At 41.7% G+C, this 121,257-nt stretch overlaps 1 long non-coding RNA gene across 3 annotated transcripts; it reads left to right on the top strand.

The window, feature by feature from the left end:
- Window positions 1–59,018: 59,018 nt before the first annotated feature.
- Window positions 59,019–120,562, top strand: LOC138741875 (uncharacterized). 3 transcript variants are annotated; one of them, XR_011343835.1, is made up of 5 exons: window positions 59,019–59,216; window positions 64,144–64,343; window positions 65,108–65,195; window positions 87,590–87,799; window positions 96,426–96,922. It is a non-coding gene; the product is annotated as an uncharacterized lncRNA (long non-coding RNA). The 3 variants fall into 3 exon arrangements; XR_011343836.1 differs by lacking the exons at window positions 87,590–87,799; window positions 96,426–96,922 and adding an exon at window positions 120,227–120,562; XR_011343837.1 differs by lacking the exons at window positions 87,590–87,799; window positions 96,426–96,922 and adding an exon at window positions 71,598–71,964.
- The last annotated feature ends 695 nt before the right edge of the window (window positions 120,563–121,257 follow it).

The raw sequence follows: 121,257 nt of genomic DNA, 5'->3' as shown, positions 1-121,257 counted from the left end.
GGATTTACGATGTAAGTGACATTCTCACAATAAAGTTGCCACCCTTTCCCAGTATTGATTTGGCTTGCAGCATCCAGTCTGCTTTTGGTGACTTGTTCTATTCCAGATGTCAATGCAACAAGTTACATTGACATTATTATCTGTTTTGATGTAAACACTGCAGATTTTTGCCTTCATGGTAATGACAGGGAAGGAAAGCAGAGGGCATAATGTTTTGGTTCCAATAGGTGAGAAGATTTGACCTTGGAATAATTATTTTTCTATTCTTTCAGGAAAAAGCGGGTGTCCCAACAAGGGCATCATTTATTGCCCTCCAATGGGTGGCATGGTTAGTGGAGCGGTTAGCACAACGCTGTTATAGCGCCAGCGATTGGGATAAAGGTTCGAATCCTGCACTGTCTATGATCTGGATGAGAATAGGGATAGATAGGGAGGAGGGACTAACAGAAACAAGAGAAGTTGATGTTAATGCTATTCATTTTCAAAATTTTTTTTTACATTTAGACATGCAGCATGGTAACAGGCCCTTTTGGCTCATGAGTCCATTCTGCCCAATTACACCCAATTGACCTACACTCAGAGCTATTTCTCCTTTCCTCTAACTGTGTCTCTTTCCTTTCCCTCCAGCTCTGCATTCAAATCCTCCTGTGATCACATTTCACCTTTTCTCTCCAGTCCTCCTAAGCATATCCATTTATCTCCTTTAGTGTCTGTTGGTCTGTTCCTCCCCCTGCCCTTTCTTTCCTTCTTCCCCAGGCCTTTTAATTCAGCCACCTCTCTGCTTTTCACTCATACCTTGAAGAAGAGCTCAGGCCGGAAACGTCAGTTATACAGTGCCCTCCATAATGTTTGGGACAATGACATTTTTTTTCCTTTATTTGTCCCTGTGCTCCACAGTTTTACATTTGTAATCAAACAATTTACCTAATTAATGTGCACATTCCAGTTTTTATTCAAGGTTATTTAGGCACATTTTAGTTTGGCCATGCTGAAATTACAGCATTTTTTAATACATAGTTTCCTCATTTCAGGACACCATAATGTTTGGGCCATTTGGCTTCACAGGTGTCTGTGAGTATTCAGGTATATTTAATAGCTTCATTGGTTCAGGTATAAGAGAGCTAGACTTGCCTCTCAGCTTTTGTTCACCTTTGGAGTCTGTAATTGCCATTGTTCAACATGAGGTCCAGAGTTAGAACCATAGAACCATAGAACATTGCAGCACAGAAACAGGCCCCTTTGGCCCTTCTAGTCTGTGCCAAACCATTGTTTTTGCCTAGTCTCACTAACCCACACCCAGCCCATGCCTCTCCCATCCATGTACCTGTACACATTCTTCTTAAAATTTAAAATTGAGCCTGCATTCACCACTTCAGCTGGCCATTCATTCTACACTCCCACCACTCTCTGTGTAAAGAAATTTTCCTCATGTTTCCCCAAAACATTTCCCTTTTCACTCTTAACCCATCTCCTCTGGTTTGTATCTCACCTACCCTCAGTGGAAAAAGCCTACCTACATTTACTCCATCTATTCCTGTCATGATTTTAAACACCTCCATCAAATCCTCCCTCTTTCTTCTATGCTCCAGGAAATAAAGTCGTAATCTGTTTAACTTTCCCTTGTAAATCACTTTCTGAAGTCCATGCAACACCCTAATAATTTTTCTCTGCACTTTTTCTATCTTATTGATATCTTTCCTGTAGTTAGATGACCAAAACTGCATACAAATACTCACCAATGTCTTATACAACTTTACCATAACATCTAAACTCCTGTACTCAATAATTTGATTCATGAAGGCCAATATGCCAAAAGATCTCTTTACAACCCTGTCCACCTGTGATGCCACTTTCAGGGAATTATGTATCTGTATTTCCAGATCCCTCTATTCTACCGCTCTCCTCAGTGTCCTACCATTAGTTTGCCCTTCCAAAATGCAACACCTTACACTTGTCTGCATTAAATTCCATTTGCTATTTTTCAGCCCATTTTTCCATCTGGTCCAGATCCTTCTGCAAACTTTTTCGCTGTCCATCTGTAAACTTGCTGATTCAATTTACCACATTTTCATCCAGATCATTGATATAGATGACACACAACAATGTTCCCCGTACTGATCACTGAGGCACATCACTAGTCACCGGCCTCCAGTCTTGGAAGCAATCATCCACCACTACTCTTTGTCTTCTCCCATCCAGTCATTGTTGAATCCAGTTCACTACTTCACCATGAATACTGAGTGTCTGAACCTTCTTGACTAACCTCCCATGTGGGACCTTGTCAAAGGCCTTACAAAAGTCCATGTGGACAACATCCACAGCTTTTCCTTTGTCAACTTTCCTGGTAACATTCTTGAAAAATTCGATAAGATTGATTAAATACCACCTACCACACACAAAGTCACGCTGACTATCCTTTTAATCAGGCCCTGGCTATACAAATAATTGCACATCTGATCTCTTGGAACACCTTCCAATAATTTACTTTCTACTAAGGTCAGGCTCACCAGCCTATAAATTTCCAGGGTTACCGTTAGAACCTTTGTTAAACAATGGAACAATGTGAGCTACCTTACAATCTTCCAGCACCACATCCATGGCTAAGTACATTTTAACTATTTCTGCTAGAGGCCCTGCAATTTTTACTTAGCCTCCCTCAAGTTCAGAGGGAATGTCTTGTCAGGGCCTGGGGATTTATCGACCCTTATTTGCTTTAAGACTGCATGCATCTCCTTTTTAATCAGTATAGGTCCCATTACCTCACTGCTTGTTTTCCTTACTTCCCATGGCACTGTACCCACATCCTGAGTGAATACTGATGAAACAAAAATTAAGATCTACCCCATCTCTTTTGCCTCCACACAAAGACGACCTTTCTGATTTTAAAGAGATCAATTTTGTCCCTTTCTATCCTTTTGGTCTTAATATACCTGTAGAAACCTTTAGAAATTTCCTTCACATTGTTTGCCAAAGTAACTTCATGACTTTTTTGCCTTCCTGATTTCTTTCTTGAGGGTTTTCTTGCACTTTTTATACACCTTAGGAACCTAATTTGCTCCACGTGGCCTATATCTGTTATACACCTCCCTCTTCTTCTGAACTAGATCCCCAATATGCCTTAAAAACTAAGGTTCCCTATGCCTGTCTTTAATCCTGACAGGAACATACAAACTCTGTACTTTCAACATTTCATCTTTGAAGGTCTTCCACTTACCTCATACATCCTTGCCCTAAAACAACTTATCCAAATATACATTCTAGATCCTTTCTCATTTCTTCAAAATTGGCTTTTCTGTAATTTAAAAACTGAACCTGAGGCTCTGACATATCCTTCTCCATAATTAACTTGAAACTAATGGCATTATGATCACTGGACCCAAAATGCTCCCCTACACATATTTCTGTCACTTTTCCTGTCTCATTCCTTATAGGAGATCCAGTATTGCACTCTATCTAGTTGGTACCTCTATATGTTGATTTAGAAAACTTTCCTGAACATATTTGACAAACTCCAAGCCAACCATCCAGTCCTTTTACAGTATGGGAGTCCCAAATCAATATCTGGAAAGTTAAAATCTCCTACTATCACATCCTTATGTTTTCTGCAGCTGTCTGCTATCTCCCTATAGATTTTCTCCTCCAATTCTCATTGACTAATGGGTGGTCTATAATACAACCCCAAGAGTATGGTCACACCTTTCCCGTTCCTCAGTTCCACCTATATAGCCTCAGTAAGTGAGCCCTCTGGTCTGTTCCGCCTGAGCACAACTGTGATATTTTCCCTCCTTATTAATGCCACTCCTCCCATTGTTCTATTGCGTCTGAAGCAATGAAAGTTAAAGAAACCCATTATGAGGCTGAAAACAAATATAAAACAGAAGAAAGACTGTACTGGTGAGCTCAATAATTGCAAAGGGACTGTCCACCAAGGAAGACCTCCACTGCTGATGTCAGAAGAATTTGCATTATATTGAAGAAAAATTCCCAAACACCTGTCCAACCGATCAAAATATTCTTCAGGAGGCATAAATGAAGTGTCAATGACTACTGTCCACCGAAGACTTCATGAACAGATATACAAAGACTACATTGCAAGATGCAAACCAATAGTTAGCCACAGTAACAGGATGGCCAGATTGCAGTTTGTCAAGTATTTAAAAGAGCCTGCAGAATTCTGGAAAAAGGTCTTATGGACAGATGGACCAAGATTGATCCATATTAGAGTGATGGCAAGAGCTAAGTGTGGAGTCGTAAAGGAACTGCCCAAGATCCAAAGCATACCACCTCATCTGTGAAATATGGTGCTGGGTTGTATAGCTGCCACAGATACTGGCACACCTCTCTTCATCAATGATGCAATTGCTGATGCCTAGAAACATCGTATTTGCTCAGGTTCGAGTAAATGCCTCAAAATTCATTGGACGATGCTTCATCCTACCACATGACAATGATCCCAAACATACTGCTAAAGCAACAAAGGAGTTTTCCAAAGGTAAAAACTGTAAAATTCTTGTCACATGATGTAAATCCAATTGAGCATGCCTTCCATATGCTGAAGAGAAAACTTCAGCGAACAAGCCCCCCTGAATAAAAAAAAATAAAAGAAACACGCGGAGATGAAGATGGCTGCAGTAGAGGCCTGGCATTAGCACAGACTTCAAGCAGTCATTTCATACAATGGATATGCAGCAAAAGTACCAATCATGACCACTTTAATATATATATCATTGGTGTCTCCCAATAATATGTTGCACTGAAATGAGGGGACTGTCTTTAAAAAAAGCTGTAATTTCTACTGAAATGTACACAAATACCCTTGAATAAAATCTGGAATGTGCACTTTAATCACGTGTGAATTGTTTGATTACAAATTTAAAACTGTGGAGCACAGTGGCAAATAAAGGAAAAAGACCGTGGTTTTGTCCCAAACATTATGGAGGGCACTATGCATCTTTACCTTCTGTGAGACTTGTTGAGGCCCTCCATCATTTCTGAATTTTTACTACAATCACAGTGTCTGCAGACTTTTGTGTTTCACAGCATGGATGACCCAATTCCATTTGCCTTCTCTCTCTTTCCATTTTACACACATACCCACGTATGTCTAGGTGAATGGGTGAAATGTGCGCAAAGTACCCCTCCATAAATCTTCGTCCGCGAAGCCAAGCCAAAGAAGACTGATGTAAATTTACATGAAATGATAGGAGATTAGCATGTGTGGTAGCTGTCGACAGCATCCATAAAGAAGATGGCATTGTGTCTCTGGAAAGGTCAGCATTTATTCTTTATTCTCTGCTGCGTTTGGACTGAGCTTGGTTAGAGGGCTGTTTACAATTAATTTCATCACTTTGGAATTGGATTTACGTGTACCAAAATGGGTGAAGGCAGTCGATTTCTTCTCCTAAGGACATAAGGGAACTACTGTAACCTCTTAGATTCATTACTGAATAGAGTGTTTTTAATTCCAGAGTGTATTGAATGCTTCCCATTTGAATTTAAAATCTAAAACAGCTGCGGTGAGCCTTGAATGCATATCCCTGAGGATAATTAGGCTCACTGGCATCTTTAGTCACACCTTGCTTTGCTAGTTCATTTTTAATAAAAGCCAGGTTAAACCAAGCAAAAATAAAATTTACAGACAGCAGGTCATCTCATTGTGAAGAAAAACTTTAAGCTTGAAAATATAATCCAATTTGGGATTTGGGAATGATACTCCATATCTACTGAACTTTTTTTTTGCCACATTCCACAAATAAGAACTTTTGTCATTGATATCTCTCAGATTTTGTACCAAGTAAAATTCAATTAATACGAACAGTACAAATAATATGGGCACAAGCCAGATGGAATAAACCAGATTTGTTGGTCTGGACTTGCATGCAACTCTTTGATACCTAACATGACCCAAGAAGCTTTTCAGCCCATTTAAAATTAAACAACGTGGTGTGACGACACCAGGAGCTGGGATTGATCAAAAGCAGAATTAAGGAAATTGGTTTTAAGGAGCATTAAATTGAATTAAATTAAATTTGGACATATAGCATGGTAACAGGCCCTTTATGCTGGCGAACCCGTGCCGCCCAATTACATCCCATTGACCTACATCTTGTAGGGTAGGAGAAAACTGGAGCACCTGAAGGAAACCCATGCAAACTTGGGGAGAACGTACAAACCTCTTACAGACAGCACAGGATTCGAACCCCGGTCGCTGGTGCTGTAACAGCATTGTGCTAACTGCTGCAACAGTCATGCCGCCCATTACTAATGACGTGAGAGAGACCCGGGACTTTCGGAGTGTAAACTATCAAATGTGAAATCTTCCTGCTGATGAGCTGGCATATTTGGGACCACTATATCTGTACAAAATAGTTACAGAGTTTCACTTAAAAACGTTGACCCCCACCCCCATACCTTCTTGATCACTGATGCTTTACAGAAAAAGCACCACTAATCAGATGGGGAAAAGGAATTGAACACTCTGCAACTGGAGAGAATCAAAAATTGGCTTCAAGAATAGTGTTTAATGGGTTTGATGTATTGTATATGTTGAACGTTGAGTGAGTGGGGAGGAGGTGGGGTAAAGGAGGGAGGGAAGGGAGGGGGGAAAAGGGGAGAAAATGACACTGTGTATATTCAAAAGGGAAATGTTTGTGTGTATTTTGGTCAGTATGGTTCATAGTGTGAAAAATAAAAAAATTATAAAAAAACAGAATAGAGTTTTTATCTCCACTGGGGACAGCTGATGGATAGAGAACAAGTTCTAGAACAAGTTCCCAGTTGCACTGAAAAAAGTAAGCTAATATTTTCCATACCTAACATTCTAAGGATGTACTGTATGTCTTAATTTGAATCTTCAATGCGTTCAGTCACACCTTCCTCGAACACTCCATTATGTATATCCACCTGTTTTAAGAGGTGTCTCTGTTTCAGATTTCAATGCAATGCAAAAAGGTAACAATCTAGAAGTTAACAAAACTTTCTTAACAAAAGAGATCTTTTCCAATCATCCGAGTGTCATGTTTCAGATTAGACACTGAAATAAAAGAGGTTCAGAATTTGTTTTTCTCTCGAGTGGTGAGGAAAAAGATTTGCATTTTGGCTCAAGAGGCTTAGGCGAGCAAAGGCTGAGGACGAGTGTGCTGGACTAAAGGTAAGACATTCACAGTTAATTTAATATATATCTGTTTATTTTTTACTTTGTAAGGTGTGAGGAGAAGGAGGAAGGATGAGTGTGAGGGCAGTTTTCTGCTCTCAGTGTCACATGTGGGAAGTCATGGAGTCTTCACGTCTCCCAGACATCCACATTTGCACAAAGTGTGCTGAGCTGCAGCATCTAAAGAACCAAGTCAGGGAACTTGAACTGCAGCTCGATGACCTCTCTCTGGTTAGGGAGAGTGAGGCCATCACAGACAAGGAGTGTGGCCTGAAGGACCGGGTCAAGGAACTTGAGCTGCAGCTCAATAACCTCACTCTGGTTAGGGAAAATGAGGCTATTGTAGACAAGAGCTACAGGCAGGTGGTCGCACAGGGCCCATGGGAGGAGGGGCAGTGGGTTACAGTTAGGAGGAGGAAAGGGAGGGGTCAGGTTCATGTGCAAGCACCCGAGTCTGTAATCTTCAGAAATCTGTACTCCACCTTGAGTACTGAGGAGGAGGATAGTCAGACTATGGTGGGCAGAGGTGTGGTGTCAACCTCTGTGACCCAGAAAGGTAGGGATAAAAGGAAAAGGGCGATAGTTATAGGGGATTCAATGGTTGGGAGAAAAGACAGAGGTTTTTGTGGATGCAATAAGGAAAAACGATGGTGGTTTACCTTCCTGGTGTCAGGGTCCGGGATGCGACTATTCGCATTCAGAACATCCTAAAAGGCGAGGTTGAGGAGCCTGAGGTTGTGGTACATGTTGGTACCAATGATGTCGGAAGGAAGGAGGAAGTGATCCTGCAGAATGAGTATAAGAAGTTGGGTAGGGAGCTTAAAAGGAGGACCATTAAGGGGGAAATCTCTAGATTGCTTCCTGTGCCACGTGACAGTGAGGGCAGAAATAGAATTAGGTGGAGGTTAAACACGTGGCTAAAGGGGTGGAGTAAGAGACAGGGTTTCAAGTTCTTGGACCACTAGGACCTTTTTTTTGGGGAAGATGGGGCCTATACCATAATGATGGGTTACATCTTAATTCCAGAGGGACCAGTCTCCTGGCGGGTGCATTTGCTAGGGCTGTCAGGGAGAGGGGCTATGGTTGGGGACAGGATTTCAAGTTAGGCAGGACAGCAGGGTGAGGGTTTGGAGGCTAAGGAAAGAGACAAGTTTGAATAATTTGAGGGAGGAAAACCAGGAAGTAGTAAAAAAATGTTGTAGTGAAAATTGTGAGAATGGAAGAGAGGAGGATATGCAGAAGGTAGGATGTAGGAGATCCCTGAGATGTATTTATTTTAATGCGAGGAGCGTAGTAAGGAAGATGGATGAGCTAAAAGTGTGGATTGACATGTGGCATTATGATGTTGTGGCCATTAGTGAGACGTGGTTGAAGGAAGGTTGTGATTGGCAGTTGAATGTTCCAGGATTTCGCTGCTTTAGATGTGACAGAATTGGTGGATTAAGAGGGGGAGGTGTGGCATTATTTGGCAGGGAGGATATTGCTGAGGCAAGGTAGACTGGAGGGCTCATCGAGGGAGGCAGTGTGGGTAGAGCTGAAAAATAAGAAGGGTGAGATTACTATTATGGGGGTATATTATACACCTCCAAATGGGGAAAGGGAACTAGAAGAGCAAATGTGCAAGGAAACAGGTGAGATGTGCAGGAGAAATAGGGTGGTGTTGGTTGGGGATTTCAATTTTCCAAACATAGATTGGGAAACTCAGTAAGTAAAAGGGCAGGATGGCTTAGTATTTATGCATTGTGTTCAGGATTGCTTTTTGCAGCAATATTTTGAGACACCAACTAGAGGAGGAGTGGTGTTAGATCTGTTGTTTGGGAATGGAATGGGGCAGGTGACGGAGGTAAGCATTGGAGAGAACTTAGATGGAGAGAACTTAATGATGGAAAGGGATAGGTCGGGTGTGAGATTGAAGATCTTCGAGTGGGGTAAGGCCAGATTTGGAGAAATGAGAAGGGATTTGGAGAGAGTTGTGTGGGCTTATATTTTTGCTGGAAAGGATGTAGAGGAAATTTGGGGGCATTTAGGGGTGAGATTTTGAGAGTACAGGATCTTTATGTTCCAGTCAGGCCGAAGGGGAAGACTAAAGGTTTGAGGAAGCAGTGGTTTTCTGGTGAAATTAAGAAGTTGGTTCAGGACAAGAGGGAGGCCTATACCAAATATAAAAAACAAGGGATTGAGGAGCTGTATGGTTGTTACTTAGATTGCAGGAAGAACCTTAAGAGGGAAATTAGAAAGGCAAAAAGAAGGTATGAGGAGTCCATAGCTAATAAGGCGAAGGTGAATCCTAAGGGTTTTTACAGATATGTGAACAGTAAAAGGAGGGTTAAGGATAGAATAGGTCCACTGGATGATGGACCGGTGAACTATGTCAGGAACCGAATGAGATGGGAGAAATATTGAACAATTTTTTCTCGTCTGTATCATTGAGGGAAAGGGACATTGGGCTATACGAGATAAGAGAGACAAAGGGCTTAGTTATGGAAAGAATAGGGATTAGTAAAGTGAGAGTTTTGGAGCTTCTAGGGTCAATTAAGGTGGATAAGTCTCCTGGTCCTGATGGGATTTTTCCCAAGACTTTAAGGGAGGTCAGGGAACAAATAGCGGGGGCACTGACACTGATTTTTCAAAGATCACTGGAGGAGGGGGTGGTACCACAGGATTAGAGGGTTGCAAATGTGGTTCTATTGTTCAAAAAAGGCAGTAGGTGTAGGCCAAGTAATTATCGGCCAGTAAGTTTGACTTCGGTGGTGGGGAAGGTTATGGAGGGTATTCTTCGAGATAGTATATATGCATATCTAGATAGGCAGGGATTGATTAGGGTCACCCAGCATGGGTTTGTAAAACGAAAGTCATGTTTGACAAACTTTGTTGAGTTTTTTGAGGAAGTGACAGAAAAGGTGGATGAAGGTAAAGCGGTGGATGTGATCTATTTGGATTTTAGTAAGGCTTTTGATAATGTTCCGCGTGGAAAGTTAACAAGGAAGGTTCACTCACCTGGAATTAGTAGAGAGATTATGACATGGGTTCAGAGGTGGCTGGGAGATAGACAGCAGAGAGTCATGGTGGACAACTATATGTCAGGTTGGAAGTCTGTGACAAGCGGGGTGCCTCAGGGTTCAGTGCTGGGTCCCTTGTTGTTTATCATTTATATTAATGATATGGAGGAGGGTGTGGTTAACTGGGTAAGCGAATATGCGGATGATACGAAAATAGAGGGAGTGGTGGATAGTGAGGTAGATTTTCTTGGATTACAGAAGGATTTGGTTTGTTTGGAAGAGTGGACTGAAAGATGGCAGATAGAATTCAATGTAGACAAGTGTGAGGTGTTGCATTTCGGTAAAAATAACCAGAATAGGACATATACAGTTAAGGGGAGGGCATTGAGGCACGCAGAGGAGCAGAGGAACCTGGGGGTTATGGTACAGAGTTCATTGAAGGTGGATTCCTATGTAAAGAAGGCATATGGTATGCTAGCCGTCATAAATCATAGTATAGAGTATAGGAGTTGGGAGGTGATGCTGCAGCTGTTTAAGGCATTGGTGAGGCCGGGTTTGGAGTGCTGTGCTCAGTTCTGGTCTCCAGATTATAAAAAGGATATAGATAAGGTGGAGAGGGTGCAGAGAAGGTTTACAAGGATGTTGCCTGGCTTACAGCATTTGGATTACAGGGAGAGATAAAGAAGACTGGGACTTTATTCATTGGAACGTAGACGACTGAGAGGGGACTTGATAGAGGTATTTAAAATTATGAAAGGAATAGATAGACTAGACATAAACATACTCTTTCCCCTGAGGGCAGGGGAGGTTGGAACAAGAAGCCATGAGTTAAGGGTAAGGGGGTAACACTTTAGGAGAAATATTAGAGGTGGCTTTTTCACTCAGCGAGTGGTGGCAGAATAGAATGAACTTCCGAATGAGATAGTTGCATCAGGGTCCCTTCTGTCATTTAACAGAAGGTTGGATGTGTACATGGAGGTGAGGGGGTTGGAGGGTTATTGGCAGTGAGTGGGAGGTTTGAGCTAGTGGAGTTGTTCTAGTGAACCGATGCGGACCTGAAAGGCCGACATGGCCTGTTTCTGTTCTGTAAATGGTTATATGGTTATGGTTATATTATATATCACTTTTCATGACTTCAACACTTTACATCCAATATTCATTTTGAAATATATACATGCAGCGAGCTAATGTGCCAGTTTATTCGTCTGGAGCAAGTTCCCATAAAATGTACTATGATAACAAACATATTTAGTAATGTTGATAGAGAGATAAATTACTGAGCAGGGCTTTCTTGGTCTCCCTACCTGGTCTTCAGGATGAATGTAAAAGATTCCATGTCACTGTTTTCCTTTAACATTTAGACCCTTGGGGGACATAACAGGGTAGATGTAAAAATGTTTCCACTTGTAGGAGAGCCTCAAAAGAAGGAACATAGTTACAAGATGTGGGAATGGTCATTTAAAACTGGAGATACTTCTCACAATAGCTGGGAATTTCTAGAATCCTCCATGCTAGACACATCAAAAGGATATTTGAAGAAGCAGCAACAAGATTTTTGAGAGTTTCGGGAATTGAGGACAATGGGGAACTGGCATGGAAAGGGATTTGCAGCTTGGTCATGCTAAACATTTAAGCAGGCTTGAGGGACCAAGTGGCTGACTCCTGCTTGCATTTTGTTGAATTTATATAAAGAAACAACAACTTAAGAGGAGAGTACAGTCAGTAAGTCGTGTAAGGAACCTCAGCCTAGATATGGGTTGGTTTGCTGAGGTGGTATTTAAACCCCTCAAGGGCACATGGCACAATCATGAACAGTGCACAAACATGGTGGAGAAACTCAGCAGGCCAAGCAGTGCCCATAAGAAGGAAAGGGTAATTGATGTTTCCGACCTAGACCCTTGGTCAGGTATATGCAAAAACAGGCAGGTGTCTGAATAAAAAGGTGGAGGAGGAGGAGGAAAGGGAAGGAGGGAGGAAGGAGCAGGGGGAGAAGCACAGACTATCAGGTAAGAGATAATAGGTGGATTTGGGTGGTAGGAGAAAAAAGTTGATGTGATAAGGAGAGGGGGTAGTTCTCTGATAGGAGGAGGGGACTTGAAGGAAAGGAGTCAGAGGGATTGGGAAAGTGAGAGAATCGGGAGAGGGGGCGGACAGAAATTGGAGGTCAACGTTGATGCTATATGGTTGGAGTGCAATGGCAGAATACAAGGTGTTGTCCCACCACTTTGCCGGTGGTCCCAGTTTGGCAGTGCATGAGGCTATGGACGGACAAGTCGGTCATCCAGTTGGAGAGTGCCATTAACTCATGTTAATGGCACTGATCACCATTTGCTTGATTTCTGTACCGTGGGAAAACCAATCTGCCTAAAAAGAATGAGTCATTTGTGAAACTTTAGCTGTGTTTGAGATTACCATTAAATGCTTTATTCATGGATTTGTGGTGGAAAAATATGAATATTGGATTGAATGTGTCTTGTAATTTGTATCATCTCTGATTATTTGGTCTTGATTTTTGAAGGATATGTGGGGCCAGCTGTTAGGGTTAGTGAAGGCTTCACTCTCATCAAGTGAAACTGATTCCTACATTAGTCCATCTGGAGAGCGTGACGACTAAAATCATGAAAAGGCATCCAGAAGAATGTTTACACAAGATTAAGTCACATGAGGCAGTATCTGGAGCTGGCATTTAAGAAGCAATCCAGATGGACATCTATCTTGTGAACAACATTCTTCACGGGTTCACGGATCACACATTCCCAGCAACTCATTTATTTTCTACATCAACGCAGTTACTCTCAGCTTATCAGTAGCTCTGTTCCCCTCCCCCACATTTCACAGATGCAGTCTGTAGGGCCAATTTTAATAACTCAACACAACTGTAGTGACTGGTCTCAGCCATTTGGTCTTTGAGGCTGTGCTGGCATTTAATTGGCTCGTTGTCTTTTATATCTTTTCCACCCTGTTACTCACACATTAAAATTCTTATTTGCATTCACTGCTTCATCTGGTAATCATTCCAAACATTACTCACCAATTGGATACTGTTTTTCTTGCACTGAGAGAGGATACTGAGGTCTCCATCCCTTCACCCCCTCCTCCCATTCCCTATCGAGCAAAGAGGATCACTGGGGTCTTCCTTCTCCCCCATTGAACAGAGAACACGGGAGTCTCCCTCCCCACCCCCCAAGACGTGATCTACCGGGATCATTGCCCGAAGAGGGCGCACAAAATCATTGAGGCCCCCTTTCCAATGTGCACACAGCATCTTTCAGCTGCTCCCATCAGGAAAGAGATACAGGAGTATCAGAACCAACACCACCAGTCTGTGGAACAGCTTCTTCCCATAGGCAGTGAGAATGCTGAAGGATTGAATAAACTGGTCAGACAAATCCTCCAAGACTACTATTTATTTTAATATATGTATATGCGTTCTGCACATGTATCACTTGTCTGTATCTGTGTTATGTGTGGATGTGTGTCTGCATGTTTTGCACCAAAGACTGAAAAACGCTGTTTCATCGAGTTGTACAATCTGATGATTGCCAAATTTCATGACTTGTTCAAGGCAATAAATTCTGATTCAGATAATAAACTTGACTTGAATGTTGAATATTATCTCTCTTATATATTGACTATCTCTTTCCTCACTGGGATAATTTAATGTATATATTTATAGTTGGTGTATCTTGCGTATCTGTTTGGCTGTAGCATTAGAATATTTCTGCATCTGCACATTATACTGATGATGTGTATGGCAATAAACTCATTATCATAATTAACTAATGTCTCCTACATTTCACTTTGTGTTGAATTATGTCTCATTGACGCAACAAACTGTAAGTAGAATTCTCCATTAACCTGATTTACGAGAACTAAATTTTAACCAGTCCTGGCTATTAAAATTTCATCTTTTTAGATTTATAGAATTGTTATGGCACAGAAGGAGTTCATTCAGAGTATGTCAGCTCTCAGCAGAGCATTCCCGATAGCTACATTCCCATCACCCAAAACGTGTGGATTATTCTCTCTCAGATACCAATACCATCCCTTTTGAAACCTAGGGAAGATTCATTTTCTCATAATACAGCCCCAATTTGACATCTTCATTGACAAAGCCATCATCCATAGATTTAGTGTGTTTATCTGAAAGGATCAAGATTAATGGTCAAGATTAATTTGCTCAGATGTGGATTTTCCAATGAGTATGTTAATATTGGAATCATTTTTTTAGTCAAAGACTGTAAAATCCAAAGAGGCATTAGGTGCAGCAGAGATATTTTCTCTTTGCCCCAACTTGTCCAAGTTTGCCAAACTATATTTGCCCAAAACTGAGACCCCAATTGGTAGAGCTCTACCAATTAACAATTTTGAGTTCTCATCAATTTTAGCTAACTCTATATTTGCTCAAAACGGAGACCCCTGTGATCCTCTTTGCTTGCTAGGGAAAGGGAGGTGGGGGGAAGGGAGGGATACCGCAGCGATCCTCTCTCAGTGCAATACACATCATCAGTACAATGTGGACATGTAGCAATATTCTAATGTAATTCCCTGCGCTTGCAAGCGGGCGAGGTTACTGTCTACCACAATGCCAACCTTCTACAGGAGCTCTATCGAGAGTGTCCTGGCCGGCTGCATCACAGTGTGGTATGGTTGCTACAGAGAAATGGATTGGAGGTCAATCCACAGGACCTTAAGCGTGGAAAAGAGGATCATTGGAGTCTCCCTCCACCTCATATTGTTTGGAATATTTTATTTAAAATTTTAAAAACTAAAATAACATTGATTATAATAAATATATATACAGAAAATACATAAGTAAACCCCACCCCAACCTCCCTCTCCATCCCCACTAATACCCACCCTCCTCCCCCTATATCTACCCACTAAGAACAAAAGAGGAAAGGAGACCATCATATCGAAATATTCAATTATTCAACTCTGAAAACCAACATGCCACACTGGAACGGAATGAGAGATCAAATCTTCAAACTAAGAGTTTTTAAATATGGGTTCCTTACTTTTACAAAAAAAAATTAACCCCGAGATTATACATTATATTTTCAAGAGGGATACAGGATTTCATTTCAGTATGCCATATTTGCATTCCTAAAACTGTCAGATTTCCAAGTAATAGCCAAATATTTCTTAGATACAGCCAAAGCTAAACGTAAAAATTCAAACTTGATGCATATTCAATCTTAATCTTAAAACCTTAATGTCTCCTAATAAAAACAACATTGGATCAAACAGAAGTTTAACTTTTAATACTTTTACCAAAAATAATTTAACTTGTATCCTAAAGGTCTTAACCTTAGAACAAGTTCAAGTCAAAAGAAAAAAAAGTGCCTATCTCTGTAAATAAATCTGTAGAAATGAAATGAAATTACTTTCACTTTTGAGGTGCTAAATATAATTGATGTAAATAAATATATTGTACAAATCTGTATCTCATATTGATAACCTTAGTCGTATTATCATTACATTAATTTCTCCAAATATTTTCATCTATTTTCCAATTGAAATAAATTTCCCATTTTAATCTTGATTTATGAATATTTGGTTTAGACATTTTTTTGTAATAACAAAAATTTTGGAAATAAATTTATTTGTTCCTTCTTTAGTAATAATAACTCCAAAGCAGATTGTCTAGGTAATTTTAAATTAAAGCCTAACTTTTCCATTAAAAAAGCTTTTACCTGATAATAACAAAATAAGTATTACTTGGAACCTCAAAAATTTCCCTCATGCGATTAAAAAATATAAATTTCCCTGCTTCAAAACAATCTTCAACTTTTAAAATCCCCAGTTGATTCCATCTCTTCAAAAACTAATTATTAACAGTCAAAGGTAAAAGCTTATTTTGATATAAAGGCATTTTCAATGAAGTTTTACCTTTTCCAATGATCTCATAAATAACTTTATTCCTTATTTCAATTAAATGCTTCAATATTGGTGGAGCTCTACCAATGAACAATTTTGGGTTACATTTATAAATAAATTCTTGCATATACTTCTCATCAATTTTAGCTAACTCTATACTTGTCCAAACGGAGGATTTTTATAGTAAATCTGAAAATGTAGAAGTTGTAAGCCACCTAATTCAAATTTCCAAGTTATTTTTTCCAAGGGTATCCTAACAAATTTCCTTTTCCATAGAAATTTTTGAACAACTGAATTAAGATTTAAAAAAATTTTTTTGAGATATTGGACAAGGAATATACTGAAAAAAATATTGAATCTTTGGAAAAATATTCATTTTGATACAATTCACTCTACCTATTAAAGTTATAGGTAAATCATTGCACTTACTTAAGTCATCTTTAATTTTATTAAAGAACAGTAAATAATTTAACTTATACAAAGTATCAACATTTCTATCAATTTTAATACCTAAGTATTTAATTGGTTTTTGTGTCCATTTAAATTGAGCAATTTGTTTACATCGATCATAATCTCCTTCAACTAATGGCATAACTTCACTTTTATCCATATTAATTTTATAACCAGATATTTCTCCATAGTCTTGTAATTTCTTATATAAAGAAAATAAAGAATTTTCAGGATCTATTATATAGATCAATACATCATCAGCAAATAAATTAATCTTATATTCCTCTTTATCCTCCCTCCCCTCTATTGATGTGTTCCACCGGGATTGTTGTCTGAAGAGGTTGCGCAAAATCATTAAGGGCCCCTTCCACCCTGCACACAGCATTTTTCAGCTGCTCCCAACTTGGAAGACATTCAGGAGTAGCAGAGCCAGCACCACCAGGTTGAGAGGAACAGTTGAATGACCAAAGGAACTGCTCACATTAACCATCTAAAATTGCCATATTCATGAACAAATATTTATTTATTTATTTGTGTATATGAAATGCATCCTGCATGTGTATTATTTGTCTGTATGTGTGTTATTTCTGGTTGTGTGTCTACATGTTTTGTACTGATGACCGGAAAATGCTGCTTCGTCAGGTTGCACTTGTACAATTCGATGACAATAAACTTGACTTGATTTAACTTGACTTGGCAGTGTTCTCATTGTCACATGGTTGATGGCAGAATCAGAGTTGTAGAGCATAGAAACAAGCCCTTCCCTCCATGTCAATTCTGGCTTCATTGGAGCCACATCCCTGCAGTTAAGATTAGAATGGGAATTGCTCTGCAACCTTCTTGATCTGTTTTATTCCAGAGATGAGGGCTCAGCATATAGAACACTACAGCACAGTTAACAGGCCACTCAGACCTTCTAGTCCATGCTGAAATATCATTCTGTTAGTCTAATTGACTTGCACCCAGTCCATAACCCTCTCAACCTCTCCCATCCATGTATCTATCCAATTTATTCTTAAAACTTAAGAGTGAGCCCACATTTACCATGTCAGATGGCAGCATGTTCCACACTCCCACCACTCTTTGAGTGAAGAATTCCCCTTAATGTTTCCTCTAAACCTTTCTCCTTTCACCCTAAAGCCATGTCCTTTTGTATTTATCTCTCCTAATCTAAGTGGAAAGAGCCTTGTAGAGCAGTACCAGTAACCACCAAGACTAGGCTGAGGGAATGATAGGCTTTAATATACAGAGGAACCTTGCTGGCCTGGATCTAGGTTTAGGAATAGAGGGAAGGGAGAAGTGGCTCAACCTTTATGGCCCAAGACCATGGAGGAGGAGTGATAGGGTATGAGTCATCAGTGGACGGGCCAGCTTCATATATACAGTAGCCAACAATAACTATATACAATGGGGGAAACATATCACCACAAGTCTACTCACATTTTCTCTGTCTATACCACTCATAATTTTATAAACTTCTTTCAAATCTCCCCTCATTCTTCTACACTCTAAAGAATAAAGTCCTAACCTGTACCCTAAAGTCCGGGCAACATCCGAGGAAATCTTCTCTGCACTCTTTTAATCTTATTGATATCTTTCCTGTATTTAGATGACAAGAACCACACAGAATATACTCCAAGTTTGGCCTCACCAATGTCTTATAGAACTTCACCATAACATCCCAACTCTGGCATTGAATACTTTGATTTATGAAGGCCAAATGCTTTCTTTACAATCATGTCTGCCTGAGGCGCCACTTTCAGGGAATTATTTATTTGTATTCACAGATCCCTTTGTTCCTCTGCACTCCTTAGTGGTCTACCATTTACTGTGTATGTTCTACCTTGGTTTGTCCTTCCAAAATGCAACACTTCACACTGGTCTGCATTAAATTCCATCTGCCATATTCTGGCCTATTTTTCCAGTTGGTCTAGATTGATCTGCAATCTTTGAAAGCCTTCTTCGCTGTCCACAATGCCTCCAAACTTAGTCTCATCAGCAAACTTGCTGATACAATTTACCACATTAACATCCAGATCATTGATATAGACATCCAACAACAATGGTCTCAGCACCAATCCCTGAGGCACACAACTAGTCACAGGCCTCCAGTCTGAGAAGAAATTATCCACTACCACTCTCTGACTTCTCCCATTCAGCCAATTTCAAATCCAGTTTACAACCTCTCCATGGATAACTAGTGTTTTAACCGTCTGAACTAATGTGGGACCTTGTCAAAGGGCTTTACTGGTTGTCCAAATATTTATATATCCTATCTCTCAGAACACCCTCCAATAATTTACTAACTACTAACATCAGGTTCTCCAGCCTGAAATTTCCTGGTTTGCTTTTGCAGCCTTTTTAAACAATGGAACAACATGAGCTACCCTCCAGTCCTTTGGCACCTCACCCGTGGCTAAGGACATTTTCAATATTTCTGCCAGGGCCCCTGCAATTTCTCCACTAGTCTCCCTCAAGGTCTGAACAAATATCGTGTCACCCCAGGAGATTTATCTACCTTTATTTGCTGTAAGGCAGCAAGCATCTTCTCCTCTTTAATCTCTATATGATCCATGCCACTACTGCTTGTTTCCCTTCCTTCCTTTTACACTATGCCAGTTTCCTGAGTAAGTACTGATGCAAAAAAACTGTTTAAGATCTCCCCCATCTTATGAGACTCCTCACATAGGTGACATCTCTGATCTTCTGTGGACTAATTTTGTTCCTTACTATCCTTTTAATCTTATACTTGTAGAAACCCTTCAGTTTACCTTCACATTATCTGCCAAAGCAACCTCATGACTTCTTTTAGCCTTCCTGATTTCATTCTGAGGAGTAATTGAGTCATCTGGGGCTGTACTCACTTAAATTTAAAAGAATGAGAGGAGATATTATGGAAATGCATATAATTATGAAAGGCATAGAAAAGATAGAGGTAGGCAAGTTGTTCCCATTGGTAGGAGAGACTAGAACTAGAGGGGATAACCTCAAGATTCAGGGTAGTAGATTTAGGAGGGAGATGAGGAGGAACTGCTTTTCCCAAAGGGTGTTGAATCTGTGGAATTCACTGCCCATTGAAGCAGTGGAGGCAGCCTCAGTAAATATATTTAAAACAAGGTTGGATAGATTTTTACAAAGTAGGGGTATTAAGGGATATGGGGAAAAGGCAGGTAGGTGGAGATGAGCCTATCTGCAGATCAGTCATGATCAGATTGAACGGAGGAGAAGATGTGATGGGCCGGATGGCCGACTCCTGCCCCTACTTCTTATGTTCTTATGTTTGGAAGTGTACAACCCATTTAGAGAGTTTGCTGCTGAGATGTTCCATTTGAATGCTTGGACAAAATGGAAGACAAATGACTGTGGTAGCTGTGACAGAACGTTTCCAATTCAAGGGATTCTTTGCAGATTTGAACACAAAAACCCAGATTGATAATGAAGAGCGCAGTTCTGAAGGAGTGCTGCATTCTGGAACAGCCAACCTTTCTAATGAGGCATTCAACAGGGAACATTACTCTTTTCTTGTGTTAGGGAGAAGCAATATAGACAACTTTGAATAAATTTATGATGTTGGTGAATACTTATTCCTCAATTAAGATTTCTTAAAACCTATTATCTGATCATTAACCTTGCTGTTTATGAGTGTTTATATTTTTCATATTGCATTGTGTGTTTTCTATAACACTGCAGTGATTACACTTAGCATTATCAGCATTATCAGGACAATGCTTTCAGATTTTCTGAAATAGGCAGAGAAGGTGCAATAAAAAGGCAGAACATTATATTCCCCCGGACAGTTTTAAAGGGATGACGCCAGGTTTTCTCATTTCCATTTCTTCTTTTACTACACTTGGCCTTCCTTTTCTCTCCTTCCCTGGTTTCTCACTCTGTCTCTCCTTCTGTCCAATGACCCTGTCTCTCTCAGCCCCTCCCCAGCTTCTTCCACCTCTCGATTTACTCGTTATGTCCCCTTCTCACCTTAGCCTCAAATAAAGCAGCACGGTTTGCCTAGCAGTGAGTGCCATGCAGTTACAGTGCCAGCGACTGGGGTTCGAATTTGACCTGGTCTGCAAGGAGTTTGTTCATTCTCCCCACGTCCGCGAGGGTTTCCTCCGGATGATCCGATTTCCTCCCACCGTTCAAAAAAAAATATAGCAGACTTGTAGGTCATTTGGGTTGAAAGGGCCTGATGCCATACTCCATGACTACATTAAATTAAATTAGAATAAAGGGTGTCAACCTGAAACATTCTACACACGCCTAACCTGCTGAGTTCCTCCAGATTCCTGTTATTTACTCAAGATTCCAGCACTTGCAGTTTTTGTGTTTCTCTTTTCTGTAATAAGAAACCAACTGATTTTAATTTTTGTGAAGGATTGAGATTGTGGTGAAAAGTTGCTGATTCCTGGAGTTGTGTTCCATCTCAGCTTGAAATACTCCAGGTACTAATGGACCCTCTGTTAATCAGCGAAGCATGATATGCTAAAAATGTTTAATTCATTTAATCAATCCAATAACATTCCATCCATTTCTATTGACAGAGATGGAGTGGTTAGGCCATTACAGAAGCTTTTAGTATATTAGTATTTCCTTTTAGTACAATTAACATGGCAGCAAAAATGTGCAAGGGTTATAAACAATGATCGGAAACTGTTTATGGCCTGGTGGTTGGAAGGTTGCTCAGTATATCCAATCCATCCTGTTTTTGGTGTGTTAAACACTCACCCTAATCAGTTTGAGCCAGGCTTGTTTCCAACAAGTGCTATGCAATCTGACTGATAAATGGCCTGCTCAAATTCAAGTCACAGTGTGATTATCGTGCAGTTGGTGATTTACATTAATTGTTCAGAGTCCAGTTGATTGAAACTTAAAGCAAAATGAAGTAGCAGCAATTATTTTTTTTAAAAAATCCCAGTACTACAGAACCATTAATCCAGAATTGTGGACCGATAGTCTTGTCTTCAGACCTCATCGTGGACAGCTTAGTTTAGATTGCACAGTATGAAATTAAAAGGTTTGAATTGGTGACCGTTTGCGGCATGTTGTAAAATATCTCTGGTTCATTAATGTTCTCTCAGGAAGGAAATCTGCCACCTTATGAAAATCTAAAAGGTTCAGATGTAGAAAAACTACAGAAATGCCATAAGCACACAGGAGTTCAGGCAGTGCCTGTGGAAAGAGAAACAGCATTTCTGAGCCAGGTCACAGGCTTTTGTTGGAAATAAAAAGCTAACTCCGTTACCCTTTCCACAAATAGGCCCTACCTGTCGTCATCCATGATGTGGATTCTACGTTGCTGATGAATGATTTGCTGGACTCGTGACTATTCATTCAAATAGCCTAGAAAGCCATTCAGCTCAAAGAGTGTAGAGAGGAGAAATAAAAGATGGCCTCGTCAGTAAAAGCCACATCACGAATGAATAAAACATTTTGATACTACACATTTTTCGCTGCATTTTATGCCAGAATTTATTCTACCACTCAACAAAAAATATACCTTCTGAAGGAGGTGTGACAGGGAGTAAACCTGAGGTGTGTTCACACTGAAGCAAGGGAGTTTTAACGCTGCAATATTTAACAAGGCAGCATCCAGGTACCTTTATAAAAGTTGCTGCTTCCTGCACTTTTCCAGGCAATTTAGATCCAGATCACGTCCCCTGTCGCTGAAATTCATTCTCATCTCACTCTCCTTCAACCAATGGTGACAAACATAAAGCCCTGATGGGTGAGAATAACACTTGATATCCACTTAGTCACAGTCCCCAGAGTCATATAAACCACAATTAAATGAAAAGCTGTTCCATGCTGGAGGCCAGGCTCATGACTATCTGAGCTTGGTCATTCAATGTGAGGCTAATGGGACTAACAACATGTTGAGTGTGGTTGAATCCCCTCTCAAGGCTTGGGTTGAGTTTGGATTTATTGCAATTCGGTTGATCTCTGATTTTATTCTTGAGCTGATCCCCAGTGATTTTGGTTGTAATCTGCCTTGTTTTACAGAATGAACAAGAGTGCTGATTAGAATGGAAATATATAGGATTTATTAACATATTCATGATCAGATGTTTGTATCATTGAGGCTTTTAATCAGGACATCCTTGGACTTTCTTAAAATTATTGCCACCACCCTTCTTGATATCCATTTTGTTTACTGTTACTATTTCAGCCAGTGTTTATTTTTGTCTCTGAGGCAAGAACTGTGTCTGGTTTTTATTCAGTGACCTCTCTCCTGAAGTGAGGGTATTAAGTTATCAGCCTTGGCTGCAATCCTTCCTTAATGCTCAACCTGCTTTTTTTTCCCCTCCCTTGTTCAAACAAGAACACATTTCGAATAAGCACAAGGCTTTGACTACAGTATCCAGAGCAATTTTCACTAACACTAGGATGAGAGATCAAACCCACCAGGATCAGAAACAAGGCTTTCAACTTCAAGGCCTCTGAAGTAGTGTTGAAAGCCAGACTCACTTTTACAGGTACATCATATCTTGGCGACATCAAATGTTACGTGTAACAGATAAAGCATTCCCACATATCTATTCTTTAATCCTTTGAAGAGATTCTTTTCATGTAGGCGGTTGTAGCTATTTACTCCAAACTTATTTTCATCAGATAAGACTGCCTGATGCAATTTTCCTTGAAATACAGAATATTCAGCCTCTGTCCCAAATAGCCCTTTGGACACCGAGGAGCATCTAAGCAGCAAATTTTGGAATGGTGCGGAAAATGCAGGGTTGTAATTATGGGTGATTTCAACTTCCCTAATAACGACCGGCACCTACTGACTTCAAGGAGGATGGATGAGGCTGAATTTGTCAGGTGTGTACAAGAAGGATTTCGTACTCAGTATGTGAGTCACACTGGATCTGGTGCTGGGGAACAAACCTGCTCAGATGGCAGACTTGTCGGTGGGTAAGCATTTTGGTGAGAGTGACCACAACCCCCTTAGCTTCGTCAACCCTATGGAAAAGGATAGAAATAGTCAAACTGGGAAAGTGCTCAACTGGGGAAGGGCTAATTATGAAAGAATGAGGCAAGAACTAGCAAGAATAAAATGAAAACTTATGTTTAAGGGTGAAAGCACAGAAGTAATATGGATGAAGTTTAGGGACCACATGTGTGGGGTTCAGGATAGGTTTGTCACACTGGGACAAGGAAAAGATGATAGGAAAAGGGAACCATTGCTGATGAAGCAGACCTGACAACATCAAGAGGAAGAAGGAAGCATACATTAGATATAGGAAGCAGGAAACAGGAAGGACTCATGAGAAGTATATGGTAGCCAGGAAGGAGCTTGAGAAAGGACTTAAGAGAGCTTGAAGGGGGCATGAGAAGGCCTTAGCATGTAGAATTAAAAAGATCCCCAAGGTGTTCTATGCGTGTGTGAAGAACAGAAGGATGACAAGAATGAAAGTGGGGCGACTGAAGGACAAAGGAGGCAACATGTGTCTGGAAGTAGAGGAAATTGAAGAAGACCTAAATGAATACTTTGCAACAGTATTCACAAAAAAATAGGACCTGACTCATGGTGAGGTTGAAATTGAACAGGCCTGTGAGCTGGACAATGTGGAGATTATGGAAGCGGAAGTGTTACATCTTCTTAAAATCATCAAGATTAATAATTCCCTGGGGCAGGCGCAAAATTCCCCAGGCTTCTGTGGGAAGTGAGAGAAGAGATAGCTGGGGCAGCAGCTATGATCTTTGAATCGTCTTTGGCCACAGAGGAGGTGCCAGAAAAGGTAATTGGGAGGATCCTGGGAATTATAGACTGGTCAATGATGTGCAAACAATTGGAGAGGATTTTTAAGGAGAAGATCTATGCGCATGTGGAGAAGTACAGTCTACTCAAGGATAGTCAGCATGGCTTGTGAAAGGAAGGTTGGGCGGCAAGCGTCTAATTGAGTTTTTGAGGAGGTAACAATTGATGAGGGTAGGGCTGTAGATGTGGACTACATGGAATGTGGCAAGGCATTTGACAAGATCCCCCACAGGAGACTCATCCAGAAAGTCATGAGTCACAGGATCAGTGGAAAATTGGCTGTATGTCACGCACAGTAAATAATTTGAGAGGCTAAAACTGAATCATTGTTCTTCAGACTTTTATACACAATAGACAGGGACCTCCTGTGCCATGACCTGGGCTTTCTGGGAAAGGGTCAAGGTGTTAAAGGCTCTATACAAGGTCAGAAGAGGGAGTTCAGAATGGATGGGGGTGGGGGGGGTGGGGAAACAGGTAATCAGGAATACAGCAATTCGGCAGGTTCACCACATTCACTCCTTGTTTTTTTGTTGTTGTTCGGCAGGGTGATGTGGGCACAGAGTATCACAGGTTAAGCTGGTCCGGTGGCTAGATCTTCTCTACTGACCAGTGGAGCACTGGGTGTTTGGTTGCGGTTGGGGCTGCTGTCTCATCCGGACTTCCAGTGCTGTGTCGATCTGCTTGGGGGCATGATGGCTCAACCGGAGTACCTTCACTGGGGGGGGGGGGGGGGGGGGGGGAGGTGCAGCAGTACATATTGCGTATCCATGGAAAGATGGGGAGGCGCTGCTTGGTGGGTATGCTCCTCAGGGGCCCCGTGTCCCAGATGGAGACCATTTCTTTTCTGCCTTTATGGGTAGTCCACATACATGTATTGGGGGTTCGCGTGGAGGACCTGAACCCTTTCAAACAGGGGGTCAGTCTTATGACCCCTCACGTGTTTTTGTAGCAGGACTGGCCCTGGAGAGTAGGGTGGCCCCTGACATGGACTTACTGGGGAAGGAGAAAATTCTTTTGTGAGGGTTAGTGGTAGTACCTACCAGAGATTGAGTGGCGTGACCTCCTGCAAGTAAGAGACAGACAGTCCCCTAGACTTTAGGGTGAAGAGAATTGCCTTCCACATGGTGGCGTTCTCTCTCTCTCTCTACCTGACCTTTCCCCCGGGGGTTGTAACTCGTGGTCCTGCTGGTGGCTATATCCCTGACCAGCAGGAATTGGCGCAGCTTTTTGCCCATAAGTGAGGACCCCCAGTCACTATGGATGTAGGATAGGTACCCAAACAGTGTGAACAGTTTGTGCTGGGCCCCATGGACCGTGATGATGGTCATGTCAGGGCAGGGGATGGCAAAGGGGAACCACGAATACTTGTTGATAACCTTGAGAAAGTATATATTGTGGTTGGCGGTGGGAAGGAGGCCCTTGATGTCCATCCTCGGGCACTTGAAGGGGTATATGACTTTTATCAGGTATACCCTGTCAGGTTGGTAGAAGAGCAGCTTGAACTCTGCACAGACCCTGCAGTCCTTGGTCAGTCTCTGACATCCCAAATCAAGTATGGCAGATCCCAAGAATGGATAAAATGAAAAAAATCTTGTGACACCAGGGTGGTAGAGATAATTGTGGAGGGCTTTGAAGCAATCTATTTGTGTGCTGGCACTTGTCCCTCACGGTAGGGCATCTGAAGGATTGTTGTGCTTTCCCAGCTGGTACAGAATGTTGTAATTGTAGATGGAGAGTTTGATCCTCCACCTCAAATTTTTATCATTCTTTATCTTACCCTGCTGTTTATTGTTGAACATAAATGCCATGGCTCATTGGTCCATGAGAGGGGTAAAACATCTGCCGGCCAGGTGCCGTACTGCCTCAACTATCACCTGAGCCTCCTTCTCTATAGAGGAGTGTCAAACTTCAGGGCACTGGAGTGTCCGGGATGAAAAGGCAATGGGGTAGCTTGCCTGATTAAGGGTGGTGGCCAGAGCAAAATCGGATGCATCTCTCTCCACCTGGAAAGCGGTAACTTCATCCACTGCATGTGCTGCAACTTTCATGATGTCCTCCTTTATGTGGCAGAAGACTGCCCATGCTTCATTTGTAAGGGGAAAGGAAGTGGACCTGATAAGGAGTGGGCTTTATCTTCCCCTTTATCAGTTTGGAACCCACTGGATGTAATAAGAAAAGAACCCCAGGCACCTTTTCAGGGCCTTGAGGCCATAGGGAAGGGGGAAGTCTAGCAGAGGCTGCATGCAGTCGGAGTTGGGGCCAATGACCCCATTCTCCACAATGCAGCCAAGGATTGCCGGTCGGGTAGTTCTTATTCTTATTGTAGGTCAGATTCAGGCATTTGCCGGTGGTGAGCAATTTCTGGTGGCTTGCGTCATGGTCTTGCAGGTCATGACATTTTCCAGATATGGGAAGGTGGCATGCAGGTCGTTTTAGTCTACCATCCGGTTCATCTCCCTTTGGAAGATGGAAAAGCCATTGGTGATACCGAAGTGGGCCCTGAGGAAGTGGTAGAGGCAACCATCTACCTCAAAAGCTGTCAATTTATAAAAATATATAAAAAAAGTGACAATCCTCAGGGCAGATGGGGAGTTGGTGGTAGGTAGATTTCAGGTTTATTGTGGAGAACATACGATACTGGGCGATTTGGTTGACCATATCTGCGATGCAAGGGAAGGGATATCCAGCTGCATGTAGCAGTTAATGGTTTGACTATCGTCGATCACCATTCTGCGTTTACCCCCACCTTTGACCACCACTACCTGAGCTCTCCAGGGGCTGGTGCTGGCCTCAATAATACCCTCATCCAGGAGTTGTTATACCTCTGCCTTTATAAATGTCCTGTCCTCCTCATTGTAATCACCTGCTTTTTGTGGTGACTGGCTTACAGTCATGGGTGAAGTTGGCGAACAGCAGCATGGGGTTGATGCGGAGGGTAGCGAGACTACATGTCAGTTGGTCCAGTAGGGGAGGGAGGGGGTTGGGGGGGGCAGAGCAGCTGGTTAAGGAATGGTGGGTTGTTGGATGTGGGGAGTGGGAGAAGGCATTAATGCACTATTGCATTGTGACACTCTTTAAGTGGCACTAGAAGTCTAGCCGCAACAGTACCAGCACACAGAGCTGCAGCATAATGAGGAGCTTAAAGTCTCTTTGAGTCTTGCCCCGTATGGTCAGCGTCACCATACTGTAGCTGTGGATTTTTGTAAAGTGAGACTTTGAGGCTAAGGCTACTTTGCAGGCAACTGGTTTTGCCTCAAGGGAGTAACATTGGACAGTGTCAGGATGAATAAAGTTCTCAGTGCTCCCTGGTTGTCAATGGAGATGCCCCCATTATCGAGCGGGCAAATTGGTGAGGGCTGTTCTAGTCCAGCATCACTGAGGCCGGTGTCAGTCCATGGTCTGACCCGCACTGAGTTTTCAGCTGGGGGCATGATGGCAGCACCCATGTGGCAGCGTGGTTCACCTGGAAGTTGGCGGTGACCAAGATGGCACGCACACAGTGGCGCTGGGGCTGGAGGCCTGTGATTGACATACTCTTGCATAGTGGCCCCTCTTCCTGCATTTGGAGCATGTTGCACTCTCGCCGGGCAGCATTTCAGGGGTGTTTTGCCTGGCCACAGAAGTAGCATCTCAGGTGCTCTTGCGAGACAGCGATTGTGGTGGGCTTGTTAATTGGGTGCAGTAGCAGACTGGTGGCCTGTGGACCTGCATCCCAGGATGGTGACTGTCCCATGTGGGCCCGTTTGCAGAATACACTTTTGCGTTACGGAGGGCGAACTCCAGCAACTTCACAAGATCAATCGTCCCTCTTAAGTCTAACTCACTCTGTTCAAGTAACCTCTGGTGCATGCAGTCAGACCTGATACCTGCAACATAAATGTCCCGGATCATGTCTTCCATGCTTTGGGTGGCAGATACTCCTGGAAGTTGCATGGCCGTGCGAGTCCCCGCAGGGACCGGAGGAACTCATCGTCCAATTTGCTCAATCACTGTCTGTGGGTGGCCAGCATGTGCCTGGTGTATACTTCATTAACTTTCTCCCTGTTGTCCCTTGAGTATATCCATTGCTTCCACATGCATGGTGGTGTCCCTGATCATTAGGAACATTCAAGGTCCGACCCGGTGGCCAAGATGCCAGCTGAGTTTTGTAGGAAGACCTCGAAACAGAGTAGCCAGAGTTCAAAGCTGTCTGAAGCATCAGGCGACTCTGGATCGATCTCCAGCTTGTCAGGTTTCAGGAGTTGGTCCATTAGTGGCGATGAATGCAAAAAAATTGTGAATAAAATTGACGCCCAGTAAACAATTCGAAAGGTTGAGAATGAGTCACTGATTTACAGGCTTTTATTCAGAATAAACCAGGACCTCATCCTGTGCCATGACCTGGACTTTCTAGGAAAGGGTCAAGGTGTTAGAGGCTTTATACAAAGTCAAAAGAGGGAGGAGCTACAGGAACAGACACAGAATGGGGCAGAACCAAATAATCAGGAATACAGCAGTTCAGCGGTTCACCACAGTATGGATAAATAATTAGCTTGTATGAAGAAAGCAGAGAGCAATAGTGGAGGGAAAGTATTCTGCCTGGACGTCGGTGATGAGTGGAGAACCACAGAGATCTATTCTGGGCCCACATCTCTTTGTGATATGGATGAAGAGGTGGAAGGATGGGTCAGTAAGTTTGTGGATGACACAAAGGTTGGAAGAGTTCTGGATGGAGCTGAAGGTTGCTGAAGGTTACAAGAGGATTTGGACTAAAAAATGGCAGATGGATTTCAATCCAGATAAGTGTGAGGTGATGCATTTTGGAAGGACTAACCAGAAGGTTGAGTACAGGGTTAATGGGCAGTTACTTAAGAGTGCGGATGAACAGAGGTACCTTGGGGTGCAAATCCATACATCCCTCAAGGTTGCCGCACAGATTGATAGGAGAGTTAAGAAGGCCTATGGGATGCTGGGATTCATTAATAAGGGGATTAAATTCAGGAGTAGAGAGGTCATGTTGCAACTCTACAAATCTTTGGTAAGACCATACTTAGAGTATTGTGTTCAGTTCTGGTTACCTCATTATATGAATGATGTGGAAGTTATGGAGAGAGTGCAGAGGAGATTCACCTGGGAAAGTCTGATGAGGCAGGGTTTGCAGAGATGGGACTTTTCACTTTTGAGCATAGAAGGATGAGAGGAGAATTGATAGAGGTCTACAAGATTATAAGAGACATAGATAGGGTGGGCAGCAATTGCCTTTTTCTCAGGGCAGGAAGGGCGAACACCAGAGGACATACAGTATGTATAAAGTTAAGGGAGGGAAGTTTAGGGGCGATATCAGGGTAGGGTTTTTTTTCCCAAAGAGTTGTGGGTGCCTGGAATGCCTTGCTGTGGATGATGGTGGAGGCTGAAACATTAGGGGCATTTAAGAAACTCTTAGGTGGATGAAAGGAAAGCAGAGGGTTATGGGGTAAAAAGTTTAGAACGATTTTAGAAAGGAATATATGGGTTGGCACAACATCGAGGGCTGAAGGGCCTGTAATATGCTGCATTGTTCTATTTTCTACATCTTTGCAATCGCTAACAGATCAGAATCAGAATTTATTGTCATGACCCCGTCACAAAATCTGTTGTTTTGCGGCAAAATTTCAGTGCAAATATTGCCGTAAATTACATATATAACAAAATAAATTAGCACAAAAGAAGATAAATGAGAATGGTTCATTGTCCATTCAGAAACCCGATAGCAAAGGGGAAGAAACTGTCCTTGTCCCACTAGGTGTTCATCTCCAGGCTCCTATACCTCTGCCAGTGGTAGCAGAGTGGGTGGTGAGGGTTCTTGAGGTTAGAGGCTGCTTTCCTAAGACACTGCGTCTTGTAGATGTCCTCGATGGAGTGGAGGCTGATGCTCAGGATACTGCTGGCTGAGTTCACAACTCTCTGTAGGAATCAAATAATTCCTTGTCACGCTTATTTACTTAGCCACGTTAATCACCACTCGCTGGTGTTACAGCAATGTTGTTTTTTGAATCAAATTTTGTAAATAGAAGATAAGGTATCATCCTTCTCAAGAAAGTTCACTCTCTCCATTTATTTATTATTCATTCACTGGATGTATGCATTGTTGATTAACCCATCCCTAATTGCCAGCTGAACATGATGGTAAGTTCCTGTCCTGTCTGTACATTGGAAAAATCCCACTGTGTTGGTGGGAAGTTCCAGGATTTAAACATAATAGTGAAGCAATGGCAATATATTTTCAAGTGTGTGATATAGAGGTGGTCCTGCAGGTTCATCCCCTCCTTCACCTGGTTCCATTTACCCATTGTCTCTCCTTTATAGGTTTCCACCTATCCCCAACCAACCTCTGACCCCACCCTTCCCATCTCCTTCCCCAGCCAGCCCAATCTGCCAAATTTGTTTTTTTTTAAATGTTTCCACCAATCAACAACTAACCCCTGTCTCAACTCTCTCCCATCTCATCCCTTTCTCTACTTAGCTCCATCTGCCAATCTTAAAGTGGTACAGTTAGCATAATGGTGTTACAGCGCCAGCAATCGGGACCAGGGTTTGGCTCCCATGCTGTCTGTGAGGAGTTTGTACATGTTCCCCATGTCTGTGTAGGTTTACTCCAGGGCTCCGGTTTCCTCCCACCATTCAAAATGCGTTTGTAGGTCATTTGGGTGTAATTGAGCGGCTCGGGCTCTTGGGCTGAAATGGCCTGTTACCGTGCTGTAAATTTAAATCCCCACCTCACCTTGTTCCACTCATCGCCTACCAGCACTGTCTCACTGTCCCCTCATGTTTCTATATATCTATGTAGTAAAATGGCCAATTGCAGAGAGTTAAGGTTTAAAGCACACACCTGCGTTATGACATCACTGCATGGATTCAAGAAGCATAGTACCATAGAACATTACAGCACAGAAACAGGCCTTTCAGCCCTTCAGGTCTATGCTGAACTATTATTCTGGCTAGTCTCACTGACCTGCATCAGTATGTACCTTTCCCAATCATGTACCTGTCCAAATTATTTTTTTTAAATATTTTAGATTTTTTTCCCATGGATATACATATCAAAATTTTCCACTTTCAAAGTATATAAATATAAACAAATAAATAACTAAACAAACAGGGAGACTATATATGTATGTATGTGTGTATATATATATATATTTTTTTTTAAATTTCTTACAGAACACAATAACCCTTTCCCATCCATCCCCTTCACAGCATAGATTCCTACACCGTCAGGCGGATTAAAAAAAGAAAGTCTTCACTGTTGAGGTCACAAATTTTTATAATAGTAGCACTTTTTAATTATATTTGGGCACCTATATAGTCCAAATATGGTTGTCATATTTTTATAAATATGTCATATTTGTTCCTTAGATTAAATGTGATTTTTCCATAGATATACAACAGTTAATCTCTGTCCTCCATCATTCTCTTTGTAGAGGGGAGTTGGATTTCCAAGTAATCACAATACATTTCTTAGCCACAGCTAAAACTATTTTAACAAATGAAATTTGGAATTTAGTTAGTTTATTAGTTATTCCAATAAAATGGCCCAAAATATAAAGCTATAGTTCATCCGCAAAGACCACCCCTGTTATCCTTGTTAATATTTCAGTAATATCCTGCGAGAAAAGTCTCACCTTCACATATGAGCACGTAGCATGTACAAACGTTCCTATTTCTATTCTACATCTAAAACACATCTCTGATATTTCTGATTTTGATTTATGTGATTTCTGTGGTGAGAGGTATAATTGGTGTAGAAAATTATATTGTACTAATCTGTATCTTCCAATTATAATTGACACCAGCATTTTTCCATTATTGCAACTCCTAAATCTGACTCTCATCTTTCTCTCGATCTCTGTAAATCTAGTTTTGCACTTTCATTTTGGAGAGCAAAGTACATCTTAGCTATAAACTTAGGCGTGTTCCCCAGCCAAATCATTTATTCTATCTCACTAATTTCTTTCCAAATTCTTCTTAAATGTTAAATTGAGCCCGCATTCACCACTTCAGCTGGCAGATCATTCCACACGTATACCACTCTCTGTGTGAAGAAACTCCCCCCTCATGTTCCCCCTAAACTTCTCCCTTTTCACTCTTAACCCATGTCCTCTGGTTTGTATCTCATCTACCCTCAGTGGTAAAAATCTACTTACATCTATTCAGTCTATATGCCTCTTAATTTTAAATACAGTACCTCTATTAAATCCACCCTCATTCTTCTATGCTCCAGCGAATAAAGTCCTGACCTGTTTAATCTTTTCCTGTAATTCGGTTTCTGAAGTCTGGGCAATATCCTAGTCAATCTTCTCTGCACTCTTTCAATCTTATTGATATCTTATTGATTCTAATGGAGAAATTATAGGGGAAAAGATGGGATAGAAGCATTCAAAGGAGGCAAACAGCATATTTTATGTAGCATAAAATATGTGCATAACCAGTGTTTCAGGGTTAAGCCCTTCATCAAGTTCTGATCAATATATAGACAGGCACCTGAATAAAGTGGTAGGTGAGAAACCACAGGGGGAATGGCACAGGTCCACAGGTAGGAGGTAATAGGTGGATGTGGAAGGGAGGGCCCACCAGCTAACAGGGGGAGGGGCAATGGCTCTGTGACTGGAGAGGGAAGGAGGTGGAGAGCTGGTGGAAAGGACAGAGAGGGATGGGGAAGGGAGGGAGAATGGGGAGTGGTCTAGCAAAAATTGGAGAAGTCGAATTTAATGCCATTCAGTTAGAGAGTGCCCAGATGGAGAATTAGGTTTTGCTTCTCAAATTTACATGTAGCCTTGGTTTGCAGTGCATGAGAGCCATGGACATACCTGTTGAGTTTCTCCAGCATTGAGATTTTACTTCAATCACTTTGCAAACTTTCCTGTTTTACTCCTCAGTAACATCGGAGGTGGAGTTAGCAATGATGGGTATTGCAGGTGAAACCTGACATGGTTTATATCCTGCCACTGTTGTCCAAAGTCAGTATATGAATAACAAGGTCTCACCAACAATCAGCAGATCCCAATTCAAATCCTGCTTTGGTTGCTTGTGCATTGAATGCAATAATTCTAATGCACCTGTTAAACTGCCAGATTATTGTTGAGGCAAGGTTCCACATTCTCCCTTGATCCTTCCTACAGTGAGGTGTTTGACCTCAGCCTCGTCCACAAGTGGGGTGAGGCTCAATGACATCTTGAAGAACAACACATTATAGTCCTCCTGGACAGCCTTAGACCTAATGGCATGAACATTGACTTCTCTAATTTTAGGTAACCCCCTATCTCTATCTGAATCCACTGTTTCCATCTCTTCTTTTCCGACATCTGAAATTATTTCTTTTCTGTTGCTCCATAGAAGTGGTTCTCAACCTTTGTTTCCTACCTACATGCAACCTTAAGTAATCCCTAACGAATCATAGAGCACCTATGCTTGGTAAAGGGTTACTTAAGGTGGTACATGAATGATAATAGAAGTTTGAGAAACTGTGGTGAAAGGCATTTTCATAGATATATGGACTGACCAGTCCGAACCTCGCTGACCTTCCCTAACCCCTCCCTTGGCTCCTCCCCAGATTTACCAATAAAGGCTAGCGTGCCCGGACTTGCCCCTTCTTGCTCCTGTACCTGGAACCTGGCCAAGTCATGTATCAGTAATGCACAGGTTTTTGGTAATTAAAGCTGTTTAATCACTCCATCATGTCGATATCATTATTGTGTGCTCCACATAACCACTGCTCCTACCTTCCTGCCTCCCTCTTCCTAATGGTCCCACCCTCCACCTCCCCTGTAATCTATCACTTCTAAAACCTTCCCCCAGCTTCTTTCCCCCTTTATAGATAGAATGTTACCTTTTCTACATTTATCTTAAAGGGTGTAGACCCATATGTTGACAGATAATTTTTACCCATCGTTTCTGTCTGACCTTCTGAGTTCCTCTAGCAGCAACATTTGCTATTGCAAAAACCCACCCAATTCTACCATGTTCTTGAGGGAAGAAAATCTGCTGTCATGGTGGTACAATTGGCGTAGCGGTTAGCGCAACATTGTTACAGCTCCAGCAACTGCAATCAGGATTTGCACTACCTGCTCGTTCTCCCTATGTCTGCGTGAGTTTTCCTTGGGTTCTCCAGTTTCCTCCCACCTGTACTGGGGGTATAGGTTAATTGGGTGTAAATTGGGTGGCACAAACACGTGTCCTATATGTATAAATTTAAAATAATCCTAATCCTAATCCTATTTGCTGCAACCACCTCGGCCAGTGGTTCTCAATCTTTTTTGTTCCACTCACATACCACTTTAAGTAATTTCATAGGATGTTATAGGTGCTCTGTGGTTAGTAAGGGACCACTTAAAGTGGTGTGTGAGTGGAAAGAAAAAGGATGAGAACCACTGAACTAAGGTGTGTTCTGAAGTAGGTCAAACAAGCCAATCAGGAGTTAGCAATAAATAATGTCTTTCCTCACAGCTCCCCATGTCTCAAGAACAAATGATTACAAAAAAAAAGGCAGTATTTCCTTTCATTAATTGGGTTAACGTTTACAACATGGACTGTAGGGGAGAAGCCAATTAACCGGAACTCTGTCAGCACTGGGATAATTGTTCATCAGCACTGAGGTATCCAGGTGGCCACTTGTTCAGCTCTTGCCTTGTCTCAGCTGCTGCTTTTACAGAAACAAATGTTAACTGGTGGTGTGTGTACATGAAGTAACCTTGGCTGGATCTGTCCACTGGTTGAGTGTTTTAATGGATGGAGGTTTAATACTTAGTTCAATGGCAAAGTTAATTCTGGAGGAATGGGCTCATACAACATGGAAATAGGCCATTCAGTCCACTACAGTCCACTATGCTAACTAGTGGGCATCTATCCATATTAATCCCACCTTCCAACATTTGGTTTGTACTACACGTCGGTGATGGAAGCACTCATCCAGGTAGATCTTCTGCCCCTCTCCGAGGCAATGTGTCCCCACTATTCTCTAGGTGAAAAAGTTCCCTTCAGGTCCCCTCTTATTTCTTATACTACATCAAAGTACTCTAATTTTATCTGCCTCTAATAGGAGGAAAGTTTATTTCAGTCTACTGTACTTATACATCCTTTATGAAGCAAGGTAGATTGAGCTAGGGTTTTTCTCTTTGGAGGGACAAAGGATGAGAGGTGACTTAATAGAGGTACGGTGTATAACATTATGAGTAGGAGATAGAAAGGGTGTTTAGCCAGCACCTTTTTCCTAGGGCAACAAACAATAGCAAACATTAAAAAGACATCTGTGCAAAATCCATGGAGGAATACTTAGGGGAGAAATCAGGGGTAATTTTTTTTAAAAATTCAAATAGTGCTGGCTGCCTGGAATGCGTTGCTGGGGATGATGGTGGTCAATAGGGACATTTAAAAGACTCTATGATAGGAACATGGATGTAAGAAAAATAGAGGGTTATGGGTGTGAGGGAGGGAAGGATTAGATTGTTGTGGAGTAGGTTTTTCGAGGTCAGCACAGCATTGTGGACTGAATGGCCTGTACTGTGCTGTACTGTCCTATGTCAGGGGCAGGCAACCTTTTTTTAAAACTCACATTCCACCTTAAGTATTCCCTAATGCCATAAGTGCTCTGTGATTGGTACGAGATTGCTTAAGATGGTATGTGAGTGGGAAGGGAAGGATGAGAATCACTGCTCCAGACTCAATTGTTTCTGGAGTATTTTGCTTGAGAAAAATTGTCATTGGCCTATTTCCTTTGGAGTTATGAAACCGTGCACATAACAAGTCAATTAGGTATGATTAAAACAACGATTTTCAAACCTTTTCTTTCCACTCACATTCCATCTTAAGCAACCTCTTATTAATCACAGAGCACTGATGGCATAGGGATTACTTAAGGAAGAATGTGAGTTTTTTTTTTAAAAAAGGTTGCCCTTATTATCTTATATCCCCTCTCCCAGAAGGGCCTCTGAAGAGACTTGGACATTGAAAGCTCATGATCACATCGAAAGTTTGGATCTGGATCTCTGATTGCTGTTGAATCTATGTGGTTGCAGAGGCTGTGGGAGCACTGGAGGTGAATCCACACGGTATCTCTGAAGGGACTCTTTTTTGCTTCTCTTTCTATCCTACCATAAGCAGTACCAAGAGACACTAATGGAAGCTCTTAGGGCAGGTAGAAGACAATTTTGTGTTTTATTATATGATCTATACCAGTGGTTTTCAAATTTTTTCTTTCCACCCACATACCACCTTAAGTAATCCCTTACTAATCACAGAGCACCTAGGGATTACTTAAGGTGGTATGTGAGTGGAAAGGAAAAAGTTTGAAAACCACTTTTACCTATACTATTACAAGACAATAAAGGAAACTTAACCTGTCCTGCCACATCTCTCCTCACGCCAGAAATGCTCCATCCATATCCAGGCAAGTCCTGTGTTAGCATTGTTAAGGTAATGGAAACCTACCTTACAGAATTCACAAATCACTAGCCAAAAATTTGCAATGCAGAATAAGATTTTCCCTCACAAATCTTTTTGCAAGAAAGAAAGTGAATTAACACTTTTGGATACATTTTTTGAAACATGTATACTTTCTCCCTGTACTTAGCGTGCACAACAATGAACTTGAATTTGAATGACGATGTGGTTTTGCATTACGGAAAATCACAATATGGACTTGGAATTTAATTTTAATTGTTTTTACATTTTAATTTAGAGACACAGCAAGGTAACAGGCCCTACCACCCCAGGGCCCACACCATTGAAATACATCCAGATGACCAATTAACCTACTCACCCCCATATGACTTTGGAGGGAGGGAGGAAACCAGAGCATCCAGAGGAAATGCACTCAGGCCACATAGAACATACAATTTCTTTACACACAGCATGGGATTTAAACCCATGTCACTGGCGCTGTAATAGTGTTGTGCTCACTACTCCACAATGCTACCCTTCCTGTAATCTTTTGGCAGATTTAAAACAATTGGAATCCTTTTGGAATAGATAGTGTTTTTTTGGAAAAAACGCATTGGAAGTCCATTTGGCTCATTGCTCAGATGTGTGCATCAACTGACATTTATGAAGAATCTCTAATACACTGAAACCTTATAGCTTTTCATGGTCAATTTTGTCATGTAGCCGTAGAGATGAAATAAACAGATTTTTAAAGAGCATCCTAAAAGAAAGAAGTAGGTGTTTCAGGTGATAATTTGAGAGCTTACAGGCAGCTGAAAGCAATGGCGAAGCAATTAAAATCAGTATGGGAGGAAGGGATCCTGAAGCCATTTAGGATGGGCCAAGAAAGGATGTGGAGGAAGGTTCATGGCAAGTTCAAGTCAATTTTATCATCATTTGATTACACAAATGCAACCCGACGAAACAGAGTTCTCTGGTCCTCGGTGCAAAACATGCAAACACATAACCAGCCATAACACAAATACAGGCAACAATACATATGCAGGACAAGTATTCATATATACAGATAAAGAAATATTGTCTTGGATGGTTAATGTGAGCAGTTCCTTTGGTCATTCACCATTCTCACTACCCGTGGGAAGAAGCTGTCCCTCAGCCTGGTGGTGCTGGCTCTGATCCTCCTGTATCACTTTCCTGGCAAGAGCAGTTGAAAGATGCTGTGTGCAGGTTGGAAGAGGTCCTCAATGTTATTGTGTGCCCTCTTCAGACAATGATCCTGATAGATCATGTTAATGAGGGGGAGGAAGACTCCAATGATCCTCTCTGACACTCATATGGTCCTGTGGATTATCCTCTGATTTATTTATTTGCATCAACTGTACCACACTGTGATGCAGCCAGCCATGACACTCTTGATAGAGCTCCTGTAGGAGGTTGACATGATAGTGGCTGGGTAGCCTTGCCTGCTTCAGCCCTCTCAGGAAGTGCACCTTCCTGACAAGTGAGGAGATGTGGGTCCATGAGGTCACTAGTTAAGTTCTAAAGAACTTGGAGCTCTCTACTTTCTCCACTACAGTATTATTGATGTGTAGTGGCAGGTTGTCATTCCTTGTCCTCTTGAAGTCCACAATCTTCTCCTTTGTCTTATTCACATTGAGACTCAAGTTATTGCCTGCACCATTTCACGAGATTTGCCACCTCTTCTCTGTAGTGTGAGTCATCATTGTTGCTGATGAGGCCAACTACCGTTGTGTCATCTGCAAACTTGCTGGCTCTCTTGGAGCTAGATCTGGTGATGCAGTCTTGGGTCAGTAGCATGAACAGGAGTGAGCTGAGAACACAGCCCTGAAGTGTGCCTGTGCTCTGTGTGACAGTGGCCGATGTTCTGCTACCGACCCAAACAGACTGTGGACTTTCCATTAGGAAATCCAGAATTTTGAAGGAACTGAGTAAACAAAGATGAGGCATTGAAAGTCCCAGAGTTAAGACACAGATTTGTTTGTTAATTGTCGCATATCCAGAGATAAAGGAAAAATGTTGTTCGGTGAACTATCCAAACAAGTCATCCTTGACATGTGCAACAGGTGAACTTCAGACAAAGGGAACAGAAGCCTGAAATCCAACAACTGCAGGTTCAAGAATAATTTTCCAACAGTTATCAGTCTACTAAACATCCCCACCTCAACCTAATCCTAAACTTCTCCGGAACCACCAAAAGATTTATAAACACCATGGAAACTATTTATCCAGTTACATTCATCATCTATTTTTTCCTGTTATGGCAATATTGTGGTACAGAGAAAAGGTAAAGGTTCCATTATCCCATTATCCAGAATTCAAGCAACCGGAATCCCCCTGGCAGTTAGTTCACCAATCCATGCAACAGGCAATCTCAAGCAACCGGAAAATTCACTTATCCAGCATCTACCAATCACCATAGGTGCCAGATTCTGGGCAGGGGTTTTACTGTAATTTAATTTATACGAATGTTATTGGTGTGTCTTTCTTACCTGTTCGGCTGTAGCAAGTAAGGAATTTAGTGCATCTGTACATTGTTTTTAAGTGTATGACAATAAACTTATCTCAACACGGAGTGCAAGAAAAAAAACAAAGGTGCAGGGAATAATGTTACAATTATGGGTATACTGTAACAGGGCATCCTGTTACAGAGAAAAGTACAGCAGATGATTAAATAAACAAGGATCATTAAGGTGCAGGGGACAGCGGTTTGATTGGAAGAGGAAGTTTCGGCTAGGAGAGCAGTGACATAACCAGGTCCAGAGGTCACAAAGGCATGGGTGAGGCTTTCAGCAAGAGGTGAACAGTGATGGTAACATAGCTTGTTGACATTGTGGAGTTGGAAACGGATACTTGCATCCAGCACAGCTTGGGTTGATCGAAGATTGACTCAGCTTCAGGGAGTTTCCTGATTTGACTGCAAAATGCAGAAAGGTTGGTCCTTTCTTTTAAAAAAAATACACCATAATTAACAGTGCTTGTTAACAGGCTCAGATTTTTCTCTCTAACAGAACATATTTTAAAAAGTGTTTCAGATCAACGGATCGTTTTATAGTGTAAGAAAATGTTTTAATTTTCCATGGGGATGCATACAAATTTTTGGAAAAAAAATAACTTAAACATTTATCAAGAGCAAGTTATGATGTTCCGCTGTCAGCTCCTTGGATCCAATTTCCTGAAAGTTGCTTAATTTATGGAGAAATAACAAATAGTCTTTGATTTGTGGAGGTTATTCACAATGGAAAAAGAAACCCTTCTCCGGTGTAGCCCTCAATAAACAAAGAATTTGATGTGGCTTCTTTCAAAATTCAATTTTAGATGCATACATCTCATTAAAATGAGGGATGACAGCACAGTGGAAAAGCATATTATTCTGCTTTACAGCCCTTGATGAGATTAGGGTCTCTCAGACCAGAGCCACTCGTATTAACATCTGAGCATTAGTTCTGACAAATAGGTAAGTAAATGCATTTTCATTTATGGATTACCTTAAAACAACTGACAGTGTAAAATGTTGGAGCAGATGTTACGTCAAACATTGTTTAAGATAATCTAAGTGCTATAGATTCTGGAAATTCAAAATAAAACTAGTAAACAGCAGGGTCAGCTCTGAGCAATTAACTCTCAGTTAATTAACTCTGCTTCTCTCTGTTTGGGTACCGCCTGACCTAATGAGTATTTCCAGCATTTTCGGTCTTTTACTTCCCGTATTCTGACTAGGGCTCAAATTCACTGATGTAATGGTTCAGGTACAGGACTAATATTTCTGAGATCCAAGTGAGCAGGTCACATAAATATATTTGTCTACACACTGCAGAGGAACAGGACAGTAAAATGAAGGTGCTGACTTTCAACCTCTTTTCACTCTATTCACAATGCAGTCAGTAATTAGTAGCAATTAGCACTGGGAATGAAATACAGTTTACTGGTTGGTCCTTCACTTGTACCCAGAATAAGATTGCTTGTGGATTTTGACAGATGCAGGCTGACCTCCAGTTCTTTGGCTTGGCTTCGCGGACGAAGATTTATGGAGGGGTAATGTCCACGTCAGCTGCAGGCTCGTTTGTGGCTGACAAGTCCGATGTGGGACAGGCAGACACGGTTGCAGCGGTTGCAAGGGGAAATTAGTTGGTTGGGGTTGGGTGTTGAGTTTTTCCTCCTTTGTCTTTTGTCAGTGAGGTGGGCTCTGCGGTCTTCTTCAAAGGAGGTTGCTGCCCGCCGAACAGTGAGGCGCCAAGATGCACGGTTTGAGGCGATATCAGCCCACTGGCGGTGGTCAATGTGGCAGGCACCAGTTAAGCAAGGTAAAACTGCCTGAATGAGCTCCAAGTCTAAGGCTTTTCCCCAGCGATGGAGATCCAGTTCTGAAGAGGTCAGAGATCCACATTCCATGCAACCCCCAAATTCGTGGAAAACCCAGAGGATTCAGCATGGTGCAAAATTTAGAAAAATAAGGCCTAATTTTGATTAAATTAGAATGGAGGTAATTGAAAACTGGGGCACCACTAGACACCTCCCAATCCTTTGAGAGGAAGCATGGGGGTTGGTGAGGTTGTTTTTGAAGGAAATCAGAGTTGGGCTGCAATAGGCAAAGTTTAATATGAATGATGAGCTGTACGCAATATGGAAGCCTGGCACTTTGTAAACTGGATTAAAATGAGCAGAACTAATGTATCACAATAAAACAGTAGCAGTTATTCTCTGATAGTCCAGTCCATGTTTACCAAAGTACATTTTCTACTTCATGTTTAGACTTAAATGCAAGGGTGGCCTCAAGGGGAACAATGAGCTCTGGGAGTCACTGAGCTACAGAAGAAAAATTACTGAACTAGAAATCCTGAGGAGAGCAATAATCTTCTGGATTGTCAGGTGTAGGGGCCTTTGGTAACTTGGAAATTTAAAATCTATTGAAGAAGTCTGGAATTAAAAATGAAAAAAACTAAAATCAATGAAGCTATGGACATAGCGATACTGCAGAGAAACAGGTCAATGACCCATCCATGCTTACCATCAAGTGGTCATCTCTACTAATCCCTTTTACCTTCTGTACCGAGGCAATTCAAGAGCTTGTGTCGATACTGCTGAAATGTGTCCTCCGTTCTCGGACAGGGTGTTCCAAATTTGAACACACCCTCTGGGCAAAATGATTCTTCATTATATCCCCTCTAAACCTCTTAATTTTTACCTTAAACCGATGCCCTTTGGTTAGAGACGTACAATACCTTCTATGGCAAACGATTTTCCAAGGTCAACCCAATCTATATTCATTTTCTACACTTCCATCAGGCCTCCCCTCAGCCCCAAGAAAAAAGTACACTTGGATTGCTATTTTACTTTTGGAAAGGAATCTGCCAATCCTAGTCTATTTGTGATGCTGTGTGTGTGTGTGTGTGTGTGTGTGTGTGTGTGTGTGTGTGTGTGTGTGTGTGTGTGTGTGTGTGTGTGTGTGTGAGAGTGTGAATGGGTGTGTGTGTGTGTGTGGGGAGGGGTTGGGTGTGTGTGGGTGTGAGGGTGTGAGTGAGTGTGTTTGTGTGCGCGCGGGTGTGTGTGTGTGTGTGTGTGTGTGTGTGTGTGTATGTGTGGGTGTGAGGGTGTGAGTGGGTGTGTGTGTGTGTGTGTGTGGGGGAGGGTTGGGTGTGAGTGGGTGTGTTCATGTGCGTGTGTGCGTATGTGTGTAGTTTTGATTGAGGAGACAAGTGAGGAGATATTGTGCTCCAGAATAGGCCACTTCTTAAGTGAACTCGAGGAACTTGGTGGTCTCCACTCCCAAACTATTAATGTGTAGTGGAGGGTGGCCATCCTTCATCCTCCTGAACTCCACAATAATCACCTTCATCTTGAGCATGTTCAGACTCAGGGTGTTATTCCAGAAAGGTAAAGGAATCTTCAAACAGAAAATCTATCTCCTATATTGCAAACTACCAGAAGCTAACACATTACATATCACATGAATGCTTATTGAATTTTTTTACAATCAAATTGTTTATCATCACACCCTAATAAAAGCTATAATGAAATGCTTATTAATTAGACTGTTATATTTATTTTTATTATTGATTATATTATTGCTTCACACTTGATCCACTTCTGTTTTCATACATTAATATTCCACATAGACCAAGAGCATTAACGGATGAGCAATAAATGCTGGTCTTGCCCATGATACCCACATTTCCTGAAAGAAAAGAAAAATAAATCTTCCAAGGTCAACTCCAGCTGTATTAGCATTTTCCTAATTAAATCTTGTGTCCGCTGCTTTCCCATCAGTGCTGTGACAGGAGAGCTTGGTTAATGTCTGCAGGGAATGTATTGTTTACTACAGAATGAATAATGGTGTCAGTGCAGCAAGTTACATTGTCAACAAGAAGAGGACATGCACCAACAACAGTCTGATACTGTGGGCCACATGAGGCATGGGAAAGGGTCACAACTTTAATTTGTCTCTCCCTCTGCAAGGGGATGTCCCTGGATGTAAAATCTAATGTGATACAGACTCAGAAAAGGACCTTCAGCCCCCAGTATCTGTGCTGTCCATCAAATACCCATTACATGAATCCTACATTTATTGCTTTAATTTTATCCTTCCTTTTGACATCACCACCCCCCATCACACACACACACACACACACACACACACACACACACACACACACACACACACACACACACACACACACACACACACACACACACACACACACACACACACACACACATAATCTTTACTCCCTATGGCAGCTGCGAGACCTGATGAGTTTTTCCAGCTCTTTTGCATTTTGCCCTCAACCCTAGCATCTGCATTTTGGATCCATTTAGGGTAAGGGAACAGAACAGATTCACAAACTAGAGTTTGGTTGTTTATGATAACTGTAACCAGATTTTTAATGACCTGTATTTGACGGCATATAAGACACACTTTTTTCCCAAATATTAGCACAAAAATATCCCCTGGGTCTTACATGTGGTTGAAATTAGGGTGATAATGGTAAGTAATGCAGTTAGTGATTATCATCTCAGTATCAGGGAGGGAGGGATCCCCCGCTGTCCACTTGGCATTGCTGCGATAGTCGCTGAGCAGATCGCCAGTGACTTGCCCAGCTTCAAGAAGCCAGTGGAGGTACTGCAGCTGTCCAGGAAGCAGGCCTGCAGCTTTGCGGTCCACTTTTCCTCAGGTGGCCCATGCTGCCGATCTCTTCCCCCAGTGAGAAGTCTGACCATGGCAGTCCCTGGTTAGCAGCGCAATAGGCGCCAACACCCGCTGATTGCCAGTAGGGACCCCGGGCCCTGGGTTGGGCGGCCTGCAGAGGAGAAGCCACACAGCAAAGTGAGTGAGAACTGAATTTAAAACCTTCCGCTTACCCATAAATACACTAAAAAAATTCTTAATATTCTCTGCTGAAATGGGAGTGGAGGAGCCTTATATGCCAGTGGGTCTTATATGCCATCAAACACGATACTTGAAATTAAATTCAGATGGCTACCAGATTGGGAATTAAATTCATATCTTCAATCTATCAGTCTGGTCAGATTACCTTTCTGCTTCCATATCTCTGATGAGCTATCTTATGAAAAAGAACAGAATGTGATATTTATTGAGCAACAATTGAGACATTATATTATGTAGAGATATTGAGTGTGTGTGCGTGTGTGTGGGGTTAATTAAGTGTGGAGATCTTTATGAAGTAATTTGGAATGAAGAGAGAAATGTTCTTAATCGCGTGTTACACCATACCTACTTGTATCTCTGATTAACTCTGAAATGGCTTATGCAGACTGTTAAGGAGCATTTGAGATGGACGATAAACTCCAGCCTTGCTACTGAATACGTAAATGAGATAAACAAACTTAATATGTTAATGGTGGATTCCAATCAAATATTGTCCCAAATCCCACTGCGAAGGAGTTATCTGTGGCCTTGTGAGTCGCTTGTGGCAATGTGGGCAAGATTAATAATGCAAGCCATGTGGAAATGAGGGTGCAGGTCAGAAATAATAGTGGGAATCACCTGAAAACAGCCACGTTGCCATTGGCGATACACACTGTGGGAAAGCACTCGAATCATTTTCCAAATGACATGCCAGGCGTGGGATGCTCCAAATGTTTCTAGCAACCTGATTTCAATTGTTGATTGTACAAATGTTTCCCTCATTCTCTGTAAGGGGTTTTTGATTGCTTTTGCCTGCTCAATGCAATGAGTCCCTTACCGGTGAAGAAAATGGACAATTTATGAAAAGTCTCAACCTTCTTCCTAAATTTGTGTTTATCTTTCAGCAGGAATTCAGTGATCGACTGAAAATTACAGTACAGATTCAGCATGGAAAACCTATCTGGAGAGGAACATTACAATTGTGGTAACTAAAATTGAGGGATTATGCTTTCTGAAACTTTTAGGAAAGAAGAAAACTTAATTGCTTTGCCAATTCTCTGGCAAAACAAATGGAACATTTACTGCCTAAATATTTTGAAAATTTTATATGAAGATTAATGCAAGCTTAGAAATTCAAACATCCAGTAATGAAATGATTAAGTATGACAGATCTGTGGGACACATTTCCTTTGTGATACACATCACAAGTTTCAGCACATTCTAAGTGCTCAGGTTGCCATGATTTCCTGTGTACTGTATATTCTTGCTAAACTCACCAGGGAGAGGTAGGTCACTGCAGGATTCTTGGTGGGAAGTGTTGATGATATTTTGGTAACACAAACTTTCAATAATTAGTTACTTCCACAACATTCCTCAGATTTCACATTGTGCTCTCCTGATCTAATTTCAAAACATGGCTTTATTTAACATATCAAGCTGTTTACATGGAACTTAAAACACTTCAGCACAGTACAGGCCCTTCGACCCATATATTCCTTAAAAAAATACTACACCCTCCCTACCCTGTAATGCTCTATTTTTCTTCCATCCATGTGCCTGTCTAAGACTCTTTTAGATGCCCCTAATGTTTCAGCCAGCACCACCACCCACAGCAAGGCATTCCAGGCACCCACAACTCTCTGGATAAAAAACATCCCTGATATCTCCCCTAGACTTCCCTCCTTTCACTTTGTACATATGTCCTCTGATGTTTGCTATTCATGCCCTGAGTGAAAAGATGCTGGCTGTCCACCCTATTTATGCATCTCATAATTTGTTAGACTTCTATTAAGTCTTCTCACATCCTTCTACACCATAAAGAGAAAAGTCCCAGCTCTGCAAACCTTGCCTCTTAAAACTTATTTCCAAATCCAGGCAACATCCTGGTAAATCTCCTCTGTACCCTCTCTATAGCTTCCACATCCTTCCTATAATGAGATGACCAGAACTGAACACAATATTCTAAGTGTGGTCTTATCAGAGATTTGTAGAGTTGCAACATGACCTCTTGACTCTTGATCTCAACCCCCGTTAATTAATCCAAGCATACCATAGGCCTTCTTAACTATCCTACTAACCTGTGCGGTGACATTGAGGGGTGTATGGATTTGGATCGAGGACCAAGAATGGTGTTTCATCAGGTTGTACTTGTGCAATCAGATAACAATAAACTTGACTTGAGATAATGGTTTTAGAATTGTACAGTAAATATTAGTCTGGGTACCAAACAGAAGACTCTGCTCTTTCAGGTGTCTACATAAAAGATTGGTTGAAGTTTCAGTTCAACATCTCTTTTGAAAACCAGCAGCTCAGACAGTCCTGCAGTGTGATGTTGGGTGGAACTTTCTGTGGCCAATTCTTAAGAGAAGAACAGGAAAAATCAACCCTCAGACTCAGGAGAAAAATGTGTTCCCAACTGAGCCACAATTGAAAACAGAGGAAAAATTGCACAGGAAAATCAAAAAAAGTACATTGTACTGAAGAGATGTTTAGAAATGATACAAACATAATAAAATCATATTCAAGGCTGTTACGTGGCCACATGGATGTCTTGGAATGGCCCCACCCCTATTGTTAAGGCCAATCTTTGAACTTAGTTCAAATATTGGTGGGTTTTGTGGATCTCCAAAACTGGTGGAGAAGTTGTCCAATAGTTTGAAAATCAAAGTTCTGTTGCAGGAATGGCACTGGGTACTCTTTTGGAATTCTTTCACAGTTACAGGGAGATCAAGTGAACGGAGGAAAGTTTAGGGGAATTATCAGGAGTACGATTGTTGCACAGAGAATTGTAGGTGCCTGGAATGCTTTGCTATGGATGATAGTGGAAACAGAAATATTAGGGGCATCGAGGGCTACAAGGAAGGAAGGATTTAGTATTTTTTGATATAGGTTGGCATAGCATTGAGGGTTGAAAGGCCTGTACTGTTCTGCAATGTTCTATGTTCTAATTATGTGGACAGTGTAATCTTCAGGAAAGATAGCACGCAGAGTTTGTTACCAATGTCCAAGACACTGCAATAATCATTGATACTGTAAAAACTTTAAACCGGAAAAGAACATTCCATGTTTGTGCTATTTACTGACAATTAGACTTTAATCCTTTTCCAAAAATTTAAATCTTCCCTGATACACCCAACTTCTAAAAAGTTAATTTAACTTGCCCTTCCCCCACCCACTCCAATCAGTGTAAATTCCCTTCCCCCACCCACTCCAATCAGTGTAAATTCCTGCCAATTAGTCTTATGGTTCCTTGCTCAATATGTGAAAATATTTCTCGCTGCCAAAAATAGAACCAATCAGTAAGACAGCTACACAAATTTTTTTTAAAAAACAAATAATTACACATGATATTAATGAGACAGTATTATGCATACAGAAGGGAAAAAATAAAATCATTAGGCATCCAAATGCATTGTAACGTTTTCTCGATGTCTTGATGAAGAGCGTGATGGCGATACAGCGCCAGAAACCTGGGTTAGAATCAGGCGCTGTCTGTCAGGACTTGATACATTCTCCCCCTGACATGTGTGGCTCTCCACCACTTGCTCTAGTTTCCTCGCACGTACCAAAACATACGAGATTGGGTGTAATTGGCTGGTACGGAGTTCAATGGCAGAAATTGGCTTCTAAATAAATTAAAATAATTAAAATGCTCTTGCCTCCACAAATGCTGCTTGACCCCAGCAGTTTTACTTTAGTGTATTATTCTTAAAGTTTGGAATATATAAAGTTAACGCAAGTCAAAATCAATTCTCATTAAACACGTATTTACTTAAATTCATAGGAACAAGTTAATCTTAAAACTGATATATCATAGCAGATAATCCTCTATGAAGGTTTAAATGGTGGCCAAGGTAGGAGATTAAATGTTCTGTAAGTCCTTTTAATAAAACATTGGCAACTAGCTGAGTTTGCATGTTACTCAATTCTGGTTGCATATTGATCTTTTCCCCAATCATTTGCCATCCCATTACATTTGCAAGCTTGTAATTCCAGACCTACAAGATCCTCTAATTACAACATCTTATTTAAAGACAAAGCACATTTGCAAGTGCTCTGCAAACTATTGCTTAGAGTGTAGGAAGAATTATCCTGACGGATTAGCCATTTTGTAATTGTAGAGCTTCTGTCAGAATGCATGTTCTCTTTAAAGGGGACATGCCTCTGCTCAGCAGATTCAGGGTAGTAGATTTAAAACGGAGATGAGGAAGAGCTGCTTTTCCCAGAGGGTGGTGAAAATCTGTGGAATTCGCTGCCCATTGAAGCACTGGAGGCTCAGTAAATATATTTAAGACATAGTAGGGAATTGAAGGATATGGGGTAAATGCCGGTAGATGGAGATGAGCCTATCATAAGATCAGCCATGATGTCATTGAATGGCGGAATAGGCTCGACGGGGAGGATAGTCGACTCTTGCTCTTATATCTTATGTTCTTATGTCAGCTAGCATGCAGTGCGCTCTGCTAAAAGCATAAATGCATTTTGGGGTAGAGGAACTCTAACTGGATGTCGTCAACACTTAGAATACCATCGCATTTCCCTTATGGGATACATTGCAAGAAAGAAAGACGTGTACACTGCAAACTCTCAAAACTGTAGAGACCCAAAAACCATCAAAATCAGATGTGCCAGGCTGGAATTAGCTTCTTCCCGCAGGATGTCAGATTAATGTACGGTATCCTGTAACCAAAAATCTTTATATAGATTTAAATTTTATCTTTATGTATATTTGTGATTATTATGTGCTCTGAAAGTATGTGTGTGCGTGTGCATATTCATGATGTGCATGTGTGTGAAGGTATGCATGTGTGTGCATGTGTGTCCATGTTTGTGTGTGTCTGTGTGTATGTATGTGTGTGTATTTGTCTGTGTGGTTGCGTGTGTGTTCGTGTGTGCTTGTGCGAGTTGGTGTGCGTGCACGTGTGCATGTGTGTGTGCACGCACATGCGTGTGTGTGTGTGCTTGTGTGAGTTGGTGTGCATGCACGTGTGCATGTGTGTGTGTACGCACATGAGTGTGTGTGTGCTTGTGTGAGTTGGTGTGCGTGCACGTGTGCATGTGTGTGTGTGTGTGCACGTGCATGCGTGTGTGTGTGTGTGTGTGTTCGTGTGAGTTGGTGTGCATGTGTGTATGTGGGCATTATTGAACTTGAACTTGATCTTTGTGAGATGTTTTTAGTTTGAGCTCCAGGAAGAACACCTTGCTCTTAAAAGAGATATTGTATCCTTTTTCTTACCTGAGGGAGCTGAAAGGCCATTCGCCGACAATCCCAAATTCCTTCGATTCTGCCTCAAAATTCTTACTCAGGCTCTGAAAGGGATTTGCCTCTGTTACACGGTTTTGCATTTCAGTGTCAATGATTGAGCCTCAGATGGGATTGTAGACAGTTTCCAACTGTAGGGGCATAGCTTATAGCGTGGCAACAGACCCTTTAGTTTGGCGGGTTTCATACACCCACCACACTGTGTGTGAAAAAAAAGATGTCTCTCAGGTCCCTTTTAAATCTTTCCTCGCTCACCTTTAAACCAATGCCCTCTGGTTTTAAATTTCCCTAACCTGAGGAAATAGAATGACCTTAACTCTACCATTTATGATTTTAATAACCTCTATAAGATCTGTCCTCAGCCTCTTTCGTTACAGATAGAAAAGTCCCAGCCTCTCCTGCCAGTCCCAGTAACATTCTCATGAATATTTTCTACACCACTTCCATCCTAATGATATATTTCCTATATCTTGTATGGTCAAAGTATTTTACTAGTCTGCCCTTAATATAAAAAGACTACATAGCAATCATTTTAGAAGTAATGGCATTTTTTGTATCCATCTGCCAACTACGTCTCAAATCATTTTAATAGCTGAAATGAGAAGGAACAGTAGGTAAGTGAGCTACTTTGTTCTGAATTTGTGGATTACACGATTCTCTGCAGCCATTTCCCTTGCTACATGAGAACTCAATGCTTTCTCTGACTTGATGCTTCAGCACCTTGCCACAGCTGGCAGATAAATGTTGAGAGGGAATACTTTCACATGGAAACTTGTGTTTTTGTGCAAAAGCTCCAAGTGGGATTTTCCCACCAGTCGTGGCCTTGGCACCTCTCCCCTGCAGCGGCCACAGGAAGTACCACACTTGTGCACGTACCTCCCTCCTCACCCCCCCCATTCAGGGCCCAAAACAGTCCTTCCAAGTGAAGCATTGCTTCATTTGTGAATCTGCAGGAGTCATCTGTTGCATCGGCTCCTCCCATTGTGGCCTTCTCTACATTGGAGGGACTGGACACAGCCTGGCGGATTACTTGGCTGAACATATTTGCTCCATCCGCATAAGTGACAGGGATCTCCCAGTGGCCAACCACTTCAATTCTGTGCCCAATTTCCGTGCCGACATATCTGTGCATGGGTCATGCCAAATATTCCATCTGGGCGCTCTCCAACTAGATGGCATTTTCATCTCCAGTTTCCTAAACCCACGGCTGGTGCCAAGGGGGGGCATCCATGGGCATTGCCCCCCCAAAAGTGTTACTGTGCTCCACCACCCACAGCACTAGCGTTACTAGTCTCCACACGATATAAGCAGCACATTTGTCTGCTACATCGAAGGGAGGGGGAAGTGTGATGGCAGCACATGGAGGAGGTTCATGCACCACAGGCACCACCACCACCACCCTTCCTGCTCCGCTAAGTGAGTTTTTGAATGTCAGATTGTGCCCCCCCATCACCATGATTACCCTAATGCCTCCCTATTAGACTTGTGCTAACACCAACCATGCTCTGTCTCCTTTCCTCCAGCTCTCTGCCCCTTTCCCTCTCCATTCACAGAACCAGCCCACCTTCCTCAGTTTGCAAGTGTGCCCTCCCTCTCTCATCCACATATCAACTCCTGCCTGGTCCTCCCAACCGTCATGCCAATCCACCATTTTGTTCTGGAGCCTGCCTATATTTTGCTTGCATGTTGATGAAGGGTGCAAACCCGAAATATTAGTTATGTATCTTGATCTTTGCTACATAAAGGACACTGTTTGACCTGCTGAGTTTCTCTGGCATTGTATTTTTATTTCAATCATGGTGTCTGCAGACTTTGGTGCTTTACTACAACAGCTCAATTGTCTGCTTTGGAATAAATCAGATGAATTTGTTGTCTAAGTATACTCTCCATCCGGAACCTTTATATTAGCGCAAAGAAACATTTTTCCTGGATGAGTTCATTCAAAGGCAAACTGTGAAGTTCCTAGTTCCCTGTTATTGTGCCAAAGAATACTTTCCCAAAACCCATTGTTTCTTGTGGTTTTTATCGGCTGGAAAATGTCTGTCTAAAAAAATATGGGCTCCACCCAATCCTGCATGTAAACTATAGAGAAACACAAAGTCTGCAGATGCTGGAATCTTGAACAAATGCTGAGAAGCTGGAGAAACTCAACAGGTTGGCAGCATCCATGGAGAGAAATGGTGAATTAATGTTTCAGGTCAAGACACTTTAGGAAGATCACGGGGGTTATGTTATGTGTTTGAAGGGAGAAAGGATCAGGGAAAGGATCAAAGGATGATTGTATATTGCACAGAAGGTCCAATAGGATATCCATATCCTTCTTCTTGTCTCTCCCTCTTCTTGTCACCCCACCTGTGTCCAATACACTATTTCCTCTTGGCCCCTCCCCAACTCCTCTCCCCTGTCATGCCCGTAATACCATTCCTTTTTTTATTATTTTAGTCTGTAGCATTGCTACCCATGGACAGAAAATAAGAAAGAGGTGAAGGGAATCTGTGAGCCCAGGCCTCTGAGTGTGAGTTGCTGGCTGGGCCTCTCCCTCAGTGTCTCTGCGGCGGGCAGCAGTGACCCTACCCATCCCCCTTCAAACTTCCACCATGCTCCCCTCTTCACTCCACGCTCCACAACAATTTGGGGAGCATTTTCACAGAAGAACAATTTATGTAAAATTTTAGTTAATATTTTCTGAAATGTGATTAATATATACAAGAGGTTTTTTTTTCTGGGGGGTGGGGTCAGTTTTTCTGGTAGATTTATAAATAGGTTTCTAATGTTTTAAACTGTAGGAACTGTACAGTTCCTTTTAGTTCTTAAATTGGAGTTCATTTACATCGTCCTTCCAGGTGGTGCCCTGACGTGGTTATTTGGAAAGTAACTGAGTTACTTGGTCAACAGGAAACAAATGGACTCTGCTCTACCCTGTTAGAGATCAATTGTTTCACTTCTCAAGAATATCAGGAGTATCAGTGAATTACACTGGTGTTTTGTAAGCTGAATCTGCATTTTAATATAAAATTAAGCTGTAGATGCTGGAAATCTAACGGTAAAAATAGAAAATGCTCAGGCTGACCTGATGTTTCCAGCATTTTCTCTTTTTATTTAGGATTTTAAATGCTTCAGTACATAGACAAATTTATCTTGGATTATTAACCTTGATGGTTTGCTTACAATTCATTGCTATATGGAGTATGATCTTAAAAATTCTAAGTGTAGCAGATTTAAGAAAAGGATTCTTAAGGATAAAATCTACAACCAGTCTACTCAAGGATAGTCAGCATGGCTTTGTAAAGGGAAGTTTGTGCCTCACGAGCCTAATTGAGTTTTTTTTTTAGGAGGTAACAAAGGAAATTGATGAGGGTAGGGGAGTAGATGTGGTCTATATGAAAGGCATTTGACAAGGTCCCCCATGAGAGGTTTGTTCAGAAAGTTATGACACATGGGAACCATGGAACTTTGGCTGTGTGAATAAAACATTGGCTTGCAGGTAGAAAGCAGAAAGTAGTAATAGAATGAATGTATTCTACCTGGAGGTCAGTGACTAGTGGAGTTCCGCAAGGATCACTTCTGAGACCCTTGCTCTTTGTAATTTTTATAAATATTATAAATTACATAGATGAAGAGTAAGTTTGTGGATGGAGCTGAAAGTTGTCGTAGGTTACAAAAGAATATTGGCAGGATGCAGAGTTGGTCAGAAAAGTGGCAGATGGATTTCAATCCAGATAAGTGTGAGGTGATGCATTTTGGAAGGACAAACCAGACATAACACACATACAGGCAAACAATACAGGGCATGATTTCATATATACAAATAAATAAATAGATATTGATCTTTAAATATGAGAATGTTGGATGAGCAGCTCCTTTGGTCGTTCAGCATCCTCACTGTATGTGGGAAGAAGCTGTTCCTCAGCCTGGTGGTGTTGGCTCTGATACACCTGTATCTCTTCTCTGATCGGAGCAGCTGAAAGATGCTGTGTGTGGGGTGGAAGGGGTCCTCAATGATTTTGTACGCCCTCGTCAGACAATGATCATGGTAAATCATGTCAATGGGGAGGAGGGAATCTTCAGTGATCCTCTCTGCCAATCTTATGGTTCTGTGGATGGAGCAACCATACTACACTGTGGTGCAGCCGGCAGGGATGCTCTCGATAGTGCTCCTGTAGAAGGTTGACATAATGGTGACCAATAACCTTGCCTGCTTCACTCTTCCTAGGAAGTGCAGTTGCTGTTGCATTTTCATGAGAAGTGAAGAGATCTTCATCCATGATAGGTCACTAGTCAAGGAACTTGGTGCTCTCCACTCTCTCCACTACAGGGTTGCTGATGTGTAGAGGAGGGAGGTCATTCCTAGTCCTCCTGAAGTCCACAATCATCCCCTTCATCTTGTCCATGTTGACTTATCTGGTCTTTATCACATGGTTGTTCAGATTACAGATTTCAGATTTATTATCAGAGTACATACATGATGTCACATACAAACCTGAGATCTGTTTTTCTGTGGGTGAGGCAAAATTACCAATTTATTGCTAGTGCAAAAAAACTATACTCAATGTGCACGTTACCAAATAAAGAAAACAATTTGACTGTGCAATACAGAGAGAATAAAAATGAAGTTCAAAAATAAGAGTCCTTAAATGAGTCCCTGATTGAGTTTGTTGTTGAGGAGTCTGATAGTGGAGGGGTAGTAACTTGGTCAACACCCTCAACCTGATGGTGCGAGTCTCTTTCCTGATGGCAGCAGTGAGAACAGAGCAAGCGCTGGGTGCTGTGAGTCCTTGATGATTGCTGCTACTCTCTGATGGCAGCATTCCCTGCAGGTGTTCTCAATAGTGGGGAGGGTTTTGCCTGTGATGACCTGGGCTGTGCCCTCTACTTTTTGCAGGGCTTTACACTCAGGGCTATTGGTGCCTCCATACCAGACTGTGATGCAGCTTCTCAGCACACTTTCCACCACACATCTATAGAGATTTTCCAGGGTTTCCAATCTCATACCAAACCTCCACAAACTCCTAAAGAAGTAGAGGCGCTGACGTGCTTTCTTCATGATTCCATTATTGTATTGGGTCCAGGAAAGATCCTCTGTGATAGTGACTCCCAAAAACAAATTTGCTCATCCTCTCCACCTCTGATCCCCTAATGATCTCTGCAACAATGGTTGTCTTTTAAGAGCTTGCCACGTGCAAAAGATTTTCCACATTTCTGATTTTACAATGACTACCACAGCCACATAACTAACACATTAGCATTGAGAAGCCTAGGCAGTTCATCAAAGGAAAAGTTTAAATCCCACCATGCCTGCTAGAGAATTTAAATTCAAGTAATTCAATAGATCTGGAAATATAAAGCTTGAGGCAGTAATGGAGACCGTGTAACTACTGGACTGTCATTAATCACCCACCTGGTTCATTACTGTCCTGTAGGGAAGGAAATCTGCTACCATTATCCCGTCTGGGACCTCTACATGAGTCCACAGCTCCAGCAATGTGGTTGATCTTTAAATGCTTGTAAAACAAGCCAGCTGTAGCTGCTCAATCAGTGGAGAATCAGTGATGGACCATAAACGCCAGCTCAGACATCCATGTCTTGTGGACGAGGAGATGAAGAGAATTAGCCGTGTGCTGTCGTGGGATATCCTGAAAGGCATGCAAAAGGCAGCAGAAAGGATTGCTTCACCTTTCCACCTGTTATTCACTTGCTAGACTTCCCCCTTCCTCTGCCTGATGCTAAAGGCCAGCTGCCAGCTTTAAGTAAACTAGAGATGCCCATGGATCAGTCAGTGTCCGCTGCATTGCATCTCACATCAGCGTTTAGCCACGACCAGCAATCTGCTCAAATGAACGGTTTCGCCTTTCTACTGAAATTTCCTTGAAGATCCATCTATTGCTATTGGATAACAAAGCTGTGTCACTTCTGCTCAGTAATTCATTGAATAATAAACTATTGTGTCAGAGAACAAAACTCATTGTTTTGAAAACCATTTGAAACCTTGACTCCAGCATGTATTTTTTTTTGGGAATAGGTGGCTTATTTGATAAGAATTGTTGGGAAGATTGATTCCTGGGATGAAGGAGTTATCCCATTAGCAGAGGGTGCAAGAATAATCTACACACAAAGGTTCTATAGAATGAGAAATTATCTCATTGAAGGAAAATGGGCTCTGTGAAGGATGGACAAGATAGTGAGAAAAAGAATGTAAAGCTAAGGGGATATATGCCAAACACATGGATCGATTGGCACTTGCTTCTCATGCACTAATTGCATATGACAGCAGCTTTTTGGATTACTTCCTGTCCCTGTTTCCATGGAAGCACCAGCCATGAGGAAATTGAACCATATGTTTCCAGGCATGGTCCACCCAAGCATAGCTCTGTTACCTTGGATTGCCATTTCTGCATGTGATAATCTTATCAACATGGGGCATGTTCACCTTTGCCTCAATGACAGAAATCGGATTAGCAATATGCAACCTGGGACGTCTGTGTTTAACTCGGAGTTAAAAGTGCAAACTTTTCAGCATGCTCAAATTGAGGTTTCTGTTGTGGCATTAATGCCTTGACCACACACTCAACGGCCATTATCCCTATAGCTTGCATTTCAGCCCACAGGGAACATGGGCAAAAATCACAGCATTTCTGCAAGTGCAGTGCAGCACAAGAGTTTGCAATCACCGGCCTCTAATTACACTGTGAACTCGTTATGGTGTGTGGATCGATCAAATCAGGTGTGTGTGTGTGTGTGTGTGTGTGTGTGTGTGTGTGTGTGTGTGTGTGTGTGTGTGTGTGTGTGTGTGTGTGTGTGTGTGTGTGCGCGCGTGTGTGCGTGCGTGTGTTTGCTTGCACATGTGAGCATGTGTGCATGCGTATATATTTGTATTTGCACATGTGTGCACGTGTGTCTGTGTGTATGTATGTGCATGTGCTTTAGTTGCCCATTCAGAGCCAGCTCTTCAGCGCTTGACGTCCTGCTTTGCGGAAACTGCCAAAATGTTTGGCCTGGAAGTCAGCCTGAAGAAAACTGAGGTCCTCCATCAGCCAGCTCCCCACCATGACTACCAGCCCCCCCACATCTCCATCGGGCACACAAAAGTCAAAACGGTCAACCAGTTTACCTATTTCGGCTGCACCATTTCATCAGATGCAAGGATCGACAATGAGATAGACAACAGACTCGCCAAGGCAAATAGCGCCTTTGGAAGACTACACAAAAGAGTCTGGAAAAACAACCAACTGAAAAACCTCACAAAGATAAGCGTATACAGAGCCGTTGTCATACCCACACTCCTGTTCGGCTCCGAATCATGGGTCCTCTACTGGCACCACCTACGGCTCCTAGAACGCTTCCACCAGCGCTGTCTCCGCTCCATCCTCAACATCCATTGGAGCGCTCACACCCCTAACGTCGAAGTACTCGAGATGGCAGAGGTCGACAGCATCGAGTCCACGATGCTGAAGATCCAGCTGCGCTGGATGGGTCACGTCTCCAGAATGGAGGACCATCGCCTTCCCAAGATCGTATTATATGGCGAGCTCTCCACTGGCCACCGTGACAGAGGTGCACCAAAGAAAAGGTACAAGGACTGCCTAAAGAAATCTCTTGGTGCCTGCCACATTGACCACCGCCAGTGGGCTGATAACGCCTCAAACCGTGCATCTTGGCGCCTCACAGTTTGGCGGGCAGCAGCCTCCTTTGAAGAAGACCGCAGAGCCCACCTCACTGACAAAAGGCAAAGGAGGAAAAACCCAACACCCAACCCCAACCAACCAATTTTCCCTTGCAACCGCTGCAATTGTGTCTGCCTGTCCCGCATCGGACTGGTCAGCCACAAACGAGCCTGCAGCTGACGTGGACTTTTTACCCCCTCCATAAATCTTCGTCCGCGAAGCCAAGCCAAAGAAGAAGAAGATGTGCATGGGCATGTTTGTGTGTGTACATTTGTGTGTTTGTGTGTGCATGGACATGTGAGCATGTGTGCATGCATGTGTGCATGTGAGTGTATGCATGCACGTGTGTGCTTGTGTGTATGTACATACATGTGTATGTATGTGTATGTGTAATCATGTGTGCATGTGCATGCATGTGTGTTTGTGGGTGTGTGTGTGTGTACATGTATGTTGTGCACATATGCTCTTGCGTTCATGCCCATGTGTGTTCTCCAGATACATTGCACAGCACCATTTTCCCATCTACTTCCCCCTCTCCCATAGCCTACATGTTGTTGCACTGTGGATGCCGGGGCAGTGTACTTCAAGGGTGACTCACTTCCCAGTAATGTTGGCTCTGAGCTCTGCAATCACCTACCAGTGGAAGCCATGCATGTACCATTTTAATGGAAGAATTAATAAAAATCATCCTTGGCTGAATATTGCTGGTGGATTAGAAGAAACACGATGATGAATGGTTAACCGATTATGTTGAAAATCACTCAGCGACTGTGGAAATGCAGTCACACTAATTCGGGTGCAGATGATAATGTTGTGTTCCGGAAACAAAATCGTTCAGGTCATGTAGTTAGTAGTTGTGAGGAAGGTTTAGATGAAAATAACATTGACTAAGTGCAAAGCAATAACTCTTGCTTCCCTTTACAAATCCTGATGTTTACCACGTGGCAGCAAACAAAGACAGATTAATCTGTACCTGGATTGCTTTTTCAGAATCAGAATCAGGATTTATTGTCATAAACAAATCGTGAAATTTGGTGTTTTGCGGCAGGATCATAGAACAAACATTCATATTATAGCCATCTTACGACATTCCTATAAAATATAAAATAAAATACTAACAAAAATAATAATGCATGAAAAGTAAAGCAGTGCTTTTGATTCATTGATTATTTAGGAAGCTGATGGCTGTGGGGAAGAAGCTGTCCTTGTGCCACTAAGTACTCACCTTTAGGCTCCTGTACCTTTTCCCCAATGGTAGCTGAGTGAAAAGGGCATGGCCTGGGAGATGGGGGTCTTTGACGATAGAGGATGCCTTTTTAAAACACTGCCTCATGTAGATGTCCTCAATGGTGTGAAGTCTGGTGCCTGTGATGTCAAGTTAACAACCCTCTGGAGATTATTCTTGTCCTAAGAATTGGCACCTCCATACCAGGCATAATGCAACCAGCCAGACTACTCTCCACGGTACATCTGTAGAAGTTTATGAAACTCTTCGGTCACATACTGAACTGCCTCAGATATCTCACAAACCTTCTTTGTGATTTCATCAATGTGAAGGCTCCAGGACAGATCCTTGGAGATGATTACATTCAGGAATTTGAAGTTCTTGACCCTCTCCACTACTGAGCTCTCGATGAGGGTTGGATTGTGTTTCTCGTGTTCTCTCCTCCTTGAGTTTGCAGATGTTGAGAGCAAGGTTTTTGTAAAACCATTCAACGAGCTGATCCATCTCCCTCCTGTAAGCTTCCTCATTGCCATTTGTGATTCTGCCAACATCTGTGGTGTCATCGGCAAACTTGTAGATAGATTTGGAATTGTGCCTGACCACAAAGTCATGGGTGAATGACGAGTAGAGCAGCGGGCTAAGCACACATCCTTTTAGTGAGAAAATGGCCTTGACAAGTTAATTAAGCAACAGACTGTGAAACCAGTCTATTTGCCTAGTAAATCCTGGCCTCTATGCAAGTGTGGACAATTCTGGATTAAACTACAGGTTCATGAATATGTTAATCTAGTTGTGGGCTAAAATGGTTGCCATAGCAACCTTTCTCCACATCGCCCTTCTGTAGCTGCCCTAAAAATTATGCAGTCCCCTAAGGGAAAACAATTTGTCTACCTGCTGCCTGATAAATTTAAAGCGCACTCCCTCACTCCGCCATTCTGAAAAATAAACCCAAAATCACGTGGTTTGTTATGCTGCTGTGTTTGAAACAGACCACAGAAGACTTTCTCTGATTCACCAGAAAGCCAGAGGGCCTGTTTCCTCAAGTCACCCACGTAAGTTTGTATCCATTCATGAAATGCACAAGGCTGCATTGGCAGTGATTTATCACTTTGAGTTCATCTTTTTCCTCTGAATTGAGCTTCCCTTGTCATTTGGTCATTTGCCCCTTTTGTTCTCTCTTTTAAACCACTAGATGATTTATTATTTGTGTATTTTTAAAATTTAGGGCTCCTTTATAATACATGCTACAGATCCCACACTAGTTTCATCCGGCCCTGCTAATAAGAGCCCATGGAGTCCATAGTAAGGTTGGAAACATTATATTAAATGATGGATCTTTAGCTTCAAAGGTTGGCAGGATACCAAATGGTTGAGGACTAAAAGTTCCCAGTGTTTCTAGAGTAGTTGTAGCCACTAAGAATGAGAAAGTTGATTGAGATAGAGCTGTGATCTCTCAATTTTATATTTTAGTCCTTTTAGATCATCAGCCAAAAGATTGTTTTAACCTTTCAGCCTGTTGATTTTAATGGGGTTGATCATTTAAATAAAATGAATAGTTTTTAATTCTGATAATATTTTTATGCTTAACAAAGGTTTACAGTGGCAATTTTAGTGTTAGGGATGGTTTTGGTGACAGTCGCTGTTTTATTAATGGAAGTGATAGGTTAGTCAGTAATAAAACAGGTTTTATGATGATGGAAACTTCAGGCGGTGCTGATGAGTGATGTACAGTGACTAAAAAGTTACAGCTGATGTAGGCAGTGGTGTCCAGGAAGGGGATCATGCAGAGGTAAATAAGTCAATAGTTTACAGTCATCTCTATAGTAATGTTGATGGTGATAAGTATTTTAGTTTCATCTCGTCTTGGGAATGTTGTAAAGAAGGCTTCATGGAATGTAATGCTTTAAAGAATCCCCAGAGAGATGCACAATAGGCTGCAGACACTGGGATGGTAGTAAACACACCGAAATGCTGGAGGAACTCCACCAGTCTTTTCAGCGTCTATAGAAGACAAAGATACATTGCTGACATTTCAGGCCTAAGCCTTTCTTCAAGGAAAAATCGGAAAAGGCAGAAATAGGATATACCAGAAAGTCTCAGAATTCAAACAATGGGGGAGGAAACCAGACCAACAAAAGGTGTTAATTGGATGTGATAAGGGATCTAGGTAAAATTCATCATATTTGTACGAAAGAAGACAGGGAATGGAGAGACGACGGTGGAAGCAGGAGATAGGGTTTTAACAAAAGCCAGTGAAGTCGATATTCATGCCATCTGGTTTGAGGGCGCCCAAGCAGAAGATGAGATGTTGTTCCTCCAATTTACAGGTGGTCTCAGTCTGGCAGTGCATGAGACTGACATGTCGGTAAGGGAATGAGATGGAGAATTGAAATGGGTGGCCACTGGGAGATCCACGCTATTGCGGCAGAGAGAGCCGAGGTGCTCAACAAAATGATTTCCCAACCTACTTCCAGTCTCTCAGATGTAGAGGAGACCACAGCAGGAGCACGGGATCCAGTAGATGACCCCTGCAAATTCACAAGTGAAAGGTTGCTTCATTTGGAAGGACTGCTTGGGGCCCTGAATGGTGCTGAGGGAGGAGGTGTGGGTGCAAGTGGAGCATCTCCTGCAGTCACAGGGGTAGGTCCCAAGGGGACAATTGATGGTGAGGGAGGAGTGGACAAGGGAGTCACCGAGGGAGTGGTCCCTGCAGAAAGCGGAGAGACGAGGAGAGGGGAATATATGTTTAGTGGAGAGATCATGTATATCCAGAGCGATGTCTATCTGGGATAGCATGGTTGGTGTGGCAGTTAGTGCAATGATGTTACAGCACCAGCGATCCTGAATGAGGTTCGAATCCCGTGCTGTGTGTTATACATTCTCCCCATGTCTGCGTGGGTTTCCTCCGGGAGTTCCGGTTCCCTTCAAGACATCCAGGGGCTTGTAGGTCAAATGAGTGTAATTGGACAGAATGGGTTTGAGGGCTGTTACTGTGCTGGATGTATACATTTAAAAAATATATATAATTTAAATTTTTTTAAATTGAACATGTCATTCAAGCATTATAATTAAGGATAAGAGTTGAAAATGTGGTAAAGAATGAACATCCCATACAATAGCTTGTCACTGTGCCAAGTGCATAGGCAGGGATAGGAATGTACAAAGTACACAAGGTGGTGGTGGCGTTTGGCAGTGGAAATACTGATAGTGTTGAGTCAGCTAACAAGTTCAAGTGTGATACTTATGAGATGCAGTTTGACACCAAGAGTGGTCTGAGTCACCATAAAAGACACGGCAGCCAGTTATTTGTGGCATGAACAGGACGGCCAAAGTTGACCTTAGAGGAAGAGGCAATGTGAATGATGAGGTTTCCGAGAGAGTATACCAAGGAAAGGGATTGAAGTCAGTCTGTTATGGATAGAGGAGGAGTTGAGTAAATTGTTGGCCTTAGATGGGAAATATAGAGGCCCGAGGAATGTTGGTGTATTAACACCAACAACTAATATGCAGGTCTCCGATAAAAGACTGACAGCCATATTTATGAGGAAACAAGGCAATGGAGACTTTGAAATTGTTGTAGAAGGTGTGGACAACAAGACTGAGGGCAGTTGTTATGAGAATACAAGACCATAAAAACCTAAGACATAGCTCATTGAGTCTTCCCCGTCATTTAATCATGAACAGATCCATTTTTTCACTCAGCCCCACTGTCCGGCCTTGTCTCCATAACCTTTTATGCCCTGGATAATCAAGAACCTATCAATCTCTGCCTTAAATACACTCAACAACTTTGCCTCTACACTGCCTGTGGCATCAAATTCCATAGATTTATCAACCTCTGGCTAAAGAAATTCCTCCACATCTCTGCTCTAAGCAGACACCCTTCAATCCTGAAGTTGTGCCCTCTTGTGCTAGACTCTCCCACCATGGAAAACAAACTTTGTACATCTATCTACCTTGTCTATACTTTTCAACATGTTTCAATGAGATCACCCCTCATTCTCCTAAATTGAATGAATACAGACCAAGAGCTGTCAAATGTTCCTTGTATGATAACCCTTTCATTCCCAGAACCATCCTTGTGAACCTCCTCTGAACTCTCTTCAGTGTCAGCACACCCTTTCTTAAATAAGGAGCCCAAAAACTGCTCACAGTACTCTACAGTAAGCATTAATTTGGATGAGGATACAAAGGTTAGTGTCCATAACGATTTTGATCCTAATTTGGTTTGAATGATGTGGTCGAGTTGAGTCAGTTAGGAAGCAATGGTACCAATATTTATGATATTGGCAATATTGATTGGCTTTTTTGGTTACTGAAGCATGGACGATAGTGGTAAAAGAGAATACAATAGCAGGAGATAAGGTATCTCAATTGATGAATGCAAAAGCAGTAGGCAAAATGGAAAATGCAGAGAGGAATAGAGCATATAAGGGTGAATTTAAGACCTTACAGGTTTAAACAATAAATGCTGGTTCTTTTATTTGGTGTCTGCATCCGAGTTAAAAAGTTATCCACTAAAAACTAGAGACATGGCTAACTGCGAGGAGGGTTGAACTACTGTAAATATTCGTGTATAATGTGAAAATTTTTACCCCCTTTTTCCCCTCAGATAAAGGGGGGGGGGGGTCACATTATACACGGGAGTAGAATTAAAATAAAATTTTTCTGAAACTCGCAGGGTGGCCCAGGTGGGCAAGTGGTAGTCGGCAGCGTGACTCGGACAGCAGGGCGGGTGGGTGAGGGGAGGGGGGTTATGAGAGACGACATTGCGAATTGGGTGGGTGAAGAGAGGGGGGTTCGTAAGAGATGGCAATGCGACTCAGGCGGGTGAGGGGAGGGGGGGTCGCATTATACCTGGGGGTAAAATTTTTCCCCCTTTTTCCCCTCAAAAATGGTGGGGGGGGGGGGTCGCATTATACACAGGTCACATTATATGCAAATATTTACGGTAGATTTTAAGGTGAAATAACAGGTTGATGGATAAAGGCTGGTATTTCACATAGAGAAACGTGAAGAGTTGCATTAACTCTCTTCAATGTAAATCTTGTGCTACAATTCTAAAAGGGGAACAAGAACAGGGGGAGCAGGCAGTATCCATGCACCCACGTTGAAAGTAGGTTTAATAGAATGCAGGGTCTTCTGGCTTCTCTATCTTCTGCCCAAAGGTAACAGTGAGGAGAGGTTTTGACCAGGGTGGTGGGCATCCTTTATGAAGTTGGCTGCCTTCTTGAGGCAATGCCTCACAGAGATATCTTCAATGGATGGGAAGTTGAAGTCTGTGATGGATTTGGCTATGTTTGTTGCCTTCTCTAACGTTCTGTCCTCCTAGTCACTCAAATTTCCAAACTAGGGTGAGATGAGACTTGTCAATATATTTTCCACAGAGCACCACTAGAGTTTGAAAGAGTATTTGATGACATGCCAAATCTCCTCAGACTCTTTAGAAAGTAGAGGCATTCATAGCTCCTGGAGAGGCCCTCATAAATGTGGACTCCAGGAACTTGGAAGGTCCTAATCCTCTTCACCTCTGTTCTATTAATGTGGACAGGTCTTTTGGCTTCCCTAAAATCTCAATTAAGCTCCGAGTTGTTGGTGAGGTTAAGAGTAAGATTATTGTTCTGGCATGACTCAACCAGATTCTTGATTGTTTTCCATTACTTGACCAACAATGGTTGTGTTGTCAGTGAATTTATCATTTATGTTGTAGCCAAACATGGCAATGCAGTCATGAGTGTACAAGGAGTCGAGCAGGGGACTAAGCATGTAGCCCTGAGTTGCCCCAGGTGATGGTCAGCAAGGAGATGTGGCCGATCTACACAGATTGGCATCTGGCAATGAGGAAGTCAAGGATCCAGTTGCAGAGGGACGGAGTCCCAGATACCTTAGTTCGGTCTTGAGTTTTGCTGGTATGATGGTGTTGAATACTGAGCTGAAGTCAACGAACATCTGGCTGACATAGGTGTTTCTGTGGTCCAGATAATCTAACACACAGTGGCCAGCAAGATGGCATCTGTCATTGACCTGTTGAAACAATCGGTGAATTGAAGTGGGTCTATGCCCTTCCAGAGAAAGGAGTTGACCTGCTTCATGATCAAAGACAGATGTCCTTTTGAAGAAGGTGGAGACGGCTGACCCTCATAGCAAGAGGTTGACAGTGTCTACCAAATCTCCAGTCAGTAAGTTCACACATACTTATCCATTAAGAAATCAAAATATTTTGTATAGGAGTTGAGATGTTATGGCAAAGTTATATAAGATAATGGTGAAGCCAAATTTGGAGTATTGTATGCTATTTTGATCACCTAATTACAGGAAAGATATCAATAAGGTTGAAAGAATGCAGAGAAGATTTATTAGGATGGTACCCAGACTTCAAGAACTGAGTTACAGGGAAAGGTCAAATGGGTTAGGATTTTAGTCCCTGGGATGAAGAAGAAGGGAAGATTTGATAGAGGATACAAAATTATGAAGGGTATAGGTAGATTAAATGCAAGTAGGCTTTTTCCACTAAGGGTAGGTGATATGCCAACTAGAGGGCACAGGTTAAGGGTGAAAGGAGAAATGTTTAGGGGGAACATTATGGGGAACTTTTTCACACAGGGAGCATTGGGAGTGTGGAATGAGCTGTCAGTTGAACTGGTTAATACGGGCTCAATTTTCACATTTGAAAAATGTTTAGACAGGTACATGAATGGGAGAGGTATGGAGGACTATAGACTGTGTTCAGGTCAGTTTGGCATAAACTAGAAGGGCAGAAAGGCCTTTTATCTGTGCTGTAATATTCTATGGTTCTATGGTCCTAAGAAATATGCTCCTTGTTTATGCTTTCAACACACTTGTTGGTTAAAAATGGACATGGATAAAGAGACTGCAATGATGTGAAAGACTACTGTGGATTAGGAAACGATTACAGGATTCTATCAAATCATTCACTTTTCAGTTCCTTGCCAACTCTAGCGTGAGTGGAGCTCTACTACGGAAGAGGATTTGGCATCTGCGGAGGTCTTGAGTTGGAGACTGCTGAAGAAGTAAGATATTGCTTCTGTAATTGTTTCAAAACAATCCAATAAGCAGCGTTGCCACTTGTGCAACAGTTTCCACACAGGTAGCGTGAGGCAGCAATATTAATTTTGTTAAAGAGAAGCACAAATTGCAGATGCATATTTCACCTTGAATTGTTGCAAGTCATTGGCCAAGCAGCTGACAGCCTACGTGGTGCCTTTTTTGTTACTGCATTCCTTTCTCTCTCAATGCAGTTGCACTTAAAATCTTTGGCTTTGGAAACTGTTGACTCTGACATGTGTTGCCTTGGGCCAACTGAGGGCCCCATTCTATTTTCAAAGTGCAGTGGAACTTCTGGTTTCCACTAGGTGTGATGCCTCTGAGACTCAATAATTGACTAAAGGAAAAATCAACTGCCTTTTCCCAAAGGGAATATCCAGCCTCAGACGATTCCTGTGCATGAGAATGGTTTCATTGTGTCAGTGGAATGGCAGAGGTTGAAGCCTAGCACGTGTGAAAGTTATCATCTGATGTTAAAGCTATCACACCATCCCAAGGTCTTAACCACCTCCTGAGCATTTTCTCTTCATTCCATGTGGCTGGAAACAGGCGCCAACCTGTTCCCTCACACAGAATCGGTCTGCTTGATTTTCATCTCTCCCATACAAGGGCACGGGCTTGAACTGTCGACTGCCTTGGATGCTGGGCAACGTGTAGAGATTCTCCAGCCCTCTTGTGCAGTGCATGAGATGCCAATGTCTGCAGATATCCTGATTACCTCCATTTGGCTGCTCCACTGTGAGTCCCTTCGAGGAATGCCAGCTCCAAAGAGGTTCTCCTCCTCTCTTCGAAGAGGGTTCTGTGAGAGTCTCACTCCCCTCCGTTACCCCACTGCTCCTTGTTAGCCTGTGCTCTTCCCCCTTCCACCTTTGCATTTGAACATCTGTCCGATTTTCCTGACAAAGAGCTCGGCCCCAAAATGTCGACTGCCTAGTACTTTCTATGGATTCTCTGTCACCTGCTGAGTTCTTCCAGCACTTTCTGTACTGCACGAAACCACAGCATCTGCAGATTTTGTGCTTAGAACATTTAAATCTCCTGCCTTTAAAAAAAAATTAGAAAATGCAGAAGCTGGTATGCATCAGCCAGTTCTCAGCTGCAATTTGAGCTAACTTCCTCCAATCACAAGAATTTATTACCTATGCAGTGAAAGCAATTTTATATATGATTAGCAGTAAATGCAATCAATATGCAATGCAATAATATTCACAAGCACAGATTGCATTGTGTGCTGCTCTAAAGCTCTGCTGGTATAATAGGCCTTCCAAGTTTAATTTACTTTTTCTGATAGCATCCCAAGAGACCCCCCTCCAAAAAAAACCCACATGCCTTTATAATGCTTTTGGCATATTACAGTTGAATTGCTCTAACTTTTGCTGAATTTTCAGAGAAACATGAAAGCAAGGGTGAGAACAAAATGAGCAAAATCAGAATTGAGTATAAATGCTTCTGTTAAAGAGCTGTCTCAGCAGATTGTGCAGTAAACAGCAATTTTCCATTTTAATTTGCTGTTCATTCTGTATTACCAACCAATTTGTTTGTGGAAATTGGCATCCTGGAAAACAAATTCACCATGTGGATTATGTCTCAGTAAGGGATGTAAGATTTTCTAATAATCTCAAAAGCACACGATTGGGTCCCAGTGAACTGGGCCAGGATTGGATCCCCGTGGACTGGGCCAGGATTGGGTCCTCGTGGACAGGGCCAGGATTGGGTCCCAATGAAATGGGCCAGGATTGACTGGGCCAGGATTGGGTCCCTGTGGACTGGGCCAGAATTGGGTCTCCGTGGACTGGGCCAGGATTGTTTATCTCAATGGAGCAATGAGAAATCGAGAAGGAAATACAGGAGCATCAAAATCAGGACTGCCAGGTTGGGAAATAGCTTCTTTCCACAGGTTGTGAGACTGATGAAGAGTATCCTGTAACCCTGGGTCTCTTATAAATGAAACCAATAAATTATTCTAAATAATAATTAATAATAAATAATTGTGGGGCACAGTTAGCTGTTACAGTGTCAGTGATTGGGCCCAGGGTTCAGATCCCGCGCTATCTGCAAGGAGTTTGTACTTTCTCCTTGTGTCTCCGTGTGTTTCCCCAGTGGGCTCCAGTTTCCTCCCACTCTTCAAAACCGACTCGGGGTTGTAGATCAATTGGGTATAGTTAGGTGGCACGGGCTCATAGGCAGAAAGGGCCTGTTACCGAACTGTATGCCTAAAATGAAAAAAAAATTTAATTATATTATATTTTTATATACAGTCTGTGATTATTATGTTGTGTAATGTGGTCTGGAGAAATAGTTTTTTTCTGGTTGTATATGTACAGTCAGATAATAATAAACATGAACTTGACCATGCCAAATGTTATCCTGAAAGAACCCAAAAATGGAGGTGTTGTGCTTTCACAATCCCTCCAACCTCTTCTTGTGCCCACCTCAAGGGAAGAATCGAGACTAGGTTTGTAAAACACTGGCAAATTTCTGCAGATGTGTGGTGGAAAGTGTGCTTTCCGGCTGCATCACAGTCTGCTATGGGGATGCCAATGCCCCTGAGCATAGAGCCCTCCAAAAGATAGTGGACATAGCCCAGGATATCATGGGTAAAACCCTCTGCACCACTGAGAACATCTACAGGAAGCCCTGCCATCAGAGAGCAGCAGCAATCATCAAGGATCCACACCACCCACCACATGCTCTGTTCTCACTGTTGCCATCAGGAAAGAGGTCTAGGTACCACAAGACTCGTACTATCAAATTCAGGCACAGCTCTGACCCTGCACATCAGACTCCTCAGCAACAAACTCAATCAGAGGCTCAATCCAAGAATTCTTACTTTGCACATTATTTATTTGTGAATATTTATTTACTGTCCTCTGGTGTTTGCTATTCCTGCCCTTGGAAACAGGTGCCGGCTGTCCACCCTATCTCTGCCTCTCATAATACTGGTTCAAAGAGAAATCTCACTTCACCACTAATTTTTCGGTAACCTATTATCCTCACATTGCATCAACTCCCTTGCCGTGCTGATACCATTGCTCACCTACAGGACAATACACCTGTACAGGTTCTCCCTTTCTTACAATGGCCTGACTTGATTTTTCAAACTTTCCGTTCTTTCCATTTCAAGTTCTGTGCATGTGATATATGGTTCGCCACTCTCTCGTGAGGCTGACTCAACCACACTCGCAGTATCTGTAGCGATCACGCGAATGAGTGCACTGTAAACGACCCATCGTGTCTACGAAATGCCCGTGTGTGTCTCCTGCTTTTGGTGAAAAGAAAAAAAGAGGAAAGCAATTACACTGGAGATGAAACTCAAGGTTCTCAAGTGTCGATGATGCAATGAGTTCTAAGAGGTGTTCTCGAACATCATCAGAAGAGAGTGGAAGGGATGACCCTGTTGCTTTAGCAACTCCACCATCCTCACCATCCAGCGATTAATTTTAGTGCAACGCTTCAGTCATTCTTCATGCCCAGTGTGCTTTCAGCTGTGCATGTTAATGGTTTTTTCAGTGTGGAATAAAGGTATTTAGTATTTAATTATAAAAAATAGTAGGTGTGGTATTCTTTTTCCACTTACGATTTTTTCGGCTTACGATGGGTTAACCAGAATGTAACCCCTTTGTAAGTTGAGGAGCACCTGTAGAGTGGGGAAGTTCACCTCAGAGCTAAAATAGATGTGAAAGAAATGTGAAAGGGGAGACGGCAGGGAAGGGCAATAGTAACAGTGGGGGGGGGGGGGGAGAGGGAAGCCCTGTTGACAAGGAGAAGCATAGGAGATGACTCGAAGGATGGTGAGACTGGCTTATGAGAACTAGGTATTGGAAACAGAATTCAAGAGGATGCTGAGGACAAGGAGGACTATATATCCCTTTACAATCGAGTGCCATTGTTTTACATCACTGTTACCAAGACTGGTAATATTGGATCATAATCACAGACACATTAGTGTCTTAATAACCATTTCTTTCCCTATTTCCTCCAAGCCTGTGGAAAATCAATAACAGTTTAATTCTAAAGAATGGACCTCCTAGCCTGCTCTGCCCATGGATTGAGTTCATGTTCCTATTACCTGTAGCGACCACAGTCCTAACCTAGAACATTGAATTGTTGGAGCACGACTTTAGATTTTCCTTCTGAGGACCAATCTGAGAAAGGGGCGCCGTTAGTCTTAAATGAAAAAGGTGCAATTAGTACAGACTCTTGCAACGAAGTTCAGGTCTCTCCCTTTGCTGAGAGAATTACTTTTACTGCCCTTACCTCTACCCTTCCCTCTTATTAAATAAAACCCTCATTGGTATCCTACCCTTCTGGGAGTTCTCCCCACCTCTTTCTGACCTGATGCGCTCCAGCAATACAACAGAGCAAAAATAACACAGCAGTACAAAGTTTCATCATGGTTAGAGTTTTACAGCAGTGAAAATTTACATTTTAAATGTTTAATTCTAGTTATTGGGAGGCACGGTTAATGTTGGGGCAGAACAGGATAGCGTAGAGGTTAACACAATGATGTCAGTGACCTGGTTTTGATTCGAGCACTGCCTGTAAGGAATTTTTACATTCTTTCCGTGTCTGTATAGGTTTCTTCCAGATGCTCCAGTTTTCTCCCAAAACCTCTGAGTGTTGTAGGTTAATGAGGTACTTTTGGGCATGGGCACCTGGCCCGGAAGGGCCTGCTAACCGTGCTATACATCAAATTAAAAAAAAATTCAGCCCAACGTGCCCATATCAACACCACAATCTAGTCCAGCCCTTACCTAACGGTGGACTCATAAAGAAAGGATGAAAGGTTTGGGAAGGTCATCTATTATCTTAGAAATATTTTCGGTAATTACTTACAGAACTTGAGAGGAAAAGATTGACTGCTTTTTGTGCATTGGATGAGGGGATGAGATTAAGTGGAATGGAAAGACATGTTAAATGAGATGAGGGTGGAGAAAGGAAAGAGATTTGTGTGAGAACTGTAATCACCAGCATTCACTGGCAGAGCTGAACGGGCCTTCTCTTTTTTGAATATTCCAAATTGAGGAAAAAGGGATAATATTATTCAATATGTTATAATGTTATACGTTGTATTATGTATTGCAATATATTGATGTTTCTGTTTTCACTATTCGATTCTGTATTCTATTCTCCTCATGTATTTTCTACTATAATATGTTTAATAAAAAGAGCTGAACGGGACATTTATCCGCTGTAATTCTGCCTTGCTAGGGATTCTACTGTCCTGACCAATACTTCATGTGTTTTATACACAAGGCCCTGTGTGATAGTACAGATTCTATCACCAATGTGTATATGTACATATGTACAGATGGTAGTGTAGGATTGGCTGAGAGTGTAGCCACACCTACTGGCAGGTCTTAAAGGATTGCTCCTAGCCAGACCAGGTCATTCTGGACTGGTCGACCTACTTGTGATATGCTCCAGTCTTTTAGTTAATAAAAGCCGTGGATTGGATCAACAAGTCTTTGTTTCTTTCTACGCACTCTATACCTTGAGCCCAGATAGTATGAGATTATCTCTGCTTTTCTCCCCAACATTCCGTTATAACAGGCCCATATTTGTTCTAAACCTGATATCCAGCTGCAGTTTCTGCTGCATCCGCTGCATTGTCCTTGGTCTCGAGGACAAACTGCACTGTAACTCCACTTTCACCGTGTGTGAAGATGGTGGCTGGAACAAGAATGTTTCATCTGGATTAACTTCATAGCAAAGAGGCCCTGAGAACCTTCAACTAATAGCAGTACAGACAGATCATCTGGAGTTAAACAAGAAAGTCTGCAGATGCTGGGTTTGAGGGCAACACACAAACGTGCTGGAGACACTCAGCAGGTCATGCAGCATCCAGGAGAAGTAAAGGGTAACCAATGTTTCGGCCCTGGGCCCTTTGTCAGGTATAGGGAAAAACAGGCAGGTGCCTGAAGAAAAAAGATGGGGGAAGGGGGGAGGAGGAGAGGAAGGAAGAAGGAGCATTTTTTTGTGGAACATTTTTTGTTCCTTGTAGGAACTTTCACATACAACTGGCTAACACATTTTATACACGAAAATTGCTATAAAATGTCAAAACTGAATTCCTGAAGAGTTCTATATAAATGCAAATCTTTATCTAACTTTTCAAAATATTAATTCTTTTAACCCTTCAAAAAGCCTCCAATAATTTGCAGTTGATTTAATACAAACCTTCAATGCTATTGGTTTCAAAGTATCTTGCCGCAAGTGTGGAAGTCCCTTTGCACCTTGTGTCAAAACAATGCTATTATATTAATTATGGAAGTAAGATCATGAACTAATAGTACTAAAATGGCAATCAGCATTTCTTGGTTAAAGAAGTGGTTAATACAATTGCTGTTTTCTGGTTCTGCCTCCAGCACAAGGGATATTGCAGATACAGCTCAAAGTGCAAGAACAGAAACTGTGTCTTATGTCTACTGGAACCAAATTTATCTCTGGAAAATAGAAATATGAAGTATTACAGGGGGTCAAATTTTATCAAAAGACTGAATTTGAAAGAGTACTGCTGGGAATAAACATTAGCTGGAAATAATTTCCATCCTGAATGGAAGTTGTAGGTAAACTGAATGCCTTGTAAATTCTAATTTGATAGAAAATATGTGGTGTCAGTTGAAAGAAAGCGGGATGGAATATTAGACTTTTCATCCAGACCCATCCAGGAAGAGAAGTAACGTTACACATAGCAGCCAATACAGTGCAGAAAATGACAATAATGGGAGACCTGTCAGTAAAAACTATTGGAATAAATTCTTCCCTTAAAAACATTGTAAAAGACCTCATATTTTCTCGGTATAAACTCTCATAGAATCTTCAATTGTGAATCAACAGATTGCAGCCTTCACAAAAATTCATGATCCACACCCCTATTGTCAAAGCTGGGGTTTGATCTCCATTCATTTGCTGACTCTGCCAAGGTTTGATCACTGCTTCAGAACTTCTGTGCCTCAAAGAGTTTGACAGAACTCAGCAAATGATGTATTACACAGGCAACACTTGTACGACAATTATTGAAAAGCAGCTTGGGAAACTATTGTGATAACTGGTTGTTGGCAATGACTCTGAGGAAGCTGCCATTTTGATTGAGGAGGCTTTGTGCCTTGCTGCCGATTCCATAATCTGATTTTCAGCTTATCATCCTCCAGCACTTAGTTCACAATTTACAACTTGTGTACAAATGGAATACCAAGGATGTTTTTTTGTTATAAATGTAAGTGAAACTAGAAATAGTCACATTTACTCAAGTCATTATTGGAAAGGGTGTTAGTATAGTGGTTAATGCAATGATGTTACAGCACCAGAGCTCAGTACCAGGGTTCGAATCTGGTGTTGCCTGTAAGGAGTTTGTATGTTCTCTTTGTGACTCCGTGGGTTTCCTTCGGATGCTCCAGTGTTCTCCCACCATTCAAGATGTACCGAGGGTTGTAGGTCATTTGGGTGTAATTGGGAAGCATGGGTTTGTGAGCCGAAAAGACCTGTTTCTGTGCTGTATGTCTAAACTTAAATTAAAATGAAATTAAAAAAAAAACAAGAGATGTTTAATAGACTCTTGGAAGAGAGCAGAGTTCACCCCCCACTCCACACCAATAGTGATGAAGTGGACAGCTTTATGTCATCTGTGTCCTTTAACAACTTCTACTGATATACAATTAAAAGTACCAAGTTGGGTTTCATTACTGTGTGGTACAGGAACTGCTCTATCCAAGACTGGAGCAGAAGGTTGGGAACATGACTGAGGCCATCACATTAACTCCATTGACTCCATCTAAACCTCCCTTCATCCTTTGGAAAGCAGCCAACAAATTAAAAGGCTCATCCCATCCCATCCCATCCCATCCACACACATAGAACACTACAGCACAGTATAGGCCCTTTGGCCCTCAATGTTCTTCCGACCTACATATTCCTTCCAAAAAAAAACTAAATCCTTCCTACATCATAACCCTTTATTTTCCTTTCATCCACGTGCCCGTCAAAGAGTCTCTACATGCCCCGAATATTTCAGCCTCTACCACCATCCCTGACAAGGCATTCCAGGCACCCACAAATCTCTGTGTAAAAAACTTACCTCTGATCTCGCCCCTAAACTTCCCTCCCTTCACTTTGTACACTCACTTCAACTCTCCTCTGTTGGGAAGAGGATGAACAAATATGAGATCATACAGCACAGTTGCAAGGACCGTTTCCTTCCTGCTTCCAGAGTAATCTTCACACTAGCAGAATTATATTTCTTTTGCTCTGAACCACATGATTTCTCTCTGTACCTCTGCTCTGCTACCATTTTTGAGATACCCAACTGGACTGCTTGCAAAACAAACCCTATCACTGCATCTCAGTATGAATGACAATAAATACGAAAGTGAACAAATTCTATGACACCACAATTTGACTAGAAAATCAGGTGCATATCATTTAACTTGTTCTCCAGGTGTGAAACCTGAAATTGAAGTACAGGATCTTGTGGTAGGTAGGGATCTTTAACTTCCACAATAAATACAACGGAAAATGATTGCAATTGACCATTGCAAAGTAAGAGAATAAAACTTCATATTGAAATTAATTTGCATAGCACTTTAAACAGCATAAAATATGTTGTTGAAAAAAATATAGGTTTTTGTCAATGGATGTCAGCTAGATTAAAAAAAAGGCTGATTTAACTATTTTATATACTCCTATCAACCGATTGGCATCCACTTAGAACAGAGATACAGAGGAATTTCTTTAGCTGAGGGTGGTGAATCTGTGGAATTTGTTGCCACAAGTGGCTGTGGAGATCAGGCCATTGAGTGTATTTAAGGCAGAGATTGACAGGTTCTTGATTAGCTAGGACATTGAAGGTTATGGGGAGAAGGCCGGGCAGTGGGGCTGAGTCAAAAATGGATTCTTCTTTTTTTTTCTTTCTTTGGCTTGGCTTCGTGGACGAAGATTTATGGAGGGGGTAAAAAGTCCACGTCAGCTGCAGGCTCGTTTGTGGCTGACAAGTCCGATGCGGGACAGGCAGACACGATTGCAGCGGTTGCAGGGGAAAATTGGTTGGTTGGGGTTGGGTGTTGGGTTTTTCCTCCTTTGCCTTTTGTCAGTGAGGTGGGCTCTGCGGTCTTCTTCAAAGGAGGTTGCTGCCCGCCAAACTGTGAGGCGCCAAGATGCACGGTTTGAGGCGTTATCAGCCCACTGGCGGTGGTCAATGTGGCAGGCACCAAGAGATTTCTTTAGGCAGTCCTTGTACCTTTTCTTTGGTGCACCTCTGTCACGGTGGCCAGTGGAGAGCTCGCCATATAACACGATCTTGGGAAGGCGATGGTCCTCCATTCTGGAGACGTGACCCATCCAGCGCAGCTGAATCTTCAGCAGCGTGGACTCGATGCTGTCGACCTCTGCCATCTCGAGTACTTCGACGTTAGGGATGTAAGCGCTCCAATGGATGTTGAGGATGGAGCGGAGACAACGCTGGTGGAAGCGTTCTAGGAGCCGTAGGTGGTGCCGGTAGAGGAGCCATGATTCGGAGCCGAACAGGAGTGTGGGTATGACAACGGCTCTGTATACGCTTATCTTTGTGAGGTTTTTCAGTTGGTTGTTTTTCCAGACTCTTTTGTGTAGTCTTCCAAAGGCGCTATTTGCCTTGGCGAGTCTGTTGTCTATCTCATTGTCGATCCTTGCATCTGATGAAATGGTGCAGCCGAGATAGGTAAACTGGTTGACCGTTTTGAGTTTTGTGTGCCCGATGGAGATGTGGGGGGGCTGGTAGTCATGGTGGGGAGCTGGCTGATGGAGGACCTCAGTTTTCTTCAGGCTGACTTCCAGGCCAAACATTTTGGCAGTTTCCGCAGAGAATGGATTAATTCATGATTGAATGGTGGGCTGAAAGGTCTATTTCTGCTCCTACAATATGTCTTGTGGCCTGATGGTCTAGTTGGGAAAGTTAATAACTATTTTGATGTGGAAGTCATCTAGCTATAAATTAAAGTTTTTTTGTTGCTTCTTGTGATATCAGATCCTTTTATTTATCGTTGGTTTCTGATCTTGGCCGGTTTTGAAAATAGAATCAACAAAAGAGCTTGATTCGACCTCGAAAATAATGTCTGCAGCCAAGAAGGTCAATGCAATAAAAAATAACAATAAAACAAAAGACCTTTGAGGTGACAATATCAATTCAGGTTGAGGTGCTATCTTAAAAATATATTTACAAGTATTCCATCGCTCAGTTTAAAAGAACAATTTTCATCGATATTTGTCCCTCGATCTATGTTACGAAAACATATGTGGGAAAAACTCAATAACTAGAATTACTAGAATCAGGACATGCAGAATCACATGATCGAGTGTTTAGCTAGAAACTTGTGTGTGAACCATAGAACACTACAGCACAGAAAACAACCCATTTGACCTTCTAGTCTGTGCCAAAATATCATTCTGCTAGTCCCACTGACCTGCACCCAGTCCCTAACCCTCCAGAACTCTCCATCCATGTATCTATCCAATCAATACTTAAATGTTAAGAGCGAGCCACATTTACCACATCAGATGGCAGCTCGTTCCACACTCCCACCACTCTTTTTTTTTTTTTTTGTTTTTTTTTAATTTTTTTTTTCACACCATAAATCACATTAGCCATGATATACACTATTTCTTTTTCACACATATACAGTGACTTTTTCTCCCCCCCACTTTCCTCCCAAACCACCCCCCCACCCCCCCCTCTCATCCATTTTAGGTATACAATCTAGGTTGCATTAAGCCAGTCAGACAATGTTGTCATTCAACAAAATTACACCAGAAATTCTACTGAGTCCATTCTTTTCTTTCCTTCTCCTTCCATCAACTTAGGTAATGTTTGTCCCCAGTAGGTTTTCGCTATTGTATTTAATGTAAGGCTCCTATACTTGTTCGAATATTTCAATATTATTTCTTAACCAATATGTTATTTTTTCTAATGGAATACATTTATTCATTTAAATTTGGTAGTTTCTTCCTTTTAATTTGGTTATGTATTTCATTAATATTTAAAGACATATAGTTCAGCGTAGCCCTTTTATATTTTGTTTATCTTCTCTTTCCGTTTTTCCATCATTACCTTTCCTCCTTTTCCATTTCTGTTTTCTTATTTTCAACTCTTTATAAGACAACATTCCTACAACATCTAACATTTTCCTTATTCTCCTATTTCTATCTTATTTATCCCCAATCTCCCCTTCACCTCCTGAGTTGTCCTTTATCCCTTGTCGGACAACCACATCTCCCCTCTCCATTTGGATTTGCGAATCCACTCGCAAGCGTCAACTGATTTTGCAGTGACCGCTATTTCCCCCCACCCCGCCTCCCCCAGAAAAGATTTCACTTTTCATATGTCACAAAGGTCCCTCTTTTAATTCCCTCCTTATTCTCTCTATTCCATTACCTTCCCTCATTAATTCTTGTCTATACTATCTATATTTTCCTCTAAGTACAGATACATTCATGTATGCTCATTGTCTCTATTCACTCTTATACCTCTTTACCTGCATACATATCAATCGTGATCATTTTTACTCTCATTACCCGTCTTCATCCCTCAGTCTATTTTTGTCTTTACCCACATACATATCAGTCGTGATCATTTTAACTCTCATTACCCGTCTTCCTCCCTCAGTCTATTTTTGTAATTGTTCTGCAAATTTTCGTGCTTCTTCTGGATCCGAGAATAGTCTGTTTTGTTGTCCTGGAATAAATATTTTCAATACCGCTGGATGCTTTAGTATAAATTTATACCCTTTCTTCCATAAAATCGCCTTTGCTGTATTGAACTCTTTTCTCTTCTTTAGGAGTTCAAAACTTATATCTGGATAAATGAAGATTTTTTGCCCTTTATACTCCAGTGGTTTGTTGCCCTCTCTTACTTTTTCCATTGTCTTCTCCAGTACCTTTTCTCTTGTAGTATATCTTAGGAATTTTACTACAATAGATCTTGGTTTTTGTTGTGGTTGTGGTTTAGAGGCCAATACTCTATGTGCCCTTTCTATTTCCATTTCATGCTGTAGTTCTGGACATCCTAGGGTCTTAGGGATCCACTCTTTTATAAACTCCCTCATATTCTTGCCTTCTTCATCTTCCTTAAGGCCCACTATCTTTATGTTATTTCTTCTGTTATGGTTTTCCATTGTATCTATTTTTTGAGCTAGTAGCTCTTGTGTCTCTTTAGTTTTTTTATTAGATTTCTCCAATTTCTTTTTTAAGTCTTCTACCTCCATTTCTGCTGCTACTGCCCGCTCTTCCATCTTGTCCATTTTTTTTCCCATTTCTGTTAAGGTCATCTCCATTTTAATTATTTTCTCTTCTGTGTTGTTTATTCTTTTTCTTAAATCCTTAAATTCCTGTGTTTGCCATTCTTTAAATGACTCCATGTATCCTTTAATAAGAGCAAGTATATCCTTTACCTTGCCTATCTTTTCTTCTTCTATTTCACCATACTCTTCCTCTTCTTCTTCCTCTGGGTTGGCCATCTGTTGTTTCTTTGGTGCCCTTTCCTCCTCTTCTTTCTTGTTTCTATTGTCTTCTGTGGTCTCTTCTTGCTGCAGGTGTTCTGCAGCTGTCGTTGCCGGCTGTGGAGATCGACTCCCCAGCTGGTACTCCCACCACTCTTTGAGTGAAGAAGTTCCCCCTAATAATCCCCCTAAACCTTTCCCTTTTCACCCTAAAGCCATCTCCTCTCATATTTATCTCTCCCAATCTAAGTGGAAAGAGCCTACTCTCTATACCGTTCATAATTTTGTATGCTTCTATCAAATCTCCCTTCACTCTTCCATGCTCCAAGGAATAAAATAGTAACCTGTTTAATCTTTCCCTGTAACTCAACTCCTGAAGACCCAGCAACATCCTAGTAAATCTTCTCTGCACTTTTTTAACCTTACTGATATCCTTTCTGTAGTTAGGTGACCAGAGCTGCACACAATACATGTAGTGCTATCAATTAGATCCGACAGACCAGAAGTCAAGATTAATGGGCTTCAATTGCTATTAACTTACAGGCATATCTTATATGCTGTTGGCCCGATTCCAAGGCAGTACTGAGGAAGTAGATTGGGTGGTACCACCTTTATTAGGAATCCTGGAGGGGGAGGATTTACAGTATCAGGTGTGGGCCAGCCAGTACAGTGCCACCACAATACTTCGTTTGGCCTCACCAATGTCTTGTACAACCTTACCATAACATCCCTAGTCCTATACTCAATACTTTGATTTATGAAGGCCAAGATGCCAAAAGTTTTCTTTATGACTTTGTCTATCTGTGACACCACTTTCAGGGAATTATGTATCTATATTCCAAGATCCCTTTGTTCCTTGTCACTCTTGGTGTCCTACCATTTACTGTGAATGTCCTACCTTAGTATGTCCTTCCAAAATTCATCACTTCACACTTGTCTGCATTAAATTCCATCTGCCATTTTCTTGCCAATTTTCCAAGTTGGTCCAGATCCCTCTGCAAGCCTTGAAAGCCTTCCACAACGCCTCCAAACTTAATGTCATCAGCAAACCTGCTGATCTAATTTACCACATTATCATCCAGATCATTGATATAGACGAGGAACAATGGTCCCAGCACCAATCCCTGAGGCACACCACTAATGAGAAGCTATCATCCAATACCGCTCTATCTTCTCCCACTCAGCCAATTTCAAATCCAGTTTACAACCTCTCCATGGAACCTACTGAACTACCTCCCATGTGGGACCTTGTAAAAGGCCTTAATAAAGTCCATGTAGACTGCATCCATAGTCTTTCCTTCATTTACTTTCTTGGTAATCTCCTTGAAAAACTCTATAATATGTGCAAGTGAGAAAACATGTGTTCCCACATTACCGTAACAATTATATTTCAAAAGCACTCAATTAGTGTAAAAATGCTTTGGGATGGTCAGAGTAATTGGGAGGTGTGAAAGAAAGGGATGTTTAATCAAAATTAAACTAAGATAATTCCAATTTATGCCAAGTATGCATTATGACTTCAAATTTAATGCTTTTCGTTTTACTTCTCTCTGTTAGCTATGATTTTTCAATCAGTTGAATATTCTCCTAATGATATTAGCTGCAGAGAATGGGCCTAAAGTTATTTATTTTGCCATTACATTCTGTTCAAGAATGGAGTATGATTTTCACAGAACTAGCTGCTTGCTTCAGAAACCAATATCTAATCCTGAATTTCACACTGCAAATAATTTAAAAAAAAAAGGATAATCAGGCCAAGTTTTCCTGTCTGATCCAAACTCATGAATTTCAATTCATCCCAAATTCTGCTGTCCTTATGCACACCTGAGAGTAAAATGCAAAATTATGCAGATGTCATGACTGAAGTAAAAACAGAATGCTAGAGAAACTCAGCAGTTCAAATACAGATACATAACCAACATTTCGAGCTTGAGCCCTTCTTCAAGGTATGAGCAAAATGTAGGCAGGCACCTGGCCTTTTTACATTTTGCTCATACCTGATGAAGGGCTCAAGGCCGAAATGTTAGTTATGCACATTTATCTTTGCTATATAAAGAACACAGTGCCTGATGAGTTTCTCCACCATTGTGTTTTTCCTAACACGCACCATGTCCCTTTGCTCCTCCTCCTTTGTCCTTGCTGATTTACACCATCTCCTGATCATGCAAAGTTTTGATTATAAAATTCTCGTCCTTAGTCTCATTTTCTCCCTGATCATTAAAGTGTCTTTACCCTCTCAAATCCCTGAGTTCTCTGGGCCTTCACCATTGAAGGGGCTACAACTGTCTGGAGCCTAAGACCTGGTTCCTCAAGCAATTGCTCTACTACTCTGCATCTACCTCTCAGCACATATCTGTTTATCAAGCCCAGTCTACCTACCCTATCTCGCCATGCAACATGGTATCAGAAATGGACTACACCACCATTAAGAACCTTGTGATGTTTTATTGAAGTAAAAGCACTATGTAAATGCATTGTTAAAAACAAAGTAATATTCCATCTGTACACTCTCCAACTGGAGGGCATTAACATTGACCTCTCTGGTTTCTGCTCGATCAGTCATCGTTCTCCCTCTCTTCCCCATCCCCCTGTCTTATTTCCTCTAGCCTTCCACCCCCTTTCTTCTCCATTCACAGAGCCATCCCATTGCCCTTGTTTGCTGGCATGCCCTCCCTCTCTCATTCACATATTACCTCCTGCCTGTGGGACTGTGCTCCTCCCTCTACCCTTACTCCCCACCATTTGGTCAGACACCTGCCTACATTTTCCTCACATCTTGATGAAGGGCTCGAACCGAAATCGCTGGTTATGTATCTTTACTTTTGCTATTTGAAATACCCTTTATTAAATAGATGAGTTTCTCCAGCATTGTGTTTACTTCAATCATGGTGTCTGCAGACTTTTGTGTTTTACTCCTCTCAATCGACCTAGAGTCCTGGTTAATGGTTAAATGGTAAAAGACTACAGCATGCTGCTGTGCAAAAAGACAAATTACAAAAAGTTGGGGTACAGGTGCAATAGGTTATTAAGAATGTAAATGGAATGTTGGCCTTCATCGCTAGAGGAATTGAATGAAAGAATAGGGAGGTCATGCTACAACTATACAAGGTACTGGTGAGGCCTCACCTGGAGTACCTTGTGCAGTTCCGGTCTCCATACTTGAGGAAGGATATACTGGCCTTGGAGAAAGTCCAGAGAAGGTTCACCAGGTTGATCCCGGAGATGAGGGGGTTGACCTATGAGGAGAGACTAAAACGCCTGGGTTTATACTCACTCAAATTCAGAAGAATGAGAGGAGATCTTATAGAAACATATACAATTATGAAAGGGATAGATAAGATAGAGGCAGGAAAATTGTTTTCACTGGTAGGTGAGACCAGAACTAGGAGATACAGCCCCAAGATACAGGGGAGTAGATTTAAGACAGAGATGAGGAAAAACCGTTTTTCCCAGAAAGTAGTGAATCCATGGAATTCTCTATCCAGGGAAGTAGTTGAGGCTACTTCATTAAACATATTTAAGATTCAGTTAGATTATGAAAGGAATTCAGGGATATGAGGAAAAGGCAAGTAGGTGGAGTTGAGGCAATGATTAGATCAGCCATAGTCTTATTGAGAGGCGGAGCAGGCTCGACAGGCCGGATGGACTGCGCCTGCTCCTATTTCTTATGTTCTTATGTTCAATCAAGAACAGTAAGGATCGCTAATGTTTGTCAAAGCTTGCAAAGCCAATTTACCTGCTGCATTTCCCACATCTCAAAAGTGCGGTGTTGACTGTAAAGTGCTTATCCCGATAAGGATATGGAGAGAGCTGTATAAATATAACCTTTTAATCTTTCACTGCTTCGCAGTTTATTCAAAGGTAATTTTATTTCACGTTTTAGATCTCATTTCTTTGAAGGGCTTCAGGAAACTGATGGCTATCACAATAAGAGTGTTACCTATTTTAGCCACAAGCCGGTTTACTCTAGTGGAACAACAAAGTATTAAAGATTAGCTGAATACATTGAAACTATATGTTTGTACCATTAATTCCAACCACTTGATGTCAGGCTGTTGATACCTGACTAGTCTTTTAATTATATACTTAAGTATGTCGCATACAAGCAGTTACTCATCCACCATCACAACATGGAATCTTGCATCAGAAGTAGCATTTAAAACAAAACCCCCTGTGTCAAATAGGCTTTCAAATGGTTGGACCACTGTGATTGAGTGGAATTGTTAATTATACCAGACAATATGCACAGAATCACGGAAAGGTCACACCAAGGAAGGAGGCCATTTGGTTTGCTGGATCTGTGCCAACTCTACACAAGAGCAATTCAGCGAGTCCTACAAATACATCTCTGCCCTCCCATGGCCCTGCTTTTTCTTTCAACTACACCCTTTTCAATGACATGATTTAATCCACCTCAGCTACTGCATTGCATTCCAGATCCCAATCACTCACAGTTTAAGAAAGATTTTCCTTCCATTGTGAAAGTCAGCCCACACTGTAACAACAGAATGAACAGCTGAACCACGGAGTATACAACCAACATTATTATATTACACTGGCAGGTGTAACAGATACAAAGAAGAGTAGACAGTGACACTTATTCCCTGCACTGAGCCTTTCTCAAAGTATACAACATTATATGGTTCCTTTTGGCGGTGGATTTTTCACACGTTTCTTACACAGGTTTGTTTTGAGGTGGATTGTTCCTGTTGCTCATTAGCACCTGTCTTTGTGTTATTTTCTTTGGAATGTAAATTAATTACATCAAACATAATTATGTTTTGGACCCCCCCCCCACCTCACTAACAAAAGGCAAAGGAGGAAAAACCCAACACCCAACCCCAACCAAGCAATTTTCCCCTGCAACCGCTGCAACCGTGTCTGCCTGTCCCGCATCGGACTTGTCAGCCACAAACGAGCCTGCAGCTGACGTGGACATTTACCCCCTCCATAAATCTTCGTCCGCGAAGCCAAGCCAAGAAGATTTAAGATGATGTTTTGAGGTGGCACCTTGGTGTTTATGCAGCCTTGGTTTCGGTCTTGATCTGCAGGGTTAGTCAAATACACAAAGCAGAAGCTTCTCTTAGTGTTTGACATTCCTATGTGATATATCTGGATCCCTTATTAATGGTAATTGTCTACCTATGAGGCTAACAAATGTTTATCAGTCAACACAAGGCAGTGGCTCCTTTCTATAATGTTTGTCATTCCTGTGTGATTTTTTTTCTACAATCTTTACAACATTGCCCTTGTTTCTTTGCTTAATTATTTTCATTCTGTGTTCTCTAGTTCTTGTTTGCTCTACTAAAGTTCAAGTTCAAGTTCAAGTTTATTATCATCTGATTGCACAAATACACGGTGCATGGTAGCACCAGCAATTATGTTTGGGGTTTGAAGTCCGTGCTGTCTGTAAGGAATTTCTATGTTCTTTCCGTGTCTGCATGGATTTTCCCCGGGAGCTCCAGTTTTCTCCCACCATTCAAAGCATGCCAGGGGTGTAGATTAATTGGGTGTAAATTGGGTGGCAAGGACTCGTGGCCCGAAATGGCCTGTTACCATGCTGTAGGCCTGTAATGGTATGGATTGTGTTTGCTAATTGACTCGGACTGGCCCACCCCCTGTTAACTCTCTCACCTGGACTCCCCCCATGGGGCCCAGGCCATAAAGGTCGGGCCACCTCTTCCTTCCCTGCACTTCCCTAGTTTGGATCCGGACCAGCTCAAGTCTTCTGTACAATAAAGCCTATCGTTCCCCTCAGTCTTTGTCCTTGTGGTTATTGGGGAAACTGGTCATGCCCTAAAATTTAAATTTATAACCCAACGAAAGAGTGTTTCTAGTCTGCTTAATTCTTCATGATTTTAACTTGCTTCATGTATTTTTCTGTTGTTGATCTCTGCGAATCAATGAAGCCATGCATTTTTAATTGAAAGGTGGCATAACACACAACTTTGTACAACACACAACCTTAGCAACCTATGTTTGATCCTACTTTCTCATACACCATGTAGACTGTCCGTGGAATAACCCTGGGCATTCCTAATGCTTCCTTGTGCTAGTGTGAATTTTCACTGGGTGTTTCTATGTCCATAAGACCATAAGTTATAAGAGCAGAAGTGGGTCATTCAGCCCATCGTCTGCTCCACAATTGCATCATGAGCTGATCCATTCTCCCTCTCAGCCCCATTCCTCCGTCTTCTCTCCATAACGTTTCTTACACAAACTATTCAGAGAGCTATCAATTTCTGCCTTAAATACACCCAACAACCTAACTTCCACATGATAGAAAATCCCAGAGGTTAACCACTCTCAGACTAAATAAATTCTCTGCCTCTCTGTTTTAAATGGACACCCTTCAATCCTGAAGTTGTGTCTTCTTATCTTAGACTCGCCTTCCATGGGAAACAACTCTGCCACATCTACTCTATCCAGGCCTTTCTACATTTGAAATGCTCTTGTAACAATATTAATATTTGGGCAGAATTTATAAGATTTAGAGTAGGTCACATACATTCACACATTTTAAAACAGATCTTATTTGAAGACTTCTGGAGTAGGTGTTAATTGAACTAACATCATAAAATGAATGACCATTGTTTGGATCTGGAGACACTGATGGCTGGTGGAAGTTCTTTTCAAGGGTTTTTCCAGGGTGCGCAGAAAGGTCAATCTTGGGTTGTTTACCTAAGGTAACAACTTGAGCAGAAGGAAGAACTCCTGTTGTTTGCTGGAGAAGGTGGGGGTTTTGCAAGTCACATGAGTCACGTGATTTTCACTGGAGTGACAGTTGGAAAAGAGAGAGAGTTGAGTTAAAAGCTCAGTCAGTCAGTCAGTGTGTGGGATGCTGACAAGTAACTGAAAAGTGCAATCCAGGAAAAACTGTATGGAACGATGAAAGCAAGTTCCAGAACGACGAAAGCAAGTTCCAGAGCAGTAGATGGCTGGAAGTGCTATCTGTCTGATGTTTCTCTTGAAATAGAGGAAAGAATGGAACTTTGTGGTAGCTTGAAGAAAGAGGTTACCATCTGGAATACCCTGATGAGGCAAGTTTCATTAGCGAGACCCTGAGGTGACTAGTGGTGTACCTCAGTTGTGGAAATCCTGGAGCAACAAATATCTCTCTCTGCAAACCCTACAAGAACCTTCCTGAGTGATAAACATTTACCTTTCAAGCACCAAGCCTGGTGAACTTTATCCATGTTAAATTTTGTGCACAGTATGGAGATTGCCTGCAACCAGAGAACTTGGAAGAAGGAGAAGTGAGATTGAACTGTGAACCAAAGAACTTTTCTTAAATCCATACACATACATTACATACACATGCGCTTAGAATTAGAAAGGTTAGTATAGAGTATAGTATACGAATAGAGTTAAGTTAAAGTTTGATTCTATTTTCATGTTTGAAGTTGATTAAAAATAACTTCTGTTTTGAAAGCCACTTGTTTTGGTGAATGTCTATTGCTGCTGGATTTTGGGGTCCTTTGGGCTCGTAACACTCCTATGAGGTCCCCCTCATTTTCCTGAAGTCCAAGGAGTAGGTACAAGAGCTGTCAAACATCCTCATGTACTAATCCCTTCATTCCAGGAATCATTCTCATAAATCTTTTTGAACCCTCTTCAATGCCAACACATCCTTTCTTTCTTTTTCAATATTTTTATCAACATTGAAATTTCACATCCAAAAATACAGAGTACATAAGGATATATGTTAAACGATAAGAAATACATTACATTTAAATCATATCATTTGATCCAAGGTATCCCACATTTTAATCAAATGGTTTATATTTGTATTGATATTTTATTATATAAAAAGAAAAATCCATATCCACTACCAAGAAAGAAGCTGTTTGGCCAAAAAAAAGACAGAATTCTTATCAGAGTGAAAATTACCTCATTAATCAACAGTTCTACCTTCATAACAAATCAAAGATTATATAAGTAATTCAAAAAGGATCCCCACAGTGTTTGAAAATTTGAATTCAAATCGGAAATTGAGCATCTAATCTTCTCTAAATTTAAACATAACATGACGTCATGCAGCCATTGAGCATGATGAGGCGGGGTAACGTCCCTCCATCTGAGCAACACCACCCACCTAGCAAAAGAGAAATAAAAGCTAATACATGCAACTCAGACAGTCAAAATTATGATATTTTCTCCAACAATACCAAATAAAGCAGTTAAAGGGATTAGGTTTAAAATTAACTTTAAAAAGTGTATAGAAAGTTTGAAATATTTTGTTCCCATGTTTCACAAGACTCTGAAATGTCCAGAACATATGAATTAATGAAGCATCTCCATTATTGCATTCATCACAACAAGGAGATCCATCCACATTAAAAAACAAGATAGTTTGAGTTTGGACATGTGAGCCCTATGGACTAGAAATTGTAGGAGAGAGTGGTGGGCACATAAAAAAAAAAGGTATTAATCAATTTGAAAATTACATTCCAAGTTTCTTCAGAAATTAAAAGCTGTAGGTCCTGCTCCCAGGTATTTTTTAAAAATGTTATCTGAGGGAGCCTCTCTTATTCCAAACAACATAACATAAATGTTAGCTATTGAACCATTATAGAAAGATTGTTAATTAAAAATTAAATCAATTAAATTATCAGTCCTCTTAGGAAATCCATGTAATTTGGATCGTAAAAAATCTCTAATCTGTAGATAACAAAAAAAAGAGTATTTGGTAATCTGTATTTAACTGAAAGATTTTTAAAGTAAACAAGGCTCCCCTCGACAAATAAATTTTTAAAACATTTAATGCCCAATCTATACCATCCTTTCTTAAATTAGGAACACAAATCTGTACCCCATACTCCAAGTGAGGACTCACCTGTGCCTTATAAATCCTCAACATCACATCCCTCCTCTTATATTCTATTCCTCTAGATATAAATTCCAACATTGCTTCAGGCATTTTCACCATCGACTCAACCTGGAAGTTAACCTTTAGTGTGCCCTCCCTTGCCCAAAGACAATTTTCTTGGATAAATAGACACTGTAAATTAGCAAGTGTAGACACATGAAGGATGAATTAGAGTACATGAGAGAGTCTAGGTTCCAACATGAGTGCGGGATAAATAGGGGAATGAGAGAGGTGGGCTTTTACAGAGATCTGGCATGGACTCAATGGGCTAAATAATCTTCAACGTCATTGGAAATTATGAAACTGTAGTGGTTGTTCACGGCAGCACTACTGAAATGAAGCATGTCCACACAACACGAAGGTGAACCAGCAACTGAATTTTATATGAATCTCTTGTGCTGCTTTAAGGGGATGACCCACTTCCTGTCTGGGGCGCACTGGTCTAAAGGAGAGACATCAGTGCGTTGCAAAATCACTGCCTGCCCCACGATGCACAACCAGGAAGTGGTGACATCTCCTGGGCAACATGTGTCGCCAAACATGGGCTTCTCCTGACAAGGGAAGGGGGGCCTGCACCATCTTGTCTCAACCGACTGGGGAGGTGATTTGTCCCATCTAACCGCACAGTTGCTCGGGCCACTACAAAACTACGAAATAAGCTTGTTCTTAGCTCACACTGTCATCGTCATTACCTGTGCACAAGATCACTCTCTCTGTCCCTCTTTTGGAATCGCCTGTACTTCTTTGGGACTTCGTTACTATTTAGGAGTGTGAATACTATTAGTGAGAGTAATATTGAGACTACCTTTACATCTTATCATTGGTAAAGATGAAAGAAATGCCATCCTGATATCAGGCAGTGGCAGTGAGACAGGCAGACAAAGTGGAGCACTGTTGAATCTCTTTGAAAGCATTTGGTCTTAAAAACACATTTGAAGTGACACTGGTTAAGTTAAACCCAGGTTTGATTTTCTCACCTTTGTGTATAAATTCTACTTCTCCTTATATTGCTAATCTCCTCCAGGCATCAAAACCTCAAAATTCTTTGAAAGAACATTCTGAAGACTATACAGGGATTGAACATGGCAGGGCAGGAATCATCAATCTTTCCAGGTTGAATCGGAATTGGTCAGTAAAGAATAAACTACTCAACTGGCCTGGAGTCCGTATGTAGACCAGAGCGGATGACACTGACTGAACCCACACATCCATGAGCCCATTACCACAGCACCAGGTGGGGCAAGAGTGGTGGAGAATACAGTCTAAAATGTTTGCTATGCATACCTAAAGAACACTTCAGGTCCAGCATGCCTCTCTGGAAAAGCACAGGCACACGGACTGATTAGCATGTCTGACTTTTGTCAGGAGTGAGCATATTCTATCTCCAAGTTACTTCAGCCTGGCCACGAGGAGAATCCCATTTAATCAGTTCCCCGGCTATGCATTAGGAAATGTATATAGTACTGACTTTGCCTGACTGCTTGGTATCTCTGCTCATTACTGATTACATGGCTGAGAGCAGAGGAGCACCTCCTGTACATGCATCATAGTTCAGCAGGAACTGCAGTAGGTTTAGGCAAATAGACTTAAGAGCCCACATCATTATAGATTCAGTGCAATTCATTCTCTGGGGATTAAGGCTCAGCTAACAGGTGGGAGGATGTGTTCTGATGGCTATTGCTACAGAAGATAAGCTGCTTTTTGATGGGTTCCTATCCATCTTTAATTACCAGAGCTCTGGTTTCCTGCAGGGTGTTCTCACAGTCATTCGAAAGTGGGAGAGCTGACAATAGCAATGTACTAAGCTGAGAGTTTGCTCTTGCTGTTCAGGATGTAGAGAGCTTTTGGGGAAACAACTGCCACATTGCTCCGATGAGTGCACTTTTTTGGGTCAAGAACACAAGGGGAATCCCCTATTCAGAAGTGCCATTGATGATACACATCCAACATAGTTAAAGCCTGGGCCAGTTCACTGGGAATTCTGGGAGTTGGAGTTTTCTCCATTTGCCCTTTGATAGGCAGCAATGAATGGAACATGAAAGTCTGCAGGCATTGTGACTGTAGTCAAAACACAGAAATACTGGAAGAACTCAGCAGATCTGGCAACGTTCAGAGGAAGTAAAGAACTGACATTTTGGGCCTGAGCCCTTCCTGATGCCTGAGTAAAAATATACAGGCATCTGTATTAAAGGATGGAGAAAGAAAGTGGGAAGAATGGGAGGAGGAGGAATGCAGATTAACAGACAAAAGAGGTTAAATGGATTATGATAAGAGGAAAGGTGACAACTGGTTTTGGTTTTGTGAAAGGAGACAGAAGGGAAAGGGAAGTGAATGAGAGGGACAGAGTTGGAGGAAAGGAGAGGGGGGGAAGAAAGAAACAGGCAGCAGCAGGTCCATGATGGATCCCATCTCACTGGCTCTACACAAAGCCCTGGAACACCTGGACATCAAGCATGCATACATCAGATGCTCTTTATCAACTACAGTTCGGCATTTAACACTAACATCTCCTTAGAAATGATCAGCAGACTCCAAGACCTGGGACTCAACACCCCACTGTATAATTAGATACTGGATTTCATCACCTCCAGACCACAATCAGTGAGGATTGGTAGGAATATCTCCACAAACTCCATCAGCACCAGAGCATGACAGGGTTGCATTCCTTTTTGATTTTTTTCCTCTCTCTGTATTGCTCAGTCAGTTTGTTTACATTTCTTTATTTGTTTACATGTGCACGTTGTGTACAGTTCCTTTTTGCACAACCAATAAGTGGTCATTCTGCCTCAGGGTTGTATATCATGTATGTACTCTGACAATAAATCTGAAATCTGAAAATCAGGGTCGGGGGGATGTGGTGGGTTTCAACGGAAACTCAAGAAGTTGATGTTAATGCCATCTGGTTGGACTGTGCCCAGATGGAAGATGAGATGTTGTTCCTCCATTTTGCGAGGTTCTCAGTCAGGCAGTCAGGACCTTGACTCACATATTAGGTGAGATTGAAGGGAGATGTCAGAACTCATTTCCTAAAGGCCATTAGTAACAAAATGGAATTTTCCCAACAACCCAATTTTTTTAAAAAGTCGTACAGCGCGGTAACAGCCTGTGCTGCATAATTACACCCAATTGACCTACAACGCCTGGCATGTTTTGGAACAGTGGAAGGAAAAATGAATGCCCGGAGGAAATCCATACAGAAACAGTGAGAACGTAGAAGCTCCTTAAAGACAGTGAGGGATTTGAATCCCAGACCTGATCACTGGTGTTGTAACAGCATTGCACAACCCACTTCGCTGACCATGCCACCCAATTTCCTGTAAGAATTATGTTTATGATGAACATAAAAGATATTAGATGTTTTATTTTAGATTCTTTTGATCATTTGCTTTGGGAAACTTAAACCTATTGCTCTGGGTCAAGGGTCAGGGACTGTCAGCTTGTTTAATAACTTATTTGTAAAACTTATTCCTTGAAGAAGGGCGCAGGCCCAAAATGTCAGTAATATATCTTTGTATCCTCTATGGACACTGAAAAACGAGCAGAGTTCCTCCAACATTTTGGAGTGTTTTTACTAATAATTTTATTGGTCTGTGACTATGACATTCATAACATGTTACAGTCCCACAGGCCCTGATGTTTATTGACACCAAACAGGACTGCAAGGATCACACAGGCAACCCCATCCTGTGGCATTTGGGGACCAACTTTGAGCACATCCATGTCAGCCATGGTCTGCCCATGCTGGGGTCCAGGGCCCAGGTGTGATCAATCACCATATCCTCAGGGATAGTTTTTCTAGTTCATTCATGGTGGCTGCCATAATTCAGACACTGGCAGGGCAATTTTAAACTAAAGGCCCTGGTGATGTGCTCATGAAGTGATCGAGAACTTCAATCGCAGCTACCATTCATTGCAAGCAGGAAGCCTTGCTCATGTATAGAATGTATTCCTGACCAAGTGAGGGTAGCATGAACTAGTGGGTGTGCAATGTGTTCAATGTTCATGCTGACCTCAAACTGACAACTGGTCTGGTCTTGTCAGACTTGGTTGGATAGATGTCTCACAAGGAGGATATGCACTTTAGAAATATATGTTTGTAATTGATGCAAATGGAAAAATAAAATTTTCCAAAATAACCATAAAAACAAAAAATAAAAAAATGGAGCATATGCACTTTGTGGACTCGGACACACCCATTGTGATTCTGAGGGTCCCAGATTTAGACACTGACACACAATTGCTATTCACCTTTAATTTTCTATCTCTGGCTTGCCCCTGTATGTCTGGTTTGTCTCCAGCTGAGTGGCATGCAGCTTTTGAGAGCAGTCCGGTTGGCATAGTGGTTAGCCAATGCACTTAGATTTACAGCGCTAATGATCAGGATTTGGGTTCGAATCCCGCGCTGTCTTTAAGGAGTTTGTACGTTCTCCACATGTCTGCGTAGGTTTTCCCTGGATGCTCCGGTTTCCTCCCACCATTTGAATTGTACTGGGGGTGTAGGTTAATTGGGTGGCAAGGGCTTGTGGGTAGAAAGGGCCTGTTACTGTGCTGTTTGTCTACATTTAAATTTAGCTCACTGTTACCTCTGGGGCAGTGGCCTTGCTGCTCCTAGCAGAAAGCTTGGTTAGATGGTTTACAGGTCACCAAAGCACCGGGCAATCACTGCCCATACACACAGGAGCCAGTGATAGCAGAAGGCTACAGAACCCTCGGATAATGACCCGGGCAATACACAAAAGCGCTGGGGAAACTCAGCAGATCATGCAATAGCCATAATCAGTTAAAGGTAACCAATGTTTCAGGCCTGAGTCCTTCATCAGGAACAAAACAAAATAGTTAGATGTCCGAATTACACCAGGACTAGGCCATTGAGTCCTTCAAAACCGACTTCATTTTAATGAAATTAAAGTACAGATGCTCCTTAAGTTACAAAGGGGGTTACATTCCAGCAACCCCTCATAAGTCTAAAAAGAATACCATTTTTTATAATTACATTTTAAATACCTTTATTACACACTGAAAAAAAAACCATTAACATACACAGCTAGGCATGAAGAAAATTGGAAGCATTAAACTAAAATTAATTGCATCACGAGAGAGTAGGATACCACTTATCACAAGCGGGGGAACAGATCGGAATTCGAATTTGAAAGTACGGATTTGAAAAATCACAAGTCCAACCATCCTGAAATAGAACTCCCTGTCTCGCTATTGGAACTCCCTATTCTGAGACAATTCTCCACCCTTTCTCACCACACTCAGTATTTACTGTTCGCAGCTCTGAGAAGAAATCTGAGCCTTCTGACTGCAAGCAGCAAAGATGACGAATGCCATTCAATCCCTCAAGGTTCTTTTAAACATTACTTTCACAAGATCAGAGTTCTAAAGGCTAGAGCTGCATTTTTTGTGCCTCCCTAATTGTTCCTAAACTCTAGGCCACTTCAGTTAAAAAAAATAAAGGGGTAGGGGGAGGCCCATTGTTGACCCTAGTTCTTGATGCATATTGTTTACTTACGTCTAATTTCCCCAGCTATCATGGTGGGATTCAAACATCTTTCTCCAGCTCAATTGTCCAACCCTTGACATGTTAGCCCTATAATTTATCCATGTTGCCTCTACAACTCTTATAATGAATGGTGACAAGGTCTTTAATAGAATGTACCATTCATCTTTTTTTTATTATTGAAACACGCTTCTGTCAGGATAACCAAAGATCTTGTGACAGACCTTTTTAGTTTTTTTTGCAATCCTGAATGATGATTGATTTTGGAGTTTCCAAGTCCCTAGGCTGAGGATTGTTTACTTTTGTTTATGCCTCTTCTACAGATCATCGCAGAAGCAACCAGAGACAAATATGGTGTAAAAACACAGAAATGCAGGAGGAATTCAGTAGGCCTCATAGCATCCATAGGTGGTAAAGATATATAACCGACGTTTCAAGCCTGAGTCCTTCTTGAAGAATATACCAGTTACATATCTTTACCTCCTATGGATGCTACGAGACCAGATGAGTTCCTCCAGCATTTCTGTGTTTTTACTGCAATCTCAGCGTCTGCAAACTTTCATGTTTCCCAAAATATGATGTGTGTGGTTAACGACCCTGATACAGATGCCCAGATCTTCATATTCTTTTAGATACCCACAATGAACAAACAGCAAAGTGCCTGGTATTCAACACCTATGGCGATTAGTAAATGCCAGATAAACAAGTTTTCTGGTTGCTTGAGGCATATTATTACAATGCCTAACCAATACACCTGAATTAAGAATATTAAAAGACAAAAAAAACTACACTGAACAAACTTCACTTGCAAAGTATTTTATTTTATTTTCAGTCCCATTCTTTGAAAACATTTAACCATCACTGCTTCTGCAGGTTCCTCCCCCTCTAGAGCTGCCTGAAAGATGAATAATAACATGATAATGAACTCCCCCCTCCCTCAAGTTTACAGATAAAGCCTCACTAATATACTTAATGGCAAACTAATAAAGATAAAGATTGTTACTAAGTAGGGATTGGGAGACCACTTCAAGAGCGTCACCCCAATGGTGAGCAGAATCAATAGGTATTTGCCATTGCTGTTTCACACAACTTTATTGAAACAGCTGCTATGATCAAAGCATGACCAGGGCCCTCCACTGGCTGAATATTTGCTCCCATCTTCACCAAAGTTTTGTGTGCGACTTCAAAGAACATTTACAATTTTAACAATTTTTTTTTGTAATTTTTATTTATTCTATTTACTTTCCTTGATTTTTTTTTTGCCGGTTGCTTGAGTTTGCCATTTGTTAAATTGCAGATAACAGAGGTTTTATTGTATTATTAATGACCAATCCACTCTAAAACTGAAAATTCCCCCAAAACTTTTGGCTTTTTTGGGGTATTTTTAATCCAACTATATGTAGAGCTCGTCAAAAGAACCAAAGACTTGTTGATCCAAACCAAGGCTTTTATTAGCAAAAGACAGGAGCTCTTCACAGGTGGCCGACCAGTCCGGAATGATCCGACCTGGCTAGGGACACAACTCTTTAAGGCCCAGACAGAAGGCGTGGCTAAGTTCTCAGCCAATCGCTGTAAGCACAGTCATTACACTCTAGATACTGTAACTATATACATTGGTGATAGGTCTGTACTATCACACTATATAACAAAGATAAGTCAACCAAGGATTGGGAAGTTAGAATTTAGACACTCCTGTGTGGTGAAAAGTTCCAAGTTGATTTATTTCAGGAGTTTTACAAAGCGGAAGAGGATGGAGAGATGTGCTGATAGTGTGAAGGACAAATGCAGGCGGGCTGAATGCCAGTTTATGTCTCATTTGCAAATTTGGATCAACCACAACGGCTTTGAACAGCCATCCATTCTTCCACCTCAAGACTGGGTAGGGAGATTGGTTGCTTGCAGTAGAGCACTCCTGCCAGGAAAAAAAAAATGCTGTTTATAAAGATTGGTGATATTTTTCATTGAATTCCCGATAATTTTGACAGCTCTATTAATTCATCCTGAGGTATCATGCAAGTCTGTAGAATCCTGGCAACTCTCCAAATAATGAGACCATTGGCATCTTTCCTTATTATTTTTTGCAAGCAGGCCCAACAGAGATGGGACCAACACTACAAATCTACTCACTCCATGGGTTTTGTGTGATCATTTGCTTCTATCGCTGATAAGAAAGCTGCCACCTTGCACACTGTTCACCAGTGGTGTTTCTGAACATGTAATCCGGAAGCTTTGGGGCCAGGGTGGGCCCTGACCATTAACCCTGCTTTCTACAATGTCACATAGGAAGCACAAAACACTCCTATCCTATATGTTACCCTGTACCTCTTCCCCAATCAATTCTAAGCTTTTCTCTCCTATCCTATCTACCTGTGGCTGTTGGCCTGGACTTCTCCCTCTGGCCTTTCTTTTCTCCCCCACCTTTTTCATTCAGGTGCCTGTGTACTTTTTGCTCGTACCTTAACGAAGGGCTCAGGCCTGAAATGGTGATTACATAATAATTGCCTCTAATGGGCCTTCGAGGACCTGCTGAGTTTCTCCTGTTACGCACCAGACAGCATTATATTTAAAATAATATTTTTAATTATCAGTAAACAACGATATAACACTTTACATAACTTATCTAACTTATCTAAACTCATCTCAACTTATCCCTCAACCGTGCTTGAATATACTGGGGTGTATGGAACACTCCAGGTCACCACAACGCAAGGCACAATTTGAAAGGTAGTTCAAAGTTCAGTTTCAGAAATTCAGTGTCGACACGCAGGCTTTAGATGGATGAGAAGTAGTTCATGAAGTGGGTGAACGAGACCGAGGATGACAGAATGTTTATTAACTCATGAAACCTTTATCGAGGTGTTTCCAGCAAAATGTCCTTTTTAGATGAGGGTCAACCAAAACTTCCCTCTTCTTAGACATAGGGCACCCGAAATGACCCTCACAAAGCTTCCAAAACCCTTTCTATGGATCGGCCAAATTCCAGTAACCCTTACAATAGTTACAATCCAAACAGAATATTTCTTCTGCTTCCAGAGCCCTTTCTGTGGGTCAGCCAATCAAAGTAACCTTCACTTTTTGGTTACAGAAATTCTCATTCCCCTATAACCTGGAAAAATCAGACGCTGTCTATCACCACATGAGGCCACAGTCAGCACAGTATCCCATTCAAAGGATGCTTCACCAAGAACTGACTCCTCAAAATGGCCACACTCATTCCCCTATTACATGGAGAACATCAGACAGATTGTCTATAATCACACACGAGGCCATATTCAGTACTGTATTACTTCCAAAAGGTCTGCTTCACAGCACTACATCTTTAAAATGGCCCCAGAGTAAAAGTGTGCACTCAGTTTTGAATCTGTTGGTCATATGGTCTCTGCACCTTCCTCTCCCTTCAGATGTATCCACTTTAGGAACATGTTGTCTTTAGCCTGTTGTCAGTTCACAGTCATTTTCCAAAGCCTGTAGGGCTTTGTTAAATTTGTTCTCTTAAAGTGGCAGTCCCACCCTGTGGTGATATGATTGTATGCATTGGTTGGCCCACCCTCTGGGTGACTCCCTGCTTTAGCTCCTCCCTTAGTCCTGCCCATGTGACCCCAGGCCATAAAGGTCGAGACACTCTCCTTCTCGCTCATTTTCCTAGCCTGGACCCGGGCCAGTAGTCTCTAGCTCAATAAAGCCTATCGTTCCCCTCAGTCTTCTGTCTGCGTCATTATTGGGGCTAATGATAGCGCCCAACACACCCAAATGAAAATGAACTGAAAAATGAGAGTACTTAATACTCCAGCACTTTTGTGTATAAAATATTTACTTATCTATTTGCTCAAATTTATATTTTTACCAGCTCCATCTATAACTCTGCTGCCCTGGGAAAAAAGAGGAAACATATTAAAAAACTTGTTCCACCCAGGCCACACTCCTTTCACCTCCCACCACCCCCCCCCCCCCCCCCCCCCACAATGAGGAACAAGATTCACGGGTTTGAGATCACGGGATTCAAGGACAGTTTCCTTCCCATTGTAACCAGACTCCTGAATGAGCAGTAAAACTATGCTGCCTTTGCTCCTTACCAACTGATTTCTCTGTGTAACTCTGCACTTCTGTGTTGATTCATGCTTGCAGTACAATGTATGTGCTGTGTATGAGATGGACTACTCCTAAAACAAGTTACTACTGCATCTCAGTACATGTGACAATAAATCTGAATGATTTGCATTGACATGTGTGCTATTCACTGGATCAAAAAGGAATGATGCAGAGGTGTGATCAGACCCACTCCCCAACCGAGTACTGCATAAGGATGTACTGCATAAGCGGGGCATTGTAATCCTTTCCTCTTCTTTTGAGCTTATAGGTTTACCTGGTCTCCTGCCTAATTGCTGGAATTGGTACTGAACCTACACCACAGCCTGGTATGGGGGCACCAATGCTTCTGAGCAGAAAGCCCTGCAAAAAGTAGTGGACACAGCCCAGGATATCACAAGAAAAACCTTCCCTACCATCGAGAACATCTACAGGGAATGGTGCTGTCAGAGAGCAGCAGTGATCATCAAGGATCCAAACCACTCACCGCATGCTCTGTTCTCGCTGCTGCCATCAGGAAAGAGGTGCAACCAAGTTCAGGAACAGCAGCTCCCCCTCCACCATCTGACTCCTCAATGACAAATTCAGTCAGGGATTCGTTAAAGGACTCTTTCTTGTGCACTTTTTTCTTCTGAATTGCACAGTTTGTTTACCTTTCTTTATTTGTTTACAGGTATACATATCTTCCTGAGTATAGTTCTTTGCACTACCAATAATTCTGCCTCAGGGTTGTATGTGATGTGATGTATATACACTCACGGTTGTATGTGATGTTATGTATGTACACTGGCAATAAATCTGAACTTTGAATTTTGAATGGCAGTCATTGTTGTGATGTATGCATGGAGCATCTAAATTGCATAGAGCAAGCTCCCACAACATCCGCCGCCTTAATGAACAGACAATCTAAATGAGCAATAACAAACAGTGCTCTTGCTCTTCTTTGAAACAGTAGTCATGCGATATTTTTCCCATGAGCGAGCAGAAAGAAATTTCTGTTTAACGTGTCCTGTTACTTTTCAACCACAGGTAGGCATGAACCCAGGATGCTCTGCCTCATAGGAAAGCAAGTGAGTACTTCACGCTAACAAAGAGGGGCAGCACTTTAAATCTTTCCTCAGTTTTTATCTTCATATCATTCTGAAATACACCTGGCATTTATATTTCATGGTTCTAACATCAATGTAGGAGCTCTGAAAATAATACCTTTTTCCCATTAATGTGTTCCCTCTTTTCAATAAAGACATACTTATGCCAGTAGTTGAACCAAGTGTTGAACTCATGTAATACTCTATTAATTTTGTTTAATGACAGATTTTAGCATTGAAGATGACTCATGGCCACTGAAGATGAAGAAAAGTTTGTCTTGTGGGCATGTGAGTCATGCCACATGATTTACAGTGGATGTGATACAAAACTTTACTGCGCTGTAAAGTGTTCATTCACACCAGGGAGAAATAAAGATAATGGAGATCTGTTAATTATCACTAAATATTTGGGAAAGATAAGGAGAATATTACTGTATTAGTATCATTCAGTGATGTAAAATTTCATACACACATCTACTCTTTCACTCCTGTGCTAAATCATCCGTGTTTGAGTATGTTCAGCAGGAATGCATCAATGGCCAAATCTTTCTACACCACTAGTGCTGTTGGCCAGAGCAAGGAAATTGTCTCATTAAAGCAGCCAAGCAGATGCAAGTGGCGAAACACAAAAGTCTGCAGACTGGAGGAACTCAGCAAGTTTCCCAGCATCCATGAGTGGTAATGATATCTAACTGACATTTCGGACCTGAGCCCTTAGCTCAGGCACCAAATAAAACCAATACATTCTCACAATTCCAGCTGCCTGCAACCTCCCAAAACATTTCTACCAACAATTATTTATATCCATTCCGGAACATTTGTTTTTCGGTCCAAAAAATGCACCCAATCCCAGTTATGGGGGAAATCAGCCACATACTCTATTTTTAACCAAGTGTTCTTCCTTCTGATACCCTTCAATAACAATCGCTCACTCCCAAGTAGTTGCCTTTGGCAGACAGGTGGAGTAAGGCTCCTTTATAACCTCTGGCACCAATATTCTCAGCTGTCAGGAGGACAGATTGGCGCAGAGGAAGATTAAATGTAACCATTATCCCCTGGTAGGCCTCAGAGAATACCCTGTTGAGATCCCAACAAAATCCATTACCTGTGGTTGGGGAGAATACCTTCTCTGCTGTGAAATGCAGTTATCAAGTGTGAACAGAAGTGAAATTGATTCCATTATTTTTATTGATATTTGTGTCAGGCTGTTCTTACTGTGTATCAGTCAGAATGACAGCCATTAGTGGTGTTCTCTTTTTAAAAAAAAAAGTCACGTTAAATGTGGGACTGATGATTACAATGAGTGCACTGTTCCACGTATATCTCTTTTGGTAATTTTGCCTTCCTACTGAATTAGGAAATGGCGGGGGTAAATGGGGTAAAGCTCCTCCAGAGATTTAAACCATATTCATGCTTACTTACCAGTGCACTGCTTAGAAGATGCTGAAAAGACACACAGAGACGCTGCAGGAACTCAACTGGTGTCGCAGGGTCCATACTAGGTAAAGGTATATTACCAATGTTTTGGGCTGGAGCCCTTCCTCAAGGTATGAGTGAAGAACTGGAATAAAGACTGAGAAGAATGGGAGAAGAAGGAGTCTAGACCAACAGGTGCTAATTGGATATGATAGGAGGAAAGGTGAGAATTGATTTTTGGCGAAGTCTCTATCCTGACGTACCTTTACTCATACTTTGAGGAAGGGCTCCGGCCTGAAACGTCAGTAATATATCTTTACCTCCTATGGATGCTGAGAGACCAGCTGAGTTCCTCCAGCATTTCTGAGCATTTTAACTGCAATCACAGCGTCTGGAGACCATCATGTTTCGCTCTTAGAAGGTTTTGAAAATTTGTTTGTGATGGTCTATTTACTTTCTCTCTATATAACTTTCTAACGAGTATCTGGTGAATTCTGATTTTGCACCATGAATCTGGATATTTCTTTAACTTTGGATGAATTTAGATAGAACTCACTGTGGCAACAAAGCCTGATGATTTGTCTTTGATGACTTGCAAGCTGCTCTTTTTATCAAGCCCTTTTATAATCCAATAGTCATTATTTGACCACCAAAATCTTCTCTTGTGATCATACCAGCTCCAATGGCACGGTTGGTATAGTGGTCAGTACAATGCCTTTACAGCGCCTGCGATTGGGACCGGGGTTTGAAACCCTTGGTGTCTGTACGTTCTCCCCATGTCTGCGTGGCCTTTCCCTGGGGGGATCCAGTTTCCTCCCACCATTCAAAAACATACCAGGGATGTAAGACAATCAGGTGTAATTGGATGGCACGGACTCAAGGGCCAAAATGTTACCATGCTGAATGTCTAAGTTTGATTACAGTACATTTCCCCTTATCCAAAGTCCCATTAACCAAAATGATGCATTAACAGAACTTTTTTGCAGTGCCAACATGACGTCACAAGTTGGAAAAAAAATTATCACCCGACTTGCCCAGAAGGCTCTGACACTCCGTTGCTGCCAGTTTGATAACAACAGAGCTCGCATGGGTTCGAGATAAGCAGAGATCAAGTTTTTTTTGGTACATATTAAACATTATTTCATGCTCAAAAAGCCTGCTGTTGTGTTTTGTTGTTTAACCGTTGATACAAGTATTTGGTTGAGCTGCTTGAAGGCAGCTAATGGAGAAAACCCAATAACCAAAAACCATCTGGCTTTTTGGATATGGGGAAACATACTGTATTGTAAATTTAATTATATGGGTTGCTAGACAAAGGAATGTTTAAAAAATGCACAGAAAATGTAGTAAAAACAAGGTGAAGTGGTGAACAGATACTTGGATGTTGAAACCAGAGAGTTCCATATGTGGTAGCAGCTGTCCTTTACACCTTTCAGGTTTATGTGTTGATGAATGGCATGTTATTTGTCTTTGCTATGTTATTCCTGGTCACCACAGTCAGAAGTTGGAAAACTTCTTATTTTCCATATCATTGGTTGTGCTTTTTTTTTAAAAGACATATATACAGAAATACAGCATGGTAGCAGGCTCATGAGCCTCATTTACACCCAATTGACCTACAGCCCCGGTACGTTTTGAACAACTCCCACTGTTTTGCGTGGTATGGGCTCATGGGCCGAAAGGGTCTGTTAATGTGCTGTATGTCTAATTAAAAAAAAAATTAGAAACCAAAGCACCCAGAGGAAACCCACGCAGACATGGGGAGAATGTACAAATCCCTTACGACAGTGCCAGATTCGAACCTGGGCCACTGGTGCTGTAACAACATTGCGCTAACCACTACTCCAACTGTGCCACCCTGTGTGCAGAAAGGACGTAGAAATCTATTTAGTAACCTGCGTGGCAGATCAAGAGACAAATCCATCAGCTCTTGCAGAGGGTGCAAACATATGAGTTCAGTTTTCCAAGGTTCAACAGGATTGAAGCTGAACGGAGATTTGAGAGAACATACGCATGATGTCAACTAAGTTGGCGTTTGGTTGAGCCTCGCAGTTTTGATCATTCTGATTGATATATGGCTACTGCTTGAATGGTCTTTGTGTTTGGGGGTTGTGCAGGGAAAAGTGAGCGAACATTTCCATCAATATTGGCAGTGAAATACCCCTGATGAGATTTGGTGGGGGGCAGAACTGGACTTGGTAAATGGGTTTCCAGAATGTATTTCCATGGATTTTGTATTTTAAATTTAGATATACAGCACAGTAAAAGGTGCTTCTGACCTGTTACTGGGGTATTTGCTGCTCAAATACCCCAATTAACCAACAATCCCCTGTATGTTTTGAGAGGTGGGAGGAAACCGGAGCATCCAGAGGAAACACTCACAGATACAGTAAAAACACACCAAAATGCTGGAGGAACTCAGGTGGTCTTTTCAGCTTCCATAGGAGACAAAGATATATTGTCCCTCAGACATGGGCAGAACAAGCAAACTCCTTACAGACTGTCCCGAATTCAAACTCAGATCACTGGCGCAGTAATAGATGTGCGCTAACTGCTTCACTAACTATGCCTATTAAAGGTTAATGCTTTCAAGAGTTAAGGAAGAGAGAAAAGACAAAGGAGTTATGGAAGGCTGGGGAGTAGATATTGGTGCAAATAAGGTGCCTTTACTTAAAATTTGAAGATAAAGATTAATATCTTCGTTATGGCAAATCAGTCAAAAAATAATGTTGAAACTTGCATTAGATTCCACATTTTAGCTCCAATGCAAAGCTAATCTTAGAGTCAATCTTCTCAAAAACCAGCATCCTTTTCCAACAAATACATGGAAAAACAAATCCATTCTTGGTTCATTCTCTCCAAGGAGTCAGTATTTTAACTGTTTGAGTGATTTCATTACATTCCTTCGTCGATGTTGATTTGAGGATACACTGTTGAGATTTGTAAGAGTTAAAGGTCATCAAGTAAGATTAAATCCTCTTTCAAGATGCTCATTAATTCTGGCTGAAGGGAATGTTTTAAGATATGGCTTAATTTGGAAGTGGGGTCATGTGGGAATACGTTTATTGGAAGAAAAATGAGATTGCCGATAGGAGACAGAGATTGATAACAAGAAGGTAATTGGAAATGAGCCCATCATCTCCAAAATGGAATCAGTTTAATAGCTGATTTTTTTTTTATTTGCACATCAACTCACAAAAGCTCAAAATAACCAGAGGAAATGCAAACCTCTTTTGTGCCAAAATATTTGCATTTGTTAATGGATTTTCAAACTCAGTTCTACAAACCTTATATAGTTCATGTAATCCAAAGAGTGCTGCTATGTGACTCTCATGCTTATCGCCTTCCTGTTCTTAGAAATTCACCCTCTGCTCTTAGCAATATAAGTGGGATGAACATACAGCACCAACAACTCTGGTTCGAATCCGGCACCGTCTGTAAGGAGATTTTATGTTCTCCACGTGACTGTGTGGGTTCCCTACAGGCGCTCTGGTTTCCTCCCACCCTTCAAAAACTTATGGTGCTTGTAAGTTAATTGGTGCATTGGGGAGCTGGGCTCAAGGGCTAGAAGGGTCTCTTACCATGCCGCATGTTTAAATTAATTTTCCCTTTGAAATTTGGTCCATTGAAACTAGTATAATAGAGGATGAAGATTTAAGAGATTGCTCCTTTTCTCCTCCACCTGACTACCTGTCAATCAACCTCTGCAGTCTTTTATCCACCTATCACTTTCCTCTACCTCTGCCATTTTCTGTAGAGAGTGCTCCCTCCGTGACTCCCTCGGCCACTCATCCCTACCCACTAATCACCACCCTCTTGGCACCTTCCCCTGTGACTGTCGGAAGTGCCACACTTTCGCCCATATCTCGTCCCTCACCACCATTCAGGGCCACAACACAGTCCTTCCAAGTGAAGAAACACTTGTGAATCGGCAAAATTCATCAACTGCATAGGGTGCTCCCGTTGTGGCCTTCTCCACCTTGGAGAGACTGGACATAGACTGGAAGATCGGTCCGCTGAGCACCTTCACTCTGTCCACATCAATGGCAGGGATCTCCCAGTGGCCAACCATTTCAATTCTGGGCCCCACTCCCGCATTGACATGTCTGTCCATGGCCTTATGCCAGTCTTAAATTGCAGGAGCCACACCTAATAATCTGCCTGGGAACTCTCCAACTGGATGGCATTAACGTTGACTTCTCCAATTTCTGCTAAACCATTCCCCATTCTCCCGCTCTTCCCTATCCCTCTGTCTCCTTTCCCTTCTCTCTCCATTCACAGAGCCAGCCCACTCCCCCTGTTTTCTCTTGTGCCTACCCTCCCTTATCCAGCTCTTGCCTATGCTCCTCCCCTGCAACTCCCCCCCCACCACTTTATTCAGATGCCTGTCTACATTTTTCATACCTTGTTATGCCTAAACCTGAGACATTGATTATGTATCTTTATCTTTGCTCTATAAAGTACACTTTGACCTGCTGAGTTTTTCCAGTTTAGTGTTTTTACTTTCTCCACCTCTTACTTTTTGGGTCTTGCTCATCTCTCCATTCTGGCCACCTTCTTTATATTATTTTGGTCCAGGTGATTGGTCTCGACCTGCAATCATTCTTCAAATTTAAGTAAATGAGTTGGAAAAGATAAACAGATTGTCCCGACAGTAAACATCACAATTTCAAAAAAACTAGAAATAAATCCCAACCACATTTCAACGTAATGATCAGAGATTCTGTGATTTAAAAATAACAAATCATTTGAAAATACTCATTTTATAATGATTTTTATTTCATGTGCAAGTACAACTTGAATGAAAAGCAAATCTGCCCATTCCACGTGAGTTTAACGATAAGAGTATAGATTTCATGGTAGAATTTCCGTGCTTTGTTTCAGTAGCCGCTGGGATATTGTGTGTGCTGTTCTCCTTGCCTCTCTCAAGAGCGAAGGATTGTCCCATCGTAGATTCACCAGGACATTACATGGCATGGAATGTTTGCGTTATAAACAGATTGGTTATGCTGGATTTGTTTCTGGGGAGCAGTGAAGACTAAGGAAGATGAGGAGAGTGAAAATGTTATGACAAGCATAACTAGGGTGAATGAGTGTATCTCCATAGCAGAAATGTCTCAAACCAGATGTTATAGCCTTAAGATGAAGAGTAAGAGGGTTGGAGAGAATTTGAGGAAAGATTGTTTTCAATGGTGTCTGAAATAAGGCAGAAAGTTGGAGCATTGGCTTGAGTGACCATTGTTATTCATCGATTTCCTCTGAACTTGACCACTCATTTTGACCATCGATGTCCATCCCCCATGCCGAAGGTCTCAAAGCCCTTTGTTTCTTTCACAACAACAGACCTAATCAGTCCCCCTCCACACCACCCTCCTCAGGCTAGCATAACTTGCTCTCACCCTCAATAACTTCTCCCTTGATTCATCTCACTTCCTTCAAGTCAAAAGGGTAGCCATCGGTACCTGCATGGGTCCCAGCCTTGACTCCTTCTTTACTGGCTACGTGGAGCAATCCACACTACACAGCCAAGGTCCCTCAACTCTTCCTCTGCTACACTGGTGCTGCCTCATTTATCCATGATGAGCTCATGAACTTTGACCATCTTGGTCCATCTCTAGCAATACTCTCCCTTTCCTCAATCTCTCTGTCTCCATCGTGGGAGACAAACTCAATAGACATCTTTTACAAATCCACCATCTCCCACAGTACCTCAACTACACCTCATCATACCCTGTAAGGATTCGATTTTATTCTCTCAGTTACTCCATCTCTGTTGCATCTGCACCCAGGACGAGGAGTTTAATGTGAGATCATCAGAGATATCCTCCTTTTTCAAACAATGTGGCTTTCCCTTTACCACCATCAACCTGACCCTCACCCACATATCCTCCACTACCCACACATCTGGCCTGGGCCCCTCTTGCCTCACGTGAAAAAAGGACAGAATTCCCCTCCAGCTCCATCAACTCAGCCCTCACCCACATCTCCTCCATTTCCCACTCATCTGCCCTAACCTCCTCTGCTCCTAGACACAACAAACACAGAATCCCCCCTTGTCCTCACTTACCACCCAATCAGCTTCTGCATTCAACACATCCTTTGCCATTTCCACCACCTACTATGTGATCCCACCACTAGACACATATTCCCCTTTCTTCTCCTCTCTGCCTACTGCAGGGACCACTTCCTCCATGACTCCCATGTTCACTCCTCCCTCCACACCAATTGTCCTCTTGGTACCTACCTCTGTGACCACAGGAGATGTTCCACTTGCACCCCACCTCCTTTGCTAAGCACTTTGGCATTGTCTCCATAATAGCATGGATCTCCCAGTGGCCACCCATTTCAATTTCCCATCCCACTCCCTTGCTGACATGTCTGTCTATGGTCTCATGCACTGTCAGACTGAGACCACCTGCAAATTGGAGAAACGACAGCTCATCTTCCGACTGGGAACCCTCCAACCTGATGGCATTAATATCGACTTCTCTTGTTTTCATTAAACATCACCCTTCCCATTAATTTCTTCGCCTGTCACCTTTCCCCAGTTCTGTCTCTCCTTTTTCCCTGTCTCCTTTTGCACAGACATAATCAATTCTCACCTCTCCCCTTATCATAACCAATTAACACCTTTTGTTGATCTGGATTCCTCCCCAGAATTCTGAGATTTCCTGTTTTTTTACTCATTCTGTTTATACCTTGAGGAAAGCTCAGGCCCAAAAATCTTTGTCTCCTATAGACGTTGCAAGACTGGCTGAGTTCCTCCAGCATTTTGGTGTGTTTTTACTACAATCACAGCATCTTCAGACCATTGCAAAGTAGCCAAATCCCACATTTACTTCAGCTGCACCTCTTCACACTGTAAAAATTCTATTCCTTACTCTCAATTCCTCCAAATCTGTTGCATCTGCTCCGAGGATGAGGTCTTCTATTTCAGAACAAAAAAAATAGCTTTCCCTCTACTGCCATCAACTCAGCCCTTGCCCGCTTCTCCTCCATTTCCCTCATATCTGCCCTATCTCCCTCTACCCCCATACACAACAAGGACAAGATTCCCCTTGTCCTCACCTACCACCCCAATAGCCTCCATATCCAAGATTCTACCCTTGGCAATTTCTTCCATCTAAAACATGATCACACCACCTGACACATCTTCCCCTCTCTGCTTTCTGCAGGGACCACACCTTCTGGGACTCCCACGTTCACTCATCCCTTCACATTAATCGCCCTTGGAACCTACCTCTGTGATCCCAGGTAATTATACAGTTGCGCCCACACCTCCTCCCTCACCACCATTCGGGCCACTAAACAGTCCTTCCAAATGAATCTGCAGGGATCATCTACTGCATCCGGCACTTCCATTGTGGTCTCATTTACATTGGAGATACTGGACACAGGCTGAGAGATCATTTTATTGAGTACTTTTGCTCTGTCCGCTACAATAACAGGGAGCGTCCAGTGGCCAACTGTTTCAATTCCCACAAAATTTCTTTCTATGGTCCCATTCATTGCCAAGCTAAGGTCACCTGTAAATTGGAGGAATAATTTGTAATATTCCATCTGGCACTCTTGAACCAGGTAACAGTGACTTCCAGTTTCTGTTCGGCACCTCCCCCCTCTCTCCCTCTTCCCCTATATCTCCTATCTTCCAGCTTCTCACACCTTTATCTCTCCACTCAGATAACTACCCCCTTCCCCTATCACCTCTGCTTTATTCTCTTTTTCCTTCCCACTCATAACTGACCATGACCTCTTGTTCTTCCCATGCCACATCTTCTCTCCTCTCTTCTCCTCTCCTCCACCTTTTTATTTGGGTGCCTGCCTGCTTTCTGACGAAGGGCTCAGGCCCAAAACATTCATAGTATACCTATGCTTCCAATAGTTTCTCCAGCACTTCGGTGTATTGCACTACAATCACAGGATTTGCAGACTTTCCTGTCGAACTGTTATTTGATGAGAGTAATGTCATTATGCTATCTTATCTCTATTTGGAGTAAAACGTGAAAGTCTGCAGACGCAATGATTGAAGTAAAAACACAACGCAGGAGAAACTCAGCTGGTCAAGCTGTGTACTTCATATAGCAAATGTTTTGTGTTTGAGCTCTTCATCAAGGTATCCCATACTGTCTGACTTGCTATTTCTCCAGCATTGTGTTTTTATCTCTATTTGGTATTCATTTAAACATACATGTTTCCAGTCAATCTGAAGGCTGGGTGGTGATAAACATCTGCAATTGCTCATATTCTCCAGATAAATCTGCTGGCTGTTTAACAGTTGCAGTGTCAGTTTCCAATGCAAATTGTGTTCCCCTGCTGTGAACAAGTAGCTGCAATTTTCAGAATAACCACTGAGAGAAAAAAATCCTGTAGGAACACATTTTCACTTGTAACATTGGACTTGAGGGGAGATAGGGAACATTGTGAAATGAAACTCGTCCAAAACACCCTGGTTGCCTTTATGATGTGTGTCATTGTGAAGTGAGGAACAAGTTAAGCAGGTCCAAGAAACACCGATTCTGGACACGAATTTAGCAGCAAGAGAAAGTCACCACGAGGATTACACTCTGTCAGACAAGGCACTAGCAAAATAGTGACATTAGACAGTTTTACAATCAATACTCACTACAACTAACAGATTGCTATTGTAGTTCGCACAGTTAAACACACAGATGAAACAAGCAGTACCTGGCACCCCTGGATCCGGTGCAGGTACAGCTCTATAATTAAGTTACAACAATGGCTTGTTAGTGTGCACCACAAGAAGTCCCCCAAATCCGTTACTAGCCCATATCTTGTAATTGACTCTCTAGTACTATATGGCTCGTGGCCTGGAGTGGAGCATGACTTCGCCCTCAGGGAGAGACAGTTAGCAGCTCCATGTGGTGGCCTTTAAGCCACAGCAGTCTGGAGGGGCTGGCTCAGGTATGACCAAAATAGGGAAGGTGATTAAGGGAGCCAGTGGCGAGGTGTGTATACATCCAAAGGAGCCAATAGCAAGTTGTGTGGCTATTTGTGGGTGGGCTAACCTTGATTGACATGGAGGAATGACCTTCAATTGCCTGGTCAGATGACCCTCTAAGAGCAAGCACATGGATTATCCTTTGTTTGGGGCAGTTTCCTACCCGACCTGCTGGATAATTCTCCAGATTACTCTCGGATGCAAAAATCCCATCTTCAAAGCAAGATTCAACCAGAATTGCTTGCTTCTATGTTACTCAGATGCTACATTTTGAAATCCAAGATGTTGAATTTAATTTACCCTGGAAAGTATCAATTTACATACATGTAGACTGAAACAGCACATACATTTACATTTCAGTCATATAACCATATAACCACTTACAGCACAGAACAGGCCCTACTAGTCCATGCCGTAACAAATCCCCACCCTCCTAGTCCCACTGACCAGCACCCGGTCCATACCCCTCCAGTCCTCTCCTCTCCATGTAAATATAACCATATAACCACTTACAGCACAGAACAGGCCAGTTCGGCCCTACTAGTCCATGCCGTAACAAATCCCCACCCTCCTAGTCCCACTGACCAGCACCCGGTCCATACCCCTCCAGTCCTCTCCTCTCCATGTAAATATAACCATATAACCACTTACAGCACAGAACAGGCTTGTTCGGCCCTACTAGTCCATGCCGTAACAAATCCCCACCCTCCTAGTTCCACTGACCAGCACCCGGTCCATACCCCTCCAGTCCTCTCCTCTCCATGTAAATATAACCATATAACCACTTACAGCACAGAACAGGCCAGTTCGGCCCTACTAGTCCATGCCGTAACAAATCCCCACCCTCCTAGTCCCACTGACCAGCACCCGGTCCATACCCCTCCTCTCCTCTCCATGTAACGATCCAGTCTTTCCTTAAATGTAACCAATGATCCCGTCTCAACCATGTCTGTCGGAAGCTCATTCCACATCCCCACCACCCTTTGCGTAAAGAAATTTCCCCTCATGTTCCCCTTATAATTTTCCCCCTTCAATCTTAAACCATGCCCTCTAGTTTGAATCTCCCCTACTCTTAATTGAAAAAGCCTATCCACATTTACTCTGTCTGTCCCTTTTAAAATCTTAAACACCTCTATCAAGTCCCCCCTCAATATTCTACGCTCCAGAGAAAAAAGCCCTAGTCTGCACAACCTTTCCCTGTAACTCAAACCTTGAAATCCTGTCAACATTCTTGTGAACCTTCTCTGTACTCTCTCTATTTTGTTTATATCTTTCCTATAATTTGGTGACCAAAACTGTACACAGTATTCCAAATTTGGCCTCTCCAATACCTTGTACAATTTCATCATAACCTCCCTACTCTTGAATTCAATACTCCGATTTATGAAGGCCAACATTCCAAATGCCTTCTTCACCACACCATCTACCTGAGTATCAGCCTTGAGGGTACTATTTACCATCACTCCTAAATCCCTTTGTTGCTCTGCACATCTCAATAGCCTACCATTTAATGCATATGACCTATTTAGATTTGCCCTTCCAAAATGTAACACCTCACACTTATCTGTATTAAATTCCATCAGCCATTTCTCAGCCCACACCTCCAGCCTTCCTAAATCACCTTTTAATCTATGGTAATCTTCCTCACTGTCCACAACACCACCAATCTTTGTATCATCCACAAACTTGCTTATCCAATTCTCCACCCCTACTTCCAGATCGTTAATAAATATAACAAACAATAGTGGACCCAGGACCGATTCCTGAGGAAATCCACTAGTCACCGGCCTCCAATTGGACAAACAATTTTCCAACACTACTCTCTGACACCTCCCATCCAACCATTGCTGAATTCATTGCACTACCTCCTTATTTATACCTAATGCCTCCACCTTTTTTCCTAACCTCCTGTGGGAAACTTTGTCAAAAGCTTTACTGAAGTCTAAATAGACAACAATCAATAGTTAAATGCAACATTTTGTGGCTTTGATGTCATTGGAACCAAAACAAGGAACCAAAATAAAACAACCATTTTTTTCAATATATCCCCAAAGTTCAAAGTTCAGATTTATTGAAGAATGAGAGGTCTACAAGTTTCTGAGAGGCATCAATAAATAGGGTGGACAGCCAGCACCCTTTTCTTGGGGAAGGAACAGCAAGTACCAGAGGATATCTGTACAAAGTGAAGGGAGGAACATTTAGGGGAGATTTGTCGGGTTAGTTTTTTACACAAGAGAGTTCTGGGTGCCTGGAATGCCTTGCCAGGAGTGGTGATGGAGGTTGAAACATTGGGGATATTTGAGGGTTTCTTTGACAGGCACATGAATGAGATAGAAAGGGTTTAGTATTTAATTTTGGTAGGAATATATAGGGTGACCCAACATCGAGGGCTGTAATGTTCTATGTTTTTCTCTTTGGCTTGGCTTCGCAGACGAAGATATATGGAGGGGTAAAGGTCTACGTCAGCTGCAGGCTCGTTTGTGGCTGACAAGTCCAATGCGGGACAGGCAGACACGGTTGCAGCAGTTGCAGGGGAAAATTGGTTGGTTGGGGTTGGGTGTTGGGTTTTTCCTCCTTTGTCTTTTGTCAGTGAGGTGGGCTCTGCAGTCTTCTTCAAAGGAGGTTGCTGCCCGCCAAACTGTGAGGCGCCAAGATGCACGGTTTGAGGCGATATCAGCCCACTGGCGGTGGTCAATGTGGCAGGCACCAAGAGATTTCTTTAGGCAGTCCTTGTACCTCTTCTTTGGTGCACCTCTGTCACGGTGGCCAGTGGAGAGCTCGCCATATAACACGATCTTGGGAAGGCGATGGTCCTCCATTCTGGAGATGAGACCCATCCAGTGCAGCTGGATCTTCAGCAGCGTGGACTCGATGCTGTCGACCTCTGCCATCTCGAGTACTTCGATGTTAGGGATGAAGTCACTCCTATGAATGTTGAGGATGGAGCAGAGACAACGCTGGTGGAAGCGTTCTAGGAGCCGTAGGTGATGCCGGTAGAGGATCCATGATTCGGAGCCGAACAGGAGTGTGGGTATGACAACGGCTCTGTATACGCTAATCTTTGTGAGGTTTTTCAGTTGGTTGTTTTTCCAGACTCTTTTATGTAGTCTTCCAAAGGCGCTATTTGCCTTGGCGAGTCTGTTGTCTATCTCGTTGTCGATCCTTGCATCCGATAAAATGGTGCAGCCGAGATAGGTAAACTGGTTGACCGTTTTGAGTTTTGTGTGCCCGATGGAGATGTGGGGAGCTGGCTGATGGAGGACCTCAATTTTCTTCAGGCTGACTTCCAGGCCAAACATTTTGGCAGTTTCCGCAAAACAGGACGTCAAGCGCTGAAGAGCTGGCTCTGAATGGGCAACTAAAGCGGCATCGTCTGCAGAGTAGTTCACGGACAAGTTTCTCTTGTGTCTTGGTGTGAGCTTGCAGGGACCTCAGATTGAAGAGACTGCCATCCGTGCAGTACCAGATGTAAACAGCGTCTTCATTGTTGAGGTCTTTCATGGCTTTTTCAGCATCATGCTGAACATGCATAACATCACATACAATCCTGAAATTAGTTTTTCAGCGGGCTATCCTCCATTTGACCATTTCGATATGTGGAGCAGATTTTGGTTGGCAAATTTTCTTTTCATTTTTCTGAAATAAAAGAAACAACTTTCAATACTGCTGGAAAACCTTCCTTTAATATTCCATTCTCTTCCTTATTTCCTTACAGAGCGAGACACCGAAATAATGTTACAAATCAGAACATATGTTGCTCCTACTCAGGAGGGATTTTTTTCCCTGTTTTGTTTATCTGCAACCTGTGTTGGCAAACGTGTTAAATATGTGTGATGTTGACACAGAAGTAACTAGTTGGATTTGATCCTGCGTGGTATCTCCCTTAGCAACTTAGGGGAGGGAGAACAAAAGCTTTTGAAATATTCTAGATCGATTGGGAGTTTAAAAGACCTTTTGTCTTTGGAAGTCTTCATGTTTCTCAGGAAAATCATTTTACTTGCTAAATAGAAGTGCTAATTGGGGAGACACTAAAGATGACAGTGAAAATACAACTTGCAATAGCATTTGTCTCCAAGAATTTTAAATGTGCGATCTTCATATTAGAGCAATTAAGAAGAGAGCCAAGGATGAGCTCATCAGGAACCCCACCCTGTAACATTGCTTGAAATTATTAGTGAAATGACATCAGATTCAGATGCTATTTATTGTGAAATAAAACAGATAAGTATTACATGAAATTGCCATTAGTCTGCCATAAGACAAACAAAGATTTGCCATTAGCATTGCCCGCCATCCCTGACAGTCAGAGAAAGAGAAGCAAAAGAGAGTCCTACAAGATTTAAGTTTCCATGTGCTCATTTATGTTGCCAGGGTTGTTTCTCAGAACAGAATGGTATGGCTTGGATGGTGGATGATTGCTTCACTGACTGGAGGCCTCAGGGATAGATGTTGGGACCATTGTTGTTTGTCATCTATCTGGATGATAATGTGGTAAATTGGATCAGCAAGTTTGCAGATGACACTAAGATTGGAGGTGCTGTGGACAGAGAAGAAGTTTTTCAAAACTTGCAGAGGGATCTGGAGCAGGGGCTGAAAAATGGCAGATGGAATTGAATGCAGACACATGCGAGGTGTTGGATTTTGGAAGGACAAACCAAGAAAGGACATACACGGTGAATGGTAGGGCATCAAGGAGTGTGGTAGAACAGAGGGACTTGGGAATACATACATAATTCCCTGAAAGTGGTGTCACAGGTGGATAGGGTTGTAAAGAGGGCTTTTGGCATATTATCCTTCATAAATCAAAGTATTGAGTACAGGAGTTGGGATGTTATGGTCAAGTTGTATAAGATCTTAACGAGGCCAAATTTGGATATTGTGGCAGTTTTGGTCACCTAACTACAGGAAAGATACCAATGAGATAGAAAGAGCACCTGGACTTCAGGAATTGAGTTACAAGGAAAGGTTAAACAGATTAGGACTTTATTCCCTGGAATGTAAAACAAAAAGCAGAGATTTGATAGAGGTATTTAAAATTATAAGAAGGATAAACAGAGTAAATAAACAGTAGATAGGAAATAGTTTAAGAGTGAAAGGGGAAAAGTTTAGCAGGTCCTTGAGGAGGAACTTCTTCACATGGAGAGTGGTGGGAATGTGGAATGAGCTGCCAGGTGAGGTAGTGAATGCAGGTTCACTTTTAACATTTAAGAAGAATTTGGACAGATACATGGATGGGATACATAAGGAGGGCCATGAATTGGGTGGAGGTCAGTAGGACTAGGCAAAGACAAAACAGTTTGGCACAGACTAGAAAGGGTGAAGGGGCCTGTTTCTGTGCTGTAGTGTTCTTTGGTTCTATGGTTAGCACAATTCTATTATAACTCCAGTGACCTGGTTTAAAATCCAGCTCTGTCTGTAAGGAGTTAAGGAGTTTGTTCTACTGGGTGCTCCAGTTTCCTCCCCCCCTCCCCCGCAAAGATGTACAGGGGCTGAAGGTTAATTGATATATGTAGAGGGACACAGGCTTGTGGCCCAGAAGGGCCTAATACCAAGCTGTATGTCTAAATTTAAAAATGACAAAGACAGGAGGAAATTCAGCATGGACCATTGAACGTATCTTGCCTGGATGAATCACAATTTGCTGCGGGAATGGCTCTGCACAAGATTTCAAGAAACTGCTGCAAACAACTGCCCCCTCCCCCCCACCACCCCATCCATCCTCATCTCCCACTCCCTTGGGAAAGCTGCTGATATACCAAAGGACTCATTTCATTCTCTCTTCCGCCTTTTATCAGGCAGAACATTTGTGTGCTTAAAAGCACAAACCTCAAAATTCAAGGCCAGTTTCTTTCCTTCTGTTATCAACCTCTTAAATTGACCCCTTATTGCCAAAGGATGATATCATAAGACACAGGAGAGGAATTAGGCCCATTCGCCCTATCGAGCATACCCTTGCATTTTGTACACTGAACTTTACTCTAAACCCTGCACTGTCTGGCTTACTGTAACACTAACTATTCTCACCGTTGTTTGTTTATTTATATGCTATTAGTGCACTACCTGCTGTATGAGTTGACTTGCCTGGATAGCATGTGAAACAAAACTTTTCACTGCATCTCAGTCCACCTGACAATAAACAATTTAATTCAACATGTTGTTTCTTTGTAATCTCAGTACTGCTTCCTCTAAAATAACCTTGTTCACATTAATACTGCTAATGCATTGCAATTCCAAAAGGGAAAGGGTTGTTTCTCTGGCCTTTACTGGAGTGACCATCCATTGTCCAACATCACATGAAAGGCTCATCTGTTGTGATTAGATAAACACAGTGTTCAAAAGCCAAAGGGTTTTTGGTTCTGCCAGCTTTCCTTGAACTGTTCTTCCTTTCTCCTTCTCCATTGGGCTTAAAGACAATTTCTTCCCTGCAACCCTAATACAGAGTCCTTGCTTGGGGCCAACTGATCTCACTTTCATTGAAACACTATACTGTAAATTGTTCTCTTTACACAGCTGTATGTATATTAGAGATAACCTGTCACATTGCTCGCTGAAGTCCTTTTCATTATACTAGATATAACGTGACAAATAAACGTAAACTACCTGGAAAGTACCTGACCCAAGTCTTGTTTGGTGTTGTTACTCGTGAAGCTAACAGTGTGGGCAACTGTTTTCTTCTGCATTTTCAAAGCATATGAAATGAAAACATGCCTCAAGTGTTCATAATTAACAAACAGCATTTCTAATTCCTCAATTGCTTGTTCTTTTAATAGGCAGGAAACTGTAATGGAGTATGTTAATGGTATTGATTGAAATGTCCATGCACTTCCTCGTGTAAGAGGAGCTTAAGGCTTCAGCAGATCATTAGTGGAGAAGCATCTTACGCTTATTAAGCAATGGAGATGAATTAACCCCAGGCAAGGCTTTGCATTATGTGAAACAAACTTAAATACATTCCATTAGAAGCTGAAGATTTGCAGTCAATTTCTGAAAGTCATAATCAATCAACAAATCCTAAAAGCAAAAGGCAAAATCTTAAACCGGAACCATGAACAAAACAAAACAGAAATTGGAGTTGGATGCAGCTGGTCAATTAAACTGCGGAATAGTTTGAGTGTGACATTCGATAATGGTACAGCTCCAAAACACAAATCAATCTTTTAAAAAAAAAATAACCTCAGAATGAAATGCTTGAAATGTACAGCAAACTTATTGTATGATTTTATTAAGCAAAGCACATCATCAAAAATGTGGTAGATGAAAGGCTGGAAAACAAATACTTGCAGATGAGATAAAAAAGGTTCAAGCGCTTTACATATTGATGAAATAGTCACTATATTGCTCCTGTTAATCTGCACGGCCTAGAACATGAAGTGTGCAGAAGAATATAAGAAATTAGAGCAAGGAGACAGCTATCTGGGCCCTCAAGCTTGCACACCTTACAATAAGATCACAGACGATCTGGTTATGGACTCAGCTCCACTGACCCACCTGTTCTCAGAATAACTGTTATTCCCCCACTAATCAAAACTCTGTGGAGGCAGCCTCTACTGCTTTATTTGACAGAGAATTCCACAGATTCATTACTCTCTGTGAGAAATAGTTCCTCCTTATATCTTAAATTTAATCCCCTTATTTCTGAGGCTTTGCCTCCCCCCCCCCACCCCGCCCAATTCTAGTCTGACCCGCCAGTGGAAACAAACTCCTTACTTCATTATCATCTATTCTTTTAAGAATTTTATATATTTCTACAAAATCCCCTCTCATTCTTCTCAGCTCCAATGAGTACTCCCTCAATCTCTCCTCAAACGATAACCCATTCAAAACCTGGTGAACCTCCTCTGCTCTGCTTCCAAGCCAGTATATCTTCTAGAAAGTAGAGAGAACTGTACTCTGTACTCCAGATGTGGCATCACCAGTCATGTACAGTTACAGCTCTTAAATTTAATCCCTCAGGCAATGAAGGCCAACATTCCATTTGCCTTCTTAATTATTTGCTGTGCTTGCAAACCAACCTTTTCCAATTCATGCACAAGCACTTCCAAGTCACTCTGCATAGCAGCATGCTGGAATTGTTATAATTTAAGTAAGAGACTGATATCCTACTTTTTCTCAGCAGAGTGGATGACTTTGGAATGTTCTGATTAATGCCAAAGGCAGCTACTGCATGAATGAAAACTTGCATTCAATGATATGATGGAATATTTGTGTGCAAGTGAAAACAATTTGTTGTGCATTGCATTAATTCCAAAGCTATTGATTTGTTGCCTGCGATGTTGACTCACATCACCAGAAAACAAATGTTCTTATTGTAAATTACAAGTAACAAATAAAACATCAGGTCAGACAGCATCAGCGAATCAAGATTTAAAGTTTTTCATCGGAACATTTCAAATTGATTACCTTGGAAGATTATCAATCCAAAACTTCAACCATTTCTATCTCCAAGGTTACTACCTGAACTTCTGAGCATTTACAACATTATTCTAGATCTTTAGCATCTGTAGTCTTTCATTTTTAGTAACAAAATATATTGTTTATACTCTTGTCCCTTGTGAGGTCTTTAGTCTTCTCTTAATCCTGGCTTTGAATTCTAACTTTAAACCTCTCCATTGCTCTTTCTTTTAAAACCTCAATTTTTGACCCGGTCAACATATAAACCCTAAACCTCCTGATGTGGCTTGTTGACCTTTTTCTTTGAGATTGGTTCTGTGAAGTGCTTTGGGATATTTTTGTTATAGTTGCTGTAGAAGCCAGATGTTGCTTTTGTGAAACTTTATGGAAAGACAGGCAGCAATTCAATTTTTTTTAAAATTCGTTGATATTTGACCCAAAATTTCAAGTTCAAGTTCAAATGTATTATCATTCAATTGTACACGTACAAACTGACAAAACAGCATTCTCCAGTCCTCGGTGCAAAAATATACAAACATATATACAGACATAAGACACATACAGACAACCAAAGATATTCAGTATGTACATACATATAAAAATAAATAAATATTATTAAATAAATAGTAGAGTCTTGGAGGGTTTGTATGTGCAGTCTCACTGCCTGTGGGAAGCAGCTGTTCCTCAGCTTGACAGTTCTGTCTTTGATACTGCTATGTATCTTCCCTGATGGGAGTAGCTGGAATATGCAGCATGCAAAGTGATAGGGGGTCTTCAATGAATTTGCAAGTCCTCTTCAGATAACTATCGTGGTAGATCACATCAATGGAATGGAGGGAAACTAAAGTGATCCTTTCTGCCGCTCATGGTCCTGTGGATTGACCTCCGATCCAATGCTCGACAGCAGTGGTTTTCAAACATTTTCTTTCCACTCGCATCCCACCTTAAGCAATCCCTATGCCATAGGTGCTCTGTGATTAGTAAGGGATTGCTTAAGGTGGGATGTGAGTGGGAAGGGAAGGTTGAGAATCACTGCTCCAGACCCAATTGCTACTGAAATATTTTGCTTGAGAAAAATTGTCATTGGCCCATTTTCTTCGGAGTTATGAAACTGTGCACATAATGAGTCAATTAGGTACGATTAAAACAGTGGTTTTCAATCTTTTTCTTTCTGCCCTTACTGATCACAGAGCACCTATAGCACAGGGATTGGAAAGAAAAAGGTTTGAGAGTGGAAAGAAAAAGTTTCTACAGCAACCAAACCACACTGTGAAGGAGTCAGCCAGGACACTCTCAATAGAGCTCCCATAGAAAGTTAACAGGATGGTGGCTGGTAGCCTTGCCCACCTCAGTCTTGTTAGGAAGAGCAGTCATGGTTGCACCTCCCTGACAAGTGAGATGTTGTGCATCCAGTTCACAATAATTTTACACACAACACAGGAGTAACCAAGAGTGACATTTTGAAATACAAGTCTTTATTTTGATGTGGGCTTAAGCTCACCAGTTAAACATTAATTACATACTGATTAAATCATAGCAGTTTGCAACTGGAGATGAAATACAAATCAAATCTGAAGTTACTTTGAAAAGTCTGATCTTTTGATGTGGTTGGCTTTGATTTTTTTGTGCATTTTACACAAGCAATAAGTGGCACCTTCATGTTTAAAAGAGAGTGTTTTCACCAGACTACGATTACATTGCTTAATGCTGGAAGAGATACAACTCATTCTACTTTGCCTCTAACAAATAAGATGAAAGTCCTTCGAAATATTCAGAAATCAAACCATCAGATAGCATATTTTAAGAACATTGAAAAATATTTAATGGGTCAATGGTAAATGGAGCACATTTGCTCTGCAATGGTGTTTTTACTTTAAGGAAATGGCTCTAGAACAATAATTTCTTTCAATGAATATATGAGATCATTTGTAGCTTTCATGTTTTTCTCTAAGTCTTAGGAAAGAGTGTTTTGTATGGGGATGGGCAACCTTTTTATAAAACTCACATCCCACCTTGGGTATTCCCTATGCCATAAGTGCTCTGTGATTAGTAAGGGATTGCTTAAGGTGGTATGTGAGTGGGAAGAAAAAGGTTGAAAACCACTGTTTTAATTGTACCTAATTGACTCGTTATGTGCGTGATTTCAAAACTCCAAAGGACTCCAAAGGAGTTGCCAGTGGACAATTTTTCAAAGCAAAATATTTCAGTATCAATTGGGTCTAGAGCAATAGTTCTCTACCTTCCATTCCCACTCACGTGCCACCTTAAGCAATCCCTTACCAATCATAGAGCACTTATGGCATGGATTACTTAAGGTGGCATGTGAGTTATTAAAAAAAAGTTTGCTCACCCTTGCTTTAGTACCTCAATTCGATCATACCAGAGTTTCCACTTTCTTCCCTGAAACCTCCTGTTCCATTAAGACCCCCTTAGTGTCCCACAAGCCAGTCACATTAGGGGTAATTTCCAGCTTCTAATTACCACATCATAGGATCTTGGAAAATAGGAGGCTATTCAGCATGGTTAGTGAGTGGTTACCTCAGTGCTATTACAGCTCCAGTGACCTGTGTACAAATCCACTGCTCTCTATAAGGAGTAAAACAGAAAAATCTACAGACCCTGCAATTGAAGTAAAAACACAATGCTGGAGAAACTCAACAGGTCAAACAGCATCCTTTATATAGTAAAGATATAGATACAGCTAATGTGTTTGGCTTGAGCCCCTCATCATGGTCTGAGAAAAATGCAGGCGGGCGCCCGAACCCTGTGCCCATTTTGCTCATACCTTGCTGAAATGTTAGTTATGTCTCTTTTGCAGTCCAAAAATGTTTTGCCATGGTTGTCAGGAAGCATACAGGAAGGAAATAGATCAGCTAGTCGAGTGGTGTCACAACAATGCCTTTGCACTCAACGTTAACAAAACCAAGGGGATGATTGTAGACTTCAGGAGGAAAGCAGGAGAACGTGAACCAGTCTTCATCGAGGGGTCAGCAGTGGAGAGGGTCAATAACTTCAGATTCCTGGATATCAACATCTCTGAGGATCAGTCCTGCAGCCTCCATGTTGATGTGATGACGAAGAAGGCTCGCCAGCAGCGGTACTTTGTGGCAAGTTTGAGGAGATTTGGTATGACACTAAAGACTCTCAAAAACGTATTCTATAGAGAGAATTCTGTCTGGTTGCATCACTTTTTGGGATGGAAATGCCAGTGTTCAGGACAAGAAAAAAACTCCAGAGGGTGGTTAACTCAGTCTGCAACTTCACAAGCTCCAGTCTTCACTTTATCGAGGACATCTACAGGGGTGGTGTCTTAAGAAAGCAGCCTCTATCTTCAAGGACCCCCACCACTTAGGCCATGCCCCCTTCTTTGTAGCGACGGGGGCTGCAGAAGCACTGGAGGTGAATCTACAGACACTTGGTGATTCTGGGGGTACTCTCCTTTGCTTCTCTCTTTCTGATGGTTCCTGCCGATGGCGAATCTGTCTTCCTTGCAGCAGGCAAAAAGAAATTTCATGTAATAAGACACTGCTTTATTACTATGATAATAAATCGAATCTTGAATCTTGAACCTCTACCTCTTTCCTGATGGCAGCAGTGAGAACAGAGTGTGTACTGGGTGGAGTGGGTCTTTGATGATTGCTGCTGCTCTCGGATGGCAGCATTCCCTGCAAATATTTTCAATAGTGGGGAGCTACAGTGCACTTATCTGACCTTTCGCTGTCCTTGTGTTTTTTTTGGCACTACTCCAGCTGTTGCATCTATGCCACTCATTCATCTGAAGGCCAAACTTTATTAAAAAAGTCAAGGGGGTTGTTATTTTTACTTTATTTTCATGATTATTCCTTATTATTCTCATTATTCAGCTGCTTGCTGTCCACGATCAGACTCCTCAACAACAAACTCAATCAGAGACTCATTTAAGGATTACCTTGCACTTTGGTTTACATTTCTTTCTTTGTTTACATTTCTCTTTTTTATATACATATCTTTTTCTTGAGTACAGTTAACACTATAGATAAGTAGAAATTCTGCCTCACCTGCAGGATGTATGTGATGTCATGTATCTCAGGATGTATGTGATGGCATGTATCTTCTCTGACAATAAATCTGAACATTGAATTTGACAATAACATTTTCAAATTGCCTCAAAGTGGATTTTATATTTGAAGTTTTATTTGTAATTTTTACTTTCTGAAATTTGCATTTCCTTTCCAATAGGTTCTCCGGCCATCACAGACGATGACCTGATAAAGGTCATCAGGACTGACACAGGGTGGGCGCTGACTTTTTGATGTGTGTGACTGCCGGAGTGGTTAGCATTACTGCAGATCCCACAGATGGTAACCACCAGGACAAGAACACTCCAGTTCTGTCTGGCCCGGAATCAAACAAATTCCGAATGCGGCCACTTAAGATAATGTCAGTATACTTGAACCCATTATTATTAAGAAATATCTAGCCAGTACATTTGAAGCTAATTCTATGCGTACAAAACAAAGATCATGCTTTATCCATTACAACTGACGTTATGAGGACAAACAAATCTAATGTAAGAAGGTTGATATAATTGTTCTTTTTCAATCATTTTATTGATTTTAATGCAATAAACAATGGACGGAGAGAATAAGGTTGTATAATTAAAAAGATTACAATATACAACAATCAATACATAATAATAGTATCTTCATCTCCCCATACTCAATCAAAAAGGAAAAAAAGCAAAAAACCCCTTGTACTAATCGAATGAAGAAGAGAAAACAAAAAAATAACTGGAAAGCCTTGGATCAGTGTTCATAAAACAAACAAAGCCTAGTCCTCATCCAAAAGAGAAACTTAATGGTATCAGGAAGGGACAATAAATCAAAGAAAATGTTAGAAATTATAGGAAAATATTGTATGAATGGGAGCAGGTTGAAATAATCAAGGTGATAATGAAATCATGCAGGAATTTTCAAGGAATAGGATGACCATCTGTTGCAGATGAATTTAATAACATTTTTAAATGAAGAGATTAAAAAAAAGACTAAAAAGATTTGATATGTGCTCCTATATATCTCAAAATGTATTTTAAGTGCTCTTTTTCTGGTTTAATTAACGTTTATTACACTCAGGCTACATGATTAAAAACGAAATGAACGTTCTCCATTTATAGCCTCCACCCGCGCCATCCCCCACCCCCACCCCCCTCTGCGATGTCCAGGAATTGCTATCAAGTTACATTGGAATTTGCAGCTGTTGATGGCCTTTGG

The sequence above is a fragment of the Narcine bancroftii genome, chromosome 8 (genome assembly GCF_036971445.1).
Source record: "Narcine bancroftii isolate sNarBan1 chromosome 8, sNarBan1.hap1, whole genome shotgun sequence".
Taxonomy (NCBI): Eukaryota; Metazoa; Chordata; class Chondrichthyes; order Torpediniformes; family Narcinidae; genus Narcine; species Narcine bancroftii.
The sequence above is the reverse complement of the archived record's forward strand: the minus strand, read 5'-3'. Positions and strand labels throughout refer to the sequence as shown.